General features: G+C 46.2%; 2 protein-coding genes across 2 annotated transcripts in view; both read right to left on the bottom strand.

The window, feature by feature from the left end:
• LOC144501277 (TNF receptor-associated factor 4-like) overlaps nt 1-28,626 on the bottom strand; it is a 122,142-nt gene extending 93,516 nt beyond the window's left edge. Inside the window, exon 1 of the mRNA XM_078224831.1 lies at nt 28,346-28,626. Coding sequence (XP_078080957.1) covers nt 28,346-28,488 — 143 coding nt within the window. The 5' untranslated portion in view covers nt 28,489-28,626. The remainder of the gene's footprint in view (nt 1-28,345) is intronic.
• Nucleotides 28,627-70,608: 41,982 nt separating this feature from the next.
• Nucleotides 70,609-142,089, bottom strand: nek8 (NIMA-related kinase 8). Its single transcript, XM_078224830.1, has 15 exons — nt 142,007-142,089; nt 131,707-131,912; nt 129,372-129,601; nt 122,812-122,943; nt 119,070-119,278; nt 118,790-118,869; nt 113,800-113,984; nt 112,015-112,162; nt 108,237-108,313; nt 106,490-106,607; nt 91,551-91,701; nt 90,498-90,661; nt 79,641-79,799; nt 72,964-73,122; nt 70,609-72,687 (listed from the first exon to the last, which is right to left on the bottom strand). The coding sequence occupies exons 1-15, from the start codon at nt 142,051-142,053 to the stop codon at nt 72,659-72,661; spliced, it is 2,094 nt and encodes a 697-aa protein (XP_078080956.1). The 5' UTR covers nt 142,054-142,089; the 3' UTR covers nt 70,609-72,658.
• Between the last annotated feature and the right edge of the window lie 2,090 nt (nt 142,090-144,179).

The following is a 144,179-nucleotide window of genomic DNA, read 5'->3' as shown; positions in this document are numbered from 1 at the left end:
CTTAATAAATAGGGGATAGATAGAGTGAACGTTCAAAGACTATTTCCTCGGGTGGATGGAGCTATTACAAGGGGGCATAACTATAGGGTTCGTGGTGGGAGATATAGGAAGGATATCAGAGGTAGGTTCTTTACGCAGAGAGCGGTTGGGGTGTGGAATGGACTGCCTGCAGTGATAGTGGAGTCAGACACTTTAGGAACATTTAAGCGGTTATTGGATAGGCACATGGAGCACACCAGGATGATAGGGAGTGGGATAGCTTGATCTTGATTTCGGATAAAGCTCGGCACAACATCGTGGGCCGGAGGGCCTGTTCTGTGCTGTACTGTTCTATGTTCTAAATACAAGTCGCAATACTTTTTTTTAAAATCAGCTGCATGTCTAACACATTTGCCAGGATTTTACAACCTTGCTCGGGCAAGGCTGGTAAAATCCCACCCGAGGCCAATGGAGGGACGGGCAAGGCGGTAAAATTCGGGCCAGTGTTTTATTTTGGGTTGAAGTGCTCCTTTTTCAAATTTGATTAATCACAATCCCACAACTAAATATTAAAGAAAATTAACAAAATTATAGCACCATACAATACCCATAATACGGAAGTGCTGCACCTAAAGAGTGTTTCTTTCAATAGTGCTTTTAAGGAACAGGCATTTATTTATAGATCACTGGGTGTACAGGTGTGGCTGTTTCTCATTGCAGAGTTTGTGTATCCTTGGTGTGACATTTGACAATCATAAATCATTAATAAAAACCAATGCTGCTTTTTCAGAACATTGTTCCCATATTGTACATAAATATCCCACATAACCCAAATGGGACAGTATTTACTCTCAAGTCTGGTGAAGCAGTGGCCCCGCAGGACAACCAGAGGGAGATTGGGTGATTATCTGGGACTAGTTTGGCAGCTTTGCACATCTCCTCACGTGGCCGTGCACCAATGCAAGAATTTGTGTTGGGGCAAAGCGAGGTATTGATATTGGCAACCCACCAGACTCCCAGAAAGTCTCTGCTGAGCTCAAGGTGTCCATGGAATCTAAACCTGGGAACCACTGGTCTAGAACATGCGGGAATGAAATCATGGGTGGGATTTTCTGGCCGCGCCCACCCCAAGACTGGAAAATTCCACCCGAGGTCCATCCCTGCCCAGTATGATTCGTGTGGCGGGCAGGACAGGAAAATTCCACTCCATGGGCAGGATTTTACAGCCTCGCTCGAGCGAGACCGGAATTCCCGCCCAAGGTCAACGGACATTTCTGTTGCCCGTCCCTCGCCCTCTCCGATTCTGTTGCAGGCAGGGCAGTAGAATTCCGGCACATTCTTTTGATTTTTGGGCGGCGCAGTGGTTAGTATTGTTGTCTCACAGCAGCAGGCATCCGTGTTCGATTCCGGATTTGGGTGACTGCCTTTGTGGAGTTTGCACCCCTATCTCCAGTGAGCATTGAGTAATGTTCGAGTTTAGCCAGCTAAAACCATGCAGCTTAACAACAAAGCACTGGACGACATTCCTACTGCTATTCCAAACCAGAATGACTTTATCCATAAAGACACTAACTTGCAGGGTTAACCTGGGTAGAATGGGAAGAATCCTAAACCTCAGGTGACCAGGTGCCAATAGCTCGGGCTGTTTGGGAGTGATGCATACACCTGCTGGGCTATTGGATTACTGGGTCAAGTTGGATCTTATCTACTATTGCCAAGGTGTGTTACTATCAAGAGCATCCTCTACGTAAGAGTATTTACTTCCTCCTCTCCCACACATCTTAAGGATAGTCATCCAAGGTGGTGAGCAAGAATCGTAAACTAATCTGGTAGCTGAATTTAAAAAAAGATTCAACTCCACACTCATTTTATTGCAGCAAACCTTCGACTGCTTATCGTGTGTGTGGGACAAGTCTCAGGGTTTAAAGGGTTGGGCTGTTAATCTGGTGTCCACCCTGACAAGTACCTCCCAGTAATTACCTGGTGTTCCTCTCTCAGATGTGCTGAATAGACAACAAGTACACGTTGAAATTATTCAGCAAGGAACTGGAAGGTTTAAACTACTCGCACAAGAGGAACAGATCCAATAATTAGAATGTTTCTTTTTAATGGCATTTTGGATGGCACAGTGGTTAGTTGGCACTGCTGCCTCACAGTGCCAGGGACCCGGGTTCAATTCCAGCTTCGGGTCACTGCCTGTGTGGGAGTTTGCACGTTTTCCCAGTGTCTGCGTGGGTTTCCTCCGGGTGCTCCGGTTTCCTCCCACAGTCCAAAAATGCGCGGGTTAGGTCGATTGGCCATGCTAAATTGCCCCTCAGTGACGGGGGATTAGCAGGGTAAATATGTGGGGTTACGGGGATAGGGCCTGGCTGGGATTGTGGTCGGTGCAGGCTCGATGGGCTGAATGGCCTCCTTCTGCAGTGTAGGGATTCTATGATTAAGTTCCCAGTGGAACTACTCATTGCACAGCTTGACCTTTTTATTGGCACAGAAGATAGCTTTGGATTACAGGGAGCAGACTGTAGTTCAGACTCACTTATCCACTTCTGAGCAGGCAGCAGAGAGAGGTTCTGTTTACACTGGCCCTGGCTCCACATTATCCAGCTCACTCCAATTTGAAAAGGGTGAAAGACAAAGTCCGTGACTTGTTTAGACTTTTTACAGACAAGTCGTCGACATTTTAAAAGCCGCAATGTGAGAGTTTGAATTCTGTTAATAACATTCAAACTCAAATCGGTAATGAATCAGGGGCAATGAGCCATAGGGCCCAACAAATAATGCTGTAAAATCAGGGTCGATTAAGCTCATTGGCAGAACAGAAAATGGCCTAGAAAACTGTATTAGGAATATCGTCCAGTGCTCTGTTGTCAAGCACAGCAAGAAGTCTCACAACACCAGGTTAAAGTCCAACCGGTTTATGTGGAATCACAAGCTTTCGGAGCGCTGCTCCTTCCTCAGGTGAGTCCACATCATGGCTGCCGTTAGGCTGCACGGTTTTAGCCGGGTAAACCCGAACATTACTCAATGCTCACTGGGGGTAAGGGAGCAAACTCTGCACAGGCAGTCATCCAAATCCAGAACCTGGCGCGGTGAGGCAACAGTGTGAACCACTGTGCCACCCAAAAGTCAAAAAGATTTGCGCCAGAATTCTACCGCCACGTCCGCCACGGAATTGGAGTGAGCGAGGGGCGGTAAAATTCAAGATAAGAGTGCCAAACTTGGTGGAAAAAAAGTCACTTGGAAGTTGCCTATTTTCAGTCTCTTCAAGGATTAAACCTGCTACAAACACAGCGCGTGACACACCAATTATTTTGCTCACTCGAACGGAAAGAATTCCACCTGTCTTACCCAAGAGAAAACATGTAACCCCATTCTGACAGAGCTGCTGGCCCACTGCCCTGTTCTAAGGAGGAACCATTCACAAAGCTGACGACATTAGCGTGGCACAAGGCCCCAGAACAGGGTGAGGCTTCTCCGAACTCATAGCGAGCTAATTGTAATCAAATAAAAAACCCAATCCATCGGTTTCCGTAACGAGCTTTCTACTGCGTATAATCCCGAGGTCCGGGATGTGCTTCCTAAATCCTGAAGCGTAGCCTCAATGTTATTGTGGTGAACCATCGTTGGTTCCCACTAGATAGTACTGAGCCAGGGTCTGGCCAGTACTACAAGTATGTATATATGTTGCTGTTGGGGTTAGGGATGGGTTGTTCTACTTGTTGCTGTTGGGGTTAGGTTTGGGCTGTTACACCTTGTATTTATAGTTATTGTGGTACATCCCAGTCGGGCTCCGCCTCCTGGGAGAGGTATAAAGGTCACTGCTCTGTCTGGGACCTCTCAGTCTGGGATCGTGTATATAATTAGTAGCTTTGTTGTAACAGCAAATAAAAGCCTTTATTTCCTGAGCATCTCAAGCCTCGTGTGTGATAACGTGCATCAGTTATACAGACAACCTGCCTCAGGATTACAGCTCTTAAATATTATCCCAATTTCTACAATAGAAATTTTTGAGACAGGAAACTTATGAATGTCCCTCACTCAAATCAAGATGGCGCTGGAACGTGGTGACTTCTTGTGAGCTGTGCCTAGCATACCCTCTAATTCTATCTTTTACGCACGTTCCGTGCTTTTAAAACTTTACTCTAACTCTTTTAAACTCTCTAACAATGCTTTAATTCAATCATTTTAACACCGAAGGAACCAGCACTTCCTCTTAAAATAGGAACGGGATTAAATAAAGATTGCATAGCAAAACTCCCAATCAAATATATCATAGAATCCCTGCAATGCAGCAGGAGGCCATTCGGTCCATCAAGTCTGCACTGACTCTCTGACAGAGTGTCCTACCCAGGCCCTCTCCCCCCCGCCCTATTCCCATAACCCCACACAGATTTGGCATTGATTTTTCTCTACACCCTAGCTACAACTGTAGACACTCAAGAACCTGCTGCCATCAGACTATTGAATGGTCCAACCTTATATTAAGTTGATCTTTCTCTACACACTAGCTATGACTATAACACCACATTCTGCACCCTCTCCTTTCCTTCTCTATGACCGGTATGCTTTTTCCGTACAGCAAACAAGAAACAATATTTTTCGCTGTATACTAATACATGACAATAATTAAATGAAATCAAATCACCAAGATCCTCAAAGACAATGCTGCCCTCAAGAGTCACCCACAGACAGATTAATGGAGGGACTGGTCTGGAGTGAGAGACAGATGTCTTGGGAGGCAGAAGACGTGATTTAGTTGGCAGCAAAGGTTAACTGCAACCCTGCTCAGGTTACCATAGTGAAGGTGACAAGACAAAAAGAATTGTAGCCCCCACGGCAATAAAGAGAGGGGAAAATTTGAATTAACAAGAGAAACTGGATGGCTTAACAGGATCTTTCTCCCTACAAGTATAGCATTGTGCACAAAGCCATTTACCACAATAAACATTCAGTATGAAATGTAGGCTCACACTTATAGGAAGTAGACTGTGGCGCTTAGCTACAGGCTGGCTTATGTTCAAGGTCAACGATAATAAAGAACACCAAATTGTAGAAGAGTGTATTATTTTTATTGCAGCTGTTAATCCAATGCTGAAGTACAGCCATACATCAATACTGTAATCTTAAAGGGCAAAATAAAAGCAGATTGTAAAACTTTTCTGCTTCTATTTCACTAGCCTGTAATTTGTTTTAATACACCATTCCGTCAGCCCATTTATTTCCCTCTCCTAATTGCCTCCGATAATTATTAATCATTCATCCTATTTGGTCTGACTCTTGAACAAATTGCAACAAATGTGGCACAGTAAATTGTCCTCGAATGCATTGGATCATTCTAACAAGAAGCAACCAGCGCTTCCTCTTAAAATAGGAATGGGATTAAATAAAGATTGCAAAGCAAAACTCCCAATCAAATATATCATAGAATCCCTGCAATGTAGCAGGAGGCCATTCGGTCCATCGAGTCTACACTGACTCTCTGACAGAATGTCTTACCCAGGCCCCTCTCTCCCCACCCTATTCCTATAACCCCACACACCTACCATGGCCAATCCACCCAACCTACACATTTTGGGACACTAAGGTGCAATTTACCACGGCCAATCCACTTAACCTACACATTTTGGGACACTAAGGTGCAATTTACCACGACCAATCCCACCGAACTTGCACATCTTTGAACTGTGGGAGGAAACTGGAGCACCCGGGGTAAACCCAATGCATTAGATGCAGGAACAACATTCATTAATTTCCATTTCTCTGTCAATGTCTTTAAAATATGCTACGCGGTCACAAGTTGACTGCACTTGAGAGATGTTCAGTAGCCCCGCGAGCATTTTAACCTCTCCTGACCTTGATTCTACAGAGTGAGTAAAGCCACTGGATAGAAAATGCATGGTGGTACAATCAAGAGTCAATATAAATGCATTCATCATGTGTCGTGAACATGGGCATCGGGCTTTTTCCACTGTAATGTAATTAGTTGCTCATTAACTTGCAAATGGCTATCAAATCCCACTCAACCTATTGGTTGATCACACATTGAGCTTTATTTGAATTTTTGGTCTGAATGGTTTTAGTGCAAAAACCAACATCTAAAAGCTTTGGTAGTAAAAGTCTATGAACATTACAATACCTACCATCCCAAATCACTTTGTAGAAGCGTCCTTCAAACTTCCTACATGTCCTTTCAGGATAAGTTTTTAAAAATAAAACAATTAATCCCAACACCCTGACAGATTCCATTTTCTGCCCGTCACTAGTTTGCTGCTAGTTTTCACTTCAATGCATCAGCCCTTCCTGTACCACCCTTCCAAGTACAGTGGAAGCCTTGAAGTGCTGACACAAGTTGTCATTATTCACACATGGGCCTCAGCGGGAGGAGATAGGCCCTTTAACAGCAGGGGCCCTCAATGCAGTTGCCCCCCATCTTCTTCCCACAAGGTCAGAGGACAACAACCAAGTACAACAATCCTTCATGAACCCCCCACTCTCTAATCTAGGAGCCCTGTGGTGATTTCCATGGGTGGCATAGTGCTGCCTCACAGCACCAGAGACCTGGGTTCAATTCCCGTGTCTGTGTGGGTTTCCTCCGGGTGCTCCAGTTTTCTCCCACACTCCAAAGATGTGCGGGCTAGGTTGATTGGCAATGCTAAATTGACTCCTAGTGTCAGGGGGATTAGTAGGGTAAATAAGTCGGGTTGAGAGGATAGTGCCTGAGTGGGATTGTGGTCGGTGCAGTCTGGATGCTAAAGGGATGATCCTTTAGAACAGAGATGCGGAGGAATTTCTTCAGCCAGTGAGTGGTGAATCTGTGGAACTCTTTGATGCAGAAGGCTGTGGAGGCCAGGTCATTGAGTGTCTTTAAGACAGAGATAGATAGGTTCTTGATTAATAAGGGGATCAGGGGTTATGGGTAAAAGGCAGGAGAGTGGGGATGAGAAAAATATCAGCCACGATTGAATGGCAGAATAGACTTGATGGGCCGAGTGGCCAGTTCTGCTCCTATGTCTTATGGATGGGCCAAATGGCTTCTTTCTGCATTGTAGGATTCTATGATTATATGAAATAAATCGGGTTGATGAGCAAACTGCTCCTTTCATCTGTTCCTTCAGCAGTAAGTGTTGGAGGCATAGGAATTGCGCTTTTGCAGAAAAACGCTTTAAACTGGATACCCGCTAACACCTCTAATCCGATAATGAAATACTGACATTGATTTGAATGGCAGACAGCTCTCCAAAGGTCAATCTGGTTTTAAAAGGCAGGCCCGAGGGGCTCATAAACAGAGCCCGTCCCTCACTATATTGAAACAATCCACCTTGTGCCGGGTTCATGTTGCAGTCCACTAACTGAGAACAAATGGTCACCTCCACTGGACCGATAGAGGAGGAAAACAGCTGCCTTGACGTACGCAGTGTGGAAACAACACATACAGATGCTGGCGATGACTGTGAAATTCCCCTAGTCGCCACACTCCGGCGCCTGTTCGGGTCAATGCACCCTAACCAGCACGTCTTTCAGAATGTGGGAGGAAACCGGAGCACCCGGAGGAAACCCACGCAGACACGGGGAGAACGTGCAGACTCCGCACAGACCCAAGGCCGGAATCGAACCCGGGTCCCTGGCGCTGTGAAGCAGCAGTGCTATCCACTGTGCCACCGTGCTGCCCTTTATCACCTTGCCACAAGGTGAGTTCAGGTGGATCAATTGTTTACACATCCAATCCTATAACGCCGTGCAACCCCAATCAGATGGAAATGTGATGAAATCTGTGGAATAAAAGATTTGGGGGGAAAGTGGGAAAAGGTTAAGAAAAACAATGGCTTTGAAGTTCACACGCTTTCTTCGGCCTAGACAAAAACAGAAAAATGCTGGAAAATCTCGGCAGGTCTGACAGCATCTGTGGAGAGAGAATAGAGCCAGAAATGAGTCAGGGACTAAGGGCTATCTAGACTCGAAACTATGGCTCTATTCTCTCTCTACCGATACTGTCAGACTTGCTGAGACTTTCCAGCATTTTCTGTTTCAGATTCCAGCATCCGCAGTATTTTGCGTTTTTCTTTGCGCTGGAATTTGCAGACCACACTTTGCATGTTACTAACTAAACGCGAGTCACCTAAATTCGTCACACATTGAGCACCCCATTCAAAATAATTTCTATATAGATTGTACCCTCACTGAGCTCCATGCTAAAATCGCTCCAAGTTCTGCTTTTCTACCCTGTCACAGAACCAAAACGGTTCTTATCAAAGTCACAAATGACATCCCAAGTGGCTATGGCAAAGGGTAAACTATCCTTCCTGGTCCTCCTTGTTCAGTCTGCAGCCTTTGACACAGCTGACCACACCATCCTCCTCCAACACCACGCCAGTCCAATAGGATAGGGACTGCTCTTGCCTACTCCAATTCTCACTCTGATATCACTCACAATGGCTTCTCTTGCTACTCCCACACCATTAGCCCTGGGGTCCCCCAAGCATTCTGTCCTTAGCTCCCTCCTGTACACTGCACCTTGGCAACATCGTTCAAAAATGCAGTGTTACTTTCCACATGTGCGCTGACAATCCACAGCCCTACCTCACTGACTCTCTCAACTCCTCCATGGCTGTTAAATTATCAGGCTGCTTATCCCACATCCACTGCCTGATGAGTAGAGATTTTCTCCAGTTAAATATTGGCAAATCTACTCCAACCTTCACTCCTTAGATATTGATTCCATCTCTCTCCCAGGCAACAGTCCGACTTAACTTGCCTTGCTAAATTGCCCCTTAGTGTCAGGATGATCAGTGAAGTGAATGTGTGGGGTTGCGGGGGTAGGGCCTGGGTGGGATTGTTGTCGGTGCTGGCTCGATGGGCCGAATGGCCTCCTTCTGCACTGTGGGGATTCTCTGATTCTATAAATATGCATGGGAACGTTAGTGATGGCATATTTCATATTTTAGTATGGGTCTATCTGATCTGTAAAGGGCACTCCCTGATTGAGGAAATAAGTTCAACTCTCTTGCCTTTGTACTTGATTTGATTTATTATTGTCACATGTATTGGTCTACAGTGAAAAGTATTGTTTCTTGCGCGCTATACAAAGCATACCATGCATAGAGTACATAGGGGAGAAGGAAAGGAGAGGTCGCAGAATATAGTTTTACAGTCATAGCTAGGGTGGAGAGAAAGACCAGCTTAATATAAGGTAGGTTCATTCACCCAGTATGGTGGATATCAACTTGCACTGTTTAGAAAGTGTAAATAAAACTGTAGAGGGGAAAAGAAAAACTAGTTGCCTTTCCTTTGGAGATTCTCCAACTTATCCAGTAAACTCCTCAACTTAACTCCTAACTCTGGTCAGTATAAATGAATTCAAGTAAAGCATGTGCGATTGTGCATCTCTGATTTACATTGCTTGTCTATCGGAGGCCATACTTTCAACTGCCTGGGCCCTAAAACATTTCACAAATCTCTCTCCCTTTAAGCTGCTCCTTAAAACTTACCTCTATCCCACATCCACTGCCTGATGAGTAGAGATTTTCTCCGGTTAAATATTGGCAAATCTACTCCAACCTTCACTCCTTAGATATTGATTCCATCTCTCTCCCAGGCAACAGTCCGACTTAACTTGCCTTCTTGCAACCCTGATGCTAGACTTGACCCCGAGATGAGCTTCCGACCACAGTCATGCCGATACTCACCTCCGTAACATCACTTAACCTGTCTAAGCTCATCTGCTGTTGAAACCCTCACCTATGTCTTCATTACAAAGAACAGCACAGCACAGGGACAGGCCCTTCGGCCCACCAAGTCTGTGCTCACACACAACTCCTTTCTAAACTAAACACCTTTTGCCTCTATGCGGTCTGTATCCCTTTACTCCCTGCGGCATGGTGGTTAGCACTGCTGCCTCACAGCGCCAGAGACCTGGGTTCAATTCCCAGCTTGAGTCACTGTCTGCGCAGAGTCTGCGTGTTCTCCCCATGTCTGCGTAGGTTTCCTCCAAGTGCTCCGGTTTCCTCCCACAGTCCAAAGATATACAGGTTAGGTGGATTGGCCATGCTAAATTGCCCCTTAGTGTCTGGTGCACTAGCTAGGGTAAATGCATGGGGTTATGGGGTTAGGGCCTGGGTGGGCTTGTGGTCAGTACAGATCTGATGGGCCAAATGGCCTTCTTCTGCACTGTAGGATTCTATGATTCTGCGTATTCACGTATCTGTCAAAATGCTTCTTAAACGTTGCTATTTTATCTGCTTCTACAACCTCCTCTGGCAGTGCATTCCAGGAACTTAACTTGCTCTCACATCTCCTTTAAACTTTCCCCCTTTTATCTTAAACCTATGTCCCTAGTAATCAACATTCCTGGGAAAATGACTGTCCATTCTATCCATGCCTCTCATGATTACCTCCAGATTTGACTATTCCAATGCACTCCAAGCTGCTCTCCCATATTCTACCATCCGTGAACTTGAGATCATTCAAAGCACTGCTGTCCGTATCCTAACTCGCACTTAGTTCCTTCCATCTATCACATCTGTGCCTCGTGACCTACACTGGCTGCTACTTGATCAACATCTTGATTCCAACATCCTCACCCTGCTTTTCAAATCCCTCCGTGTTGTACATTTTTATAACACTCCTGCGAAGCGCCTTGGGGCTTTTTGGGGATGCAAGGGCATTAGATAAACACAAGTTCCAGCTGTAGAATGGTGCAAATCTGTTACGACCCAGTTACTGTATCGCAGACAGTCTATCAATCCAACGCACGGGAAGCCAGTGGAAATTATTGGCACGTGCCCCAGCCATCTCAAGGAACATTCAGCGGAATAAGCTTAATGCTAACAGCCGACTATGAATGCAATTGACACAAAATGGGAGCTTACAAGGCAGTAGCGCGCTGACAAAAAAAAAGGACAAGAGGAGACAGAGTTGGCTTACCCAGAGCAAAAGCAGAAAATGCTGGGAAATCATAGAAACCCTACAGTGCCGAAGGAGGCCATTCGGCCCATCGAGTCTGCACCGACCACAATCCCACCCAGGCCCTACCCCCACATATTTTACCTGCTAATCCCTCTAACCTACGCATCTCTGGACTCTAAGGGGCAATTTTTAACCTGGCCAATCAACCTAACCCGCACATCTTTGGACTGTGGGAGGAAACCGGAGCACCCGGAGGAAACCCACGCAGACACGAGGAGAATGTGCAAACTCCGCACAGACAGTGACCCGAGCCGGGAATCGAACCTGGGACCCTGGAGCTGTGAAGCAGCAGTGCTAACCACTGTGCTACCGTGCCGCCCTCAGCAGGTCTGACAGCATCTGTGGGGAGAGAATCGAGCCAACGTTTCGAGCCTGGAAGGACAATAGAGTCAATGTTTTGAATCTGGATAATCCAGACTCAAAATGTTGGCTCTGTTCTCTCTCCACAGATGCTGTCAGACCTGCTGAGATTTTCCAGCAATTTCTGCTTGTGTTACAGATTCCAGCATCCGCAGTATTTTGTCTTTATCTCTGACTTACCCAGAAGTTACTATTGGCCTGGATATAGAATGCCAAACTATAGCCTACAATACCACGGTGCACAAGGGTATTTTTAAGAAAAAAGAGCTGACATTTTTGACCATCGATTAGCGCGATCAACCTGTCCATAATTCTGGATCTGCCACTGCAGTGATGAGACAAATATCTCCTCCAGACAAGAACCCCAACCCCCTTCACAGCACTCGAGACATGCTGAGCACCACTCTCCATCAGCTTGCAAACTTCAAAGCTCACAGCTTCACACAGAAGAATTAATGCCTCACAAACATGCATATCCACTAGGGCGGCGATTCCAATGACAAATGAGCCAGCGGGTTAAATGTCGTTAATAACTACTGGCTGCACAGCTCCCACAAGCCAAATAAGAATCTCAATCAAAAGCACACTGCTAAATCAGCTTTAAATCAATTGTGATGGCAAAAGGCTGCCACTAGTCAGATTGCAGTACATTTACATTAGGCCATTCTCTCTTCCACCTTCTTTCGTCGGGAAAAAGATACAACAGTCTGAGGTCACGTACCAACCGACTCAAGAACAGCTTCTTCCCTGCTGCCATCAGGCTTTTGAATGGACCTATCCCGCATAAAGTTGATCTTTCTCTACACCCTAGCTATGGGGCGGCACAGTGGTTAGCACGGCTGCCTCACAGCACCAGGGACCCGGGTTCGATTCCCAGTTTGGGTGACTGTCTGTGTGGAGTTTGCACATTCTCCGTGTCTGCGTGGGTTTCCTCCGGGTGCTCCGGTTTCCCCTCTCAGTCTAAAGATGTGCGGGTTAGGTGGATTGGCCATGCTAAACTGCCCCTGACTATTAGGGGGACTAGCAAGGGTAAACGCATGGAGCCATGGGGTAAGGCCTGGGTAGGATTGTGGTCGGTGCAGACTCGATGGGCCAAATGGCCTCCTTCTGCACTGTAGGATTCTATGATTCCTGTAACACTACATTCCTGTAACACTACATTCTCTCGTTTCCTTCTCTGTGAACGGTATGCTTTGTCTGTATAGTGCACAAGAAACAATCAATTTCACTGTAAATACATGTGGCAATAATAAATCAAATCAAAAGTTTAATCGGCTCAGACTCCTCTGATGAAACATTTTCACGGTGAGAATTGTGCTTCTCTTTACTGGATTTGAATGTATGATCAGCAGGCTAAGCTCACACACACTCACTGCTGTGATAAGTTGTTACAGGACAACGCACTGGTTGTGCAGCAGGCCTCAGCTCAGGCAAATTAAATCGTAAACAAGAAACACATTCACCATTCATCACAGGGGGGGAAAGAACAGTGCAACTCAAGACAGCGTTAGCCACTGTGGCATTTTAAAGGCCAAATCTCCTCCCCACCAACACCAAGCAACTTCCTTCCCCCAAATCATGGCAGGGGAGTACTAGATTGATCTGTATTTTTCCCAAACCAGGGCCACATTTTGTTCTTAATTGCCAACTGGACAAACGACTGCTCAGTTGAAAGCAGTTCATCCGTGCTAAAACATGACCCCACCTACCACCCACTAACAGCCATCCACAAACAAGGCTCTTGAACTCTGTCAGCTCTACATTAGTGCAGCCAGCTATACATTAGTGCCAACTAATATTATTACATTATTACATTAGTGCCAACCAGTCAGCTATACATTAGTGCAGAGGCCAATCTAATATCTAGTGGGTTGGCAGAGTTTAGACTGTCTAACAATATAGATATCAAATCCATTGTTCCCTGGTCTAATTTATCCCGAGCGTAAATATCCACACAGGATTAAACCTGTGCTAAAACTGTACAATAATCACAACATTTGGGGTGACACAGTGGTTAGTACTGCTGCCTCACAGCGCCAAGGACCCGGGTTCAATTCCAGTCTCGGGTAACTATCTGTGTGGAGTTTACACGTTCTTCCCGTGTCTGCGTGGATTTCTTCCGGGTGCTCTGGTTTCCTCCCACAGTCCAAAGCTGTGCAGGTTAAGTGGATTAGCCGAGGTAAATTGCTCCTTAGTGTCCAAATATGTGCAGGTTAGGTGGATTGGCCATGCTAAATTGCCCCTGAGTGTCAGGATGATCAGTGAAGTGAATGTGTGGGGTTGCAGGGGTGGGGCCTGGGTGGGATTGTTGTCGGTGCTGGCTCGATGGGCCGAATGGCCTCCTTCTGCACTGTGGGGATTCTCTGATTCTATAAATATGCATGGGAATGTTAGTGATGGCATATTTCATATTTTAGTATGGGTCTGTCTGATCTGTAAAGGGCACTCCCTGATTGAGGAAACAAGTTCAACTCTCTTGCCTTTGTACTTGATTTGATTTATTATTGTCACATGTATTGGTCTACAGTGAAAAGTATTGTTTCTTGCGCGCTATACAAAGCATACCATGCATAGAGTACATAGGGGAGAAGGAAAGGAGAGGTCGCAGAATATAGTTTTACAGTCATAGCTAGGGTGGAGAGAAAGACCAGCTTAATATAAGGTAGGTTCATTCACCCAGTATGGTGGATATCAACTTGCACTGTTTAGAAAGTGTAAATAAAACTGTAGAGGGGAAAAGAAAAACTAGTTGCCTTTCCTTTGGAGATTCTCCAACTTATCCAGTAAACTCCTCAACTTAACTCCTAACTCTGGTCAGTATAAATGAATTCAAGTAACGCATGTGCGATTGTGCATCTCTGATTTACATTGCTTGTCTATCGGAGACCATACTTTCAACTGCCTGGGCCCTAAAACATTTCACAAATCTCTCTCCCTTTAAGCTGCTCCTTAAAACTTACCTCTAACAAACCTTTGATCACCTGTCCTAATATTTCATATAGCTCAGGTCAAATTTCACTCAATAGTGCTCCTGTGAAGTGCCATAGGGTGTTCTACCACATTAAGGGTGACATATTTATTTATTATTAGTGTCACAAGTAGGCTTACATTAACACTGCAATGAAGTTACTGTGAAAATACCCTAGTCGGCACACTCCGGCGCCTGGTCGGGTTACACTGAGGGAGAATTTAGCATGGCCAATACACTTAACCAGCACGTCTTTCGGATTGTGGGAGGAAACCGGAGCACCCGGAGGAAACCCACACAGACACGGGGAGAACGTGCAGACTCCACACAGACAGAGACCCAAGCCGGGAATCGAACCCGGGTCCCTGGCACTGTGAGACAGCAGTGCTAACCACTGTGCCACCCTATTTAAATGCAATTTGCTGTTGACACTGTCCAAAAGGCCTAATCTAAATACGTGATCTGTTTGATGGGCATATTTGTATGATTTGTTTTTAAAACTGCCAGGTTTTTTTTTGCTGATTAAAGGAGTCTTACAACTCAGTGAGCTCCAGGAGTCACAGGGGTCAGCTGACTAAAGGCAGCGAGCGATTGCCCTGCAGGAGCAAGGTTGTCTTTACATTGACTGAAACTGAACTAAACCGAAACTATACGTCATCAGCAACACTAATGCAAATCCTCCCTCGTCATGTTTTGGCTTGTTCCCAGATCAGGCACTGTTTGAATTTTGTTTTCACTGGCAGAGCGGATTGAACCATACACCTATACCTGACAGTCTACCTGTTTTCACCCAGTCTTTAGCAGGAGGTTTTTTTTTTAAAAAGTAAATGGCTAGTCTGTAAGAGTATGAAGTGTGTCGTGCATGTTAACCAGAACGCAATGCCTCAACAGTGCAAATCGTTGAATTGTACACCAATTGTGCTTAATTAATTCAGGTGGAGAAAGTGCTTTGTGTTTCCCTCGAAATAAAATGGATGACCCAATGAAGACTGGTTCCAGTCCTTCAACAGGCTTTTTGGAACAGAACACAAATGGTGAACCTGCTAGAGGTCATTAAGCAACATATGCCCCACACCATGGCAGTTTTACCTGGGCTCATTCACGGCAATAACTAATGGAAGTCTTAGAACAAGACATTTTGTTGGGGCTCAATTTGCAGCAGGCTAAATACTAGATACAGTTGGAATAGCAACCAAAGTAAAAGGAATAAGCAAAACACAACAGTCACCTTGCTTCTATTAAACATGAATTTCTCAACACATTGTCTCCCTTAGTTCTCTCTTCCCCACCTCCTCATCCACAACTCAAACTGTGCCAGATTCACTAAGGTGGGTGATTAGTTTAATAAGGGCCTCTTCCATTCACGCAACCCCCAGTACGGAGTCTAAATTTGGCAGCAAATTACTCTTTGATAACGACTAGGTAAGCTCAACATTATGACTCAATAGATCAGTGACTTCATATATACATGCACACACAGTTTAGAAATATTGGAACCTAATAATTACTCTCCTCATGGCATTCAGCACTGAGAGAGAAAAATTGTCACTAGGCGCATATAATGAATGGCACCAACAGATTTCAGGGAACAAAAAGTTCTAGTGAAACCAATGTTTCAGTGAAAATGATCCACGATAATCAGAGTTATTTCAAATTGCTGTCGCCAGCATCCACAGCCTGGAACTATGCTCTAATGTTGCATAGCTCAAAAGACTCACTCAGATATTAATGAGGTTTTGCAAGGCGCAGATCTATAATTATATTGCTAGGTGTTTATCACAGGCAGAAGCAGACACCATTCAATGTTCCAAATGTACCACAACTAAATTCCACGAAATTAGTAGTGATCCTATTAGTCATTGCATACATGATGGGGTGAATTTGAGTCACTTAAAGCAAAAGCTGCTTTTATACTGAGTCACTACCCGAGGCAGTGGTGTGGTTCCTGCTCTTTCCAAGACTGCAAGAAACTACAAAGGGTCATGAACGAAGCCCAGTCCATCACTCAAACCAGCCTCCCACCCATTGACTCCATCTACACTTCCCGCTGCCTCGGCAAAGCAGCCAGCATAATCAAGGATGCCACGTACCCTGGACATTCTCTCTTCCACCTTCTTCCGTCAGGAAAAAGATACAAAAGTATGAGGTCACTTCCAACCAACTCAAGAACCGTTTCTTCCCTGCTGCTATCAGACTTTTGAATGGACCTATCTTTTTTTTTTAATTCATTCGTGGGACATGGGCTGGCTGGCCAGCATTTATTGCCGATTCCTAGTTGCCCTTGTTCAGAGGGCAATGGAAAGTCAACCACATTGATGTGGCTCTGGAGTCACATGTAGGCCTGACAAGGTAAGGATGACAGAAAGATTTTGCAAGGAGCATATTAAGTTGATCTTTCTCTGCGCCCTAGCTATGACTGTAACACTACATTCTGCACCCTCTCCTTTTCTATGAATGCTTTGACTGTATAGCACGCAAGGAACAATACTTTTCACTGTATACATGTGACAATAATAAATCAAATCAAAAAAATCAGCTCCCAGCACCAGGGACTTGCGCTGTCAGCTACAGCCTACAGATAAAGTTATTGGGATTTGCCAAGATTCGCTTCAATATCGGGGCTTCGTAGCTGCCTGTCTCTCAGAATCAAGGCTTGTGGATGCAGCCAGCTGTGTGAGGGAGCCAGATGTCAGGAGATGTCTGGGTCAATATAAAACTCAATATAAAAATCAAACTAATAAAATTAACAGAGAGACGCACGTGCACGTTTTATTAAAAATGTTACCCAGCGAACAGAGACTGCTGAAGTATTCAGATTTGAACAAGAATTGATTGTGCCCGGCACATTCCTGAATAGACAGCAATTCAGTCTTCTTCGACTGCGAGCACACTTTCACCACAAAGGCTGAACGCACAAGGAGGGCTGTATCTTGAGAGGGAGCCCACCAGCTTTCGAAACAAAGTGATTTACAATTTGCCCAAGGGAGAGCTTCCAGATCAAAGACTTAGGGTCACATTGGGTGTTGCCTTCTGAGGACAAAGCTACCAATCAGGAAAAAAAAGCGGTAATACACCCATGTCTGATTTGTAAAAGGTCTGCTTCAGCGCGGGGAGACTTCAATTAAAAAGCAACCAATAAAACCGTCTTCAAGTGTCCAGTTGACTTCTTGTCAGGACTGTAAATGCCACCTCATTTTAGCTGGCTATGTAACAGCAAGCCCATCAATTAATTCTGCGCATTTAGAAAGAGGGCCAGAGTATGTTGCTTTTTAAATTGAATTTGAACTGATCACTGACCTACTGAAAATCATTGGGAGGTGGTGGGTAATCAGCCCAGAAGCATTAGTCACAGATCAATATTGGGAAACATTTCTTACGTACCCATCGACCATTCCAGTGGAAAAGAAAATTATCAATTTAAATCGGTTATTTGCAAAGATAAGCGGGCGTGCACATTTACTGTGGAAAGCTTTTAATCCTTTTGAGCACAGACAAACAGGCGCTTGTGGCTGCAGGCTTCTTCAGCTAAAGCAGTGGCTTGTAACTTGACATTTACAGGTCAAAGCCCGAACTGAGATTCCCAGTCTTTAAAAAAAAAGTCTGCACTTAGCCCATCAGCTAGCAATAAATAAATATAAATGCATCACTGTTCATAAGCTGCTACTGGCCCCCAAAACAAAACTTATTTCATGCTTCATTTTATTTCAAACTATTCATTAATTACTGCCTCGGGAAGTAGGCAGCCAATAGTTGCACAGATTCCACTCGAATGAAATGTTAAACTAGAGAAGATGATTCCAATCAGATTAGGCTGAAGTCTCTTGGTCGGATTTCTTCAACTAAATCATAGAATCCCGACAGTGCAGATGGCAGCCATTTGGCCCATAGCATGAGCCCATCTGCACCGACTCTTCGATAGAACATCCTACCCAGGCCCTAACCCCATAACCCCACATATTTACCCTGCTAAACCCCCTAATCTACACATCTTTGGACCGCGGGAGGAAACCGGAGCACCAGGCAGAAACCCACGCAGACACGGGGAGAACCCGCAAACTCCACATAGACAGTGACCCAAGGCCGGAATTGAACCCTGGTCCCTGGTGCAGTGCAGCAGCAGTGTTAACCACTGTGCCGCCCACTCTGTTGGCTCCCATCCCACATTGCTTTTGCCTGATGGCCAGTGTCCTGTCTCACACTTGCGTACAGGAAGTACGCTTCTTCCCCCACACCACCCTAACCCCTGCTTCCCCAAGCTGTCTGGCTGCAGTACTCCTACATATAAAACTAGATCCTTTAATAATCCAGCCAGTTCTGTAGATCGATGGTCCTCAAACTTATCTATGGAGTGATCCTTAGTAAATGTTGACATATGCCTGGGGCTCCTAGAATGCCCTCACTTTGGAAAGCCAGTGTCAGCAATTAACTTGAAAACTTCAACAAATGGAAAGTACAAAGTCATTGTCAACAAATGCAACAAGTAAAGAATCTCAGGCGCCACCAGAAAATCCCTACAGTCCACAAGGGGGCCATTCAGCCCATCGGGTCTGCACCTACTCTCCAAACAGCATCTTACCCAAGCCAAACCCCCCCCCCACCTCCCCATAACGACATGCATTTATCATAGCCACTCCATCTAACCTACACATCTTTGGACTGCCCCACCAGCCCCACCCTCACCTCCCCAAACAAAGTCCTTGTCATGGGTCAGGGAACATCATTTTTTTAAAAAGACTATGTTTTGGATATAAACTGGATTGAATGTAAAGGGTATTTCTGCACCAATTAATATTTCAGTGGAAAATAACATGTATTACAGTTTGGACGCAGGCCACTTAGCCCCCTTACGGTCCACACAAGCCTCATCCCATCTTCTTTCATCTCACCTTCCCTTTCTCACAGTGGTGAATCTAAAGTCATGTGTACAGAAATTGATGTAGGCCCCCCCTTCCCAAAATCAAGGATTCCATTCATTGAATCCCTACAGTGCAGAAGAGGCCATTAGGCCAATCGAGTCTGCACCGACTCTCCGACAGAGCAACTGACCCAGGCCCTATTCCCATAACCTCACACTAATCCATCTAACCTAAACATCTTGGGACATTAAGGGTCAATTTAGCATGGGCAATCCACCCAATCTGCACATCTTTGGACTGTGGGAGGAAACCAGAGCTCCCGGAGGGAACCCACACAGTCGTGGGAAGATCGTGCAAACTCCACACAGTCACCCAGGACTGGAATTGAACTTGCTTCCCTGGTGCTGTGGGGTAGCAGAGCTAACCACTGTGTCCCCACGCCGTCTATAGAAGGTGGAACCAACTGAGGGGAATGACTTGCATTTAAAACCACACTTTTTACAACCACCGGATACTCAAAGCATTCCACAGCCAATTAATTTCTTTTGAAGGGCCGTCACCAATGTTGTAACGTAGGAAGATTCAGCCAGACAAAATTGGAACAGTGGTTGCTCTTCCTCCTATCGAATGGCCACAAGGAACTACAAAAGGTCGTGAATGTAGCCCAATCCATCACGCAAACCAGCTTCCCATCCATTGACTCTGTCCACACTTCCCGCTGCCTCAGCAAAGCAGCCAGCATAATTAAGGACCCCACGCACCCCAGACATTCTCTCTTCCACCTTCTTCCATCGGGAAAAAGATACAAAAGTCTGAGGTCACGTACCAACCAACTCAAGAACAGCTTCTTCCCTGCTGCTGTCAGACTTTTGAATGGACTTACCTTGCATTAAGTTGATCTTTCTCCACACCCTAGCTATGACTGTAACACTCCATTCTGCATTCTCTCATTTCCTTCTCTATGAACAGTATGCTTTGTCTGTATGGCGCACAAGAAACAATACTTTTCACTGTATGCTAATACATGTGACAATAATAAATCAAATCAAAGACTGTCACACTACATTCTGCTCTCCTTTCCTTGTCTATGAACAGTATGCCTTGTCTGTATAGCGCGCAGGAAACAATACTTTTCACAGTATGCTAATATATGTGACAATAATAAATCAAATCAAATTTGAATGCATGTACGAACGCACGGCTTTGAAAATAGCATTTCCAGAGATACAATTTTCATCAATGGAGTAAAACATTCCTTCCAATTGTGCAACAATGGAAATGGAATTGCCTCTTCCACCACCACCCCCCCTCCCTCCCCCCCGCACCCCCGTCATTCACAAGTTGCTGCTAATCAACCCAAATGACAGCTTCATTACTCCCATTTAACTGGATGGAGTATGGTAAACAGACAAGAGTTAATGCTCAGGAGCATTTAAGTTGTATCTTTTTGAAAACTGCATACTAGAGGAAGTAAGTCACTGTTCAAAGGATTAATTTGTTCTGAGTACTTCACATCCCGGGCTGACGGGACTGACAGCCCATTTCTGTTGCTTTTATGTATGGAACATAATTTGCATCAAAGCCACTACTTGAAAAGACAGCAGCGCGGAGTTTGCTGTTCAGAGATTTCTGATGAAATCGAAGGGCGAGGATTATCAGCAGACGAAATTTCATCCACAAAATTTGAAAAAGTGCAGCAATGTGCTTTTTTTTTTCAAAGCTAGCTCATGATCAATTTAATTTCCTCCCCTCATGGTTTCATTCACAATTTCATTGCCAGAAAAGAGATCTCCAAATGAAGCAAGAAGAAATGCTGCTGTTTTAATGATCATTAAGATTCTGGCCGTGGAAATCACTCCAGTGGGGGTATACCAGTAGAAATCTATTCTTGCCGACCGCCACAGTTTACTTCCCTAACAGCCAAAAAGCAATACCATTCAGACACACAAACAGGAGTGGAGGCACAGCCAGTGGGAGAGAGAGAGAGGGGCAGGGGGGGGGGGCACGGGCGGGCAGAGGGGGGCAGAGGGCCGGAGGGGGGCAGGGGAGCAGGGGGGCGGAGGGGGGCAGGGGGGGCGGAGGGGGGCAGGGGGGCGGAGGGGGGGGGCGGAGGGGGGCAGGGGGGCGGAGGGGGGCAGGGGGGCGGAGGGGGCAGGGGGGGCGGAGGGGGGCGGAGGGGGGCAGGGGGGGCGGAGGGGGGCAGGGGGGGCGGAGGGGGCAGGGGGGGCGGAGGGGGGCAGGGGGGCGGAGGGGGGCAGGGGGGCGGAGGGGGGCGGAGGGGGGCGGAGGGGGGCGGAGGGGGGCAGGGGGGCGGAGGGGGGCAGGGGGGCGGAGTGGGGCGGAGGGGGGCAGGGGGCGGAGGGGGCAGGGGGGCGGAGGGGGGCAGGGGGGCGGAGGGGGGCAGGGGGGCGGAGGGGGGCAGGGGGGCGGAGGGGGGCAGGGGGCGGAGGGGGGCAGGGGGGCGGAGGGGGGCAGGGGGGCGGGAGGGGGCAGGGGGGCGGAGGGGGGCAGGGGGGCGGAGGGGGCAGGGGGGCGGAGGGGGGCAGGGGGGCGGAGGGGGGCAGGGGGGCGGAGGGGGGCAGGGGGGCGGGGAGGGGGGCAGGGGAGGAGGGGGGCAGGGGGAGGAGGGGGGCAGGGGGAGGAGGGGGGCAGGGGGGAGGAGGGGGCAGGGGGGAGGAGGGGGGCAGGGGGGAGGAGGGGGGCAGGGGGGAGGAGGGGGGCAGGGGGGAGGAGGGGGGCACGGGGCGGAGGGGGGCACGTGGCGGAGGGGGCACGGGGCGGAGGGGGGCACGGGGCGGAGGGGGGCACGGGGCGGAGGGGGGCACGGGGCGGAGGGGGGCACGGGGCGGAGGGGGGCACGGGGCGGAGGGGGGCACGGGGCGGAGGGGGGCACGGGGCGGGAGGGGGGCACGGGGCGGAGGGGGCACGGGGCGGAGGGGGGCACGGGGCGGAGGGGGGCACGGGGCGGAGGGGGGCACGGGGCGGAGGGGGGCACGGGGCGGAGGGGGCACGGGGCGGAGGGGGGCACGGGGCGGAAGGGGGCACGGGGCGGAGGGGGGCACGGGGCGGAGGGGGGCACGGGGCGGAGGGGGGCACGGGGCGGAGGGGGGCACGGGGCGGAGGGGGGCACGGGGCGGAGGGGGCAGAGGGGGGCAGGGGGCAGAGGGGGCAGGGGGCAGAGGGGGGCAGGGGGCAGAGGGGGGCAGGGGCAGAGGGGGGCAGGGGCAGAGGGGGGCTGGGGGCAGAGGGGGGCAGGGGGCAGAGGGGGCAGGGGGCAGAGGGGGGCAGGGGGCAGAGGGGGGCAGGGGGCAGAGGGGGGCAGGGGGCAGAGGGGGGCAGGGGGCAGAGGGGGGCAGGGGGCAGAGGGGGGCAGGGGGCAGAGGGGGGCAGGGGCAGAGGGGGGCTGGGGGCAGAGGGGTGCAGGGGGCAGAGGGGGCAGGGGGCAGAGGGGGGCAGGGGGCAGAGGGGGCAGGGGGCAGAGGGGGGCAGGGGGCAGAGGGGGGCAGGGGGCAGAGGGGGCAGGGGGCAGAGGGGGGCAGGGGGCAGAGGGGGGCAGGGGGCAGAGGGGGGCAGGGGCAGAGGGGGGCAGGGGGCAGAGGGGGGCAGGGGGCAGAGGGGGGCAGGGGGCAGAGGGGGGCAGGGGGCAGAGGGGGGCAGGGGGCAGAGGGGGCAGGGGGCAGAGGGGAGGCAGGGGGCAGAGGGGGGCAGGGGGCAGAGGGGGCAGGGGGCAGAGGGGGGCAGGGGGCAGAGGGGGGCAGGGGGCAGAGGGGGGCAGGGGGCAGAGGGGGGCAGGGGGCAGAGGGGGGCAGGGGGCAGAGGGGGGCAGGGGGCAGAGGGGGGCAGGGGGCAGAGGGGGGCAGGGGGCAGAGGGGGGCAGGGGGCAGAGGGGGGCAGGGGGCAGAGGGGGGCAGGGGCAGAGGGGGGCAGGGGCAGAGGGGGGCAGGGGGCAGAGGGGGGCAGGGGGCAGAGGGGGGCAGGGGGCAGAGGGGGGCAGGGGGCAGAGGGGGGCAGGGGGCAGAGGGGGGCAGGGGGCAGAGGGGGGCAGGGGGCAGAGGGGGGCAGGGGCAGAGGGGGGCAGGGGGCAGAGGGGGGCAGGGGGCAGAGGGGGGCAGGGGGCAGAGGGGGGCAGGGGGCAGAGGGGGCAGGGGGCAGAGGGGGGCAGGGGGCAGAGGGGGGCAGGGGGCAGAGGGGGCAGGGGGCAGAGGGGGGCAGGGGGCCGAGGGGGGGCAGGGGGCAGAGGGGGGCAGGGGGCAGAGGGGGGCAGGGGGCAGAGGGGGGCAGGGGGCAGAGGGGGCAGGGGCAGAGGGGGGCAGGGGGCAGAGGGGGGCAGGGGGCAGAGGGGGCAGGGGGCAGAGGGGGGCAGGGGGCAGAGGGGGCAGGGGGCAGAGGGGGCAGGGGGCAGAGGGGGCAGGGGGCAGAGGGGGCAGGGGGCAGAGGGGGGCAGGGGGCAGAGGGGGGCAGGGGGCAGAGGGGGGCAGGGGGCAGGGGGCAGAGGGCAGAGGGGGGCAGGGGGCAGAGGGGGGCAGGGGGCAGAGGGGAGGCAGGGGGCAGAGGAGGCAGGGGGCAGAGGGAGGCAGGGGGCAGAGGGAGGCAGGGGGCAGAGGGAGGCAGGGGCAGAGGGAGGCAGGGGGCAGAGGGGGGCAGGGGGCAGAGGGGGGCAGGGGGCAGAGGGGTGCAGGGGGCAGAGGGGCAGGGGGCAGGGGGCAGAGGGGGGCAGGGGGCAGAGGGGGGCAGGGGCAGAGGGGGGCAGGGGGCAGAGGGGGGCAGGGGGCAGAGGGGGGCAGGGGGCAGAGGGGGGCAGGGGGCAGAGGGGGTCAGGGGGCAGAGGGGGGCAGGGGGCAGAGGGGGGCAGGGGGCAGAGGGGGGCAGGGGGCAGAGGGGGGCAGGGGGCAGCGGGGGGCAGGGGGCAGAGGGGGGCAGGGGGCAGAGGGGGCAGGGGGCAGAGGGGGGCAGGGGGCAGAGGGGGCAGGGGGCAGAGGGGGGAAGGGGGCAGAGGGGGAAGGGGGCAGAGGGGGAAGGGGGCAGAGGGGGAAGGGGGCAGAGGGGGAAGGGGGCAGAGGGGGAAGGGGGCAGAGGGGGAAGGGGGCAGAGGGGGCAGGGGCAGAGGGGGCAGGGGGCAGAGGGGGCAGGGGCAGAGGGGGCAGGGGGCAGAGGGGGCAGGGGGCAGAGGGGGCAGGGGGCAGAGGGGGCAGGGGGCAGAGGGGGTAGAGGGGGGCAGGGGGCAGAGGGGGCAGGGGGCAGAGGGGGGCAGGGGCAGAGGGGGGCAGGGGGCAGAGGGGGGCAGGGGCAGAGGGGGCAGGGGGCAGAGGGGGGCAGGGGGCAGAGGGGGGCAGGGGGCAGAGGGGGCAGGGGGCAGAGGGGGGCAGGGGGCAGAGGGGGGCAGGGGGCAGAGGGGGGCAGGGGGCAGAGGGGGGCAGGGGCAGAGGGGGGCAGGGGGCAGAGGGGGGCAGGGGGCAGAGGGGGGCAGGGGGCAGAGGGGGGCAGGGGGCAGAGGGGGGCAGGGGCAGAGGGGGGCAGGGGGCAGAGGGGGGCAGGGGGCAGAGGGGGGCAGGGGGCAGAGGGGGGCAGGGGGCAGAGGGGGGCAGGGGGCAGAGGGGGGCAGGGGCAGAGGGGGGCAGTGGGGGAAAGGGCAGAGGGGGGCAGGGGGCAGAGGGGGGCGGGGGCAGAGGGGGGCGGGGGCAGAGGGGGGCGGGGGCAGAGGGGGGCGGGGGCAGAGGGGGGCGGGGGCAGAGGGGGCGGGGGCAGAGGGGGGCGGGGGCAGAGGGGGGCGGGGGCAGAGGGGGGCGGGGGCAGAGGGGGGCGGGGGGCAGAGGGGGGCGGGGGGCAGAGGGGGGCGGGGGGCAGACGGGGGCGGGGGGCAGACGGGGGCGGGGGCAGACGGGGGCGGGGCAGAGGGGGGCGGGGGGCAGAGGGGGGCGGGGGCAGAGGGGGCGGGGGCAGAGGGGGCGGGGGCAGAGGGGGGCGGGTGGCAGAGGGGGGCGGGGGCAGAGGGGGGCGGGGCAGACGGGGGCGGGGGGCAGACGGGGGCGGGGGGCAGAGGGGGGCGGGGGGCAGAGGGGGGCGGGGGGCAGAGGGGGGCGGGGGGCAGAGGGGGCCGGGGGGCAGAGGGGGGCGGGGGGCAGAGGGGGGCGGGGGGCAGAGGGGGGCGGGGGGCAGAGGGGGGCGGGGGGCAGAGGGGGCAGAGGGGGGCAGGGGGCAGAGGGGGCAGGGGGCAGAGGGGGGCAGGGGGCAGAGGGGGGCAGGGGGCAGAGGGTGGCAGGGGGCAGAGGGGGGCAGGGGGCAGAGGGGGGCAGGGGGGCAGAGGGGGGCAGGGGGCAGAGGGGGGCAGGGGGCAGAGGGGGGCAGGGGGCAGAGTGGTGCAGGGGGGCAGGGGGGCAGAGGGGGGCAGGGGGCAGAGGGGGGCGGGGGGCAGCGGGCAGGGGGCAGAGGGGGGCAGGGGGCAGAGGGGGGTAGGGGGCAGAGGGGGGCAGGGGGCAGAGGGGGGCAGGGGGCAGAGGGGGGGCAGGGGGCAGAGGGGGGCAGAGGGCAGAGTGGTGCAGGGGGGCAGAGGGGGGCAGGGGGCAGAGGGGGGCAGGGGGGGCAGAGGGTCAGAGATGCAGAGGGGGGCACAGAGTCAGAGAGGCAGAGGGGGGCACAGAGTCAGAGAGGCAGAGGGGGGGCACAGAGTCAGAGAGGCAGAGGGGGGGGCGCAGAGTCAGAGAGGCAGAGGGGGGGGCGCAGAGTCAGAGAGGCAGAGGGGAGGCGCAGAGTCAGAGAGCGAGGGGGCAGAGTCAGAGAGAGAGGGGGGCAGAGTCAGAGAGGGGGGGGGCAGAGTCAGAGAGAGAGGGCGGCAGAGTCAGATAGAGAGGGCGGCAGAGTCAGAGAAAGGGGGGGGCAGAGTCAGAGAGAGGGGGGGCAGAATCAGAGAGAGAGGGGGCAGAGTCAGAGAGAGAGGGGGCAGAGTCAGAGAGAGAGGGGGCAGAGTCAGAGAGAGAGGGGGCAGAGTCAGAGAGAGAGGGGGGCAGAGTCAGAGGGGGGGGGGCAGAGTCAGAGAGAGAGCGCGGCAGAGTCAGAGAGAGAGGGCGGCAGAGTCAGAGAGAGAGGGGGGCAGAGTCAGAGAAAGGGGGGGCAGAGTCAGAGAGAGAGGGGGCAGAGTCAGAGAGAGAGGGGGCGGAATCAGAGAGAGAGGGGGCAGAGTCAGAGAGAGAGGGGGCAGAGTCAGAGAGAGAGGGGGCAGAGTCAGAGAGAGAGGGGGCAGAGTCAGAGAGAGAGCGGGCAGAGTCAGAGAGAGAGGGGGCAGAGTCAGAGAGAGAGGGGGCAGAGTCAGAGAGAGAGGGGGCAGAGTCAGAGAGAGAGGGGGCAGAGTCAGAGAGAGAGGGGGCAGAGTCAGAGAGAGAGGGGGCAGAGTCAGAGAGAGAGCGGGCAGAGGCAGAGAGAGAGGGGGCAGAGTCAGAGAGGGGGGGGCGCAGTCAGAAAGAGGAAGGGCCGAATCAGAAAAAGGGAGGGCAGAGCCAGAAAGAGGGAGGGTAGAGTCAGAGACAGAGGTGGGGGCAGAGTCAGAGAGAGAGAGGGGGGGGGGGGGCAGAGTCAGAGAGAGAGAGAGGGGGGGGGGCAGAGTAACAGAGAGAGAGCGGGACACACAGTCACAGAGTAGGAGAGAGACAGACAGAGTCACAGAGAGGGAGAAAGAGACACAGAGTCACTGGCGGGGGGGGGGGGGGGGCGGGTAGAGAGGCAGTCACAGAGAGGGAGAGACCGTCAGAGAGAAAGCGAGAGGGAAAAAAAGAGACAGCCAGAGTGGAAAGGGGGAAAGACGGGACTGACACAGAGGGAGAGAGTGGGGGTGGGAAGGCTTGATCCACAAAGAGCTGCACTGTACATAATTTATGAAAGGCAGCAGTTATAAATGAGCACACACACACAATGTTGCAGCCGTTAGGAAACATGGGCCAGGCTGCAGCCTCCAATCTAATGAAGAGATGCCGGGGGTTCACGGGGAGATGGCATCATTGGTTACAGGCACCACCAGTAAGTATGGATCGGGTTTAGCCCGGAGCAATTCATTCATCATTCAACTGCGTTCAAATCGGTTAAAAAGGCAAAGGGGCACTTTCCAGTACAAGGTTATTTTAAAACAAAGTGTTGTGTAGTCGCCCTCAATTATTTCCCAGTGATTGACATAAACCTGGTCTAGTAGTGAAAGCTCCCTTCTCCCTTGCTTTCAGTAATAGTCCCGGGGGGAAATATCCAGGAGAGGGCCAACAACAGTGGCAAGTTGGACAATAAACAACTTCAAAAGAACAAGCAGCACGTTTCTTCTCGCTAATAATCGTACAGCCAGGCGGCAGCACTAACCAGAGAGGGGGAAAAGAACAGTTTATTATTCCAGGATCGATTTTCCTATTCCAAAATCTTAAATGATTGGAGGAGTTTCCCCTTTAAAGATGAATCTCTTTAAAGTTGCCGGAAATCTGCAGACTGCCTTATTGCCAGCTGATTAGAGGCAGGAAGATGCCCTGTCTCAACGGCAGAATGGGAATGGTTAGTGTAGCTTACTCCAGACACAGCACAGAGAGAGCTTGGTGATACTGCTAGCTCACTTTCCCAGCACAGATACCCATTTACCGATTGGGCGAAAAAAAAGAGGGGGGAAATCCGCAGACTGCAGTGCCAAAAGACGTCCAATTTAATTTAGAGAGAGAGAAAAGATTAAAATAGAAAGCGTTAATAGGGAGAAAAAATCTTTGCGAATTCAATCCCCCCTGTTAATTGTGGGACTCTTCCCCCCCACCCACCCCCACCCCACACACAGAACCTTCAAAAGATCTGCCTGCTTCCCCACCACACACCGATCAGATTTAGCAATAAGTTAAAACAGAACACTTGAACTAATTGTTTTTAAAAATGAATCGGGACTATTGAAGTTAAAAGAAAAGCCCACAGCACTCTCCCCACAGCACTCTCCCCACAGCCGCCAGCTATCAAACTTCATGTCCAGTAACACAGTGTCTGTACAGTAAGGGCAGCTCAGGCTGAAATATGTAGCAAAAGCCCGGTGTGTGCCCGCGGTGTATCCATCACATTGTGTCTACACTGTAACCAGTGTGATATTTACACACACACATCTGAAATAACACAAGTGACACACAGAGAGGGGGTGACCCTCCCGGGTCGTTGCTTGGAGGGAGGGAGGTGAGGGTTTGTGAAGTTGCTCCCAAGTTGGTTTGTTTTTTTTTCTTACCTGAGAAACTCCTGCAAGCAGGTATCACAGAAGCGGTGACCACAGGTCGAGACTTGCACGGGTTCCCGCATCGGCTTGTTGCACAGGGGACACTGAAAACGGCGCTTCGGCTTCTCCAGAAACTTGTAATCGTAGCCAGGCATGTTGGAGAGGATGTGAAGTGTTCCGATCGCTTAGTTAGTCTTTCGCTTAAAAACCACCAACGCGCACATATATATATATATATATAATATTTATATATAGTGTCTTTAAGACAGGGTGGGATTACTGTCTCTCCCTTTCTGGGGTGAGGATTCTATGGCTGGGCTCCAGTTACTAAGGTAGAAGGCGGTCTAACAAGCAACAGCCCACTTCCCTCCCTCTCTCCAGCCAGCCTAGCTCTGAATGAAGAATGCTCAGTGTTGATGTTTGGAGGTGATTTTCCTGGAGGAGGTTCACGTGTTATGGGAGGGGAGGAGATTCGGAGTGTATACTCTGCCGCCGGGTCCTAGTAACCCAGGCCTGCGCAGAAACTGCCCAGAATAGATGGTGGGTTAAATCCATGCATTTTCACTTTAAAGACGCTGTCTGGGAGGGAAAGAACAGTTCAATGTTGCCGGGACTGTGGTTTTAAATCATTTAAGACTGGAAGATAGTGGTAATTTTTAAAATTCATTCATCGGTCAGCATTTATTGCCCATCCCTTGTTGAGAGTCAACCACATTTCTTTTTTTTAAGTTTATTTATTAGTATCAGTAGGCTGACATTAACATTAATTTACTGTGAAAATCCCCAAGTCACCACACTCTGGCGCCTGTTCAGGTTCACTGAGGGAGAATTTAAGCATGGCCAATGTACCTCTTTCAGACTGTGGGAGGAAACTGGAAGAAACCCAAGCAGACATGGGGAGAATGTGCAGACTTCCCCACAGACAGTGACCCAGGCTGGGAACCGAACCCAGGTCCCTGGTGCTGTGAGGCAGCAGTGCCATTGTGCTACCATGCCACCCTTGTCATAGGTACATGGGCATTGCTGGTTGGCCAGCATTTATTGCCCATCCCTATTTGCCCTTGGAGGGCAGTTGAGAGTCCACCACATTGCTGTGGTTCAGTCACATGTTGGCCAGACCAGGTAAGGACAACAGATCTCCTTCCACTAAAGGAAATTAATGAACCAGATGGGTTTTTCTGACAATGGTTTCATGGTCACCAGTAAATTCTTAATTCCAGATATTTTTTATTGAATTCAAATTCCACCAGCTGCCGTGGCAGGATTCGAACCCGGGTCCCCAGAACATTAGCTGAGTTCCTGAATAGTCTAGCGATAATACCACTAGGCCATCACCTCCTCTGATGCAGTATGATCCACAGTATTTAACATTAAGCAAGTATAGAATGTGCCAGTGGTCATTCACTTGGCCCCGACCTCCCACTCTATCCCTCTTTCCTCCGGGTACCGATACAGTATTTAGAAGCGTGTACACAAACAATGTAGGGGGGTTAGAGTATTGCAACACTGGGGTTGTGAATGGGAAAGCGATGGGACTGTATTTCTGTGCGTTCCTGCCTGTCCATTAAACTCGCTCGGCGAAGGAACGGGACAGCCGCCAGCCCAGCGGTTGAGATGAGCACAAAACACTCCTTTGTCTGTGAATATCCTGCCACAGTTTTGCAAATAATAATAATTTTAAAAGTGGCAGCTGCGTCTCGAACCTTCAACCCTCCCCCTCCCTCCCTCCCTCCATACTCCATGCGAAGGTTAAAAGATTCTCTCCAATAATCAGACATTCCTTTGTGAGGGGCTGAATTCACTGACCCAGATTGCTCTCTGCTGTTTTTTAGGACACAGTTAGTGTGTGTTACCCGGTCACACAGTCTGATAGACAAGAGAGGCAACTGTTTTCCACAACCGTGAGGGTGTAGTCCGCTTATTGAATCAAGGAACCGCAGCGTGTGTGTGTGTGTTTTAAACCGATTCCTTCCTGTGCTCTGTGGCAGCGATGTGATTTGCTCACGATTATTGCACTGAGCACTTCCAGGAAACTGCATGGTATTAATATCCCATTCTGAGATTAAACATCTTTCCACCGTGCCTTTCATTTGGGTTCCAGGAGAGAAGGAAGCCCCGATAATTTTACAGATTCCCTTTATAATCTGAATGTCCAGATGCCTGGATATCTTTAATTTACAGTGGCTTCAATAAAAATCTTTGCCTTTTAGTATAACGAGTCACGCCTAAGGCAGGAGGAGTGAAATATACGTTTAGCATTTTCAAATTCCCTCTCTTTGGATTACTGAGAGGCGTTGAACAGTTAACAAGGCTGAACTTGTGATGTAAATATGAATGGCTGCAGGGTGAGGCGGGGTCACTGACCAACTATTCACTCCACAGGGTGTGGCTCTGACTGGAGTTTCGTCAGATAATGCACTCAGGATGTTATCATCTGATTGTGTTTATTGGCTGTTGCTACCAGTTACCGGGCTTTCCCCCGCACTCTGGAAAACCATGCCATCTAGATTCTAGACAATGGTTTTAGCATCATCCCTCTGGTAGCAAGATGCAGAAAATCAGAGACTGCCTACAGTGCAGAAGGAAGTCTGCCTGGGTTTCCTCCGGGTGCCCTGGTTTCCTCCCACACTCCAAAGATGTGTGGGTTAGGTGGATTGGCCTTGCTCAATTACCCTTAGTATCAGGGGAACTAACAGGGTCAATACGTGGGGTTTACTGGAGTAGGGCCTGGTTGGGATTGTGGTTGGTGCAGGCTTGATGGGCCGAATGGCCTCCTTCTGCACTGTAGGGATTCTATCCGCGGGAGTTTACAGCCTCGCTCAACTTGAGACCAGAAAGGCCTGCCTGAGGTCAATGGAACCTCCCATTGTCCGCCCGTCACCCGCTCCAGTAGTAGAATTCCACCCAGGCACTATCTGTAACCCCACATATTTAGCCCACTAATCCCCCCAACCCACACATCTTGGGACACTAAGGGGCAATTTAGCATAGCCAACCCACCTAACCCGCACATCTTTGTAGTGTGGGAGGAAACCGGAGCACCCAGAAGAAACCCACGCAGACATGAAGAGAATGTGCAAACTCCGCACACAAACACAAAAAAACCACAATTGGTAACTTTTATTTGAAAATCGTCAAACTTAAATGTTGCGATGAAATGTATATATGTGTTGAAACTTGTATCTCTGTTTCTCTCTCCACAGATGCCGCCTGACCTGATGAGGATTTCTAACATTTTCAGTTTTTATTTCAGATTTCCAGCATGTTGCTTCTGTTTTATTTCCATGTAGTTTCCTTTCCTAGGTGGCACGGTGGCACATTGGTTAGCACTGCTGCTTCACAGCACCAGGGACTTTGGTTCGATTGCTGGCTCAGGTCACTGTCACTGTCTGTGTGGAGTTTGCACGATCTCCCCGTGTCTGCGTGGGTTTCCTCCGGGTGCTCCGGTTTCCTACCACTGTCTGAATGATGTGCTGGTTAGGTGCATTGGCCATGCTAAATTCTCCCTCACTGTATCCAAACAAATGCCTGAGTGTGGCAACTAAGGGATTTTCACAATAACTTCATTGCAGTATTAATGTAAGCCTACTTGTGACACTAATAAATAAACTTTAACTTCTGTGATTGATATGGATTTACCCTCCTGTAGCATTGTGCAGTGCATGACCTGCCCATTTACAGTTCATGTTTCCCATGAACAATACACAGGACTTGTACATTCCTAAGGTTATTTAATGGGGAACTATAGCTACTTGGAAATTCCAGTGTTTACTCCGAATGATGATCAGGGCATAATAGATTCAAGACCTTGTCCACAACACACCCTCCTGCTTAGATAACATGCTATGTGCTGACTATGAATCATAGGACGGTTCAGCACAGAAGGAGGCCACTCAGCCCACCAGGTCTTGCACTGGCACTTTAGAAAAGTAATCCACTTACTCCCATTCCACTGCTCTTTCCCAAAATCCCTACATTATTTTCTTCAGCGGCATGATGGCACAGTGGTTAGCACTGCTGCCTCACAGTGTCAGGGTTCAATTCCGGCCTTGGATGACTGTGTGGAGTTTGTATATTTTCCCCATGTCGGCGTGAGTTTACACTACCACGAGAAAAAAGGGGTGCTGATTGGTTAGCAAGTTGACTCCGATTTGTCCTGCCAAGAGTGTGCTAATAGCTACATGAACAACCAATTTAAGATTATCAGTTGAGCTCCTAATGTGGTTTATTTATGCTTGCGAGAAGCTAAATACACAGGGATCACCCATTGCCTGCAAACAAAAGGAATATGTTCAAACCTTATGCCTTTTATGACCTAGATAATTTCTTGTTGCTTTCTCCATGCAGCACCTCAGCCAGAGTTGACTTACCAACCAACCAGCACCCCTTTTTCTCCTGTGGTATACATTCTTGTGACTATTTGAAATTTTGTTTTCTTGCATTTGTCCTGATGAATGCAAGATCAAAAGCTTCGACAACATTTGATTCTTGATTTGATTTATTATTGCCACATGTATTAGTATACAGTGAAAAGTATTGTTTCTTGCGCGCTATACGTGTCTTTCTTTTCAGAATATCCAAGTTCGGTACTGTCAAGCGACTGACACTTTTTGTTTTTTGATCGCCCCCATTCCATCCGAGACCTTTCAATTTATTCTTCTTCCCCCTCTATCCCTCTCACTGCCTCAGTGTCTGCTTGGAATTCCTAACCTCTTTCGATTCTGACCAAAGATCGTCAACTTGAGATGTTAGCTATTTTTCTCTCCACAGATGCTGCCTGACCTGAGTATTTCTAGCATCCACGGTATTTGTTCAGTACTTTCTGAAGCATGGTCAGTGTCGCAATGTTGGGAATGCAGCAACCAATACTGTGCACAACCAAGGTTTCACAATCAGCACCATGATAATGATCAGATCATCTGTTTAAGTCAATAGAGCTATAAATAATATCAAGACAATGTTTTACATCCATCAAAGGTGGTTTAATATCTCAAATCAAAGATAGCACCTCTGAAGGTGCAGTGTTAAAGTATTACTTTAAGACAGTACTTTAAGACAGAGATAGGTAGGTTCTTGATTAATAAGGGGATCAGGGGTTGTGGGGAAAAGGCAGGAGAATGGGGATGAGAAAAATATCAGCCATGATTGAATGGCGGAGCAGACTCGATGGGCCAAGTGGCCTAATTCTGCTCCTATGTCTTATGGTCTTATTAGCTTAGAGCAGTCTCTGGAATGGGACATGGACCACCAGAGTTTTGACATAGGTGAGAGTGCAACCTTCTTCGAAGAACATTTATTCTGCTCTCAGAGTTACAAAACCAATGTGGCACAGTGGTTAGCACTGCTGCTTCACAGCGCCAGGGACCCGGGTTCGATTCCGACCTTGGGTCACTGTCTGTGCGGAGTTTGCACGTTGTCTGCGTGGATTTCCTCCGGGTGCTCCGGTTTCCTCCCACAGTCCAAAGGTGGGCGGGTTAGGTGGATTGGCCATGCTCAATTGCCCCTTGGTGTCAGCGGGACTAGCTAGGGTAAATGTATGGGGTTATGGGGATAGGGCATGGGTGGGATTGTGGTCGGTTCAGATTTGATGGGCCAAATGGCCTCCCCTCTGCACTGTAGGATTCTATGATTCTATGTAATGTTCAGAATGGACAGGGCGAGCTCTTAATCCATCTCCTTGCTTGCTCCAAAAAACAATTCAAATTCAAATTGAATCTAATTCATGGTCACCACAAGAGAGGTACACTAGGCCCAAGCTAACAGGAACAGGAATCATAGAATTCCTACAATGCAGAAAGAGGCCATTCGGCCCATTGAGTCTGCCCCAACTCTCCGAAAAAGCATCTTACCCAAGCCTTCTCAGCTCTATCCCAGGAACCCCGCGCATTTACCGTGGCTAATCTACTTAACCTACACATCTTTTTCACAGAATTGCTGCAGGAGGCCATTCGGCCCATCGAGTCTGCACCGACTCTCCGAAAAGAGCATCTCACCCGGCCCTATTCCCCTAACCCCACATATTTACCCCGCTAATCCCTTTAACCTATACATCTTGGGACACTAAAGGTCAATTTAGCATGGCCAATACACCTAACCTGAACATCTTTGGACTGTGGGAGGAAACCAGAGCACCAGGAGGCATTACGCCTGATCTTGGGCTTGATCCCATGCTTGATCTTAGCCAAAAGTTGTGAATGTAGCCCAATCCATCATGCAAACCAGCCTCTCATTCATTGACTCTATCAACATTTCCCGCTACCTCAACAAAACAGCCAGCATAATTAAGGACCCCATGCACCCCGGACATTCTCTCTTCCACCTTCTACTTCGGGAAAAAGATGCAAAAATCTGAGGTCACATATCAACCGACTCAAGAACAGCTTTTTCCCTGTTGCTGTCAGACCTTTGAATGGACTTACCTTGCATTAAGTTGATCTTTCTCTACACCCTAGCTATGACTGTAATACTACATTCTGCACTCTCTTGTTTCCTTCTCTATGAATGGTATGCTCTGTCTGTATAGCGCGCAAGAAGCAATACTTTTCACTGTATGTTAATACATGTGACAATAATAAATCAAATCAAATCACACTCAGCCACAGCTAATTAACACATTTACCCATTGTTTGTGGGCCTGACTGTATGTAGGTGCTTGAATAGTAATGAGCTGACTGGAAATCCAGGCGAGGTGGAAAGTGCTTTATGAATCAAAGTTTATTTCTCCATTATGGACAGTGATAGCTGTGTACTGACATCTATTATTTTCAGGGTTAGTTTGTTAATCGCCAGATTAACAAGTCCCATCATTAACCCAGTGTGGTTCCACTCCAGCTGCACAAATTATCTTAAGTCTCCTAATACTGCTCAGAAGTTGCTTCATCCCAGTCCCTAGTGATGTCAGCAACACAGAGTGCTTGAGCATTTCTAAATCAAAGGGATGTCAAGTTGATCGTAATTCTTTTAAACCACTCAATGTTTAAATTGGCTCTAATAGGAGGACTCACATTCCAAGATGTGACAGTGGTTGTTTAAATAACCGGCTAAATGTGGGACTCATCGAGTCCTACCTAATATTTAAGAAGAAAACTTGGCATCTCGTAAACAGGCCTGCCTGAAATCCAGGTCAGAAAACTGGATCAAGACAATAGTCTCCAAATTAATTTAGCAGTTTGGCAGTGAGATTTAATTCTGACCTGTTTTTCTGCTTAGCAGTACGGTCACTCCAGTTTTAGAATCGTAGAATCCCTACAGTACAGAAAGAAGCCATTTGGTCCATCGAGTCTGCACCAACAACAATCCCATCCAGGTCTTATCCCCATAACCCCACATATTTACCCTGCTAATCCCCTGACACTAGGGGCAATTTAGCATGGCCAATCCACCTAATCTACACATCTTTAGACCGGGGTCCTCATGCTGCCATGCTGATGAAGGGGCAACGCTCCAAAAGCTTGTGCTACCAAATAAACCTGTTGGACTTTAACCTGGTGTTGTGAGACTACTTACTGTGCCTATCCCAGTCCAACGCCGGCAACTCCACATCACCTTTGGACACTAAGGGCCATATTAGCATGGCCAATCCACCTAACCTGCACATCTTTGGACTGTGGGAGGAAACCAGAGCACCCGGAGGAAACCCACACAGGTACGGGGAGAACATGCAAACTCCACACAGTCACCTGAGGCCGGAATTGAACCCGGAGCCACGGCCAGAATTGAACCCGGATCCCTGGTGCTGTGAGGCAGCAGTGCTAACCACTGTGCCTCCGTACCACCCTTTACTTTTCTTATTCCTTTGCGCCTTTTAGCTGACTTGTACATTTGTTGAGTTTTTAAACGTATCGCCAAATAGGCAAAAAAAAGTAAAGCACATTCTGAAAATCTAATCAGAAAATAGTCTTTGTACGTGACTCGGCACAGAAGTGTACTACTTGATGCATCAGCAACACACGAAGATTGTTGTACTCAATGGGTGTACTGTTCCTCGGATGCTCTGACCACATAAAGAGCAACATTCCTCTAATGGATACACTGTGGCGAACTGGCCACACGGCGGCACGCTTTCACTGCAAGGAAAGACATGGTCTCCAAAATTATCCTTACAGTACTTTCAAAGAAAAAGAAACATTAATTCCAGATGACAGCTTGGAAAATATTAGGTCAGAGGCGCCGATCTTTTCAGAAACATGTGTCCTAACATTTTACTGCTTGTGAGATAATCCCACACTTCACAGAGTTAAACCTCACACTGAATATTGGGAGCTGATAATGGGGGTACATGTGGAATCAGCGCTGACACAGTCAATGTTCAGTTTGAATAGCCCCGTGTCGCTAGCAGCGGAGATCGCACACACGTACACAGTTAGCACCCCATTAAAGATGCAAAACTCCTTCCCATTCAGCCTCGCGTGTGTCTTAGTTCAAGTTGCTTACACACAAACACACACGCCCAGGAGTTATCAACTCTCTCAATGGTGGAAATGGTGCAGCTGTATTGAGACGAGGGGAGGTGTTAGATCTGGTCAAATAGAATTCAAACTAGCCTTTCACAAGAAGGGTGCTTTTAAAATCAACTGTTCATGATCGAGGCATTTACTGAAGGGGTGTGGTTTTTGTTGAATATCTCAGCAGCATTCTCAGAGATTGCAAAACACTAGAACTACTGGGTCCATTATTTGCCACGATTACCTCCTGGGAGGGCAAAGCACAAGGTTTAGTTTCTAAGCACCTGCTAAGATTTATATTTTATTTTTGAAGGATCCTAGAATCCCTACTGTGCAGAAGGAGGCCATTCGGCCGATCGAGCCTGCACCTACAACAATCCCACCCAGACCCTAACCCTGTAACCCCATGTTTCGATTTGATTTATCATTGTCATATGTATTAGTATACAGTGAAAAGTATTGTTTCTTGCACGCTGTACAGACAAAGCATACCGTTCAGAGAAAAGGAAAGGGTGCAGGAGGAGGGTGCAGAATGTAGTGTTACAGTCATAGCGAGGGTAGAGAGAAAGATCAACTTAGTGCCAGATAGGTCCATTCAAAAGTCTGTTGGCAGCAGGGAAGAAGCTGTTCTTGAGTCAGTTGGTACGTGACCTCAGACTTTTGTATGTTTTTCCTGACGGAAGAAGATGGAAGAGAGAATGTCCAGGGTGCATGGGGTCCTTGATTATGCTGGCTGCTTTGCCGAGTCAGTGTATTTACCCTGCTAAACCATCTGACACTAAGGGGCAATTTAGCATGGCCAATCAACCTAACCTGCACATCTTTGGACTGTGGGAGGAAACCCGGAGCCCACGGAGGAAACCCATGCAGACATGGGGAGAACATGCAGACTCCAAACAGATAGTGACCCGAGGCCGGAATTGAACCCGGATCCCTGGTGCTGTGAGGCAGCAGTGCTAACCACTGTGCCACCCAAAGCTCCAGATGTGATTTGCTAAGTTCAAGGTGAATCCTGACTCCGACCCCTTGACCTTCCAATGTATTGGAATTGAAATTCAGCGTGCTATTAGTCGTTGAGTGGTTACAGAGACTGGATGCAGGGATGTTGCTTCCTCTGGCTGGAGGGTCTAGTAAGAAGTCTCACAACACCAGGTTGAAGTCCAACAGGTTTATTTGGTAGCAAATACCATAAGCTTTCGGTGCACTGCTCCTTCTAGAACAAGGGGCCATGGTCTCAGGATATGGTGTCGGCCATTTAGGATGGAGATGAGGAGAAACACTCAGAGGGCGGTGGACCTGTGGAATTCTCTATCACAGAAAGCTGTGGAGGCCAAGTTACTGAATTTTTAAAGAGGAAATGGATTATGAGGACACTTAGCAGCTGCATTAGCTGTGGCAACAAATTCCGCCATGGTCGCGACATACACTGCATACTACAGACCGTGTCGCTGTGGGGTGGCATAGTGGTACAGTGGTTGGCACTGCTGCCTCACTGCACCATGGACCCAGGTTCAATTCCCGGCTTGGGTCACTGTCTGTGCGGAGTCTGCACGTTCTCCCTGTGTCGCTACATCTCGCAAGAGGCCAAAAATGGGATTCGAACTGACAGGATTTCCGATTGCTCTCTTCCTGGGCCCTCTCCGATGACGCGATTTGCATAATTTTGAATCCATTACCATCTACTTAGCGTGGGTAACGTCGCATCTTCAGTCCTCATCGAATCTTCGCCCCCACCCAGGTGAGATGTCATGCCGACGTGAATTAATACTGTTGGTTAAAAACCTTTAAGACTTGATTGCCTGTGGAGACTTGCATTCCAACCATTATTTTGTAAATTGAGTTTGTGTCTTTATATGCCCTGTTTGTTACGGCATCTCCACATCGTAAAAAATGGGAACCAGGCACCATGGCCTCTGAGAGGGAGAAAGGAGCAGAGAACCAGGGAGTCCCAGGGGACTGAACACACTGGCCAGCTCGGGGTGGGGGGGGGGGGGGGGGGGGTCAGGGGTGTCTGAGGGCTGGACGTTGCAGACTGGCACATTCCAAAGCCCAGGACTATGTGCTGAGGGACACACTACAGCTTGGGGCAGCTGCCTCAGAGGAGCAATGGGGGAAGGTCGCTGTGGGCTGGCACAGTGGCACAGTGGTTAACACTGCTGCCTCACAGCATCATGAACCCAGGTTCGATCCCCAGCTTGGGTCACTGTTTGAGCGGAGTCTGCACGTTCTCCCCGTGTCTGCGTGGGTTTCCTCCGGGTGCTCCGGTTTCCTCCCACAGTCTGAAAGACGTGCTGGTTAGGTGCATTGGCCGTGCTAAATTCTCCCTCAGTGTACCCGAACAGCCGCCAGAATGTGGCGACTAGGGGATTTTCACAGTAACTTCATTGCAGTGTTAATGTAAGCCTACTTGTGACACTAATAAATAAACTTTAAACTATCTAAGACCTTTCAATCACAGTGAATGAAGAGAAGCAGAACCTCCTCGGGCTGAGTGACTGACTGAATGCATACACTGAATATTACATGTATCTCAGTTGTACTGAAACACCTCAGAGTGTGACTCATTCTATGTGGACAACCTTTAAAATAACTTTGCACTATTTGTAAGACTACTGTAAAAAGTGTGAAACGTTTCCTTGACTGTATTGAAGCATCTCAGAGCATTCCTCATGTCTGTAAAGAGCTGAATATTATTACATTTTGTGTAATGGTTATTTTGGAATGTTTGTGATGTTCTCACAGATTTATGAATAAGGTTTTTTTTTGAAATAAAGGTGTGTAGGGGGCTTGGTGATTTGGAGGGGGGGTGAGAGACAGAGGAGGGCGGCTGTAAGAGGCATAAGCTGGACTTGTGGGGTGGCGTGGAGTTTGTGGTTGGTGTGGGTGGTCCTGAAGTCTGCTGTCTGTGTTGTTTAAGTGAACATTTAGTGCTGTGTAAGTCTGCTGTCTGTGGCATGAGGATGGAGCGGTGGGGTGGCGGGGGGGGAGGGGGCGATGGGGGGGGAGGGGTGGTGGCTGCAGGCACATGGAATGGGGGTGATGAGAATCAAGGAGCCAGGCCTAATGGGCTGGGTGGATGAGGCCCCAAAAGAGAAGGCAAACAGTGCCCAGCCTGCGGGGGTTCTAAACCTCTGGAGTAGCTGTCCAGGATGCTTAAGTGATGAGGAATGCCAGCCTCAAAGTCAAGGAATGGGATGAATCCACAGGGTGCAGGGCCCAATGCTTGGTTGCGCAGCGTCAAGAGGCACTGGACTCACTTCCCTGCTGGAACCCCAATGCCTGCCAATCAGAATCCATTAGCCCCCAAGGCGGACAGTTGGCCATTCGGCTTGAGTGAGCAGATAACCCTCTGTCCAAGTGTTAGAGAGGCTGGAGGAGGGCAGAGCCAGATGGAAGGCTAAAGGTGAGTCTAAGTATGCAAGGGCAGAGGTCGGGGCCAGTCCTGTTCTGGAGATGGGAGGGCACCTTATGCTGTGAGTTCGATCGCTGCCAGACTGGGACTGGCTGCTTCCAGATCGGGAAGGCCAATGGGTAAGAGGAGGTGATGATGGTCAGAGGCTGTGACACCACCTCACTCTCTCTCTCTCTCCCCCATCCCTCGATGGATTCTGATCGATATTGGGATGGTGCCAGTGGAGCTGCTATCTGATTAATCACTGCACTGGGGAAGCACAGACTCCAACAGCAACGTGCAGCAGGGGAGACCTTGCAGAACGAGACCCGAGGGCCGCAGAGCAGGATCAGGGAGCAGAGACCAAGCAGCAGTGCAGGGAGCACAAAGACGCTGAAGGAAACCAAGCATCTACAGGACTTGAGTATCCTTCATGGGGCTGTCGGGCAACATGTGCCGTCGAAGGCTCTGCCTCACCAGGATGACTGTGCAGCTCCTCTGCCATGTCCTTGTGGGTTTGGTGCCACGTGGCAGTGGAAGACACCCACTCCCTGTAGCTGTGAAGGTCTGTGCAACTGGGTCCTTCCAGAGCCCCACAGGGGACCTCTGTGGAATATCACAGGCATCTGCAGGATGCACTTTATGGTCTACATACACTTTGACCTGGATCAGGCCTGGCAGGATGAGAGGACTATGGGGTTTGGGCAGATAGCTGTTCTGCCGCAATTGCAGGGGGTGATCGACTGCACCCATGTCGCTCTCCACTCTCCAGGGAGTCCCCTTTATCAACCGGAAGAGGTTCCGCTCCCTCTGTGTGCAGCTGGTGTGTAACCATCAGATGGGTGTCACGCACCTGTGCGCCCGTTTTCCAGGGAGCATGGATAGCTACATCCTAAACCAGTCGCAGATCCCTGGAACCTACGAGGAACACCCCAGGCTGCAGGGATGGCTCCTTGGGGACAAGGGATGCCTTCTCAGGTTGTGGCTGAGGACACCGGTACAAAGCCCACAGACAGCAGCTGAGGTACACTGAGGTTCACAGTGCAATCCCATCTGTCATCGAGCTGTGTATCGGCCTGTTGGAGATGTGGTGCAGCTGTCTCAACAGGGCCTGGTGGGTCCCTTCTATACAGGCCCCAGAGGCTGTCCCACATTGTTGTGCCCTCCACAACCTGGCTTTTCAGCGGAGCGAGGGGTGCCTATGGAGTGTTGTGGAGCAGTTTAAATGCTTCATTTGAAGTGCTCAGATAACCTCCGGGTGGGCGAATCAGACACTTCACGCATCAGGCATGGCGTTTTTCACGAGGGGGAAAAAATGTTTTTCTAAGTGTGTGAAAATTCTGGTTCAATTTACCCCGCCAGGGCTAACAGGAATCACACCAATTTTCACACTGAATCATAGAATCCCTGTGGTACAGAAGGAAGCCATTCAGCCCATCGAGTCTGCACTGACATTGCAAATCATTGACACTTTGCTTTTATTTTCGGAAAATTCCATCCCTGGACTGTAAGGGTGTCAGTGGGTATGGGAAGAGTGCTGGAATATGGTGCTGAGACAGAGGATCAGCCGTGATCATTGAATGGCAGAGCAGGCTCAAAGGGCCGAATGGCCTACTCCTGCTCCTACTTTCAATTTTTCGATGAGACCATTCAGGTCATCAAGTCCCTACTAGCTCTCTGTAGCCAAGCGTCCAGCCAGTCCCATTCCTCGGCCCTGTCCCCTGGTTTATATCCCTTCCTTGTTGAAATGGTTCAGCATCTCTGTTTTCATCACCCTCATCAGCAGTGAGTTCCAGTATTGAAAAGCTGAACTCTCAATCACAAAAAGCATTTGAAATTCCGAGATATTTTTGCCAGGCTGGAAAGAGCGCTTTGAGTTTTACAGCTCAGCAAAGGATAAGTAGTTGTTGAGGGCTACACATTATGTCTGCTTTGTCCGGTGCATTTTCCAAAGCAATGCGGGTGACTTTTAAAGTGCCTCGTACGGGTCATTTATGTAAACCTAGCACAATGGGCGGCACGGTAGCACAGTGGTTAGCACTGTTGCCTCACAGCGCCAGGGACCTGTGACCTGTGTTCAATTCCGGCCTCGGGTCACTGTCTGTGTTTGCACGTTCTCCCCATGTCTGCGTGGGTTTCCTCCAGGTGCTCCGGTTTCCTCCCACAGTCCAAAGATGTGCAGGAGAGGTTGATTGGCCGTGCTAAATTGACCCTAGTGTCAGGGGGATTGGCAGGGTAAATATGTGGGGTTACAGGAATAGGGCCTGGGTGGGATTGTGTTCGGTGCAGACTCGATGGGCTGAATGGCCTCCTTCTGCACTGTAGGGATACTATGGTTCTAGTGGAGAGATATGAAACCTGAGCCCAGCAATACTGGTGGATAGCAAAAGAAAGCAATAATGTGAGTGCTTCATTGCTAAAATATAAACAGAATATGTGAGAAACACTCGGCAACTCAGGTCAAAGAGAGGAAGCGGATTAAGGTTTCTGGTTAGGTTAAAGAAACATAGAAACAAAAAATAGGGGCAGGAGTAGGCCATCCAGCCCTTTGAGTCTGCTCTGCCATTCATTATTATGGCTGATCATCCAACTCAAGTGCTTGATATCACATTACCCTATATCCTTTGGTCCCCTTCGTCCCAAGAGCTATATCCAACTCCTTCTTGAAAACATACATGTTATGGCCACAATTGCTTTCTGTGATAGTGAATTCCACAGGCTGACCACTCTCTGGGTGAAGAGATTTCTCCTCATCTCTGTCCTAAAAGGTTTGCCCCGTATCCTTAGATTGTGTCCCCTGGTTCTGGACATCCCCACCATTGGGAACATCCTTCCTGCATCTACCCTGTCTAATCCTATTAGAATTTTATAGATTTCTGTGAGATTTCCCCTCATTCTTCTGAACTCCAGCGAATACAATCCTAACCGACTTGATCTCTCCTCATACATCATTCCCAACATCCCAGGAATCAGTTTGATAAACCTTCACTGCACTCCCTCTAGTGCAAGAACATCCTTCTTCATATAAGGAGATCAAAACTGCACACAATATTCCAGGTGTGGCCTCACCAAGGCCCAGTACAATTGCAGCAAGACATCCCTGATCCTGTACTCGAACCATCTCTCTATGAAGGCCAACATACCTTTGCCTTCTTTACTGCCTGCTGCAGCTGTATACTTATACCTGAGATACTGACTCGTTTCCTCACTCGTTTGAAGCTGATGAGTGTTTCCATCATGTTCTGTTTCTTGATGGGTAACCTTGACTGATGTTTTTTCTCCCAGTGCTCCCTAAATCAGGGGCGCTGGAACTAATTACAGAGTTCCTCCAGTGCATCTTGTATATGGTACACACGGCTGCCGCTATTCAACAGTGATGGAAGGAGTGAATGTTTGTGAGTAGGGTGGCAATCAAGTGGGCTGCTTTGTCCTGGATGGTGTCAAGCTTCTTGAGTGTTGTTGGAGCTGCACCTATCCAGGCAAGTGGGGAATGTTTCATAACGCACCTGACTTGTGCCTTGTTGATGGTAGACAGGATTTAGGTGGAGTCAGGAGGTGAGTTACTCACTTCAGGATTCCTAGTCTTTGATCTGCTCTGGTAGCCACAGTATTTATATGGCTAATCCAGTTCAGCTTCTGGTCAATGGTAACCACAAAGGTTTTGCCTTGGATACTGTGCAGTCATATCACTCCTTATTTCACAAGTTTCTGGGATAGTAATTTCTTCCAAATCTACACAAAAGTCCGAGGTCACGTGCCAACCGACTCAAGAACAGCTTCTTCCCTGCTGCCATCAGACTTTTGAATGGATCTACCTTGCACTAAATAGATCTTTCTCTATACCGTAGCTATGACTGTAACACTACATTCTTTATTCTCTCCTTTCCTTCTTTATGAACGGTATACTTTGTATAGCGCGCAAGAAACAATACTTTTCACTGTATGCTAATGCATGTGACAATAATAAATCAAATTGTGTTGCTAAGTATCCAACAAATTGCATTAAACCCTAGGATTTTGTCTATGTGTCTTCAACTATAAAGATTATCTGTGAAAAAATGGATTTTTAGTCTGGTAGATACAGTAGTTTTGCTCTATATACTTGTGAATACAAGTTATGATAATCAGTATCTTTGCATTAAAGTTATGCTTTATGCTTTTTCTTATTACTCGAGTTAGACAGCATATTAACTCTCAAGCAGAACATGTTTCTATCTCTGTACTCAAATAAAAGTACTTCCTGTCTCAATCCCCACACTCCACCTTTTACTTTATATGTGCCCACATCACATGGATTATTTCTAGACTTTTATGAGGAAATTAACTTGTAATTTTCTTGCCCTTAACATAGATCATTAATTCTCACTTCCAGTTGAGTATAATCCAGAATATATCTCATAAATTAAGAAGGTGGATAAATCATTTGTTTCTCACACATAGCCGTTTGATGGTACAGAACTTGAGTATTGCAGAGACAGACTGGCTGGAACTTCCTGGCTGTTCATGCCGAGGGATCTTCAGGTCCCACCGATGGCACATCTCCCGCCGCAGGTTTCCCGGCAGTGTGCGGCGCAGTCGATGGGAAATCCCAATGACAGTGGCGGCAGGACCAGAAGATCTGACCTCTGGCCAATGGCGGACAGCCTCCTGCCGTGAGAAAGACATTGCGGGGAGGCCAGAGCATCCCGTCCACTATCAACTCCTCTTGTCTTGCGTAGCTGTCCTGATGAGTGCAAGGTGCAAAGCTTTGATGGCTTGTCTCATTTTCCAGCAATGTTCCTTGTGTGTTAATCATGCTCGAATGGGGGTCAGAACATTCCATTAAAGTTTACATTAACCGCGCTGTACGTATCCTGCTCACACAGGAGTGTCTGAACCATCATCTCCTGAGTCAGGAGCTTGTAGGTTCAAAGCTTGCTGAGTTCATAAAATAAACTGCAGTGCGGTACTGAAGGAGTGCTGCACATCTGGGACCTTGTCCCTTAGCATGAGATGTTCCACCAAGGCCCATATTATATCTGTGCTGAGTGAACGTTGAAGTTGTGTCCGCCTGTGTTTATGGCAATATTCAAATTTGAGCAAATGCTGGTCACCACACTTACGCCCCCCCACTCCCCACAAACGCATCCACCCCTCAACATGTCAGCTACAACTCTCACCAACGTTTGCAGATGCCACCATGGAAAGCATATTTTCTGATTGTATCACAGCTTGGTATGGCTCCTGCTCTGCCCAAGAACGCAAGAAATGACAAAAGGCCGTGAACGAAGCCCAGTCCATCACGCAAACCACCCTCCCATCCATTGACTCTGTCTACACTTCCCACAGCCTCGGAAAAGCAGCCAGTATAATTGAGGACCCCACGCACCCCGGACATTCACTTTTCCACTTCCTTCCATCAGGAAGAAGATGCAAAAGTCTGAGGTCACGTACCAACCACCTCAAGAACAGCTTCTTCCTTGCTGCCATCAGACTTTTGAATGGACCTACCTCGCATTAAGTTGATCTTTCTCTACACCCTAGCTATGACTGTAACACTACATTCTGCACCCTCTCCTTTCCTTCTCTATGTACGGTATGCTTTGTCAGTGTAGCATGCAAGAAACAATACTTTTCACTATATACTAATACATGTGACAATAATAAATCAAATCAAATCAAATCAAAACCTCACCAAAAACAAAAATGAGTTAATAATTCATCGCATGCTGGCACAGTGGTTAGCACTGCTGCCTCACAGCGCCAAGGACCCTTGTTCAATTCTAGATTTGGGTCACTGTCAGTGTGGAGTTTGCACGTTCTCCCTGTGTCTATGTGGGTTTCCTCTGGGTGCTCTGGTTTCCTCCCACAGTCCAAAGATGTGCAGGTTAGGTGGATTAGCCCTGGTAAAAACTGTCCTTTAGTGTCCCAAAATGTGTAGTTTCGATGGATTAGCCATAGTAATTGTATGGGGTTATGGGGATAGATTGGGGGAAAAGGGCCTGGGTAAGATACTCTGCCAAAAAGTCGGCACAGACTCATTAGGCCAAATAGCCTCCTTCTGCACTGTAGGGATTCTGTGATTCTTTGGATCCTACTGTGCATAAATTGATGGCTACATTCACGTAGCGCTAATCACTGCATTTCATTGTTTGTCAAGTACTTTGAAATGCTTGACTGATAATGTGTTATATCGATGCAAGTCTCGATATGGGGGAAAAGGCAGGAGAATGGAGATGAGAAAAATATCAGCCATGATTGAATGGCGGAGCAGACTTGTCTTATGGTCTTATTATGGTCTTATGATACAACGCCCAAGCATTTCAAATGCTTGAGTGTTGTATTGATGCAAGTCTTTCTTTTATGATGCCAGGTTCAGTGTGGTATAATTTAAAAATTTGAATCAGATTTGAGATCGGAAGAATCGCGGCCTATCTGTGCAGAGTTTGCACATTCTCCCCGTGTCTGCGTGGGTTTCCTCTGGGTGCTCCGGTTTCCTCCCACAGTCCAAAGATGTGCGGGTTAGCTTGATTGGCCATGCTAAATTGATCCTAGTGTCAAGGGATTAGCAGGGTAAATATGTGGGGTTATGGGACTAGGGCCTGGGTGGGATTGTGGTCTGTGCAGACTCGATGGGCTGAATGGCCTCCTTCTGCACTGTAGGATTCTATGATTCTATGATTCTGTATGAGGCAGCTTTCATTTATCCCACAAGGATTTTGTCCAACGTTTTGAAAGCAATACCGAAAGGAAAAGTTTCAGGACATCAACACCAAACCAAATTTTTAGAATTGATGTGGATGTGTTGGTCTGGAATTCATTAACACCGCAAATATTTCACATTTTTAACGACAATTTATAGTCCATTGTCTCACCGTTAACTGATCTTTGCTTCAGTTCCTGTGCAGCTGAAGAGGAAACAGAGCACATGATATTAATTTACAAGCATTTCTTAGTTTTATGCTGCAGGTCCATTCTAAATATTTAAACCCTGTGATGCAATTCTAGCGACAGTAGTTCCAGGGTAGGATAGTATGTGAAAAGTACCATAATCTGGGCAACTAAATCAATCACTCAAAGGGGCAGCACAGTGGCAAAGTGGTTAGCACTGCTGCCTCACAGCGTCAGGGACCCGGGTTCGATTCCCGGCTTGGGTCACAGTCTGTTTGGAGTTTGCACGTTCTCCTCATGTCTGCGTGGGTTTCCCCCGGGTGCTCCGGTTTCCTCCCACACTCCAAAGTTGTGCGGGTCAGGGTGATTGGCCATGCTAAATTGCCCCTTAGTGTCAAAGGGATTAGCAGGGTAAATTCATGAGTTTATGGGGATAGGGCCTGGGTGGGATTGTGGTCAATGCAGACTCGATGGGCTGAATGGCCTCCTTCTGCACTGTAGGGATTCTACGATTTTAAATAAAAAGTAGTTAAAATCAAGAATATTCAAAGACTACAGCCGGAAAATTCCGGTTGGTCCTGCCAATGGCACACTCCCACCGCGTGTCCCCCAGTGGCCGGAGGGTGCAAACAATGGGAAACTCCGTTGACAGCGGTGGGATCTTCCGGCCAATGGCGGACCACCTCTGCAGACATGAAACACGTTGTAGAGTCCACGGAAAATCCCACCCTACATGTTGTCTGCATCAATGACATCTATGGGCAGCATGGTTGGAACAGTGGTTAGCACTGCTGCCTCACAGCTCCAGGAACCCGGGTTCAATTCCCAGCCTGAGTCACTGTCTGTGTGCAGTTTGCATATTCTCCCCGTGTCTGCATGGGTTTCCTCCGGGTGCTCCGGTTTCCTCCCACAGTCCAAAAATGTGCGGGTTAGGTTGATTGGCCATGCTAAATTGCCCATAGTGTCCCGGGATGTGTGGGTTAGAGGGATTAGCGGGGTAAATGTGTGGGGTTGTAGAGATAGGGCCTGGGGTGGGATTGTTTTCGGTGCAGGCTCGATGGGCCGAATAGCCTCCTTCTGCACTGTCGGGATTCTATGATCATTGGACTGGTCAGACAGACACAAAAATGGCAAATGGAGTTCAACCCAGAGAAGTGTGAGGTGATGCATTTGTGGAGATCAACAAGGCAAGGGAACACACAATAAATGGGAGGGCACTGAGAGGTGTAGAGGAACTGAAGGACCTGGGCGGCATGGTAGCACAGTGGTTAGCACTGCTACCTCACAACGCCACGGACCCGGGTTCGATTCCTGGCTTGGATCATTGTCTGTGCGGAGTTTGCACCTTCTCCCCATGTCTGCGTGGGTTTGCTCCAGTTTCCTCCCACAGTCTTAAAGACGTCCTGGTTAGCTGCATTGACCATGTTAAATTCTCCCTCAGTGTTACCCAGGCACCGGAGTGTGGTGACTAGGGGATTTTTACAGTAACTTCATTGCATTGTTAATGTAAGCCTACTTGTGACACTAATAAATAAGGAAAACCTTGGAGAGAATGTCTACAGATCCCTGAAGGTAACAGGACAGGTCAATACTGTGGTCACAAAGGCGTATGGAATCCCTTATTAGATGAGGCATAGTGTTTTAAGAGCAGCAAGGTTACACTGGATCCATAGACATCCTTCGTTCTGTCACAACTTGAGTATTGTGAACATTTCTGATCTCCTCATTCCAGAAAGGATATAATTGCATTAGAGAGAGTCCAGAGGAGATTTATTTATTCATTCTTTTCATAGGTTGTGGCTGTCACTGGAAACACCAGCATTTGATGCTCATCACTAATTGCCCTGGATCTGAAAGGCTCGTTCAGCTGTTTCTGAGGGCGGTCGAGAGTAAACCACATTGGCTCTGGAGTCACGTGTAGGCCAGAGCAGGTAAGGACGGTAGGCTTCCTTGCTTAAAGGACAAGGATTTTGTCCTTTTTACATTTGTATTTCACATTTCAGATTTATTAACTGAATTTAGATTCCACCATCTGCCATGGTGGGATTTGAACCTACGTCCTCAGAGCCTTGGTCACCGGATTACTAGTCGAGCAATATTACCACTGCACCACCATCTCTCCATTTATAGGATGTTGCCAAGACTGGAAAATTGCAGCTATAAGGAAAGATTGGCTAGGCCGTGGTTTTTTGATTTGATTTATTATTGTCACATGTGTCACAGGGCGGCACGGTAGCACAGTGGTTAGCGCTGCTGCTTCACAGCTCCAGGGACCTGGGTTCGATTCCCAGCTCGGGTCACTGTCTGTGCGGAGTTTGCACATTCTCCCTGTGTCTGCGTGGGTTTCCTCCGGGTGCTCCGGTTTCCTCCCACAATCCAAAGATGTGCGGGTTAGGTTGATTGGCCAAGCTAAATTGCCCCTTAGTGTCCCGGGATGCGTAGATTAGAGGGATTAGTGGGTAAATATGAGGTTAGAGGGATTATCAGGTAAATATGTAGGGATACGGGGATAGGGCCTGGGTGGGATTGTTGTCGGTGCAGACTCGATGGGCCAAATGGTCTCTTTCTGCACTGTAGGGTTTCTATGGTTTCTATGTATTAACATACAGTGAAAAGTATTGTTTCTTGAGCGCTGTACAGACAAAGCATACCGTTCATAGAGAAGAAAATGAGAGAGTGCAGAATCATAGAAACCCTACAGTACAGAAAGAGGCCATTCAGCCCATCGAGTCTGCACTGACCACAATCCCACCCATATTTACCCACTAATCCCTCTAACCTACGCATCTCAGGACACTAAGGGCAATTTTAGCATGGCCAATCAACCTAACCCGCACATCTTTGGACTGTGAGAGGAAACCGGAGCACCCGGAGGAAACCCACGCAGACACGGGGAGAATGTGCAAACTCCACACAGACAGTGACCCAAGCCGGGAATCGAACCCAGGTCCCTGGAGCTGTGAAGCTACCGTGTTGCCCAATGTAGTGTTACAGTCATAGCTCGGGTGTAGAGAAAGATCTATTTAATGCGAGGTAAGTCCATTCAAAAGTCTGATGGCAGCAGGGAAGAAGCTGTTCTTGAGTCAGTTGGTATGTGACCTCAGACTTTTGTATCTTTTTCCCGAAGGAAGAAGGTGGAAGAAAGAATGTCCGGGGTGCGTGGGGTCCTTGATTATGCCAGCTGCTTTGCCGAGGTAGTGGGAAGTGTAGACAGAGTCAATGGATGGGAGACTGGTTTGCGTGATGGATTGGGCTACATTCACGACCTTTTGTAGTTCCTCGTGGCCTTGGGCAGAGCAGGAGCCATACCAAGCTGTGGTACAACCAGATAGAATGCTTTCTATGGTGCATCTGTAAAAGTTAGTAAGAGTCGCAGCTGGATTAATAGTCCAGCAATAATACCATTAGGCCATCGTCTCCCCGTATTAGTGGCTGCTTTCAAAAGAAATTAAATGAAGACTAGAAGGAGAAAAAATGAAAGATGTGAGAAGTGGGGCAAATGGATTGCTCTTCCAAGGACTTGGTGCACCAAACAACCTCATTTTGTGTGGTACCATTCTGGGGGCAGCACGGCGGCACAGTGATTAGCACTGCTGCTTAAAGCACCAGGAACCTGGGTTCAATTATGGCCACGGTGTCTACCTGTGTGGAGTTTGCACATTCTCCCTGTGTCTGCATGGGTTTCCTCCCACACTCCAAAGATGTGCGGGTTAGGTTGACTGGCCATGCTAAATTGTCCCTCAGTGTCAGGGGATCAGCAATGTAAATACATGGGGTTATGGGGATAAAGATTGTTGTTGGTGCAGGCTCGATGGGCCGAATGTTTTCCTTCTGCACTGCAGGGCTTCATTGATGATTCTAAAACTCAGCAACTTTGGCCATTCTCAGTATCCTCACACCTGGACTATTTCAAACATTGTTTGAATCATTGAATGCGATCACCATTTGTAATGTCACTCTTTGTTAAAGGTTAAGGCTGAGGATATATATTTTGAGTAAACATCTTAGAAGGAAGATGCTGATTCATTGTGGCATTTATAACAAAAAGAAAATCAATCTTTACAAACAGTTCCTGAAATGGAGGAGTTGGGTGGCTTCCCACAATATACCTAAATGTCATATTCTGATGCCCATGGAATTACTGGAAGGGTGATTCTCCAGAAATTCTCGCTGACATTTATCCCTCAACCAACATCATCAAAAACAGATTAACTCTTCATCATGTCCTTGCTGTCTGAGAGACCTTACCTGGTACATATTGGCTCGGAGATGCTTTGCGATCCCCTGCGTGTTAACAGGATCTAAGCCAATTGGTGAAGTTGAAATCAAGAGACAAAGCATTTCTTCATTAAGAGAGAGTCTATTGACTTTGTTCAGTCTCACAGCTCTCCCACCACAGACCCAGTGTCCCAGTTGTCCCTATTGATATGTGCTCATAGTACTTAATTAAACAATGCCTTTCCCCGGTGCATCCTAACAATATAACATACTGTTAATATCAAGGACAATAAATATTGCAGAACAGCAATTCCAAACTGTGGGTGGAACTGGGATCACAATAATTCATTTATATTTTAGTGTTTCACATCAGGGTGCACGGTGGCCCATCGGTGCTGGGTCCACTGTTATTTGTCATTTATGTTAATGATTTGGATGAGAATATAGGAGGCATGGTTGTTAAGTTTGCAGATGACACCAAGATTGGTGGCATAGTGGACAGTGAAGAGGATTGCAACGGGATCTTGATCAATTGGGCCAGTGGACTGACGAATGGCAGATGGAGTTTAATTTAGATAAATACGTGGTGGTGCATTTTGGTAGATTGAACCAGGGCAGGACTTACTTAGTTAATGGTAGGGCGTTGGGGAGAGTTGTAGAACAAAGAGATTTGGGGGTAAAGGTTCATAGCTCCTTGAAAGTGGAGTCACAGATGGACAGAGTGGTGAAGAAGGCATTCGGCAAGGTTGGTTTCATTGGTCAGAACATTGAATACAGGAGTTGGGACGTCTTGTTGAAGTTGTACAAGACATTGGTAAGGTCACACTTGGAATACTGTGTACAGTTCTGGTCACCCTATTATAGAAAGGATATTATTAAACTAGAAAGAGTGCAGAAAAGATTTACTAGGATGCTACCGGGACTTGATGGTTTGAGTTATAAGGAGAGGCTGGATAGACTGGGACTTTTTTCTCTGGAGCGTAGGAGACTTCGGGGTGATCTTGTAGAGATCTATAAAATAATGAGGGGCATAGATCAGCTAGATAGTCAATATATTTTCCCAAAGATAGGGGAGTTTAAAACTAGACGGCATAAGTTTAAGGAGAGGGGAGAGATACAAAAGGGTCCAGAGGGGCAATTTTTTCACACAGAGGGTGGTGAGTGTCTGGAACAAGCTGCCAGAGGTAGTAATAGAGGCGGGTACAATTATGTCTTTTAAAAGTGTTTAGACAGTTACATGGGTATAGAGGGATATGGGCCAAATGCGGGCAATTGGGACTAGCTTAGAGGTTAAAAAAAGGGGTGGCATGGACAAGTTGGGCCGAAGGGCTTGTTTCCATGCTGTAAACCTCTATGACTTTATGGTTAGCACTGCTGCCTCACAGCGTCAAGGACCCAGGTTCGATTCCTGGCTTGGGTCACCATCTGCGTGGAGTCTGCACATTTTCCCCGTGTCTGCATGGGCTTCCTCCGGGTGCTCCGGTTTCCTCCCATAGATCAAAGACGCACTGGTTAGGTGCATTGGCCATGCTAAATTCTCCCTCAGTGTACCCAAACATGTGCCAGAGTGTGGCGACTAGAGGATTTTCACACTAACTTCATTGCGATGTTAATGTAAGCCTACTTGTAACACTAATAAATAAACTTTAAAACTTACAGAAATTCACAGCGCATTATTTTTGGTAATTGTGATATTACCAGCAATTTGTGTTCCTTAGAAGGGGAATTAGAGAACAGTACTCAAGGAGTTACCAGTACATAAAGAATGGATTGGATTGCATTTAACATATACAATTTCCTCCGTATCAGGCATCTGGTCCCAATGAAAATAAACGCCCGAGGCCAGATTGTTGCTAAATTTACTTGTTCATCAGCCTATCTTTGAAGATACCAAAGCATTGTTCCTTATAATTACTTCCGAGTGAGATTTCAAATTGCGCATTAAGTCTCAAAAATGCAATCATGCAATTTCAAGAGTACCGCTGCAATTTACAAAAATAACCCTTCTGAGAATTTTCATACAGTATAAAGTACATTACTACTCTTTCAAAAAAAAAGGATCTGAATTACATGCAGCTCTGCTAAGGGATCAGGGGATAAACTGTCTAAGCCAGATCAGAAGGATCCTAGTTCTAATTCTTGTTCTGGGCTAAGTTAGATAACATTAGTTACAAAAAGAGGGAGCAGAAACAATTGACATCCTTAATCTCAGCCTGTGGAGGGTTTTCTGATCTTAATAACTCTTCATTATACACACCATACATGTATATTCAAGGCAGTAATGATACTAGGCTTTGAATCTGGTTTATATATTGTTTTAATATCAAAGCTTTATGGAATTGTTACAGTTAGCCCGCCAACCAAGTTGCGGTCAGAACCATCATATAAGTCACAAACAAGCGAAAACTCAATACATCACGGTGCATGCGTAGGCCTGTAACTGCACCTTCCTCTTCTAAAGTCTCAGAGTCGGCAGGAGCAGTCAGTGTGTGTGGTTAGCATATATTACACATAGTCTACCAATGCACCCCTTACTGACCCAGAAAAGCCTGGTGGCACAGTGGTTAGCACTGCTGCCTCGCAGCACCAGGGACCCAGGTTCAATTCCCAGCTTGGGTCACTGCCTGTGCAGAGTCTGCATGTTCCCCCCATGTCTGCGTGGGTTTCCTCTGGGTGCTCTGGTTTCCTCTCACAATCCAAAAGATGTGCTGGTTAGGTGCATTGGCTATGCTAAATTCTCCCTCAGTGCACCAAACAGGTGCCAGAGTGTAGAGACTGGGAGATTTTCACTGTAACCTCATTACTGTATGAATGTAAGCCTACACTAATAAATAAACTTTAAGTTCTCACTCGCTGGTGGGTACAACTGGCAGCTTCAACCCTCATCATAATGCACTATGGTGCTTTACATGCCATTTTATCAACTGGTCAGACAGGACTGGCACAAGTAAACATTATCACATTGTCAGGATGGGTGTGTCTCAAAGGACAGGATGCAGTTCAGGATCACGTGGGAAATAACTGCTTTAAATATTCAGATTTATACAGTGCTGTTACAAAACGCAGCATTGAAGAGCCCAGCTAAATATTCATTTTAATGCACCCTTTAGTCTGGTAAGATTCAAAAATAATCAAGCTGAATTTATTAGTGAACTGTCTCTCGAGAACGGATGGCACGGTGGCACAGTGGTTAGCACTGCTGCCTCACAGCACCAGGGACCCGAGTTCAATTCCCAGCTTGGGTCACTGTCTGTGTGGGTTTTCTCCGGGTGCTCCGGTTTCCTCCCACCGTCCAAAGATGTGCGGGTTAGGTGGATTGGCCATGCTAAATTGTCCCTTACTGTCAGGGGGACTAGTTAGGGCAAATTCATGGGGTTAAGCAGATGGGGCCTGGATGGGATTGTGGTCAGTGTAGACTTGATGGGCCGAATGGCCTCCTTCTGCACTGTAGGGTTCTATAATCTTTGCAAAGGTGCATTTTGGAAAGCTTGTCAAAAATCACGCAGCTTTGATGTCAGGTGATAAAAATTATGCCGTTAACAAGATTACTATTCGAAGACATGGGCTAGACACTTGCAGGATAAATGAGATTGCGTGGTCTACAACCACTGACGAAACAAAAAGGATTAGACAGGCAAACGAGATTAAATGGGTGGTGGGCAGCAACATTAACAATGCACAGCAATGCTATAGATGAGATTACCATTTACACTGTGAGAATCAGACAAGATTACACTGGCAGAGAGCAGCGATTTTACCTTCCACACACAGAATTTTCAACATAGAAGTCAACATGACAGCTTCAGGAGAAGTTACAGCTAGGTGACACAGTTTGAATAAATTACAAATTCAGCCCAACTGATTTGTTCCACTGTTTATGCCCTCCACGAGCCTTCTTTCCCCCTTGCACAGTGGCTAGCACTGCTGCCTCACAGCATCGGGGACCCGGGTTCGATTCCCGGCTCGGGTCACTGTCTGTGCGGCGTCTGCACGTTCTCCCCATGTCTGCGTGGATTTCCTCTGGGGTGCTCCAGTTTCCTCCCGCATTCTGAAAGACGTGCTGGTTTAGCATTGGCCATGCTAAATTCTCCCTCGGTGTACCCGAACAGGCGCCGGAGTATGGAGGCTAAGGGATTTTCACAGCAACTTCATCGCAGTGTAAACGAAAACCTACTTGTGACACTAATAAATAAACTTTAAACTCATAGAACTCTACCAGCATTCCCTTTATTCCTTATCTCGCTTCTCCTTAAACGAATCTCTGTTATCTGTCTCAATTAGTCTATGTGGTAGCAAGTTCCACATTCTCTCCATGTCTGCTGTTACTATTTAGCATTAGATGGCAGACCAAAATAAATGATTGCCCAATACAAAAGCATTGTCCACCATGAATGTTGCTGCATAAATGTCAATTGCATACAATCCACGCCGCGCTTTATTTATTCTGTAAATGAGCGGATTTATAAAGGGCTATTCAATTTCTAATGCAAACATTTAAAAACACATTAGCAAAGTCAACATGACAGCTTCAGGAGAAGTTACAGCTAGGTGACACAGTTTGAATAAATTACAAACCCAGAAGCTGAGGATTAAATTTGAACAAGTTTACTAATCTGCTAAATTCTTTGTGCATTGGCCATGCTAAAATTCTCCCTCAGTGCGCCGGAGTGTGGCGGCTAGGGGATTTTCACAGTAGCTTCATTGCAGAGTTAGTGTAAGCCTGCTTGTGACACTAATAAATAAACTTAAAACTTTAACTTAAGAAAAATGAACATCTGGCTACATTAAAAATAATGAAGGCTTGCATCCGTATAATGTCTTTCACAACCTCAGGGACTTCCAAAACGTGCTACAACCAATGACGTACTTTTTAAGCGTAATAATCACTGTTGTAATGTAGGATATGGGGGAGTCAGTTTGTACAAGTTTCCACCAGTGGCAATGTGATAATGTAAGAAGTTTAACAACACCAGGTTAAAGTCCAACAGGTTTATTTGGTAGCAAAAGCCACACAAGCTTTCGAGGCTCTGAGCCCCTTGGGGCTCAGAGCCTCGAAAGCTTGTGTGGCTTTTGCTACCAAATAAACCTGTTGGACTTTAACCTGGTGTTGTTAAACTTCTTACTGTGTTTACCCCAGTCCAACGCCGGCATCTCCACATCATGACTACCAATGTGATAATGACCAGATATTCTTTTTTTTAAAGTGATGCTGGATTAATGATAAAAATGGGTTGTCCCATCAACGATAACTCGCCAGCGCTTTTTCAAAATAGGGCCAGAGGATCTTTTATATCCAGATTTTTAGGGTTGATGAGGCCTCATGTACCAGCTATTCTAAAGGAGCATTCTTGAAAAAAAGAGACATGCTATCAAAGTTTTTTGTCTTGCACGCGTCAGGACAGAATTTACAAGACAAGCGTCTGATGTCTGTCCCGAGTGCGAGGTGAAAAACTTTGACAGCTTGTCTCTTTCTTCAGCAACACTGATGTTCTGTAATACCAAACACTTAAAGAGCATTCCCGTCATACTGCACTGGAATGTTAGGCTGGACTTTGTGCTGAAGTCGGGCTTGCACCCACAACCTTCGGTTTGAGAGGTGAGCGTGATACCACGGCCTCACAGCGCTAGGGACCAGCTTATTTTCACTACCACACTCCTATTTGGTATCTCCTGCACTGGCTGTGAAGGCAAATTGGAGAGTGGTGTAAGGGCATCTGCTAATGGCCAACTACTGGTAGGTGAGGTGGAGTAGATGGTCTGGGTCACTTAGATTGTGTGCCACATTTACTAACATTTACTGTGAGGTTTTGCGATGGTTCCTTTTTCTTTTCAAATCTTGTTGGTGGGGGCAGGATAGATGAAGACTTGAGCAAGTGTTGATGCATCAAATCCTTCTGGTGTGGGAGAAGGAAGGGCTACTTCAGGCCTCCACAAACCATGTGGGTGGCACGCTGGTTAGCACTGCTGCCTCACAGTGCCAGGGACCTGGGTTCAATTCTGCCCTCGGGTGAATGTGTGGAGTTTGCACATTCTCCCCTTGTCTGCATGGGTTTCCTCTGGGTGCTCTAGTTTCCTCCCACAGTCCAATGTTGTGCAGGTTAGGTGGACTGGCCATACTAAATTGCCCCTTAGTGTCCCAAGATGTGTAGGTTAGGGTGATCAGCAGGGTAAATACGTGGCATTATGTGAAAGGGCCTGGGTGGGATCCTCTGTCAGAGAGGTAGTGCAGACTCGATGGACCGAATGGCCTCCTTCCGCACTGCAAAGATTCTGTGAAATGACCCACGACTGACAGATGACCAAAAATAAATGTCTTGAGTGACATTTCCAATAATGATGGGTTTTACTCTCACCCCAACTTGCTCGCTGTCATTGATTATAAACAACTGCAACAGTTGACTCCAGTCCAGAGTTTCACAGCCTTGAAGGAAGAGTCAAATCTGGAAACCCAATCTCCGATGAAACTCTTAATGTTGTGAGCAAAACGTCATAAGGGATGAATACATAGTAAGAGTTTCAGCCCCAGAGGAAAGCAAATGTTTTTTTTTATTCTCCTGCCCTGTCGACGTGAGAATATATTTCAGTTCCATTCCCAGAAGGTACCACCTCAGAGATTTTAAATAGTAATAGTGCCATCACTTTGATGCAAACACTGCATCTAAATGGCTTTATTGGTTGATGGGAATGTACTTCCTGCACCTTGTAAAACACGGCGAGGGGGACATTAGGGCACTTTGTGACTTTTGAGCACTTTTTTTTATCCCCAGATTTCAAATTCACCAAAAGAAAATGGTTGAGCTATCAGTTCCGCACTCTTTTTGACAGCTCCACTTATATTCTAAATTGAAATGCATTTCTTAAGGTTTGAGGCAATCTCCAGAAGCTTGCTATTCTGAGGATTGATGGTCTGGTCATGTTCCCACTATCTCTACAGAATTTAAACTCCTCTTGTGTGTTAATGTCCCTATTTTTCTTGCTTACTCATGTGTTTTGTCATAGAGGCTGTTTTGCTGTAGCAATCTGCATTTATTGTCTGATCACATTAGATTGTTTATTTGAGTTTACTTTTTCTTCTTCCAGTGAGCAAATGGTGCATAATATTTCGGCATTCGGGGCCTAAAAACACCAGGACACAGGTACCAAGGAAACGCAATGCAAAGGGTGAACCGCTAAAATAAAACCATAATATTGCGGATGCTGGAATCTGAAACAAAAACAGAAAGTGCTGGATAATCTCAGCAGGTCTGACAGCATCTGTGGAGAGAGAATAGAGCCAACCTTTCGAGTTTGGATGACCCTTTGTCTTCCTAAGCTCTGATGAAGGGTCTTCTATTCTCTCTCCACAGATGCTGTCAGGCCTGCTGAGATTTTCCAGCTTTTTCTGAAAGGGTGGACCATCTTGGGTTGGTGTATAAAATTTAGTAGAGACGTAGATAGGACCCTCGGGGTGTTGAGTATGCTGGATGGCACGCAGAGGAGGAACGTGGAAATTAAGTCCTCCAATGATTCTGAGGTAATGGCACTATTTCTGATCTATATAGGTCAGGCTTAAGCCCAGGCCTAGTTAACTTAGCTGCATCAGGAGTTGGGGTACAGTGTCCCTGGGTCCAGAAAAGAGAAAAGCATATCTCATGCCCAACATTCCAATCCCTGATTGCAATCAAATGCCTTCAGGTAAAGGTAAGGTGGCCAGGGCAGAACTCTGCAGAGAAAGCAGGGCTGCACAGTGGTTAGCGCTGCTGCCTCACAACACCAGGGACCCAGGTTCAATTCTGGCCTCAGGTAACGATCTGTGTGGAGTTTGCATGTTCTCCCTGCGTCTGTGTGGGTTTCCTCCAGGTGCTCTGATTTCCTCTCACAGACCAAAGATGTGCAGGTTAGATGGATTTCGCCATGTTAAATTGCCCCTTGGTGTCAGGGATTAGCGGGGCAAATATTATATTACGGGGTTACAGGGATAGGGCCTGAGTGGGATTGTTGTTAGTGTAGACTCAATGGGCCGAATGGCCTCCTTCTGCACTGTAGGCATTCAATGATTCTATGAAAACAAAGCAAATTGAGACAAAAACGAACCATACAAAGTATGCCTCAAGTACTTTTTTAAAGAAAAGTCAAAGTTGTAATTCAAATCTAGAATTCACTGATGAATCCTGAGTAGCTTGTAATGTCTTCAGAGACCTGAAATATGATTATGCAATCAAACCCACTTATTGTGATAGGCAGCTTTTTAAATGCAAGGGTTGATTGAGGTTGAGGTACCATGAGATTGGAACCATGACTTCTGTGTCTTTTTGCCTGGAAGGTAACAGCATCACACGATGAGCTCTTTCTTGGCAGCATTTTGTGGATACAAACAAGCGCTGTCTATATAAAAATTTGACATTGTCTGTAACACTTCAAAGTGTCGACTGTATACAAAAGAAGAAAGGCAGTCCATTCAGGCTGCTCCCTTTGTTTCAGCACTGGCAAGTTACGTGCACCTTCCAAACAGAAAACTTCTTTCACCAAATAGCACATAAACTTTGAATGACCTTGGGCTGCATTTATTTGCAGGGATTAGACTTTGTGGCCTTAAAAGTACAGGCAGGTCCCCTGCAGCTGAAGAATACTGCATTGTGCCTTGGAGTATAACGCTCCCATCACTTAAAACATGACTTATTACGAGAAGGCCATGGGAGATTCACAACTCAACGTATTAAAAATCGTAATGATGATCCAGAGCCATTTCTGGAAACGATTACACACTATAGCATTGGTAAAATAAACCTTTTAGCTCTAGGGAAATGATTCACAATCAACCTCTGGCTTTTATGGAACTCACTTTTCACCAATGTCAAACAATCATCCTTAACTGGCTCGAGAGGTCACAAAACTGAAACAAGTCTGAGTCAGATCTGGTTTTAGTGACCCCTATTATCATTTTTAATTTTTAATAAAGGCTCTGCTTTTGCTCTGCAGGCCTGTAGCAGCACCCAGCATATAGTTAGATGGGATTTTGCACATTTAAGGGTTTTTTTTGTGGCAAGTTGCTGAAAGTTGCTGGTTTTGGCTCATAGAATCCCCACAGTGCCAAAGGAAGCCATTCGGCCCATCGGGCCTACACCGACCACAATCCGACCCAGGTCCTATCCCCATAACCCCATGTATTTACCTGCTAGTTCCCCTGACATTAAGGGGCAATTTAGCATGGCCAATCCACCTAACCCGCACATCTTTGGACTGTGGGAGGAAACTGGAGCACCCGGAGGAAACCCACACAGACACGAGGAGAATGTGCAAACCCTACACAATCACCCAAGGCTGGAATTGAACCCGGGTCCATGGCGCTGCGAGGCAGCAGTGCTAACTACTGTGCCACCCATCCCAGCCCAATGAGGGAAACAGGACAACTGGAACCCGAGTGGACAAAGCAGACAACCTTGCATCACCTGAACTGCACAGATAGAAGAATTATTTGGTGGATTGGCCATGGATTAAATTCTCCCTCAGTATACCCAAACAGGCCCCGGAGTGTGGCGACTAGGAAATTTTCACAGTAACCACATTGCAGTGTTAATGTAAGCCTACTTGCAACACTAATGAATAAACTTTATTAAATTAACAGCACAAGGACCAAGAAGTAAGCGTAAATTAGGCAGGGATTTTCCAGACCCGCCCACAGAGAGTCCAGAAATTCCTGCCCAAAGTCAACAGACCTTTGGCTGGTCCTTCAAATTTTCCATTCCTCCCATGAGGATTCCTGCTATGGGAGGGACTGGAAGATCCCAGCCTTAGAGTGGATAAATACAGAGTAGAATCAGGTACAGAAAAAGAAATGAAATTAAAAAAGAAAACTTTCAATGAAAAGCAAAAATGTTAAAATTGTTTTGAAAATTTTAAATGTTTTTGAAATCTCCTTCAAGTAAAACCCGAATAAATAAAATTCCACGTCATGAGTTCCTTTTCAGTGCCAGGGAGGTTGACTAGCAGTAATTACCACTGTCTTGTAAATAGAGCAACTTTATGCGATGAGGTTATCAGTAAGTTACTATGGTCACAATGCTAATTTGATGGAGCGGGTGTAACACAAACAACAAGGTTTGGGTTTTTGAGTTTAATTGCATATCTGCCCCTCAGTTAAAATTGCAGTGTATCTGTGCATAAATAATGGCAAGTGACATTAGCTTCATCATTATTCTAAAAAATATCTTGGCCCAAAACAAGAATGCTGGTGATACGCACCTAACATGCATTGGCTAAATGGTCAGTTTCATACAAACCTAGGCAGCAACTTTTGTAATTAACACTTATCACATTGCTGAAAGAATACCTAAGATTTGAAATAACTTTTTGTGGAGAGTTGAGTTGGTAGCTGTCATGTAATTACAGCAATGTTATGCCGTTCAGTGCCTTTCAATGGTGAGGTTGTCAGCAAGTTACCATGACGCTAATGCTGGAGCAGTGAAAAGACAGCAACCACTGCTTGCTCCAGTGCAGATGGTGGCGTCACAGCTAAGGCCAATGCAGTCTTATGTAACATCAGCACCCACTTTCCAACTGGAATCATTGGATAGTGATCAAGACACAAACTAGTGCTGCGTTTTTATCCAGCTCAGGCCAATTATAGAACCCCTATCAACACCCACAGCCCTGTGCGATCACGTACAGTTTGCAAATCAAACAGGCATCTTACTACTCTGTGTGGCTCAGTTTTACACTGGGTGGTGCATTTATAGTTTAAATTTTATTTATTAGCGTCACAAGTAGGCTTACATTAACACTGCAATGAAGTTACTGTGAAAATCCCCTGGTCGCCACACTCTGGCGCCTGTTCGGGAAACCTGAGGGAGAATTTAGCCTGGTCAATCCACGTAACCAGCACGTCTTTTGGATAGTGAGAGGAAACCAGAGCACTCGGAGGATACCCATGCAGACACGGGGAGAACATGCAGACTCCGCACAGAGTGTGACTCAAGCCAGGAATCGAACCCGGGTCCCTGGCGCTGTGAGGCAGCAGTGCTAACCACTGTGCCACTCTATTTATCAAGGGAACCAGCAAGGGGCTCGATATTGCAATTCTTAAATGTACTTACTCGAATTCCATTTCCCTTTTGTGTATCATTTGTAACAATTTACTGCAACTGTATTCAGTATTGAATGATACCTATCTGGATTCTATTGATTGGGTTGCTTTTGTAAACTGGTATGTGAGCTAGCATGAAAGTTAGAGCCCCATTGAAAAACAGATACATATCGCACAGGTCACAGCAAGTGGCGTGCATGGAATTTTTGTCTGTTCAACAAGGTTCAGGTTAATACTCACTTTAAGTTTCGAGGACATGTCATGTCCAGGCTCCTATTTGGCATAGTTTAGACATTCCAAAGGACTAAGTTATGTGAGGTATTAGTGCAACTCCTCCAAATTCATTTTAGCACATTAAAGATCTGTTCAGACAGCTTCACATCCAAAGCATGGGCGATGACAAAAGAAAATCATTACATCAATGCCAATATTAGGATGTGTTGTGTGCCATTAGGAGTTTGAAAGCAGAAATAGCTAGCATGGATTGATGTGAATAATCAAAGCTGATGCCACAAATAAATTAAAATCACCGCTGGCAACTCTTTTGTAGCCATTTTGATTAGTGGGTAAAGTTTAAAGTTTATTTATTAGTGTCACAAGTAGGCTTACATTAACACTGCGATGAAGTTATTGTGAAAATCCCCTAGTCACCACACTCCTGCACCTGTTCGGGTACACCGTGGGAGAATTTAGCATGGCCAATGCACGTCTTTCGGACTATGGGAGGAAACCGGAGCACCCAGATGAAACTTGTACAGAAAGAATAATTGATACTAACAGACAAACTGATAATTAAGTGGGTTACTGGCAAAAGAAATGAATCGACACTTGTTGCAGTCACGTAACAATTACCAATACGGCACAGAATTTCTGCAGTCCTTATTGGGTTAAAAAGTGTGATGGAGCTCCTGTAATAAACTTGCTGCTCAAGGTCATGTGGACTGAGATGATCTGAAGTTCGATCTCTGGGTCTGTGCTGAGTCGGACAATCTCTGCGTAAGTGGCTGTAGCTTTGTACCTGGCCTCAGCTCTGCGACACTCACCTGAAGAAGGAGTGACACTCCTTATGCTACCAAATAAACCCGTTGGACTTTAACCTGGTGTTGTGAGACTTCTTACTATGTTCAGGGATGGCAGAAAATCAGTAAGAGTTTACAACCCCTGATCGCTATCCATTGAGCCTTTTGTGGAAAGTGTGTCTGTGTGAACCAGACTGACAGAGCTGTGATGTCCTTGGCTGGTTGACTTCCCTTCCCTATTGCTGTTCGCTATTTAGCATTACACGTGAAGAAACCGGAAGGAATTAGAAACATAGAAAACTACTGCACAAAACAGGCCCCTCGGCCCCACAAGTTGTGCCGAACACATCCCTACCTTTTAGGCCTACCTATAACCCTCCATCCTATTAAGTCCCATGTACTCATCCAGGAGTCTCTTAAAAGACCCTATTGAGTTTGCCTCCACCACCACTGACGGCAGCCGATTCCACTCGCCCACCACCCTCTGTGTGAAAAACTTCCCCCTAACATCTCCCCTGTACCTACCCCCCAGTACCTTAAACCTGTGAGCTCTCGTAGCAGACATTTCCATCCTGGGAAGAAGCCTCTGAGAGTCCACCCGATCTATGCCTCTCAACATCTTATATACCTCTATTAGGTTCTCCAAGGAGAAAAGACCGAGCTCCCTCAGCTTATCCTCATAAGGCATGCCACTCAATCCAGGCAACATCCTTGTAAATCTCCTCTGCACCCTTTCAATCTTTTCCACATCCTTCCTGTAATGGGGCGACCAGAACTGAGCACAGTACTCCAAGTGGGATCTAACGAGGGTCTTATATAGCTGCATCATTATTCCCGGACTCCTAAACTCAATCCCTCGATTGATAAAGGCCAGCACACCATGCGCCTTCTTAACCACCTCCTCCACCTGCGGGGCCGATTTTAGAGTCCTATGGACCCAGACCCCAAGGTCCTTCTGATCCTCTACCGTACTAAGAGTCTTTCCCTTTATATTGTACTCCTTCATCCCATTCGACCTGCCAAAATGGACCACTACGCATTTATCTAGGTTGAAGTCCATCTGCCACTTCTCCGCCCAGTTGAAGGCCGCTGATGCCTTCTCCCCGTGGGAATGTACCCCAGTATTCTGTTACCTTCAGTGAAGAAGCCAGGAAAATTGGAAGAATAATTGAGGTGGAAAAAAGTGTGATGGGTCTTCCCTGAAGACTGATTTATTGACCAGCGATAGGAAAGCTGGAAATCCTCTCCACACTGATGGTATTTGGCAGATATGAGTACATCCCATTATTCGGGAATGGGATCCCCCGATTTGTTTACAAGTCAGATAGACATTTCTGACAGCGGACACTCACACTTATAATTTTCAATTCTCAAAACAGATGCTTTATGTAATCATCTCATTTATTTTTAAACATTTCTTTAGGGGTTTTCTCTGCCAAAATAAACAAGCAGACCTGCCTCATTGCCATTTCTGGTATATTCCTAGAACTTAGAAAAGCAATCAGAGAATGCTGCAGTCATTTTAGACACTGCCAATTTTTTTATTTTGCTTTCCTTTACATAAACTTGGCTGGAGGCAATATTAACAGAAGATATTCTTATTCATGACTTGAAAAGTTGGATTAGTCAAGAATTTCTTTCGGTAAAAAATCTTTTTTTTTTCCCCTTTAATATAAATTACGGATGTCATATTATGCTGACCTAGCTACTTTTAAAAGTTTGGGTTGTCTATGGTTCGATTTATGAGAAAATCATAACAAAGCCTGCACAAGGCGCCTTAAGTGATCTACGCTTCTTAAGTGGGCTCCCGCATACTGAATTGCTGTTTGAAAAAACAACCTTAAAAACACAATGGTACCAGTGACTACACACTGTACCTAGGTTCATAGAATGACTATGGCACAGAATGAGGCCATTTGGCTGTCATGTCTGTGTTGGCCCTTTGAAGGATCAATTCACAGTTTCCTGTGGCCCTGCACTTTTTCCTTTTCTGATAATCATAGAATCACTATAGTGCAGAAGGGGAGGCCATTCAGCCCATCGAGTCTGTACCAACTCTCTGATAGAGTATCTTACTCAGGCCCATCTCCCCACCCTATTCCCATAACCCCACACATTTACCAAGACTGATCCATCTAACCTACACATCGTGGGACACTAAGGGGCAACTTAACATGGCCAATCCATCAAACCCGCATATCTTTGGACTGTGGGAGGAAACCGGAGCACCCGGAGGAAACCCACACAGACACAGGCAGAACATGCAAACTCAACCCAAGGCCAGAATTGTCCCTGGTGTTGTGAGGCAGCAGTGCTAACCACTGGGCCACCGTGCCACCCCCACATAATGATACAACTTCCATGTGAATGCCTTAATTGAACTTGCCTCCATCACATTCTCAGGACACGACATTTCAGACCCTAATCACTTGCTGGGTGAAAAAGATTTTCTTTGTGTTGTTAGTGCTTCTTTTGCCAATTACCCTAAATCTGTGCCCTCTCGTACTAGATCCTTTCACCGATTGGAACAGTTTCTACTCTGTCATGACCCCTCATGATTTTGAATAGTTCGATTAAATCTCCTCACAATCTCCTCTAAGGAGAGCAGTCCCAAATTCTCCAGCATTTTTACTTAACTGGAGTTCCTCATCCCTGGAATCATTCTTGTGATTTTTTTCTGCATTCCTTCTAATGCCTTCACAGAGTGCCCAGAACTGGACACAATATCCAGTTGAGGATGAACCAGTGTTTTACACAGCTTTAACATAATTTCCTTACCTTTTCACTCTATGCCCCCTTGATAAAGTCCAGAATGCCGCATATTTTATTGACCTCTCTCAACCAGTTCGCTATGGATACCAGAGGGCATGGGTTAAGGGTGAAAGGAGAAAAGTTTAAAGGGAATATTAGGGGGGGCTTCTTCACGCAGAGAGTGGTGGGAGTGTGGAATGAGCTGCCGGATAAAGTGGTAAATGGTCACTTTTAACATTTAAGAAAAACTTGGACGGGTTCATGGATGAGAGGGGTGTGGAGGGATATGGTCCAAGTGCAGGTCAGTGGGACTCGGCATAAAATGGTTCGGCACAGACAAGAAGGGCCAAAAGGCCTGTTTCTGAGCTGTAATTTTCTATGGTTCTATGGATCAGGGGTTATGGGGAAAAGGCAGGAGAATGGGGATGAGAAAAATATCAGCCTTGTGTGGGGTTGCGGGGTAGGTTTGGGTATGAGTTGGTGCAGATTTGATGGGCTAAATGGTTTCCTTCTGCACTGTATGTAGGGATTCTATGATAAGTCGCAGGGTGTTAGAAAATCATAATTCTATCATGGTGGAGCAGACTCAATGGGCCGGGTGGCCTAATTCTGCTCCTATGTCTTATGGTCTCGTGGTCTACCCTGTTCTGCTATCTTCAGTGATTTATGTACATTTGCACCCAGCTCCCTCTGCTCCTGCACCCCCTTTCAAATTGTACCCTTTAGATTGTCTCACTACATTTCCCCCCTATCAAAATGAATAACTTCACACTTCTATCAACTCAATTTCATCTTCTATTTTATTCACCCATTCTACCTACCTGTCCATGTTCTTGTGAAGTTCTACACTAGCCTCCTTATTGTTCACAATACTTGCAAGTTTTGTATGATCTGCAGAGTTTGAAACTCTGCCTTGTATAGATAGCAATGTCAAGGAAGTGCAGCATGGTGGCACAGTGGTTATCACTGCTGCTTCACAGCGGCAGAGACCCAGGTTTGATTCCTGGCTTGGGTCACTGTCTGTATGGAGTCTGCACGTTCTCCCCGTGTCTGCGTGGGTTTCCTCTGGGTGCTCCGGTTTCCTCCCACAGTCTGAAAGATGTGCTGTTTAGGTGCATTGGCTATCCTAAATTGCCCCTTAGTGTCCCAAGATATAGGCTAGAGGGATTAGCGGGGTAAATGTGTGGAGTTGCGGGGTAGGTCTGGGTATGAGTTGGCGCAGATTTGATGGGCTAAATGGCTTCCTTCTGCACTGGAGGGATTCTATGATAAGTCGCAGGGTGTTAGAAAATCACAATTCTATCAGGCAGAATTACCATGTTCTGAGAAAGGGAAATTATATTTGACAAATTTATCAGTGTTCTTTGAGTATGAAAAAAGCAGGGTGAATAAAAGGGAACCAGAAGATTGAAGGTATTTGGATTTCCAAAAGGCATTCAGTAAGGTGCCAGCTAACAAGTTACTACACAAGTTAAGAGCTGACAGTGTTGGGGGTGAAAAATTAGCAAGGATAGCGAACTGGCTAAGAAATAGGAAACAGAATAAATGGGTCTTTTGCAGGATGGCAAGCTAAATAGTGGAGTGCCACAGGGATCAGTGCTGGGTCCTCAACTATTTAGAATTTATATTAATGACTTGGAGGAAGGGACAGATCATATTATAACTAATTTTTCTGACAGGAGAAGATAGGTGGGAAAGCAAGTTATGAGAAAGAGTCTGCAAAGGGAAATAGATAGGTTAACTGAGTGAAAAAAAATTGGCAGATGGAGTATAATGTGGGGGAAACGTGAGGTTGTCCATTATGGTAAGAAGAATAGAAAAGCACAATATTATTTAAATAAAGAGAGACTACAGAATGCTGCAGTATAAAGGAATTTGGGTGTCCCTTGTACATGAATCACAAAACGTCAGCAAGCAGGTAATTAGGATGGCAAAAAGAATCAGCCTTTTTTGCAAAGGGGATAGAGTATAAAAGTAGGGGAGTCTTGCTACAACTGTACAGGACATTGGTGAGAGCGCACCGAGAGTACTGTGTTCAGCGTTGTCCAACATACCTAAGGGGGAATATACTTGTATTGGAGGCAGTTCAGAGAAGATACACTAAGCTGATTCCTGGGATGAAAGGTTTGTCTTATGAGGAAAGGTTGAGCAGGTTGGGCCTATACTTAATTGAGTTCAGAAAAATGAGAGGTAATCTCATTGAAACGAAGATTCTGAGTGGAGCTTGACAGGATAGATGCTGAGAGAATGTTTCCACTCATGAGATAATCTAGAACCAGGAGGGCACAGCTTAAATATAAGGGGTCTTCTATTAAGACTGAGATAAGTATGAATTTCCTCTCTTAGAGGGTCATTAATGTTTGGAATCGTCTCCTCCAGCAAGCAGTGGAGATTGGGTCATTCATCATCAAAATCATAGAATCCCTACAATGCAGAAGGCGGCCATTCAGCCCATCGAGCCTGCACCGACAACAATCCCACCTAACCCCTATTCCTGTAACCTAGACATATTTGCCCTACTAGTCCCTCTGACACTAAGGGATAATTTAACATGGCCAATCCACCTAACCTGAGCATCTTTGGAGTGTGGGAGGAAACCGGAGCACCCAGAGGAAACTCACACAGACATGGGGAGAACCTGGAAACTCCACACAAACAGTGACCCGAGGCCGGAATTGAACCTGGGTCACTGACGCTGTAAGGCAGCAGTGCTAACCACTGTCCCACCGAGCCTCCACTGAATATATTCAAAACTGAGTTAGATATTACAGTTGTATAAAATGTTGGTTAGGCCACGTTTGGAATACTGTGTCCAATTCTGGTCACCACACTCCCAGGAGGATGTGGAGGCTTTGGAGAGAGTGCAGAAAAGGTTTACCAGGATGTTGCCTGGTGTGGAAGGTATTATCAAGAGGAGGGATTGAACAAACTTGGATTGTTCTCCCTGGAAAGAGGCTGAGGGGCGACCTGATAGAACTTCATAAAATTATGAAAGGTATAGGTAGAGTGTACAGTTGGAAGCTTTTTTTCCCAGGGCAGAAATGACAATTACAAGGGGGCACAAGTTCAAGAAAAGGGGGGAAAGTTTTTTACACAGAGGGTGGTGGGGGCCTGGAATGCACTGCCAAGTGAGGTGGTTGAGTAGTTACGTTAGCCACATTTAAGACTTATCTTGATAGGCATATGAACAAACAGGAAATAGAGGATATAAGTGATTGTCTAGGTAGGACAACGTGATCGGCTCTGCTTGGAGGGCCGAAGGGCCTGTTCCTGTGCTGTACCGTTCTTTGTTTTGACTGACAAGGGTAAAGGGTTTATGGGTGGCAGGCAGGAAAATGGAGGTAAGACCACAATCAGATCAGCCATGATCATATGAATGGCAGAACAGGCTCAAGGGGTTGAATAGTCTGCTCCTGCTCCTATTTCTTGTGTTCTTAAATGCACGTCTTTCTTCTATATCGGCTACATAATTGTCCACAGTACTTCGCCTTTCCAAGACCGATGATTCCCAAATCTTAATGGAAAAATCACTGCAGTCAGCTGCTTGTTAAATTATCCCCCAGCATCTGTTTTTCTGCCTACAACATGTTTGATTATGATGTATTACAGCAGACTATATTTTTGTAAAATATTTCCAGCTCTTAATCTATCGGGGCTTCAGTGCTTTGTGTTGATAGGAAGCTAGGTTTTAGCTGATTAAACATCAGCGTTTCCCTTGCTAGGGAATATTTAAGATGCGGCTGTTGCCAACCTTTGCCTAAGCTGTCTGGATTTGGGTAAATCAGAGCAGCTCTCAGAGGGAAAATGTGTGCACGCCTCATATTGAGTGGATATCTCGGTAGCTTTGAACTGAAACCTTCTGAATAAGGTTACCAGCTTCTATACATATCATCATCTGGTGGGACCAGCTCCCTCAGAGGAACAAAGAACAATACAGCACAGGAACAGGCCCTTCGGCCCTCCAAGCCTGCACTGCTCATGTGCCCACTAGACCATTCTTTTGTATCCCTCTATTCCCAGTCTGTTCATGTGGTTATCTAGATAAGTCTTAAAACGATCCCAGCGTGTCCGTCTCAATCACCTTGCTTGGTAGCGCATTCCAGGCCCCCACCACCCTCTGTGTAAAATACGTCCCCCTGACATCTGTGTTGAACCTTGCCCCCCTCACCTTGAATAGAAAAGAATAAAAAATTGAGGGTTTGAAAATTACAAAGAACAAAGAGGGGAAAGTTGAAAGGAGTGTGCTCCATTGTATAATGCAATTTAGGAGATTAGCTAAAATCTCTTAATGCACATCATGCTCTTAACTGGTCAGCCTATGTAGAATATGACAGGTGATACACTTCAAGTATTTGCTAACCATTTTGGGCCTTACAAAGCCACAGAGCGTCTGAAGAATAGGCGTCACAGAGCCCACTTTCCCCTTCAGTGTGTCTCAAGTTATCCTGTAATTTACTGCATTTTACGCATTCTCATGAAACGCATGACACCACAACAAAAGAACGTCGTTCAAGAGCATTAACTGAGATCATCTGTTTTAATTCAGATTTCAGTTTCCAGGCGCTGCTTCCCAGCACTTACACAGTTAAATCCATTTTCTGCAGCCTCATGGCAGGCTGGTGTCGTGGAATCCAAATTTGGAGGATATAAAAGCAACTGAAAATTAGCATTGATTATAGAGACCCAGCATAATGAAACATTTAAAGCTTGAACTCCATCCGCAATATGTATTTTATGTAAAAGTATAGACACCAGGGACTGAATTACAAAAGAGTAACCTAAAATTAAGTATTCAGATAGTGTTCAGAGATGTTTATCACATTTCTTGATTAGGTTATGGTCTTGTAACTCACTCACAGGTATCCATTATTCTCGATGTAATTTCCTGTCAGACTAAAATGGACTACAAATAGATTGATGTTATTGTGCATTAAAGCACATTTCTGGAAAAGACAACAGGGATAGAATTACAACAAGCAAATGTCGCACAATGCATGAAGATCCTTAAGATTTCTAATATGGTGACCTGGCTGAAGCCTCTGCTACTTGTATAGACCCAATGAATGAAATCTAAAGTTATGATATGAATCCTTAATACTGCAAACCGGATCATTTTTAATAATCCCATTGTATGTGCAGAATAACTAAATGGAACAGGTTGCGTTCATAGGCACCTGGTACGAAGAAAATAAAATACTGTGTATTGCATAGATTAATCAGAATATTACAACGGAATACTCAGAAGGCAAGCTCTTTACGTGATTTCTAAAGGGGCAACATCTTACAGTGGTTCAATTAATAAAGGTAGAAAATCGTTAGGCCATACACGCCAGAAGGTTCCACCGTGTGCAGATATCGTTTCTCAGGATAGCAACTGCTCTCTCTGCTTCCGAAAGGGAGTGGGGGGGAAATAAATCACAGTGGCTCCTTCTTCTGGTCACTACTCAGTCACCCCTGCTGGGAAGTACAAGGGGGGACAGTGGGTGCCATCATAACTGGCATTAATACTCTCCATAGTCAAATAACCTGCTAATGCTCACTGTCTGGGTTCAGACATGACAAAATGGCCGCTATACCAAAATGCAAATGAAAGGCTTAAGATGTGATATTGCACTGAAATATGAGTGTGTCTTCAAGTCATATGGGGCAGAAAACTGGTAGAAAAACAAGTGGATGGTATCTAATTTCACTATATTTAGAAAAGGAAGTAAATCAGTTTTATTTCGTTTCAGTTAAATTCTGTCCTTTAAACTGTTCCAAGTCACTGAACTGTGAGAGTGTCTGTCTTTAATACTGTTAATAGGGAGCATTCTGCAATAACAGAACATCTTTCAAGTGCAAACTGTGAAGGCTAACGTGAACCATTTGAACAAAGTAATTTATTGGTAGCTCTCAGTGGCAGCTGTGAAATCCATTGGACTTTCTACCCAACTAAATACCAAAAAAAAACAGCCTGGACTCGGTCCCAGAATATGTCATGATAAACTGTAGAAAATTATAAATCTCTGCACAAGATTTAATTTGCAGCTACTTTCTCTGGTCCTATATTACATGTCATCATGCTCATTATTGGACTGAATACCTGGCATCGCTAACAAACCACAAATCTGGTTGCATTTAACTCTACGTCTTGGTTTAGTGCTTAATACCAAAGAGATTAATAGGAGGCCCAAGTTTCCTAATGCTGGGATGTATTAATGCATGAGTGGCAAAATGCGGCATATGACAACCAGGCATTTTGCAGTCTTAACTGTCCCTCTAAGAACCATTTAGCAAAGTATAGGCATTATACAGGTATGAGGAAATTTGACATACTTACATTGTAGTACGGACTTTTGCTATCAAAACAGAATGCAAATTAAAATATGGGAATATTTGGCGACTCGATGCCTATTCCCAAATGCCAACAACACCAGTCATTTGTGGTCATTGTACAAAAAGGCGCCTAACGTACTGCTGGAGAGGCGTGTCCATTCTCTCAGATTGGTCACCTTTTCTTCTGACTATACCTAGTACCAGCCATTCTCAGATCCACAACAAAAATACCGGCTTCAAGCTGAATATTTCAGGTCATCTTGGAATGGATTCATCGCCCAAAGCTAGAGTGTAAAATACAAGAGGAAGTTTGAAAACTCCTGATAGCTTCTTTACAAAAGAGAATTTCCCACCGCATAATAATATCAACAGTATCCTTTTGCTTAACACTGTTAATTGTTGTTTCACTTGGAAATTAATTATACACTTGGATATGACTGTGTTAACATTGCTTGTCAACCACTAACACAATGTTTAAAGAAAACACACTTAATTGAGAACTATACAACCCACAGCAGATATTTAAAATAATTAAAAATTGCACAAAGTGGATGCCTTACGTTTTACTGCCAGCAACGTGTTTCCATGACAACAAGCAACAGAGGTAACAAAATAGGGATTATTTTCGTCCAGCTGCATTTGCTTAGGTATCCCAGTGTCTTCCTCTTTCCTTCCCAGTCTTCCTCTGGCACCTTTCCCCCAGGTATACACTTCACCCTCTGTTCAGAGAAAAAGGAGATGTTTAAGACACCCTGCAGTAATGCACCCTCATTTTTGCTGCTTCATTCAGACAAACTAAGATGCTAGTTTCACAAAACAATCATGAGATTCTCAAATATGTTGAAATTCAAATATGTGAATCTTCCAAGAGTGATCCCTCTTGATAGCTCAGTGGCGAATCGTATTGCCTCGTGTGATACAATGCCATTTAGACCTCAAAGATCTCAAGTTCTATCTGTAGTCAATCTTAGTTGGGGCATCGGTTGGGTGCAGCAATTGGCTTCAGTGCTCCAGGCTGGGGTGATACTATCATTTGGAAATCCCACTTCTTATTAGCACCTAGTGACTTCTGCTGAAAAGTGCACTTGTGTGGACATCAAATACAGACAGAATTAAGACCAATCATTATGCCTTTGAAGGACATGGAGCTTGTTGACTTTCAGTGTCTATGATCACAAACAAAGAACAATCACTTGGACAAGGGGCGGCACAGTGGCACAGTACTTAGCATTTAGCTCCAGTTTCCACCCACAGTCCAAAGATGTGTGGGTTAGGTTGGTTGGCCATGCTAAATTGCCCCTTAGTGTGTCAGGGGGATAGGAGGGTTACGGCGATAGGACCTGGGTGGGACTGTTGTCGGTGCGGGCTCGATGGGCCAAATGGCCTCCTGCTGCACTGTAGATTCTATGATAAGATACCATTAGGCAGAGTGCCCATGGAACTGAATCCCCATTAAAAAGTGATGTTTTCAAGAGAGGGGGATAGGAAATTAGAAATAGGAGTGCAAGAGGGAGCGAGAAAGAGAAAAAGAAATAAATCTCATTCAGCAGCTTCTTTAAGCTAAAAGACATGGCATTCATTTAAAAAATAAACCCACCATTTAAACACAATACTGGAGACTAGGTGGTCCATGGCACATATGGATCGTACTTAAGGTCATTGAGAGCTTCAAGTTTTTAGGTGTCCAGATCACCAACAACCTGTCCTGGTCCCCTCATGCTGACACTATAGTTAAGAAAGCCCATCAACGCCTCTACTTTCTCAGAAGGCTAAGGAAATTTGGCATGTCTGCTACGACTCTCACCAACTTTTACAGATGCACCATAGAAAGCATTCTTTCTGGCTGGATCACAGCTTGGTATGGCTCCTGCTCTGCCCAAGACCGCAAGAAACTACAGAAGGTCATGAATGTAGCCCAATCCAACACGTAAACCAGCCTTCCATCCAGTGACTCCCGTCTACACTTCCCGCTGCCTCGGCAAAGCAGCCAGCATAATTAAGGACCCTACGCACCCCGGACATTCTCTCTTCCACTTCTTCCATCGGGAAAAAGATACAAAAGTCTGAGGTCATGTACTTTCACATCCTTTTAGTAGTATAGAAGCCCCAAGAACAGCTTCTTCCCTGCTGCTGTCAGACCTTTGAATAGACTTACCTTGCATTAAGTTGATCTTTCTCTACACCCTAGCTATGACTGTAACACTACATTCTGCACTCTCTCGTTTCCTTCTCTATGAACGGTATGTTTTGTCTGTATAGCGCGCAAGAAACAATACTTTTCACTGTGAGATAATACGTGACAATAATAAATCAAATCAAATCACATTTTTTAAAAAGTGGAAATGCAAACAATACTAAGGAGTATGGAATTAGTAGGTAGGTAACCAATTGAGTAAAACGCAGGAAGGAAAGAGGGAGTGGAATTAAGGACAGTTCCTGAGCGTAGTTGGAAGAAGGTCATAATGTCTCACTGACTGATCTGGGAGCAACCCCACTTATCTGTCAAAGAATCAATGATTTGGATAAAGGGCGAGTGGGAAAGGTGTCCAAATTTGCAGGTAACACTCCAAGTAGAAGGCTTAGTGCATAATTCTGAGGACCAAAGGTAGCTGCATGGGGATATTATTAAGATGATGAAATGGTCAATAAACTGGCAAACGGAATGCAATGTTAGTGAATGTAATGCGATACATGTTAACTTAAAAGTAAATAATAATTGTACTTTGAACGGGGGAGAACTGGATGATGTAGAAGTGCAGAGAGATTTGGAGGTTCAAGTTCATAAGGTACTGAAAGCATCTCAAGTGGATAGGCCATTAAAAACGCCATTAGGTGGCACGGTGGCACAGTGGTTAGCCTCACAACGCCAGGGACCCAGGTTCGATTCCTGGCTTGGGTCACTGTCTGTACAGAGTCTGCACGTTCTCCTCGTGTCTGTGTAGGTTTCCTCCAGGTTCTCAGGTTTCCTCCCACAAGTCCGAAAAACGTGTTGCTTCGGTGCATTGGCCATGCTAAATTCTCCCTCAGTGTACCCGAACAGGTGCCAGAGTGTGGCGACTAGGGGATTTTCACAGTAACTTCATTGCAGTGTTAATGTAAGCCTACTTGTGACACTAACGAATGAACTTAAATTTTTTAAAAAAGCTGATGGGATACTGAGTGTTACAGCAAGAGGGAGAGGATATAAAAGTCAAGAACTAATGTTGAATTTATATAAAATCTGAGGAAGACCACAGATTGAGGGCAGTATTGGGGCTTCTATACTACTAAAAGGATGTGAAAGTAATACAGCACAGATTGACTTGGATTCTGCTTTGCATGAAATATCATGAAAATGTTATTGAAATGGTGGAGCTATTTTTGAAGGATAGATGAAATTAAAGGGTGATTTCATAGAGATGGTCAAAATGATGAAAGCATGGGGCAGAGTGGAGAGAAATTGCCAAGCAAAGGCAAGAAGCACTCTCAATTTGACTCGACAGTTTGATCAAATTCCTCTTCATATTTGGGGTTTGTGAGGCCTTATGTGGGCAGCACGGTGGCACAGTGGTTAGCACTGCTGCCTCACAGAGTCAGGGACCCGGGTTCAATTCCAGCCTCGGGTCACTGTCTGTGTGGAGTTGCACATTCTCCCCGTGTCTGTGTGGGTTTCCTCCGGGTGCTCCAGTTTCCTCCCACAGTCCAAAGATGTGCAGGTTGGGTGGATTGGCCATGCTAAATTGCCCCTTAGTGTCAGGAGGACTCGCTAGGGTAAATGCATGGGGTTATAGGGATAGGGCCTCTGTGGGATTGTGGTCGGTGCAGATGCGATGGGCCGAATGGCCTCCTTCTGCACTGTAGGATTCTATGAAGAGAGAGATAAGACTAAATAATATTTAGAACAGAGAGCAGGAGGAGTTTTTTTATACAAGGGCTGAGAGGCTGTGGAATGCACTGAAGGGCAGTGTTAATCATAACATTTAACAGTAGGTTAGTTAGGTGGTTGAAGGAAAAAGGAGTAAAGGGATAAGGGAAGATTATTAAGATAATTATTCAAGTCAAGGATAAACTCGCCACCCAATGATTAGATGCACGGTGGCACTGCTGCCTCACAGCGCCAGGGAACCGGGTTTGATTCCTGGCTTGGGTCACTCTCTGTGCAGTCTGCACGTTCTCCCCATGTCTGTGTGGGTTTCCTCCGGGTGCTCCGGCTTCCTCCCACAGTCCAAAAGACGAGCCGGTTAGGTGCATTGGGCCATGCTAAATTCTCCCTTGGTGTACCCGAACAGGCGCTGGAGTGTGGCAACTAGGGATTTTCACAGTAACTTCATTGTGGTAAGAAGTCTCACAACGCCAGGTTAAAGTTCAACAGGTTTATTTGGTATCACGAGCTTTCAGAGCACTGCTCTTTCATCAGGTGAGTGCCGGAACACTCACCTGATGAGGGAGCAGTACTCTGAAAGCTCGTGATCCCAAATAAACCTGTTGGACTTTAACCTGGTGTTGTGAGATTTCTTACTGTGCCCACCCCAGTCCAACACCGGCACCTCCACATCATGGTTCATTGCAATGTTAATGTGAGCCTATCCGTGACACTAATAAACAAACTTAAACTTAGGCAAAATGGCATGTTTTGCTGTTGTAATTTTTTAATGCAAGCTCCCCAAAAATAGTATAGACAGGGAAAGACAGCTTGTTCCTCGCTTCAATCAACTTTGATGCCCTATTCAGCTTCAAATACATTGTTCCTGGCACAGACTCATTTTGGCCATTACTTCCAAAAACAAATCTAAAAGTAAGGTTTCTCACTCAGTTGAGAGCCGCATTGATTGCTGCTGCATACTATTAGTAATTTATATCGACACAGGAATATAAATTGCATACCTTGCGGAATGGAAATCTACTGATTTCTATTTTTCCACTCCAATTTATTCCCCTTAGCCTTTCTCTCCTGAAGCCAGTGACTTGTATCTGGCTCCGTTTGCACAGGCACTTGCAGCAACCCATTACCTCATCCAAATGTTGAGTCTTCAATTCTGATCCTGGATGACAAGGGCTAGATTTTTCACCTGACCTATAATCATTCCACCAGCTACCAGCTCCCTGAAGGCTTTGCACTCACCGAGGAGTGGCATTGATTGCTGCCGGATACCATTAGCAATTTATACTGCTCTTCCTGAACTTGAGACAGAAGTTTCTTAAGCAGCTACTCCACGAGATTTCCTACCTGTGGTAACTGGGGAATCTGTGTATGGATGGCTACTGCAATGTCACGAAAATGATAAAAATATGATATCCAACAAATTAATCATCACTTGTGTACATCATACCCGGAATCCAACATTGCTACGAATGGCGGGTGGACCATTAATTTATAGAACCAAAAAGCACATACTGATTTCAGAAAGACTGTCTGGGCTGTGGTTTTTATGAAAATTAAAGGTTTTCCCTCATTCAATAGGCAGCAGGCCAAGCTGCAACAGGCTTTCGAGACCTAATCCAGCTAACCGCCAATTCCCTTCACATCCTTTTGAGCAGACTCTCAGCTATAGAATTGGTGAAAAAAAATGCAATGAGCCCTGTGTTTAGCTGTAGAGCTAATCTCTGCTCCACTCCTCTCCAAGCAGATTCATACCCAGGCCAAAACCGCCAAATCATCCCAAGGTTAGAAGCTGTTCTGTGGTCAGGAACGTCTCTTTTCAAAAGGGGGCAATCTCAGCCCTAGCGTCAACAGGATTTCATGCGGTAACCATTGGGTCATGATCAGCAACCGGAAGCCTGCTGTGATTCCAGCTGAGAAAATCCAGTCCGGAACAAGGATGGCACGTGGCACAGTGGTTAGCACTGCTGCCTCACAGCGCTGGGGACCTGGGTTCAATTCCGGCCTTGGGTGACTCCTGTGTGGAGTTTGCAAGTTCTCCCCGTGCCTGTTCCTCCGGGTGTTCCGGTTTCCTCCCACAGTCCAAAGATGCCTGGCCACTGTAAATTTCCCCTTAGCGTCCTAAAATGTGTAGGTTAGAGCAATTAGCAGGGTAGATGCATGAGTTTACAGGAATAGGGCAGGGGGGTGGACCTGGTTAAGATGATGAGTTGTTGCAGACTCGATGGGCCAAATGGCCTCCTTCTGTCGGGATTCTATGAAGACAAGTACTGAATCCTGAAGCTTTTCTGGTCTGCAATACTCAATAGCAGATCCTGTAGGACATTTACTTTTTGAGCCATTAGGATACTATCTGTGCTTTTTTTGTTTAAAAAATTCCCAATTTAGAAAAATCTCTCGTCCTGACATTTTTTGCATTCCTGTGTGTTTCTGTCAGCATTAACAAGCAGTATGGAAATGATTAGCGACAGGAGGTTGTTAACAACCTCTCTCCATAGCTTATATAAACACACTGGAAAAACCCATCTTTCCTGGACATGAAATAATAAAAATTAGTCCCAAGAATAAAGTATTAAAGCAATTTTCAGCTTCTTAAGCAGAGACGGTTTGATTACTCTACTTTTAACGAGAGTGTGGAGCAGTAAAACACAGCAAATTTTAATCTTTTTTTCCTGCACTGGGTCCGAGAATCATAGAATCCCTACAGTACAGAAGGCGGCCATTCGGCCCATTGGGTCTGCACCAACTCTCCAAAGAGCATCATACCCACAACCCATTTCCACACCACCCCCATCCTATGCCCGTAACCCTGCGCATTTTCCACGGCCAGTCTACCTAACCTGCACATCTTTGGGCTGTGGGAGGAAACTGGAGCACCCGGAGGAAACCCACGTAGGCACGAATAGAACGTGCAAACTCCACACAGTCACCCAAGGCTGGAATCGATCCAAGGCCCCTGGTGCTGTGAGGCAGCAGTGCTAACCACTGTGCTACCGTGCCGGGTCCTGTAGTGATTCTGATCACTCAAAGGCTACTTCCAAATATTTAAGCAAATGGATTTATCAAGAATACTATGATTTTTAAAAGCTGCCATTTGGTGCGGAATTTTACAGCTCCTGCCTCTCGCGGGATTTTCCGATCTCACTGAAGTCAAAGGACCTCTGAATGGCTCGTTGCATTTCATGGTCCTGTGTACGCCGTGATGGAGCTGTAAAATTCAGCCCTTAGTGTCCATTAACAATACAGTAGATTAGTCCTAGCGAATGATTTCATTGCTCATAGCAGTAAACATGAATTTTATCAACATGATTGGATTCGCAATTTGGCATCCAGTAGAGTTTTTATAAAATGCTAATTGCCGATTCAATCGCGACATACCTGCTCCAATCGCGACTGTGAAAGCATCGCCACAAGCTACCATGGTAACCTTCACCCCACACAGGTCAGAGACCAAGTATGGCAATCGGTTATTGTGACGCGTGTTGGTGCCCAGCTGTCCATGTTGGTTACTGCCAAACGTATAGCATTCTCCAGTTTCTGAAATGAACAAAGAGACAGTCATCTTCTCTCAGATTTCTTAGACAAATAATAAGACTATAGTTAAGAAATCCCACCAACGCCTCTACTTTCTCAGAAGACTAAGGAAATTTGGCATGTCCGCTACGACTCGCACCAACCTTTACAGATGCACCATACAAAGCATTCTTACTGGTTGTATTACAGCTCAGCATGGCTCCTGCTCTGCCCAAGACCGCAAGGAACTACAAAAGGTCATGAATGTAGCCCAATCCATCACGTAAACCAGTCTCCCATCCATTGACTCTGTCTACACTTCCCGCTGCCTCGGCAAAGCAGCCAGCATAATTAAGGACCCCACGCACCCCGGACATTCTTTCTTCCACCTTCTTCAGTCAGGAAAAAGATACAAAAGTCTGAGATCACGTACCAACCGACTCAAGAACAACTTCTTCCCTGCTGCCATCAGACTTTTGAATGGACCTCCCTTGCATTAAGTTGATCCTTCTCTACACCCTAGCTATGACTGTAACACTACATTCTGCACTCTCTCATTTCCTTCTCTATGATCGGTATGCTTTGTCTGTATAGCACGCAAGAAACAATACTTTTCACTGTATACTAATGCATGTGACAATAATAAATCAAATCAAATCAAGTTGGGCAGCCTGGTAACAGAGAAGTGACTTTGAATAGATGTTTTGGCACTAGGTTGGCAACTACCCATCAGGTCAAGTGGGGGGGGCAGGGAATATGAAGGGAAAAGTTGGCACCAGTTGGGTTAAGGCAATTCATGCCAGAGTGGAAATTGGGAAGAGTCAATGTACATTGCATTTGCACACCTCTTTGCAACGAGCTCAATAGCAGCGTTGGGGCAGATCTGGCTTCCTAGTTGGGGAATGGTTTGTGCCCTGGGGAGTTTTGGGGAGACATCAAAATAAGAACTTGCATACATATAGTACCTTTAATATTGAAAAACATCACAAGGTGCTCCACAGAAATATAATCAAACAAAATCACATATCCGGTCAAACAGAATGCAATTGTAATTTGGAACTTTTACAAGGAACTTTCACAGCTGGAATGTATTCATCAGTTTCACGCTGCAGCTGAGAAACTCGTGGCATTTTAGGATTGTTTGGCATTTGTCATTCAGTTCGACAAGTGAGGTATGACATCTAGGTATATTACTAGTGAATCTTTTGTGTTGCTGCTTATTGTTAGCCAGACCTAGAACTCTTTTATAAGTACAGACGGTACACAATTTAATCTACAAGATAAAATGCTGCAGTGCAAATGTGCACCTTTTTATGGATATAAATTAACCATGGTTCAGTGATAGTATGCCTGCATATTGAGTCAGAAGGTGGTTGGTTCTAGTCCCACTCCGCAGACTTAAACACAAGATCTGGGCTGACCCCTCAGTGCAGCAGAGGGAGTGCTGCACCTTCAGAGATACCGTATTTTGGATGAGCCTTTAAACCCAGGGTCCTGTTTTTTCGGATGAAAGTAAATTATCCCGTGACATTATTTCAAAAAGGAGCAGGGCAGTTCATCCAAGTCCTGGCCAACATTTATTCCTTAATCAACATCTCTAAAATAGTCATGATCACATTGCTGTTTGTGGGAGCTTACTGCGTACAAAGAACATTTTTCACATGACAATGTTAACCGCTTAAAAGTACTTCATTGGTTGAAACACCTTTGGAATATAGAATCCTTACAATGCAAAAGGAGGCCATTCGGCCCATCGAGTCTTATTTTGGAGTGAGAGGGTGGTGGAGGGAGTGAAGGCCGTGTTATCCAAACAGAATTTTGACTCATGTAGACTTTCTTTCACCAGCCTGGTATGAAGGCTTCAAAAGAAAGTGGCAATTCACTTCTGCTACAGCATTCAAGCAAAATGCTGCAGAGATATTGGAAATCTGAAATAAAATCAGAAAATGCTGGAAACACTCAGCAGGTCAGGCAGCATCGGTGAAAAGGGGGACAAGAGTTAATGTTTCAGGCATGTGGTGCGTGACCTTTCATCAGGATGGGGGAAAGTCTCGGTTTCAATCTAGTGAAAGGAGGGAGGTTGGGAAGGACAGAAGAGTTGTGATTAGGATGGAGGGCAGGGGTGATTAAATGATCAGTTGTGGTGCAAGGCTAAAGGGTGTGGTAATGAGATAAGTAAAGAAACAAAGGTAGGGCCTAGAGGAGGTGTGATTGGTGGGCATCCTGAATAGCTGCTCTCTAAAAGGACAGTGAGGAAAAGTAAGAGAGAATTGAGAGTTTAGCAAAAAAAGGCAAAGAAACACAAAATGGGGGCAGAGATTATGATCTACAATTGCTGAACTCCATGTTGAATACGGAAGGTTATAAAGTGCCTAGACCATAGAACCATAGAATCCCTACAGTGCAGAAGAGGCCGTTTGGCCAACTGAGTTTGCATTGACTCTCCAAAGGAACATCCCTCTGCCCTATCCACATAACACCGCACACTTACCAAAGCTAATCCACCTATCCTAAATATCTTTGGACATTAAGGGGCAGTTTAGCATGACCAATTCACCTAATCTGCACACCTTCGGAGTGTGGGAGGAAACCGGAGCACCCGGAGGAAACCCACGCAGACACGAGAACATGCAAACTCCACACAGTCACCCGAGGCCGGAATCCAACCTGGGGTCCCTGGCATTGTGAGGCAGTAGTGCTAACCACTGTGCCACAGTGCTACCCACATGCTATAATTCAAAATCTTGCTTTTTTACTCAATTGTTTTGCATCCTGGAAATCAATACCTAGATTCTGTTCAGGTTAAATTGGCTCAATTTCCTTTTTAGCAACATAACCTAATTGCTAAGTAGACAGATGTGGAGATGCCGACATTGGACTGGGGTAGGCACAGTAAGAAGTCTCACAACACCAGGTTAAAGTCCAACAGGTTTATTTGGTAGCACAAGCTTTCAGAGCGCTGCTCCTTCACCTGATGAAGGAGCAGCGCTCCGAAAGCTTGTGCTACCAAATAAAACTGTTGGACTTTAACCTGGGGTTGTGAGACTTCTTACTGTAAGTAGGCAGAAGAAGAGCTGAATGAGAATTTAATTTTGTTTGATCAAATTATGCTGTTACTGGATGGCACTCATCTATTTGTGTGGGTGAGAAACTGACACAAGCTGAGATTAGCGAAGCAATATTTATTGTCCATCCTTAGTTGCGCAGCCAAATCCTTCCTGAAGGACATTAATAAACTAGCTGAGCTTTTATGACAGTTTGGCTGCTTTCATACTGATGCCTGCTTACAAACTGAATTCAGTTCTAACAACTAGGTGGAACGTAAACTTATGTTCTCCAGATGAATGGTGCAGTACCAGAGTTGCTCGGGCACTGTGCTCTAAAGCCACGGATGCTGCCTGACATGCTGAGTATTTTCAACACTTTCTGTTCATATTTCCAATTTCCAGTATTTTGCCGTTAAACTTTGAGGTCACTGGCCCTTTCTTTGCTAAGACTGTTTTGCGACTTACATACCGAGCTTTCTGGCGGTCTATGGCAGTCGATTATTTTCAGAGTGTATTCTTCATCACTGTGTATTCGAGTTAATGATCTTCATCAGCTCTATCTCTCTAGAACTAGACTTGCTAGGATGTAGTCTAGACTGGATCCTGCCCATGGAAGATGTCAATTGGCTCCTGCAGCACGGTTTCATATGTCTTGCTATGTCAAAGGCTGGCTACTTTCTGGTCCTCTGTGTTTCTAACTTTTTCATACATGTATGGCAAATCTATTGATATTAACACTTTTATTGGTGTTTTGGGGTAATCCCTGACAATGTAGTTGATGACAGATCATCACCAGTCAGATGCTTCGGCCTTTGCCTCATTGCTTGCACGTCGTTTTATAACTTATTCGATTGAAATTCCACAACTCCACCCTCCCACTTGTTAGGAATGGGTTAACAGACCTTCCTTTCTGCTTGTATCACAGCTTGGTATGGCTCCTGCCCTGCCCAAGACCGCAAGGAACTACAAAAGGTCATGAATGTAGCCCAATCCATCACGCAAACCAGCCTCCCATCCATTGACTCTGTCTACACTTCCCGCTGCCTCAGCAAAGCAGTCAGCACAATTAAGGACCCCACGCACCTCGGACATTCTCTCTTCCACCTACTTATAAAAGTCTGAGGTCACGTACCAACCGACTCAAGAACAGCTCCTTCCCTGCTGCTATCAGACTTTTGAATGGACTTACTTTGCATTAAGTTCATCATTCTCTACACCCTAGCTATGACTGTAACACTACATTCTGCACACTCATTTCCTTCTCTATGAACGGTATGTTTGTCTGTATAGCACGTGAGAAACAATACTTTTCACTATATGTTAATAAATGTGTCAATAATAAATCAAATCAAAAAAATCTAATTTGATGTCAATTAGTCAATAGAAGTCACTGATATATAAAGGGGCGACAGGTGGCACTGGGTGTTGGTGGAGAATTGTTTGTAAAGTTGGGTCAAAGAAATAAAGGTAGTTTATGAAGAAGCAGAATTTGTGTCCCCTTTACTGAACTGCAACTGCGAGTCTCAAACACCACTTGCAATGAGTCAAGGAGATGACGAGGTTGAAAAGATTAAATGTACCTTACACAGATCAATTAAAAAATTTGATCGAGTCTGGCAACCTGTTAATCGTTATTTTAACAACCTTTCTTTTTCCTCTCCAAGTTGTATAATTCTGTCTTATTCCTCTTCTTTACTCTCCCGTACCTTTTTTTCATCCTCTTTATTTCTAGCTTTTTTTCTTTGCCTGTATTTTACAATGTACCTTTTTGTAAAAAGTAGTAAATAAAGTTTGAAATAAAAAATTGTTTTGTGTCCGCAACAAAGTGTGACATCTGGGGCGGCACGGTGGCACAGTGATTAGCACTGCTGCCTCACAGCCGGTTCAATTCCCGGTTTGGGTCACTGTCTGTGTGCAGTCTGCATGTTCTCCCTGTGTCTGCGTGGGTTTCCTCTGGGTGCTCCGGTTTCCTCCCACAGTTCAAAGATGTGCTGGTTAGGTGGATTGGTCATGCTAAATTGCCCCTTAGTGTACCCGAAAAGGCGCTGGAGTGTGGTGTCTAAGGGATTTTCACAGATTTCCATTGCAGTGTGAATGTAAGCCTACTTGTGACTAATAGATAAACTTTATTTTAAACATATCAAACAACGGTGATGCTAAATCAGGGGAATATTATATTGTGTAAAATACAATGCCTCATTATACTGCTAAAGTATAGCTGTGTTGGTATTTTGAGGCTACCAAATTAATTAATATTAAGTAAACATGGAGCTGTACTCATTCAAAGGTTAATTGTTGGAGATTAGAACACTGGCTTTGATTGTGAGCATATCAATTAAGACCCCACAGTCATTGCAGGTCTGGTATCTGTGCAAGCAAAGAGGCATTTTGTACATTTACAGATTTGTTTTTGAAGTGTGACAGCAGATTTTGGCATTAGACATTGCGTGTCCTCAGAGGTGTGATGGACAGGAGTGAGCAATTAAACCAAGTGTTTATATTATGGATTAAAGACAAAATCTTGACGAGTAATTAGGTATTTTCATTACATGTCAGAGGCACAGCGACATGTTATGGCCACAGAAAAGCTTCAGCATGAGCAGATTTCTCAAGAAACTGACTCCAAGAGCTTAGAAAGACTTGTGACCGGATAGGAGGCAAACCAGAGTTTTCCTTAAATACCTGTTGTGGCTCAGTAACTAATGTTTAACTCCACATTTAACTTGCAGTTTAAAAAAACTCTCAGTTCCTCGCAACAATGAACAAGTTACAGGCAGCAGCAATGATCAAATGTTACAGAGAAGTATGTAAAGTTTCTCTGTTAATAGTCCATTGTAAAGGACAACTTTCAAATCAGAATCTTTCGACGGGTTTTTTCTGAACCTTTTTCCTCAGCTCCTGAAATTTAGTCTTCCATAGCACAGTCATGTTCTTGCACCCCTTCCCTTCAATGACTTTCTTTGCCTGGATGTGGAGATGCCAGCATTGGACTGGGATAAGCACAGTAAGAAGTCTCATAACACCAGGTTAAAGTCCAACAGGTTTATTTGGTAGCAAATGCCACTAGCTTACGGAGAGCTGCTCCTTGTCTCCACCAGGTATTGTTCTGCAAGTGGAAGGAGCCCTGAAATACCTCACTACATAACCATTCTTCAATCAAGGTACTGACTGCCAGTGGACTGTTTTACCTTATAACGCATCACTGCCAAGTTTTAAATGTCACTGAAGTCCACATACATATACTTTCCAGTGGGGGTTGGTTTAGCTCAGTTGGCTGGAGAAGCTGGTTAGTGATGCAGAGTGACGCCAACAGCGTGGGTTCAATTCCTGTACCGGCTGAGGTTAGCCATGAGGGCCTTCTCAACCTTGCCCCTTGCCAGAGATGTGGTGATCCCCAGGTTAAATCAGCACCAGTCAGCCCTCCCCCTCAAAGGAGAGAGAGCAGCCTATGGTCATCTGGGAGTACGGTGATTTTACCTTTACTTTCCAGTAAAGAGCACACTGAATGACATGAAGGACTGGGTGCCACAGCTGATTTTACACCCAAGCACAAGGGCAATGAAGCCAATTGCAATCCTGAAGTGATTTCCTCTGAGGTTAATGCTCTTCTGTTTTTAATAGGAGAACTAACATGGTTACTACATGGTTCAGCTAATTGGAAGAGCACTTAATAGTGCCCAAAACCGAGTGTGTTATTGATTTTTGCTACAGAAGAGGATGCCCTGAGAACAGCTGTGCAGTACATAATCTGCTTGTTGGTGGCTTCAAGTATGTAATTTTACTGGGATTTAAAACTTAACTACAGTAGTGCAAAGCAATTTTCCGAACTGCTATTTCACATTATTTGTAGTGCCTTATTTTTAACAACCTCTTTAAATCTGAACCTACAACCATGTATAAATGTTCATCCATAGAATCCTACAGTGCAGGAGGCCATTTGGCCCATCAAATCTGTACTGACTCACTGAAAGAGCAAGCAACCCAGGCCCATACACCGTCCTATCACCCGTGCATTTACTATGGCCAATCCATCTAACCAACACATCATTGAAAACTATGGTGCAATTTAGCACGCTCAAGCCACCTAAACCTGCACATCTTTGGAGTGTGGGAGGAAACCAGAGCACCTGGATGAAACCCATGCAGACACGAGGAGAATGTGCAAAGGCCACACAGACAGTCACCCGAGGCCGGAATCGAACCCGGGTCCCTGGTACTGAGAGGCAGCAGTGCTAACCACTGTGCCATATTGCCGCATATCTTCGCAATGCACTTTTAATACATATTAGCACAGTGCAATTTTAATGCAAACAGTATTAACACAGCACAGCTTTACCATTCTGCTTTCTGTTCAGAATCTCAAATTTGTTATTGTAGGAAGCAGCCACTCGGCCCATCAAGTCTGTACCAGCTCTCTGAATGAGCAATTCCCTCAGTGCCATTCTCCCATCTTCTCTCTGTACCCCTCATGCTTCCTTTTCAGATAACACAGTGAGGTGGCACAGTGGTTAGCACTGACCCCTCACAGTGCCGGAGACAAGAGTTCAATTCCCAGCTTTGGCCACTGTCTGTGTGGAGTTTGTACATTCTCCCCATGTCTGTGTGAGTTTCCTCCGGGTGCTCCAGTTTCCTCCCACAGTCCAAAGATATGCTGGTTGTCTTTGCTGGACTAGCCATATAAATACTGTGGCTACAGGAGCAGGTCAGAAGATAGGAATCCTGCACAGGGACTGCATCTCCTAATTCCTTCTCTCCCCTCCCCCCCCCCGCTGCCCCCACCCCCCAAAGCCTGGTCGCCTGGTCGCCATGTGCAAGGTACAAGTCAGGAATGTGATGGAACACTCTCCATTTGCCTGGATGAGTGCAGCTCCAACAACACTCAAGAAGCTCAACACCATCCAGAACAAAGCCGCCCACTTGTTTGGAACCCCTTCGACAAACAGTCGTTCCCTCTACCACCGATGAACGTGTGGCAACAGTGTGTAGCATCTACAAGATGCATTGCAGAAGCTCACCAAGGTAGTTCAAGGATTCTATGGATGAACATTTGTACATGGTTGTAGGTTCAGATTTAAAGAGGTTGTTAAAAATAAGGCACCACAAATAATGTGAAATAGCAGTTCAGAAAATTGTTTTGCACTACTGTAGTTACGTTTTAAGTCCCAGTAAACGACATACTTGAAGTCACCAAGCAGATTATGGTGGATTGGCCATGCTAAATTCTCCCTCTCAGTGTATCCGAACAGGCGCCGGAGTGTAGCTACTAGGGGATTTTCACAGTAACTTCATTGCAGTGTGAATGTAAGCCTACTTGTGACTAATAAATAAACTTTAAAGTAAACTTTACTTTTTAATTCCCTTTTGAATGCTTTGATTGAACCTGCCTGCATCACACTCTTAGGCACTGCATCAAAAGCAGGATGTTTCACAAGTTCTGTTTCATCGAACTTCTCCGTATTTTGCATATTATGAATCTGACTTAGAATTACTATTCTGCACTCTTGTCTCAAGGAAGATGCTGAGCTTTATCACATACAGTGGCTCATGTGCAAAATAGACTACTTCTGAAGAATGGTGAAAGCAGAGAATGTTATCAAGTTCTAGCAAGTGATGGATGTTTTTTTTTGTGGAAAGGGCTACTGAAGATAAAGTACGCCATTATGCAATTTCTGAATTTTGAGAATGGAAGTGATGGAAATGGCCTTTATCAGTCCTGCACAGTCCTCTGTCCTGAGGATATTGAGACATGGAGTGGGTGGTCAGAAGAGGAAAAGGGAAAGGAGGACATGCTACATAACCATACCTAGTGATGAATAATGGATAACTATTGGTGTTCGGTAGCTTATTTGATTATATTAAATGGAACCAGAGGGAGCGAGTACCCCAAGTATTTAGCCCCAGTCTGACGTTAGCATGACTAATTGTTGTGTAGACAATGAACTAAGTGGTATTATCCAAAATAGGGGAATATAAATGGATGAGAGTTCTTTCTAATCTATTTTTATACGTGAGTAAAATTCTAACAGTGATAATGTCTGTCACATTAGAAACTGCAGCATTACGTAATTACAACTAGTGTGTGAATAATTACATATATATTCTATATTGTGTCTTTAACATAGCAAAACATCCCACAATACTGCACTGGAATCAAAATACAGGTGTCGAGCTACTTTTTCTTTTTAAATTAATTTACGGGATGTGGGCGTCACTGGCTAGGCCAGCATTTATTGCCCATTCCAAATTGCCCTTGAGAAGGTGGTGGCGAGTTGCCTTCTTGAACTGCTGCAGTCCCTGAGGTGTTGGTACACCCACGGTGCTGTTAAGGAGGGAGTTCCAGGATTTTGACCCAGTGGCAGTGAAGGAGAGGCGATATATTTCCAAGTCAGGGTGTTGAGTGACTTGGAGTGGAACTTCCAAGTGGTGGTGTTCCCACGTACCTGTTGCCCTTGTCCTTCTAGATGGTAGCGGTCATGGGTTTGGAAGGAGCTACCTTGGTGAGCTTCTGCAATGCATCCTGTAGATGCTACACATTGCTGCCACATGTTCATCGGTGGTAGAGGGAGCGACTGTGGAAGAGGTTCCAATCAAGTGAGTTGCTTTGTCCTGGATGGTGTTGAGCTTCTTGAATGTTGTTGGAGCTGCACTCATCCAGGTGAGTTGAGAGTGTTCCATCACATTCCTGACTCGTACCTTGTACATGGCGGATAGGCGGGTGGGGGGGGGGTGGCATTTGGACATGAACTGCTTAGTATCGGAGGAGACAGGAATGGTGCTGAACATTATACAACCATCTGCGAAATCACCACTTCTGACCTTATGAGCAAGGGAGGTCCTTGATGAAGCAGCTTAAGTTGGCGGGTCTAAAACACTATCCTGAGGAACTCCTGCAGTGATATCCTGGAGCTGAGTTGATTAACCTCCAATAGCCACAACCACCTTCCTTTGTGACTTTATGACTCTAACCAGCAGAGCAATTTCCCTGATTCCCACAGACTCCTGAATTTATATAATAAACCTTTATAACCTTAGGACATTCCATAGTATCTTACTTGCAGTGAAGTACTTTTGAAGTATAGACATTTTGCCATTTTGGAAATATAACAGCTCACTTGTGCACAGCAAGTTCCAATAAACCGTGACACGATAATGGTCAGATAATCAGTCTTTGCAATGTTGAGGGATGAATGTTGGCCAGGACAAAAGGGGATAAGTTTAAGTTTAAAGTTTATTTATTCGTGACACAAGTATAGCTTAAATTAACACTGCAATGAAGTTACTGTGAAAATCCCCTAGTCGCCATACTCCGGCACCTGTTCGGGGACACGGAGCAAGTCTTTTAGACTGTGGGAGGAAATCGGAGCACCCGGAGGAAACCCACGCAGACACAGGGGAGAGCGTGCAGACTCTGCACAGACAGTGACCCAAGCCAGGAATCGAACTCTGGTCTCTGGCGCTGTGAGGCACCAGTGCTAACCACTGTGCCACCGTGCCGTCCACAAGCCCTGCTGTAATGAGTTCTCTTATATCCACTTGGGAGCAGGAAGAGTCTCGCTTTAACATCTGATCCAAAGACAGCACCTTCAAAAAAGTAGCACTCGCTCAGAACTGCACTGGAACGTCATCTGGAATTTTTGAGCCCAGAGGCAATTGATTTTTAAATAGCATCTCTCACCTGTAATAGCTGCAGAATGGGCTGTCCCAACATCTGCATGCACAATATTTCCTTCATTAAGGGGATATGATTGCACAGGAGTGAAAATATGAACTTCTTCAACTTGATTAGAGGGATGAGGATCCTCAGCTGGACTTGAGTTATCCAAACCGAGTTTGTTGAATCTGGAAAGCATAATATTTTAAAATAGTTAATGTACAATAATAAAATCAGATCCGACACATTTCAGCTTTTATCACTGAGACACCTTTCTGGCTGGTTAAAGGAATGGGCATCTTACACAAGCGAACTTCACCCACTGACAGATGCTGACAAACTGAAAAACCAAAGTTGATAATGAATGATAACCTTTCTTCAATCTGCCAGGTGTCTGGCACGCATGAAACCCGATCACCATGTTTAAGATTTTTCAGATCAAGCTACTGAACAATCTACGCTCAGCTGTAAGGTTTCTATGTGCTCAATGTAGAGCGTAAATTCTCTCCTAATACAAATATGATTAATTTACCCAAGTCTGGAGCTAAGACGCAAGTTGCAAAGCCAAAACTGAGTGTTTGCCGTATGTGCATAAGGGTACTAATGGAGTTGCGTTGCTTATCCAACTAGATTCAAGCTAGCCATTGTGACTTTGCAGAGCTATCTAAAGCTCAGTGGGATGAATCCTAGCTCTGATGACAGATTAATTGCTCCAGATTCCATTAGTGAGACATAATGGTTGACCAATCATTAAAAGTGATCTGGAGTAAATTGAGAACCTGGATGATTCAAGTATAGGATCTCTCAAAGAAGACAGACTTGGTTCTGTTTTTCACACCAGGCACATAATCTTGTCAGCTCAATCTTAAAGGGATCCTGTCCTCCCAAAGGAGAAGTATCATTCATCGGCCATCAAACAACTGACAAATGTGGCAATGAGATTTCGCTAACTGGACAGCCCAGTTGGGACATCGTGTACTAATACACTAAGGTTTTTCGAAGCGGATTAACTCAGACTATGGTCAATCACAATGTAATTTTCTTGGGTGGCATTGCTGAATCTAAAGATCCTATTACCTGTTACTCCCGCAGGCCAAGATGTGATTCCGTGTTGTGAGAATCATTGAACAGTCAATTCCACACAAAACTTTCTGGGCTTCATGTGCGGAAGGGACATTCACTTGCTGAGGAGAATTGTGTGCTTCCTGAGTTTCCAAGCCAAGCCGACCTTGAATGGAAATACAAAAGAAAATCAAGAGCCAAGGAACAAGAAATTGGGTTAATAAGCACTCATTTTTTATGGATACCCTGAGTGGATATTTAACCCAGTGCTCTCTCTCAACCTTGCAGAGTTAAACCCACCTATCCCAGAGATGATCAATTACTTAGAGGTTAGCTGCTGGTTGATTTCTTCTGGCTATGATTCTATAAGTGTTTGGTGTTTTCTATAGTTGTTTCTCTGTTATCATCACTGTGGATCTCGCTTCAGTTGCCCTTAGTTAGGATCAATAAAGACTGCTGGAGGCAAGGCTGCTGATAAACTTTAACTTTTATTGAGGCAAACTCAATAGGGTCTTTTAAGAGACTCCTGGATGAGTACATGGGACTTAATAGGATGGAGGGTTATAGGTAGGCCTAAAAGGTAGGGATATGTTCGGCACAACTTGTGGGGCCGAAGGGCCTGTTTTGTGCTGTAGTTTTTCTATGTTTCTATTTGTATGTTTCTATTATTCTTCTAACTAAATGCAGTAAAAGGCTCAGTGCAAAGCTCCTCATAAAACTTTCTCTCAGCATGCTCTGTGCATGTGATCTTAGATCATTGATTATGTAGACTGTCTATTTACAGGTTTAACATTAACCCTTTGCACCTTGAGTTTCAAGTTGCAAAAGAATATAAGGGGTGGGGTGTGGTGAACTTCAAGGCTTCTGTATTAACCAGTTGCGCCCAGGCGTGTGTTCACTAGTAGACTGGATTACAGCATGACTTGGAGAATGAACAGAGGCCAAGCAGAGCAGATCAAGCTGCTGGAAGAGGAAGGAGGAGAGGGTGAAGGGCTCTCAGCGGGAGGACATATTCACCCAGTGTGTTTGCTCAGTGAGCAATTTTGCAAGACAACTGCTCCTCAGTAAGGACATTCTGACTGATATCTGCTATTTGCTGCAGCCACTACTGCAACCTCAGAACAGGGTGAGGACTGCATTGCCAGTAACTCTGAGGGTGAACATGGCAATTATATGTCATGCTATTGCCTTCCAAACTGAATGGAGATATTTGCAGCATCTCACAATTTGCCATCCATTGAAACATGAGGGAGGCCACTAAGGCGCTCTATTTAAGTCCTCACTTGTTAGATCCAAGCAAACAGGGTGAGCATGCGGCTTTGCGGGGATTACAGTCTTCCCAATGGTCAAGATGCCACGAACATCACTTTGTGTATGCTGCTTACCAACACTGCCCTATTCCAGAACATGGATACAAAACTGGCTCGGTCAAAGAAGACAGAGGGTAGTAGTGGAAGAGTGCGTTTCTGAATGGAGGACTGTGACAAGAGGCATTCCTCAGGGGTCAATGCTGGGACCTTTGCTGTTTGTAATATATATAAGTGATTTGGAGGAAAATGTAACTGGATTGATTAGTAAGTTTGCGGACAACACAAAGGTTGGTGGATTTGTGGATAGCGATGAGGACCATCAGAGGATACAGCAGGATATAGATCAGTTGGAGACTTGGGCGGAGAGATGGCAGATGGAGTTTAATCCGGACAAATGTGAGGTAATGCATTTTGGAAGGTCTAATGCAGATAGGAAATATATAGTAAATGGCAGAACCTTTAAGAGTATTGATAGGCAAAGGGATCTGGGTGTACAGGTACACAGGTCACTGAAAGTGGGAATGCAGGCGGAGAAGGTAGTCAAGAAGGCATACGGCATGCTTGCCTTCATCGGCCGGGGTATTGAGTTTAAAAATTGGCAAGTCATGTTGCAGCTTTCTAGAACCTTAGTTAGGCCGCACTTGGAATACAGTGTTCAATTCTGGTCGCCACACTACCAGAAGGATGTGGAGGCTTAGGAGAGGGTACAGAAAAGATTTACCAGGATGTTGCCTGGTATGGAGGGCATTAGCTGTGAGGAGAGGTTGGAGAAACTTGGTTTTTTCTCACTGGAATGAGGGAGGTTGAGGGGCAACTTGATAGACGTCTACTAGATTATGAGAGGCATGAACAGAGTGGATAATCAGAAGCTTTTTCCCAGCGTGGAAGAGTCAATTACATGGGGGCATAGGTTTAAGGTGCGAGGGGCAAGGTTTAAAGGAGATGTAGAAATCATAGAAACCCTACAGTACAGAAAGAGGCCATTCGGCCCATCGAGTCTGCACCGACCACAATCCCACCCGGGTCCTACCCCCATATCCCTACATATGTTTTACACAGCGTAGTGGGTGCCTGGAACTCGTTGCCGGGGGAGGTAGTGGAAGCGGATACGATAGTGATCTTTAAGGGGCGTCTTGACAAGTACATGAATAGGATGGGAATAGAGGGATATGGTCCCCGGAAGGGTAGGAGGTTTTAGTTAAGTTGGGCAGCATGGTCGGTGCAGGCTTGGAGGGTCGAAGGGCCTGTTCCTGTCCTGTAATTTTCTTTGTTCTTTGTTCAAAGGGGGTGCCACCCCCTCAAAGTTCTTACAGGTCAAAACCTGGTATCTTGGCAGTAGTCATGAGGTTTTCATTCTGTCCACAATGCCAGCTGCATTTGAGCCAACTTGGCAACCCAAAGGGTGTCTCCTGGTAGATGAGAGCAACCCATTGATGACATGACTGACAGCTTTGATTTATAATCTATGTATAGCACGTATACAATAGCAGCCATGTTGCTACAGAAAATGTAAAGGGCAGACCACTGGCAAGTGGAGACAATCAGCCTGAACTTCCTCGAGTGGCAATAAGCACCAAATTGCCACTCTGTGCCCAATTTCTTATCTTAATTTTTTTCCCAGCCTGCCTCGCCTGACTTTCCAACTTAGACCGGGCGAGTTCCGGGCAGTCCCCAGGGCCATGTGCCCTTTCTCACAGTACTAGCTGCCATAATGCAGTTAGGTTTAAAGATCCTTGACAGGCCAGGGAGAGGTCAAGTGTCTAAGGTAAGTGGATATCATTGTGGGGGGAGGGATGAGAGGGAATGGCAATTCGGTGAGGGTTGGAGGGGGTCGGAGATCGCGTGGTGGGACCTAGAAAGGGGAGCGTGGGAAGAAGAGCTGGGCATCTGGCCTCGGGTTGGATCAGGCCTGGGAGGATGTGGTGGGTGGGGGATATTCCTGTGGAGGGATAGTAAGGGGTTTGTGGGAGTCAGTCTGGGTCTGTACAATAGTTACCCAGAAGTTACAAAAGTGGCTTTAATCCTTCTAACCTTTTCTGGGTAACTATTGGTGTACCCAATTGGAGCAATCCAAAGTTTGAGAGTTAAATCATATTTTTGGATGGGCAGTCACAGTTGTAAGAAGTTTAACAACACCAGGTTAAAGTCCAACAGGTTTATTTGGTAGCAAAAGCCACAGCTTTTACCCCAGTCCAACACCGGCATCTCCAGATCAGTTACAGTTGCCAGGGGAAGTTTACACTTCTGGGAAGTTGCTGTGCAAACCTTACCTGGGCACCTCTGAATGGTGATTCCCCAGCGCATCTTTGGGGTACCCACCTAATGTGACACTGGGGAATTCAGACATTACGGCCCAATGCTTCTGCTGCCGACCACACTGGCCCTGCAGTACTCACCACAGCAAGCATCAAGAATCATGATGGCCTGCACCACACGACTTCACCATCATGTGGGGACATCCTTTGCCACCAACCACGTAGCGAGCAGATGGAGGAGGGGCAAGAGGATGAGGAGAAACAGGAAGGGAGGAGAAACAGGAAGGGAGGAGTTAACCTACTATTTCTGCTCTATCAATCCGTACAACTTCCTAGTTGTGATACTAATGAGTGGCCACAATGTGAATTCCCCTTCACTACAATCCCATACTCTACCTTTCCTCTGTCACTATCACAACATCTGCTCGGCCACAATGTAAAAATAAAACACACCACAAAATAACATTCCAAACCCACTTATTTTTTATTCATCCATGGGAACCGCTTGCTAAACCAGCAATTATTGTCCATCCTTAATTGCCTTCAAGAAGGTGGTGGTGAGCAATGTGTTGCAGAAACACCTCCAGTGCTGTTAGGAAAGTAGTTCCAGGATTTTCACACAGCGACAGTGAAAGAACGGGCAATATGATTCCAAGTCAGGATGGGGTGTGACTTGGAGAGGAAGTTGTAGGTGGTGGTCTTTTCATGCTTCTGCCTTTGCCCTAGGTGGTGGAGGTCATGCGTTTGGAAGGTGCTGAAGGAGCGAGATGATTTGCTGCCATGCATGTTGCAGATGGTACACACTGCTGTGCATTGGTAGTGAAGAAAGCCAGTGTTTAAGGTGGCAGATGGGGTGTTGATCAAGTTGGCTGCTTTGTCCCGGATGGTGTTGAGTGCTATTGGAGTTGCACTTATTCAGGCAAGTATGAAGTTTTCCATCACACTCCTGACTTGTACCTTCTAGATGGTTGACAGGCTTTGGGGAATCAGGAGGCGAGTTACTCTCTGTAGAATTCCCTGCCTCTGAAGTGCTCTTGTAGTCACAGTATTTATATGGCGAGTCCAGTTCAGTTTCTGATCAGTGGTAACCCCCAGGATATTGATAGTGGGGGATTGAGCAATGGCATTGCTGTTGCATGTCAAAGGCAGTAAGAAGTCTCACAACACCAGGTTAAAGTCCAATAGGTTTATTTGGTAGCAAAAGCCACTAGCTTTCGGCAAAGGTTAGTGGCTTTCGCTACCAAATAAACCTGTTGAACTTTAACCTGGTGTTGTGAGACTTCTTACTGTGTTTACTCCAGTCCAACGTTGGTATCTCCACAGCATGTCAAAGGGACATGGTTAGATTCTCTCTTGTTGGAGATGGTCATCGCCTAACACTAGTGTGGCATTAATGTTACTTGCCACATATTAGCCCAAACTGGATATTGTTCAGGCCTTGGTCCACACAGACACAGACTGCTTCAGTATCTGAGGAGCTGTGAATGGTGCTGTACATTGTGCAATCAATCCCCACTTCTGACCGTATGGAAGGAAGGTAATTGATGAAGCAGCTGAAGATGGTACAGCTTTGGACAATACCCTGAGGAGCTCCTGCAGTAATGTCCCAGGAATGAGATGATTGGCCCTGATTCCCATTGCCTTCAGTTTTGCCAGGGTTCCTTATGTCACACTTGGTCAAATGCATGTTTGGACCAAGGCTGTAATGAGGTTAGGAGCTAAGTGACCTTGGTGGAACCCAAACTGTCAGTGAGCAGGTTAGTGCTAAGTAGGTGCCAACTGACACCATTGTCGATGACACCTTACATCGCATTGCTGATGATCAAAAGTACTCTTCTGGGGCAGTGATTGGCTGCGTTGGATTTGTCCTGCTTGTTGTAGACAGGACATACCTGGGCAATTTTCCATATTGCTGAGTAGATGTTAGTTTTGTAGCTGTATTGGATCAGCTTTGCTGGTGGCACAGTGGTTAGCACTGCTGCCTCACAGCACCAGGGATCCGGGTTTGATTCCAGCTTGGGTGATTGTCTGTGTGGTGTTTGCACATTCTCCCTGTGTCTGCATGGGTTCCCTTCGGGTGCTCCGGTTTTCTCCCACAGTCTGAAAGACATGCTGATTAAGTGCATTGGCCTTGCTAAATTCTCCCTCAATGTACACGAACAGGCGCCGGAGTGTGGCGACTAGGGGATTTTCACAGTAACTGCATTGCAGTGTTAATGCAAGCTTACTTGTGACACTAATAAATCAACTTGCTAAAGATGCGGCTAGTTCTGGAGCACAAGTTTTCATTTTTATTGCTGGAATGTTGTCAGGGAACTTTGCAGTATCCAGTGCCTTCAAGCAGTTTCTTGACACCACATGGAATGAATCAAATTGGTTCAAGACCGGCATCTGTGATGCAGGGGACCTCAGGAGGAGATCAAGATCATGAAAGAAATCATACCATATCGCATACAAAGGTCAACCAACCTTTGTGGCTTCCTGTAGTGCCTGTTTTCCATTTTTCTATACCAGTTCTACTGCTAACTGTACAGTGTTATCCCAGTGGCTGCAGAAAGGCTGCTGACTCTCAGTGGGGGAAGGAGTTTGTAGATAGCCTTGGAGAGCAGCCTGAAGTGGTTTTGGAACTCGAAAGCCCACACCATGGTGTGCCTGGCATGAGAACAGCAAGGGCTCTGACAGAGGGCAGGGAGGGGAGGATAGATGTTGTCTACCTGAGAGAACAAACAGATTTATGCTCCATGGAACTGCTGCCACTGCTCCAGAGAAGCGTCTCAGCAATCCGAATTATCTGCTGCGAGGACAATTGCTGCACTATTGCGACATCCTACGCACTGTAATGCATAGCCATGACGGTAGCAGTCTGGACCTGCACGGCAGCAAGCGCACAACAGCAGTCTGAGCTTCCACTGCAACACTCAGATGCTGGGTTGGCTGTCGCTTGTACTGCAATGGAAGCTGCGACTTCGATCATTGGATGCTGCAACACGGTTGGATCCACAAGTGTGCAAATGGAATTGGCCACACTTCCATGTTGGAAAGGATAAGCTGTAAACTCGAGACAGGTTCGTGCTTCATGCTCCTTGACTGCAGGCTTTCATAGAACAGTCACAGCACGGAGGAAGTAACTCGGTCCGTTGAGCTTGGTGTTTCCCTGCAGCACAATCCAGCTGGTCCCACTCCCCGCCCTTTTATCCATAAGCTGCAATTTTTCCTTTCACGTGCTTATCTAATTGTATGTTTTAGCCGCCTTCTCAATGAACTGAGCGTTTTGCGGTGCATACCCCAACCACGTTCTTCTGTTAAGCTGCCCCAAAGGATCCTCATCCAAATCCTCCAGAACGGAACCCATGTGCAATCCCATTCTCGAGTGAGCTGGCAGTTGTGCTAATCTTGACCAGTGCCCTCACTGCAGTCCATAGGTGCCCATTTCCTCACTATGTACAGATCCCACCTCTAATTTCTCCTCCAAGACATGCCGGGTATCTGAACGGGTAAATTCAAGTGTAAAATCAAGCTGCAGTCCATATGGTCACCAGCACTCTCATCTTGGTGTTCTTCTGTTGCCTGGACAGGTAGCACCTCTTAATTATCCAAAAGGGAAAGGGCACACGGTTAAATTTGCAATGAGAAGAAAGAAGTGCAAGCTTACAACATTAAGGCAGAGTTAGGCAAGCGGGTGCATCTGCTCCCCCTGGCTAGCTCCTGCTGTCTCCAGTTGTTGCCACTTTTCCCCGCGAGAGAGAGGGGGACGTGTGTCAGTGATTGTCTAGCTGATGCGACTTTTGGCTGAACAGCTGACAATGTGTGCAATGTGCGCAATCTGAGAGGCAGATGGAAGATTTGCAGCTTTGCTAATTTTGTGAGAGAAAGGTGAAGCATCTGAATGTGAGCAATGAGGCCTGATTGATAGATCGTTGTTAGGCAAATGATGGGGGGGGAATGCAGTCATTTAAGCAGTGGCTGAGGTTAGTGCTCCAGTTGGTAGGATATGGCATTTGAAGGTACATTCACTCACATTGCCCACTTGCCTGAGATCATTGAAGTGCTTGCAGCACTACACCCAGTTCCTTGGACCTCAGCACCTAGCATTAACCTCCATGGCTCCCCTAGCATTAACCTCCTTGGTTCTGTGCTCCTTTTCACCACCCCTGCGAATACAGGACACGGGGGCTCCTTTCTACCTCCAACAGCAAGCTCTCTACAGTGCCCAAAAACCTCAAAGCCTGCTGTGTTGTGCCATTCCTCACCATTATCCACATCAGCCACAAGTCCAAGCATCACTGTACTCAGTCACAGTCATTTTTACTGATTTATTTTATTAGTGTCACAAGTAGGCTTACATTAACACTGCAATGAAATTACTGTGAAAATCCCCTAGTCGGCACACTCCGGCGCCTGTTCGGGTTACACTGAGGGAGAATTAGCATGGCCAATGCACCTAACCAGCACGTCTTTCGGACTGTGGGAGGAAACCGGAGTACCCGGAGGAAACCCACGCAGACACGGGGAGAACGTGCAGACTCCGCACAGACAGTGACCCAAGCTGGGAATCGATCCCAGATCGCTGGTGTTGTGAGGCAGCCACCGTGTATACCTACTCTTTAAGAAGTGCTGGACAGCTTTAAGCAGTACAGGTTAACTTTAAGTGGTGCTGTCTCACCACTATTGATGTATCCATCAGTGACCAGACACAGAAAACATACAAATGAGCAGGTAGTATGAAGTTGGTGCGCTGTCTGCATTGCAATCAATGGGGCTTGGTTAATCTAGCTGTGATTTTTCTGGCTATCCAACTTAGCCTCCATTGTTTCTAAAATTTCTTGATAATTCACTTTACAACTTAAAACAAAAGCCTTAAGAAATCTTGTGATATGAATGCAATGTTGGACTTCTATATTTTCTTTTATATTAGCTTCTTTTATAGATTAAACACTGTTTGTTAGCATTCTAAAAGATAACATGAATCAGAACAATGCAAAGATGAATAAAATGATGGATGGTTGGACAGGTTGACAGACGTGATTGTGGTTTTAGGGTTTGTTGAAGACCGCACATGCACAAGTGGCCCAGGCATGTAACCACCAAGGGATTTGCATAGGTCTGTCTCTCACCCCAGCCATCTGTTTTTTGATGTAATCTATTCAGGCTAATTTTGCCTTCTGAGAAAAGCTACATAACAGGCACGATAGCTGGCAATGAATGAACAAAAGACTGGTGACATCTGAAGTGCAGAATGCCAGGAAAATAACTTGCTCATTCTGTGACAAGAGTGTAAAGAGCATGACGTCTACAGGAGGAACAAAAGAGCAAGATAGAGAATAAAAACAGAATTATGTATCACATCAATATGAAAATCCTGAAAGAAAAACACACACTTTCTGCAAATCTATGGCCTTTGCAAAATAGCAATATTCAGTCAAGTTTATCTCCTCTGCTTTTCCTCACTTTTGGGCAGATGTTTAGATTATTGATTTCAGGCACATCATTTTAAAATGCTCTTGGCACCTTGCTGAGCCAACGTGAGGTGCTATTGTAAAAGAAGGATACATAATTAATTTGAGAGAGGAGCTACTCCTAAATCATCAGTGATAAAGTAACTGCACTGCATTTACATTGCCCCTCAACATGTCTCCTGTATGATCCCTGAAAGTGTTGCCGTAAAGTTCATTAGTCTGAAATGCAGTGAGTGTCGATGTGGAAGCAATGTAGGAGCCATATTAAGATCCCACAGACAGCAAGAAGAATAACCAGTTAAATTGTGATGTTGGTTGAAGAAAGAATGCTGGCCACCTAGCTCTTCCAACCTGAGACCACGTGCAGCATGAAAAGAAGGCACTTTCCTGGAACAAATATTCCAATACTCACTCCGGTGGGCAGTTTTGGATCTCAGAAAATGTATAATTTATGCAGGACTCAAACTGCAAGCGAGCAATGAACCGAAAGCCTCCGGTACAACATGTCACTCCAAACTGGGTGGCATAGTGGTTAGCACTGCTGCCTCACAGCACAAGGGACCCGGGTTCAATTCCAGCCTCGGGTCACTGTCCGTGTGAAGTTTGCTCATTCTCCCCATCCGTGCGTGGGTTTCCTCCGGGTGCTCTGGTTTCCTCCCACAGTCCAAAGATGTGCAGGTTAGGTTGATTGGCCATGCTAAATTGCCCCTTTGTGTCAGGAGGATTGGTAAACACGGGAAGTTACGGGGATAGGGCATGGGTGGGATTGTCAGTGCAGGTTCGATGGGCTGAATGGTCTCCTTCTGCATTGTAGGGATTCGATGATTCATCACTCTATGTTGACTCTAAACCAGACAAATTTAAATTATTCTTTTGAAGACAAAAGCATGAAAACTCACTGAATGTTGTTACTTTGAAAAATATGACAAGATTATTAATATAACCAACATATCAGATGAGGTTTTACAAAAAATATTTCACAGGATGTTGGCTATGTCAGCATTTATTGCCCATCATAAATTGCCCTTGAGAAGATGGTTATGGCTGACTTCTTGAATTGCTGCAGTCCATGTTGTGCAGAAGGGCTGTTAGGGAAGGGAGTTCGAGGATTTTGACCCAGTGATAGTGAAGGAATAGCAATAGTGTTCCAAGTCAGAATAGTGTGTGGCTTGGAGGGGAAGTTGCTGGTTATGTTCCCATGTATCTGCTGCCTTTGTCCTTCCAGGTGGAGGAGGTCATGGATTTGAAAGCTGCTGTATAAGGAGCCTTGGTGAGTTGCTGCAGTGCATCTTGTAGATGGCACACACCTCTGCCACTGTGCATCAGTGGTGGAGGGAATGGATGTTGAAGGTGGTGGAAGGGGTGTCAATCAATGTTGGCACCTGGCTTCTGTGTCCTTGATGGGGTCAAGCTTCTTGAGTGCTGTTGGAGCTGCACTCATCCAGGAAAGTGGAGAATATTCCACCACACTCCTGAATTGTGGCTTGTAGATGCTGGACAGGCTTTGGGACGCAGGAGGTGAGTTACTCATCTGCTCTTGTAGCACAGTATTTTGTATCTTATCAATGATTGTCAACCTATACTACCATGCTATAATCAGTAATCAACCTTGCCTTTGCATCTTTGGGAGAAGCTTGAGACGGGTTTACAGATGTGATGGAAATTAGGATTTTAAAAGACGTTCAGGAGCAGAAAATGGTCAGGAGTTCAAAGGAGACTCAGGTGCAGGGGAGTTGAAGCAGAGACAAAGATGTGATTTTGTGATAGAGGCTTCACTGTCACCCTGGTGGTATGGCCAGGGTAGTGATAGCAAATATAGAGAGGTGGAGTGGCTTCTCTCCTCTCTAGTGGGTCAATGCCTCTTTGGGAGTCCTATCAAGGTCACGTTTTGTTGTTGACGTATGGTAATTACAGTTGCACAGTGTGGGCAGGAGTTCTCATTCTCAGAGGAATTCTCACCCACACTATACTATCACAATCTGTCACTTTAGCTAATAGCAACAGCAGGACTTTGTTAGAAAGTACCAAGAGCGGCACTGGGAGGGAAGAACCCTGAAGCATCACAGAGGGCAGAGGAACCTGTTTTGCACTGACTTTCATCTCTAATGTAGACACAGGAGCCATGCCCCCAAAACACTGACTGTCCGTGTCAATGTGATCAGTTGTCATTTATCATCCTCCCTCTTTCCAACCTTCCCCCTTCCTCTCCTAAAGTGTTTATTCGCTCTGTGTAACAGTTCAATCAGCATTAGATGCCCTTCAGAATTTCATACAAGTGCGAGCCTAAGCGGTGATATTTGGTCTTGAGGAACGTCACAAAAAAGCCAATTCTTCACCTGATAATCACTTACATATACTTTCCATTAGGAGGCACTGAAAAGCCAACACCAGTGAGAACCCAAGCTGATATTTCTCCCTGGTATGCAGGTACGGTTCCATTGTGGGAAGTGCATTTCACCAATTGAGCCATCAGAGTAGACCATTAAAGAAATGTGGATGAAAAGTTAAAAAATATCACAATTCATTTTTTTGGTGACACAGATGATGGGGGCGATTTGTCCAAAAAGAAACTGGGAGATTTTCCCACCCGTTTTTTGGGCGCACTTAGTCAGGTGAATTTCTGGCCATAAAAAAAATGGCCTGGGAAGTCGCGATCAGCTGGACGCCAGTCACGAATCCCACTACAGCCCTCCCGTCGACGTTTCCTGGCCCGCTGCGCTACCCGAGCAGCGCAGTGGACTGGGAAAATCGCCCCCGATATTCTGATCTCACTGACGCCAAGCTAATGGTCTCTAAACTTCTCAACAAGGGAAAAAAAAACCTTGCTTCAGCCTATTCTGAGTTTCTAATCATTGTTTCCACTCAGAGAACGGTCCATAACCAGAGGACACAGTTTTAGGATAATTGGTACAAAATCCAGGGAGGATGATTTTCTTTTTAAAAACACAGCAAGTTGCTATGATCTGAAATACACTTCCTGGAAGTGTGGTAGAAATTGATCCGATAATAACTTGCAGAAAGTAATATATATATATTACATATATATGCTTAAACATATATCTGCTTAAAAGAAAACATTTGCAAGTCTGCGAGGAAAGAGCAGGACTGATTGGATAGCCCTGGATAGCTCCGAGCGGCACGGTAGCACAGTGGTTAGCACTGCTGCTTCACAGCGCCAGGGACCCGGGTTCGATTCCCGGCTTGGGTCACTGTCTGTGTGGAGTTTGCACGTTCTCCCCGTGTCTGCATGTGTTTCCTCCGGGTGCTCCGGTTTCCTCCCACATTCTGAAAGACGTGCTGGTTAGGTGCATTGACCCGAACAGGTGCCGGACTGTGGCGACTAGGGGAGTTTCACAGTAACTTCATTGCAGTGTTAATGTAAGCCTTACTTGTGACTAATAAATAAACTTTACTTTACGTTCAAAGAGCTGACACAGACACAGTGGGCCAAATAGTTCACTGTGCAATGTCATTCAATGATTCTAACTGTAATCTGCCAGGGGTACCCCTCTTTACAGTTATATCATGTATCATGACACCAATGTGCTGTGGCAGCAACATGCTATTGGGTTTCTGTTTTAGGAATCTGCCTGCCATGGACCTATGGGCAGAGCTGAAGCAAACTGGAGACAGTGACTGAAGGAAGGAATCGCCCACTGTCCCAGGACTTTGAGCTGGGTAAAACTGCCTTACAGCTACTAAAGAAACTGTGGAATAAAAAGCTATTTATGAATCCTATCTTTGAGTTGCATCAATGCTATTTATCTGATGTGATTCAGGCTTTGACCACCAAATAAAACTGGAGCTTGGTCCATTGACTGCACATCCCCAGCAGGGTACTGTTATGTGCTGATAACAGTGCTTACAACTATAGATGAATCTGTCCTCAGGTGACAAATGGAGAGAAAGCAACAGGATCACAAATATTGCCCGTGGCATGCTGCTGGCATCTTCATTAGCACGGCAAACATCGGTCTGATAGAATACGTTTGCCTGCCTGTTGTTTATCACTGCTGCTTGTTCAGTTTGGATTATGGGGCACTGGTGTGCATGCTCTGGCTTTCTGGCTGCCTACTGCTGAAAATGGTCCACTTTGGCAATAAAATTAAGGACCTGCATGTACAATACCAGTGGGAATAAGGGAGCCGGTGTTTGCTGTGTAAATAGAGGGGCGCGGGGAACAGAGTAAGGGTGCTCACCTCCAATAATCCAAACTCAGCAAGTCCCACTATAAAAGTGCCTTCCAACTGAACTAGACAGAGGGAAGACTTGTGGTACATTGAAATCGAATGCTGGATTCACATTGGTCTTCTACTGTTAACACTCACATCACTAAATATTACTCCAGATAAAAGTCCATCCCCGCTTCCTTCAGCAACAAGAGCTTGCATTTCAACGGTTCTCCTCCTGTACAAAAAAGCACTGCAGAGTGGCAGTGGGAAACAGTGATCACTAAGCAGGGGGAATAATGGAAAACAGGAAATGTTTCGGAAGGTGTGAGCGACCTGTCAAAGAGGAAGATTTTTTAGAAAGTTTTTTGGAAGCAGGGATAGAAGAAGAATCATAGAATCATAGAAACCCTACAGTGCAGAAAGAGGCCATTCGGCCCATCGAGTCTGCACCGACCACAATCCAACCCAGGCCCTAGCCCCATATCCCTACACATTTACCCACTAATCCCTCTAACCTACGCATCTCAGGATACTAAGGGCAATTTTTTAGCATGGCCAATCAACCTAACCCGCACATCTTTGGACTGTGGGAGGAAACCGGAGCACCCGGATGAAGGTGACTAGGCGCAGGATTGGTGAGCAGGTGAATTTCAGAAGCAAACAGTAGAATACTAATAAGTAGTCAAACTGTAATACTATATAGCATATAGAGTTTGATAAATTATGAAGCTGCAGATCTAGAATTATAGGACTGAATTTAATTTACACGTAATATTGGTCACAATGATGTGACTTGTGCACAAGTGATATTAGTCTGTAATTTCCCCGGCTGAGCAAACATATACTGAACTGTTTAATAAGGACTTTTCAAATACAAGCAAAGACACTGACTAAAGATGGCTGCCATGAGTCACTGGACATCTGGTATTGCAAGCTGACCAGCTTCTGGTAAGTTCCACTGCGAATTGCAATTTAAACATGACAAGACATCTTTCTCTGGAATTTCACACCACAGAATATTAAGGACCACTTCAAAGGGATTTACTGAAACCCAGTGGTCATAACATTTTAATTTCTATAAGGCTACCTCCCCAGTGGAGACAGAAAAACTGCTTGAATAAAAGATGGATGATTCATTCAGGGGGTCAATGGCTGGGGCACTACAATGGGCCGAATGGCCTCTTTCTGCACAGTAGGGGTTCTATGATTAAGTAGATTTATACATACTCTTACAATATTGTAATTTTATGCTTAGAATTTTCCCCAGTGAGGTGACCTTTGGCGCTTTAACAAAGCTCCCATCAACTAAATAATTAAAAACTCTTTAATGTTTCAGAACAATTTATATAAAAGCCTAAACATTAGCTTTTGGCTCCATTCAAGTTGCGCTAAGATAATTCAGGTAGCAAACTGCCAAGCTTGCAATTAAAAGGTCATTGATGTCCAACATTTGGCATTCCATCATCTCACAATAAGAGAACCATGGCAAGGATCATAAAAATGCTCCCATGTGTAGCCTTACCCAACCACGGAGACTTTTCAAATAGGTTTCCTGGCTCAAGGTCAAAGAAACAATAAAACATGGCCCATCAGACTATATCAAAATGCTCCGAGGCTGGCACTCTCAGGTAGGCCAGCACTGGATTAGTTAGGCAACTGCTGAAAAGGGGCACTTCGTTCAACAGCAAGCTTGTTAAATCTAAGAGGAAGTGACTGAATATTACGCAGCATTTAATAGAGACTCTATAAAAAAAAACTCACCATTGTCGCCTCTTCCCCATGAGAACACTTCGCGGTCATTGGTTGCTGCCAAAACATGTGATGCCCCACACGAAACCTGGGCAATCTCATATCCAAGTAATGCCTCAACAATTTTGGGCTGTGGGGAGGGATCCAGAAATAGACTGATCACGACATGTCAGCTGCAAATGCGATGTCCCAGAGTATTTCGAACAAACTGCAGAACCATTTCCTTGGCCTCTTCAAAAATAAACTTTTTTTTAAAGCTACCAAAGGTGCTGTTATAGTTAATGCCAGAAAAAAAATTGTTTCTTTTTAGCAATATTATTTTTCAACGAAGATAACAGCAAAATACTGCGGATGTTGGAATCTGAAAAACAGAAAATGCTGGAAAATCGAAGGGTCATCCTGGTTCGAAACGTTGGCTCTATTCTCTCTTCACAGATGCTGTCAGACCTGCTGAGATTTTCCAGTATTTTCTGCTTTTATTTTTCCACTCTTGTTGCTAATTTTCTCCAAATTTCTCTTTCTGAATGGGCAATAACTAAATGCTTGGGTACAATTCCACAGGCAGCGGGTAGCTTATCTAAGTGCCATCATTTGTGTGTAACCCAGAATGATAAACAGCAATTATCTAAGTTTAAGTTTATTTATTACTGTCACAAGCAGGCTCACCTTCGCACTGCAATGAAGTTACTGTGAAAATTCCTGTGTTGCCACACTCTGGCGCCTGTTCGGGTACACTTTAGCGTGGCCAATGCACCTAATCAGCATGTCTTTCGGACTGTGATAGAAAACTGGAGGACCCAGAGGAAACCCACGCAGACACGGGGAGAACGTGCAGATTCCACACAGACAGTGACCCAAGCCGGGAATCGAACTCGGGTTCCTGGCGCTGTGAGGCAGCAGTGATAACCACTGTGCCATGCCGCCCTAGCACTTTATGTGCCACTTCACTGGAGCCACCTATAGCTTGGTTAACAAACTAGAATTTAAGGAGCGTCTAACGGGAGAAGGAGAAGTTTAGGGAGGGACTTCCAGAGACTAAGGCCAAGGCTGCGTCGACCCAGCTGCCAATGATTTGATTTGATTTATTATTGTCACATGTATTAGTATACAGTGTTTCTTGCGCGCTATAAAGACAGAGCATACTGCTCATAGAGAAGGAAAGGAGAGGGTGCAGAATGTAGTGTTACAGTCATAGCTAGGGTGTAGAGAAAGATCAACTTAATGTGAGGTAGGTCCAATCAAAAGTCTGATGGCAGCAGGGAAGAAGCTATTCTTGAGTTGGTTGGTACGTGACCTCAGACTTATGCATCTTTTTCCCAATGGAAGAAGGTGGAAGAGAGAATGTCCGGGGTGCATGGGGTCCTTAATTATGCTGGCTGCTTTGTCGAAGGCAGTGGGAAGTGTAGACAGAGTCAATAGATGGGAGGTTGGTTTGTGTGATGGATTGGGCTACATTCACAACCCTTTGTAGTTTCTTGCTGTCCTGGGCAGAGCAGGAGCCATACCAAGCTGTGATTCAACCAATAAGAATGCTTTCTATGGTGCATCTGTGAAAGTTGGTGGAGCAATGACAGTGCGTGTGCGTAGGTTATTCTACTACAGGGGTATTATTACCAAACTTGCATTGCCAAAGGGCAACTGAAGCAGTGGAACCAAACATGGCAAGAACTGGAAGATTCAGGTGGGTAAAGTGGAAGAAATAAGAAAACAGAAACTTTAGGCATTAACGAAATGAGGCAGGGGAGAAAAATACACTTACCTGAGTGACATCATTAAAAGTGCCATGACCCAGACAACCATTGCTACCGTTTCCAAATGACATTATTATCCCTCTGTCTGAAATGGAATAGCAGGAAAGTGTGAAACAAAAGTTCCTCAACCATTAGGCCTCTTCCACATATTTAACTGCAGTGCCTAATTTAAAGTCAAAATGAGCACACTCTACTTAACACAATTCTATGCATTTTATCGCTTCGTATGTTTGTTTAATACATAGGGGTGTCCACCTTCAAAAGATTTAGTACATTTCTTACCAAAAATGTCACATCAAGTTTTCCAAAAAATTGGGAACAATGCCAAGTCATTATCCAAGACACAAGGGACATGGTCCAGAAATATATTTGCAGAGTACTTCCATTAGATTGCCCTATTTCTGAGTTTTCACTTGTAATGTTGGCTGAGCATTTACTAAGACAGGACTAATTAATCAGCTTTCCGTCGACATTGCTGTAATTCAAATAGGTGCATGACAGAAAAGGAAGCACCCTTCAAATAAATCTTAAAACTTTGTGGTACCACAGTAGGGACACACTTGAGATTTTAATGATGCAGGAATTTTTCTCTCTCGCTGGTCTGTGACAGGAGGAATATTTCCTTCGTATCCCTGAACCACTAGTCCATGGCCGAGTGGCTGCTCTTCCTAACGGTTACTTGATCATTAGAAGCATCTCAGCTAAACCTATCTAATGTTATAATCTCAGTCGGGACCAGTAACTTTAAAGTCAAATCAGAAATCCCAGTTATCCCAGGGGCAGCACGGTGGCTAGCACTGCTGCCTCACAGCGCCAGGGACCCGGCTTCGATTCCCGGCTCGGGTCACTGTCTGTGTGGAGTTTGCACTTTCGCCCCGTGTCTGCGTGGTTTTCCTCCGGGTGCCCCGGTTTTCTCCCACAGTCCGAAAGACTGGTTAGGTGGATTGGCCATGCCAAATTCTCCCTCAATGTATCCGAACAGGCACCGGAGTGTGGTGACCAGGGGATTTTCACAGTAACTTCATACAGTGTTAATGTTAGCCTACTTGTGACACTAATAAATAAACTTAATTGCTGAAAGAGTGAAACCACAACTTGTCACATTTTAAAACAGAAGAGTTTTACTATAAAAGAGTCAAACAAAGCAAATATTGCACACCCTCTTAAAAATTACCATCATTTTTCTAAAACCCAAAATCAGCATGAATTAACAGACAATGGCAAATTGCGGTCGATTATAAACTGAATTATATGTTAAATGGCAGATAGAACTACGATGTCCACTCCACTGACGTCACAATCTCAGTCACAATGTCCTTCAAAAGTCTGCCTTTCCTCAAAAGAAATTTTAGCTCCTCTTCTTTGAGGGTTTAGCCTCATCACCAGCCGACAGCAGCACACAATCAACCCAAGTACCCTGGGTATGGACTTCACCAAAATGACACGTCTGTGCAACCTCCTCAACTCTGTTCACGGTGGTTTGGTTGGTGTATCCACGAATGTTATAATCAAGTAACAGAAACAGCTGCAGTGACTGCATATTTGTCTATTCTCAGCTTCTGGATGCAGCCCGTCTTCTTTAGCCTGCCTGTACTGCACCACTGGACCCAACAACTTCATCGTCCAAGCTCTCACGGCTGGCTCCTTTTATATAGAATAGAATCACCGCGATGCAGAAGGAGGCCATTTGGCCCATTGAGCTTGCACCAACAACAATCCCACCCAGGCCCTACCTAGCCCCAAATATTTACCCAGCTAAACCTCCTCACACTAAGGGGCAATTTAGCATGGTCAATCAACCTAACCCACACATCTCTAGGCTGTGGGAGGAAACCGGAGCACCCGGAGGAAACCCACGCAGACACGGGGAGAATGTTTTAACCAGACGTTTTGGCTTCCAATCTGTGTCTTAGTTTTATTACCAACCGGGAGGACCTGCTCCCCTTTTCAGTTAGGGTCTATTTCAAAAACGTACAAGTTTGAAGCACAGCTTCCAACATACCAACTGCTGCACGACTTTGTAGCAACATGGATTGCTGATTAGCAAGTTAGAACATTGGCTATTCCAAATTCTAAAGGCAAGCTGTCATCCCCATCTGAGGCCAAGAACCTGAACACAGACCTGGGAACGAATAGCACCTGCAGCTGTGATATTATAACCTGAGTTTTTAGTAGAACATTAAGCCTGGTTAAGTGGATTGGATTGCTGTCAATTTGGTGGCCAATACTTTCACATTTGGAGGATCGCAGTTTCAAACAGGTTCTACTCAAGCAGAACGTTAACTTCTACAAGGCAGTAAACGATTTTGTATTGATGGATTGTAGAGGTACTTTGCTGATGCATTTATTTCTAAAGAGAGGTTGATGAGTGGAGCAGTATTAATATCTAGCAAAAACATTTGTGCCTTTAAACAAAAAAATCCACAATAAGTAAAATAAAAAGGAATATATAAAAATTATTGTGGTAACAATTTTGAGTCCAGTTAGCTTCAAACACAGTGGGTGCGGCCCACCACTGTCCAGCACTCATATTCACTCTCCTTCCAATATTGATCATTCAACAGTTGTGCAAAATGCAAAAGCAACAGGAAGTCAACAAGGATCTTCTGGTCCCGCCGTTGTCAATAGTTTACTGTTGGATGTAGCCCTCGCTGTTGGTAAACCCGCTGTCGGCAGGACCAGAAACATAGAAACATAGAAACCCTACAGTGCAGAAGGAGGCCATTCGGCCCATCGAGTCTGCACCGACCACAATCCCACCCAGGCCCTACCCCCACATATTTACCCGCTAATCCCTCTAACCTACACATCCCAGGACTCTAAGGGGCAATTTTTAACCTGGCCAATCAACCTAACCCGCACATCTTTGGACTTAGAAGATCCTACCCTTGTGAATGGGCAGAAAAATCCATCTGGTATTGCCTCCGTCCAACAGAAAGTAACAGAAGGCCAACTAATATAGCACTTCATGAAAACTGGACATCTCAAAGCGCTTTACTTGATGTACATTTGAAATGTAGACTTTGTTCTAATGTAAAAAAACGCAGCAGCCAATTTGTGCATAACAGACTCCCACAAATAGCAATATGATAACGACCAGATAATTTGTTTTTGTGATGTTGATTGAGGGATAACTATTAGCCAGGACACTGGGGATAACTCCCCTGCTCTTTTTCACAACACAGACAGGCCTTGGACGTATGACATAATTGGTTTCCGAAAACCCAAACGTTGCAAATCAAAAGAGCACAAGTCGGAACCAGTTTTCCCATAGGAACAATGCTTTAAATGGCGGATTGATTCCAGAACCAAGACACGATACCTTGTTATCACTGAATAGTGAAAAGCTTTTGAGATCTTGCTTCAGTATAATAATCTTTCCCATGACATAATAGTGCCTAGACTTTCAAAAAGCACTTCTGTACTATATCTGAGGAGTAATTTGCCCTTCCTGAGTTGTGAAAGGTGGAACATGTTCACTGGCTTAGCGTTATAAAGTCAAAACTGGCATTGTAAACTTGAAATGGGGTGACAATTCATAAACGTTTCCATAAACATTGAAAGTGCCTGTTGTTCTAACTCAAACGTTGTAAAGTCAAGAAGTGCCATGGGCTCACTTACACCCATCCAACAGGCAGAAGGATCTTGGTTAATGTTTTAAACAAAAGATGTCACCACTGGCAATGTTGCACTCTCCAGGTACTACACCGGAGTCAGGATAGACTGAATTTATTAAATCTTTTGAGCGCAACAAGGCAAATATTTCAGTCAACTGTTTCATCCTACCTGTAAGGCATGCTGTAAAAAGGTCTCCACAAGAGACATGCTTGATTGCCACTCCAGACTGACCTTCCAGAAATCTCGAGATAAATTGGGGTTGGGTCTGTTCCATGGAACCAGGGAGAGAAGCATCTACTGTCCCTACAGGAGGAGCCTGAAAAAGGGTAGAGACAGTTTGAAGCAGATTAAGCATTAGTTAAGATACTTGACTGGGGAGAATTATGTTATATCAACCTTTATATTCACTCTCCTTCCAATATCGATTATTCAACAGATGTGCAAAATGCAAAAGCAACAGGAAGTCAACTAGGTGTCTGGGGAATTTTGTGGAGGGAAAAGTTAACATTCTGAAGAAAGGTTATTGACCTGAAATGTTAACTCTTGTTTCTCTCCCCACAGATGCTGCAAGGTGTGCTGAGTATTTCCAGTATTTCTGCCTTATTTTAAATTTCCAGAATCAACAGTATTTTGCTTTTAACTCTGGAGAGCCGTGAAATATTATCCTGGATTGAGCTCTCGATCATAAGTTTCAAAAGGGCTACTCCTGGGATTAGTGCCATCAGCTGTTCCCAACCTTCTCGATCCATGTGGGGCAGACGTGGGGTACGAGAGAATGACTCCGATGACTTATTCCCCTGCCTTTTTGTGAGGAAGCACCCGCTCAGAAGAACTCACTTTTGTGGGCAATCCCGCTATCTGCCTCATCAACAAGATACCCTAGATGGTGCCCACTGACAGCACTAATGATCCATTGTCTGAAAAAGATGTTCCACATCTGTTCCGAGCACCTGATGCTTTGATTGAATTTGTGGACTGGAGTTGATTTTCATTTACCAGTTTAAAAAGCAAACTAAATTGCATTCAAAATAAAAGACTTAGAAAGACTTGCATTAATTACATATAATGTTTGGATGGAAGCTAGTCATTTAGCCTAACTTACCTATGCCAGTGTTCTTACTCTACATGACTGCTGCCCACTTGTTAAAAGCAAATTACTGCGGATGCTGGAATCTGAAACCAAAACCATCTGAAACCATTTTCCAGCATTTTCTCTTTTGCTTCCCACTTGTCTCTGTATCACTCCGATTCCTTCTTCCTTACCATATAGAATCATAGAAACCCTACAGTGCGGAAGGAGGCCATTCGGCCTATCAAGTCCGCACTGACCACATTCCCACACTGGCCCCATTCCCGCAACCTCACACATTCACCCTGTTAATCCCTCTGACACTAGGGTCAATTAACCATGGCCAATCAACCTAACCAGCACATCTTTCAGACTGTGGGAGGAAACCGGAGCACCCGGAGGGAACCCACGCAGACACGGGGAGAAAGTGCAGACTCCACACAGACTGTGACCGAGGCCGGGATTGAACCCGGGTCCCTGGTGTTGCGAGGCAGCAGTGCTAACCACTGTGCCACCGTGCTGCCATATCTGTCATAAAGTGCTTCAATGATATATTATAATATACAAGGCATCCATTTTATGAGCAGGGTAATTTATTACTTTTGATGTTGGTGGAGGGAGGAATCTATGTCAGGACATTGTATGCGCTTCCTGCGCTTGTTTGAATGATCCCATGGGATCATGAACATTTACCTGGACCACTGGAACTGGCAAACCATTTAATGCCTCTGAAAATGCAAAACTCTTTCAGCCGTCTCTGGCAGGGGGTTTTCAGCCCAGAATCCACTGACCCACGGGCAGTGCTGGTAGCTGTAATTTACATTTAACCACCGCGGTCTTATCCCTTAGACACAACTGTATCTGCAAAATTTTCTCAAGCTTACCTCCCACATGATGAGTCGTCCCGATCTGGTCACCCCTGCCTTTTGAGTTCTCCCAGCAGAGACCTGTACTACTTCAGTGTTGAGCATTGGCAGCCTGAGAGGAGAAATGATTCCACTTCCCCAGGTATATACAGTGGAAAGGGGAAGAGGTATTCCTGACTTACTGGAGTGTGCAAGGAACCCACCTGCCATCACAAAAACATAAGGTGAATTTTAAATCCGATTTAAGCACATTTAGATTATTCTTACTAATATAATTATATTTTATCTCAAACGATTTATATGACTAAACATGAGTGAATAACTGCTGGGTAATCTACTTTGCTGGTTAATCTTTGTGGCGGAAAGTACAATGTTTTCGGTAGTGAGTTTTAAAGTTGCAGTGACAGTGACTATGCTACCAGGCGTTATTGTTAAATAATGCTGTTCGTCTGGATTATATGGAGTTGTGTATGGAACCACAATCTCAAACTTTGAAGAGGGTACAAAATTATGTAACATGGTTAATTGTGGAGATGGCTGTAAGTGACTTCACAAGATATCTGTGGATGAGTGAATGATTCTCATAGAATCATAGAATCCCTACAGTACAGAAAGAGGCCATTCGGCCCATCGAGTCTGCACTGACCACAATCCCACCCAGGCCCTACCCCCATATCCCTACATATTTACCCACTAATCCCTCTAACCTATGCATCTCAGGACACTAAGGGCAATTTTAGCATGGCCAATCAACCTAACCTGCACATCTTTGGACTGTGGGAGGAAACCGGAGCACCCGGAGGAAACCCACGCAGACACGAGGAGAATGTGCAAACTCCACACAGACAGTGACCCAAGCCGGGAATCAAACCCAGGTCCCTGGAGCTGTGAAGCAGCAGTGCTAACCACTGTGCTACTGTGCCGGTAGCTTCTCAATCTAACTTAATTTACCCTTCGCTGCATTTAGTGCCCTAAATGACTCCAGTGTTTTCAACTCCTGGCAGATATTCCAATTGTTTAAGTTTAAACTTTAAAATTTATTTATTAGTGTCACAAGTAGGCGGCACAGTAGCACAGTGGTTAGCACCGCTGCTTCACAGCGCCAGGGACCCGGGTTCGATTCTCAGCTTGGGTCACTGTCTATGTGGAGTTTGCACGTTCTCCCCGTGTCTGCGTGGGTTTCCTCCGGGTGCTCCGGTTTCCTCCCACATTCTGAAAGACATGCTGGTTAGGTGCATTGACCCGAACAGGCGCTGGACTGTGGCGACTAGGGGAATTTCACAGTAACTTCACTGCAGTGTTAATGTAAGCCTTACTTGTGACTAATAAATAAACTTAAAACTTAGGCTTACATTAACACTGCAAGTTACTGTGAAAATCCCTTAGACATCATGCTCCGGCGCCTGTTCGGGTACACTGAGGGAGAATTTAGCATGGCCAATGGACCTAACAGCACATCTTTGGACTGTGGAAGGAAACCGGAGCACCCGAAGGAAACCCAAGCAGGCACGGGGAAAACATGCAGACTCCGCACAGACAGTGACCCAAACCAGGAATCAAACCAGGTCCCTGGCGCTGTGAGGCAGCAGTGCTAACCACTGTGCCACTATGTATTGTTAACTGCTCTGTGAGATGTTGGGGAAATCAAATCTTCACAAACTGTACTTTTCTTTAAAATTAGCAAGGATATTGCATTATTTGGATTTATTTTACTAAAAGGTCATATGTTCACCTTTGACTGGGAGAAACCATGCCTATTCCAAGAAACCACCCAGCCAGCACGGTACTTGAGGGGGGAAGAGCTGTTTGTTTCTTTGCACTGCAATTATTTTAATTGATGGAAAATAAACTGGTTTAAAGGCAAAGGTTGGTAATTTACTGACAATCACAGGACAGAGATGCTTTTTTGAACTCAGTTGGGAATGAACGGAAAAGGGGGAAAACTGCCCAGCTCCCACTCTCGTTGTCTTGCCTGAAACCTTGTAATTGTCAGTATCTGGCTAAGAATCCTCATCTCAGTGGAACTTGTCTGTATTTGGAACGGAAACCCAAGAGGATAAGACGAGAAGGGTTGATCTGCCTCTATTTTCCTCCGTGCCGAAGCTCTGTTGGTGAGAACCTACTGTCCTCGACTGGGACTAGTGATCTGTCTGCACACAAGGGAACTCCAAATTGGCAGTGTCAAAACCCTGTGAATTTGTTCTTTTTTTTAAACAAAGTGTACTCCTCAACTGCCCATCTCTCCAGAGATGTGTGCGCGTGTGTCTGTGTGCATGCGTGCACGTGTGTTGGAGAATCTTAAAAGGGATGGGTTACTTCAAGATTACTATTGTGTGGTAACCAGTTTCAGTAATTTGTTTTAAAAAGCGGTCTTGTTTTGTAATAAATCAATCATTCTGAGCTTATTGAAAGAGGTCTGGTTACAGTCTCTTTTATTCTGGGTTTAACAGTAGCGAAGGTTAACAATTGGCCATTTGAGTGAGTGAATTAACCAGATACACTAATGTTGCACCCTGTGGAGTGATGGAGCCAGATCAACTGCACACTCCTCCCATTATAACAGCAAAGGATCATTTCCTGTTATGGAATGTACTTTTTTTATGTACAAGTTGAATCTTTGTCTCCCCCTGCACCATCCTACTCACCTGATGAAGGAGCAGCACGTTCCGAAAGCTTGTGTGGCTTGTGCTACCAAATAAACCTGTTGGACTTTAACCTGGTGTTGTGAGACTTCTTACCATCCTACATAAGACAGTTTAATTTGAAGTGACATTCCGGTTTCTTAACTATCTTATGTAATTCCATAAGATCGTGTCTCAGATGGATGTTTTAACCAGGAAAACTGCCAAGTTACTGGAGCCTTTTCCTCAGACCACTGAGCTTGAAAATCCCCTTGATTTTAGGCAAACAGAACTGGACTCAGTATTAAAGGTACAGTCTGACCAAAAGAAATGGTACAGTTTGATCATGATATCACCTGATTTATATTCTACTCTCCCGGCTATCCAATTTAATATTCTGTCCTACTTCAGGAAAACAGGGTGGAATTGGTAGATTGTAAAGAGAAATGTCAAATAAAATGAATGCAGCTAAATGTGAGGTACTGCATTTTGGAAGAAAAAATAAAGGACTAGATTGAATAAAAGAGTTGAAAGCGGATTATCCACTTGAAAGTCCTGAACAATGTCCTTCCAATGGTGAAGAACCACGCTCATGGCCCAGGAGTTGCCCAAACATCTTCCTCCTCATTTTATGGCCACAGCCAATACTGCCTCCCAGCACACTACCATGTAGTCTTGCACATATAGTGCACACACAGGACAGCACGGGGTGAGGTTAGCACTGCTGCCTCACAGCGCGGGGGCCCGGGTTCGATTCCAGGCTTGGGTCACTATCTGTACGGAGCCTGCACTTTCTCAACGTGTCTGCGTGGGTTTCCTCCCACAGTCCGAAAGACATGCTGGTTAGATGCATTGACCATGCTAAATTCTCCCTCAGTGTACTCTAACTGGCGCCTGAGTGTGGCGACTAGGGGATTTTCACAGTAACTTCATTGCAGTGTTAATATAAGCCTACTTGTGACACTAAGAAATAAACTTTAAAACTTTATTGGGAGATCTTGCTGCAGTTCGTAGAATCTAATTTAAAAAGTGTCTACTTGCTGAGCAAATAGACCTTGTTTGTTGGGAAAAAGGCCGCTGGCTAATTACTGCTGTAAATGTCACCCCCACTTGCAATGGACTCAGTGGTCTTTTGCTTGGTTAAAATTAAAGGCCCAGAAGTTAGACACTTAGGACCTCTGGTTCCCTGTGTGCTAACTACTCCCAGAAAGTGCAGAGCACGAAAGGTCAGCACCAACATGTCTCGATATCACAATGTTCCTTCCCAATAAGTGTCCCATAACTACCGGTCATGTGTGCAATTTGCTATGCCAGGTATCATCTGGATCTCACCTAAAAGGAGTAGATGGAAAGCGACGTACCTCCTTCCCATCCCACAACTCAATGCCTTGGAAGTCAGATAGAGATGCACAATGCAGATTATAAACGAAGTGAGAAGTAAGAAAAAAGGGTGGAAGTTGGTTGTGTCACAGTTTACCATATCCACCCACATTCCAGACATTGAGTTCAAATCCTTGGCGAGCAGTAAAAGTGAATTCAATAAATCTGAAGATTTTCAACGCTACTGGCCAATAAATCGCCAGGTTGTCATGAAAACCTAACTGCTTCACTAATGCCCTTCATCCGGCCAACACATGGCTCTAATGACTGAATCAACGGCTGGAACCTTTTGCCCCATCATGGCAGGCCCCGCTGTGGGAGATTTGGCAGCCCAGCTAAAGATCTACTGACTTTCGGCGAGACTGGATGATCCCAGCAGTGGACTGGACTGGAAAATCCCACCCTATGTCATAGAATCATAGAAGCATAGAATTCCTACAGTACAGAAAGAGGCCATTCGGCCCATCAAGTGTGTACCGACCACAATATCCACCCAGGTCCTATTCTCGCAACCCCACGCATTTACCCTGCTAATCCCCCTGACACTAGGGGTAGTTGAGCATGGCCAATCAACCTAACCCGCTCATCTTTAGACTGTGGGAGGAAACCGGAGCACCCGGAGGAAACCCACGCAGACACGGGGACAATTTGTGCAAACTCCACACACACAGTGACCTGAGGCCGGAATTGAACCTGGGACTCTGGTGCTGTGAGGCAGCAGTGCTAACCACTATGCCACCGTGCCACCCATGTCTATGTCCTATCATGTGAGCTAGAAAACTAATCGGTTGATAACCAGATCATTAAGCTGGGCCTTCACTATTTGTTCAGGGCATTTGGGGAAGAGCAATAAATGCTGACATCCGAAGAACTAATTTTTTTAAAAAGTTACTGAAAGAAATGCATTACAAGCATCAAAACTTTGCTATGTATAGGTATTTCGTTGACTGGAGCTCCTTTTATTTCAAATAAACCAGTCTCCCTGCCTGCAGCAGCTTTCTCCTTACCTCTTGACCTAGCACTGTTGACCCTTCCACCAGCCCGCCTGTGGGAAGCAGGTGCTACTGTCGATAGTGGTTTTTCAATTCTGTCAAAAACAAATTGGAGCCTGCTTTCATTTCCAATCAGTCCTCCTGATAAACTCACGTTATTAAATCCGTTCGTGCAACAAAGAAGGAAAATCGGACTAAAAGTCATGCTTTAGCATTGAAAGTTTATGAAAGTGGCATGAAAAAGGTATGCAAAACGTGTGCGTATTCAGGACGTGAATGAGTCGCGGCCACTTACCTCCTCATCTTGACGCTGCCAATGTCAGTGTACAGATTCAGGAGAGCCCGAATGCAAATTGGCTGAGCCGTTATCTCACTGAGCTGAGGGCGTTTGGAGGGGTCGAGGCTCAACATGCTCAAAATCAGTTGGCGCAGCTCAGGGCTGTACTGGTCAGATATGGGGGCAAACGTACCACTCATGATCTTCAGCACTAGAGCTGGCAGATTCTGGAAACACAGTCAACATTGAATAGGGAAAGTTAAGTAAAGTTTATTTATCAGTCACAAGTAGACTTCCATTCGCATTGCAATGAAGTTACTGTGAAAATCCCCTAGTCACCAAACTCCGGCGTCTGTTTGGGTACATTGTTCGGTAGCACGGTCAATCCACCTAACCTTCACATCTTTCGGACTGTGGGAGGAAACAGGAGCACCCGGAGGAAACCCATGCAGACATGGGGAGAACGTGCAAACTCCACACAGACCCAAGCCGGGAACTGAACCCAGGTCCCTGACGTTGTGAGGCAGCAGAGCTAACCACTGTGCCACCGTGCCACCCCTCCCCCCCCCCCCCCCCCCCCCCCACAAGATATCAATGCACCTTGCTGAATTTCTTTCCTGTGGTTGAACAAAAGCAGCCCAGATTCTAGCAATCATAACAGCCTGGATTAAATAACTCTATTCAAATGTCAAAGTAACAATCTGAAGTTTCAGTCCTTTCCAGTTTTACCAACGCTCCAATAGAGAAATGCCACTGGAATAAAAATTACATATCGACCTGCATTTCATCATGTGTTAAGTTAAAAGACCTTTATCTATTTTTTTCCTGGCTACAAAATATTCTATATTTTTTCCGATAACATACAAATCTTATAATTGGAATGTTATAGCCAACAGTAAGATGCATTGAATCTACCCACAGGAATCAACTACCCCACAGCGGTTATCTGGTCAGCCTGATTGTGGAGATGTTTTTCAGATTTCACCACTGGCATTACCTTGCCTTCCATTTATCAGTCCTTTCAGCATATATCAAAAAAAATTCTGAAATTTTTAATGTAAAATCTTTATCGCCTCAATATGACTTTTCAATTCCTTTGCCTTGTCAAAAGTATATTATTGTAGCTTCTTCAAAAAAAATGGAGTCAGAAAGCTGCATTAGCTGTATCTCAGCAAATAGCACTGACCTTCTTGTGCTGAACTCCTTTTTCATCCTGGGTTATTAACACATTTTCAAAACTAGCAGAACCTCCATCATACACACTCCTCACGTCTGGCAACCTAATTAGCTGCAAATATCTTCAGAGGACAAAGTCTCGAGTGTGAATAACCTCATCACCCATCTCTTTCATTACTTACACTGCATCTGATTCTTTTTTATTCATTCATGGGACATGGGTGTCACTGGCTAGACCAGCATTTATTACCCATCCCTAGTTGCCCGAGGGCAGTTGAGAGTCAACCACATTGCTGTGGCTCTGGAGTCACATGTAGGCCAGACCAGGTAAAGATGGCAGATTTCCTTCCCTAAAGGACATTAGTGAACCAGATGGGTTTTTTCTGACAAATGCTTTCATGGTCATCAGTAGATTCTTAATTCCAGATTTTTAAAAATTGAACCCGGGTCCCCAGAACATTAGCTGAGTTTCTGGATTAATAGTCTAGCGATAATACCACGAGGCCACCGCCTGCCCAGTTCAGTAAATGTTTCTTTTGTTACTTGGAATGCACTTTTTCAAAATTAATTTATGGGACCTGGGTGTCGCTGGCTAGGCCAGCACTTATTGCCCATCAATATTGCCCTTGAAAAGGTGGTAGCGAGCTGCCTCCTTGAACCACTGCAGGGTGTAGGTACACCTACAGTACTCTTAGGAAGAAGCTCCAAGATTTTGACCCAGCGACAGTGAAGGAACGGCGCTATATGGGGTGGCACGGTGACACATTGATTAGCACTACTGCCTCACAACGTCAAGGACCCGGGTTCAATTCTTGCTTTGGGTGATTGTCTGTGTGGAGTTTGCACGTTCTCCCCCCCCACCTCCACCTCCAAGTGCTCCAGTTTCCTCCCACAGCCCCAAGATGAGCAGGTTAGGTGGACTGGTCACGCTAAATTGACCCTTAGTTTCCCAAGTGTCAGGGGGATTAGCAGGGTAATATGTGGGGTTATGGTGGGATTGTCGTCAGTGCAGGCTCAATGGGCCAGTTGGCCTCCTCTCTACTGTGGGAACCTATGATTCTATGAAGATGCGTGGGTTAAGTGGATTATCCATTAGCATGGGGTTACGGGGGTAGGATGGGGTAGCAGCGCTGCATAAGTTGCTCATTCGGAGAGTCAGTGAAGGCTCGATGAGTCAAATGGCCTCTTTCTGCATTGTATGGATTCTAGATTCTATATTTCAAGTCAGGATGGTGAGTGACGTGGAGTGGAACTTTCAGGAGGTGGTGTTCCCATGGGCTCCTGTCACCATTTACTTTCAAATAAATAGTTCTCTAAACCAGCTTGTTTAATCTAATCTTTTTGAAAGGTTTAATTCTACATTACATTATAAATGCATACTGCAAAAACAATGAATGCATATTATAGAGGACAACAAATTAATATGTGCATTTTGACTAATCAACCTTTGCACAAGAGATGGCAAGACCGTCTAAAAGTTTATATATTGTCCAGCCACTCATCAATGGAGGTTGCCCTGTACAATATTACTATCAAACATTCAACTTCCTTCTTCCCAATGAATTTGAATTTATGTACGTAGCTGTTTCTCAATTTTATAATAGTCTGATTCACTGCAGAGATCAAGCTTCTTTAAAGAATATAACTTGTCTCAATATTGGCAAGCAGAATTGCCAAGCAATGTTATGATTTCAATCTCTATATTTGGACAAAGAAAATCCCCATCCCAATCATTCTTCCTTCTGTTTGTAATTCAGGGATGTTTAAAAGAATATATATACATCGTAGTTTAAAAAAAGGAACAAGGGCAATGTGACAGGTTTCATCACCTAGTTAATCCATTCTCTAATTATAACCTCCAATAAAAGGACATGAGCTCCTGTAACCATTTAATTTCAAATAAATAGTTCTCTTAACCAGCTTGTTTAGTCTAATCTTTTTGAAAGGTTTAATTCTATATTACGTTATAAATGTACATTGCAAAAACAATGAATGCATGATATAGAGGACAACAAATTAATATGTGCATCTTAACTCATCAACCTTTACTCTCGTGCACTAAATCAGACACTTCAGGTGACGACTTGGTCAGGGGGCTTTAATGTACCAGCACCATATGGAACAAAACCTGTCCTATTCAGCAGCAAAATATTCAGCACAAGCCACTTATCTGCATGGTTCATAGAATCATAGAATCCCTACATTGCAGGAGGAGGCCATTCAGCCCATCGAGCCTGCACTGACAACAAGCCCACCCAGGCCCCACCCCCATAACCCTATATTTTACACTGATAATCCACACATTTACCTTGATAATCCCCCTGACACTAAGGGTCAATTTAGCAATTCATCTAACACACACATCTTTGGACTGTGGGAGGAAACCGGAGCACCCAGAGGAAACCCACGCAGACACGGGGAGAACGTGCAGACTCCACACAGACAGTGACCCAAGGCCGGAATTGAACCCGGGTCCCTGGCGCTGTGAGGCGGCAGTGCTGACCACTGTGCCACCGTGCCGAATTCTGTTGTGGGATTATATAGTGAAATTCAATCCTGTTTATTAAAGGCTTTGCTTTCTTACAGCAGCTTCAAATGCCCTCTTCAGGCTGGCCAGCTCATACAAGACGCAGCCCAGTGCCCAGATGTCACTCTTTTGGTTGTAAGGCTTTCCTTCACACAGTTCTGGAGAGATGTAACACGGGGTGCCCACCACCTGTAAAAACAACACAAAACTGGCTTCATTTAAGTCAAACTAAACAGGCCAGAGGAAAACAGGTTGGAACAGAAAATCAAATTAATCAGACCAACTCAATTTGATTTCAGAGACATGATGACAATTCAAAACAATGGCTCGCACCCCCTTACGATGCTAAATTTCATGGCCCCAAAGCAGAATTGCACACCTAGAACCTGGTGGCTGCCACCGGCAGGATTAGCAACATAAACGCTGGGAGCTACATCAGGCTCCCAAAACCTGAACTAAATAAAACAATATAAAGGAAGCGCAACAAAAGTGAGCCGTCCTCTTGGGTACCAATAAAGGTCCTTAGGTGCATTAAAAAGTGAATCAGACACACCCAATTATTGGTTCTTGCAAGCCAGTAGTGACAGTTTCTGAAATAAACAGTCAGCCCCACAACTACTTTTATTTGATATTCCAAAATGCGGTACAAAAAACCAGTGGCAGCTGACAACACAATGGAGAATGAATACTGATGAAAGGAAGACTTTTTTCTCTCCACAGATGCTGCCTGGTCTGATGAGCTTTCCCAGCATTTTCGGTTATTATCGGATTTCCACCACCCCGCAGTGTTTTGCCCGAGAATAAATTGGCTTCCATTCAGTAATAAAGCGCTTATTTAGACTATGGAAGATTTCTGGTGAGATTGTAGCACTGGGAGACTGTGTGAGCCCAAGCATGGAGTCAAAATGTTGAGGGTGCTCCATTGTAACTCTTTACAAATCCAGAGAGTTCACCGGTCAAGCTCCGCCAACAGCAGAGAAAACAAGTCCAGGAAGACGTTACATATGGAATAGAATCTCTACAGATTCAAAGAGCGAATGGTAATCGTGGGCAGAATATTTCAGTCCTCCCTGTGGGGGGTTTAACAATGGGCTAGAGGGGGGGGGGCGCAGATAACATCACAAGAGCTGAATAAATCAGTTCTTCAGTGGTGTGAATGTGCATCTCCCCACCCCCATTGGATCCTAGAATCCCTACAGTGCAGAAGGAGGCCATTCGGCCCATCGAGCCTGCACCGACAACAATCCCACTCAGCCCTATCCCCATAACCCCACGCATTTACCTTGCTAATCCCCCTGACACTAATGGTCAATTTAGCATGGCGAATCAACCTAACCTGTGCATCTTTGGACTGTGGGAGGAAACTGGAGCACCCTGAGGAAACCCACGCAGACAAGGGGAGAACGTGCAAACTCCACACAAACTCCAGTGGCACAGTGGATAGCACTACTGTCTCTGGGGCTGTGAGGCAGTAGTGCTATCCACTGTGCCACCCAAGGTGATTGAGGTAGGTTGTCCTTCCCACCAGAAGCTGGTGCGAAACCACTTTGCATCCCATTAATGAGATGCCGATGAAGGTCCAAACAGAATCGCCCCTCCCACCCATTTGATTTTCCACGCTGCCAGTGGGATATCACACCGGACTGGAACACATCTGGACCAACATGGCGTGTACAAGTCAGGATTTACCTGCAAGAGGGTCTGGGGCAACTAGTGGAGATCGAAAGATGGAGGCTTCCTGTGACAGTGCCCCCTGGAACACCATGTGCAGCAGTGGGTGAATGGAGCATCAAACACATGGATACTCAAGCTGATACAGCTTCCGGAAGGATCTTCTAGCTACATGAGGTGCTGTTGGATGGCACCGGACTTTTCCTTGTAAGGGCAGGGGGGAATGAGACAGGGTTGCCAGAAATGAAGCGATGGGGTGGGAATGGAAGCAGAGAGGAAGGGTGCGGGAAGAGGAAGGTTGGAGGTAGTAGTGGAAAGAGAGAGATGCTATGGGGGTCGTGGAATGGGTGAGGTGTGTTATGGTTCAGGTCAGAAACTCCACAGTGTTTTATGGAGCCCGCCTGGATCATAAGCTTTACACCTTGAATTTGGTTAGGATAAGCATGATATGGTTCACCTCAGTTATGATTCAAATAAGCCACTAGGGAGCTTTTATCAAACAAAGCGTATTTAAGAATATAGCTAACATGTATGGAAAGAACATTAACAATAACTTTTATCAATTACAAACAAAAACAAAACAACCACAATAATGTATAACACTTAATAAATATATCTAAGATGTTCCAAGCAAAACCAAACTTTCCTTAGACAAAACTCTTTTCACTGGTTTAACACAGCAAAGTCTAATGCTCGCGCGGTACTGGAACTGAGCCCTTTGGATGAATGCTGCAGCCCTCTTGTGACACTCAGAACAGTTTGAAGTCAGAACAGCTTCCCAGACCAGGGAGACTCTGGTCAAGCCACCAACAGCAGATTTTCTACCCCAGGAAGGCTTTCAGCTAAACCGGCAGAACCTCCCAAAACCAAGGAGAGAGAGGCACTTCTTTCCAGCATGATGTCCCTTCTAAAACTGAAACTCAAACTGCAGCCAAACAGAAAAAAAACCTTAAACTCCCTTGGAAGGAAAGAAAACCTGTCCAGAACCCATGACTTTTAATCCTAACAATTCAGGGCCATAAAACTAATCCCAGAGTAAACATAAACAATCCCATTTAAGCCACTTAAGTAGCAATAAAAGGACTTCTCGGCGACAGCTCAGCAAGAATGACATCAGCTGAGGCTGTGAGATTAAAAATCTCTGAAAGATGCACTAACGTCACAGGTGTGAAGCGGGAGGGTGGGAAGGGCCATGCTGGAGTGCGGGAAGGGCCATGCTGGAGTGCGGGAAGGGCCATGCTGGAGTGCGGGTGTGAATGGGAATGGGAGGGGAGAGGTGAATGGGTATGGTGGGAGGAAAGAGGGAAAGGAGTTCAGAGAGAGGTATGCATGGTGTCAACAGAAGAGTCCTGGGAGGCATATTGAGGGAATTGGTGATAGGAAGGGATGGATAGAAAGGGATGGTGAGGCTTAAAGGGGGCAGCGGGAGGTGATAGGATGGGAGGGTGACGGTTTAGCAATGACAAGTGAAGGGCTGCGGAGCATTATTGGAGGGGAGACAGAAGGAGAAGCAGGTTCTAGGGGTCTACAGAATGGGGGAGCTTGTGAGCAGGTTTGCGCTGTTGTCTTGGATGACCGTGGTGGCACCTTGTGGAGGGGCCCAGCTTACTGTGGCTCTTCTACTATGAGGCAGCTGCTCCCTCTGTGGTCACAGAGGACAAAGTTGAAGCAGTCACAGGCAACAGAGAATCAGAAGGGTTGGAGAATCCTGAGTGGCGGTCTCAGGGATGTGCCACTCCTCCCGTTGGGTGCCCAAGGGCCCCTCTCAGACTCCCTGAGAAGGGGCACCTGGAGGGTGATTGAAGTGTCCCATCCTCCTCTCGTATAGGCACTGCAAAAGCTCACCCATGGCTATATCGATGGAGTGTAGGTCTTGTGCATCTCTGGCAGAAACTGGGCATTCTGCTGGACCATGTTCTCCACTGTGTATACCCCCCCCCTGTCCATGGACACCTCAACACATGCACATGTTGGGAGTACTTAATCAACCAACAGGCAGATGGACGTCTCCACCTCACGTGCCACTCTGTAAGGGCCTGCGACAAAAATTCCTCTTCTTCCCTGGCCCTCTTCCTGCTGACCACTGTAAGTGAGAGAGGCGAGAGCAAGCGACTGCATGAGTTGGCTCCCAGTGGAGGAACATATGACCCTTAGGGTTCTATGTGACATGTGTGGATCTTTATTGGATGAAGGCCACCAGCTGATCCCTCCATCTTCACACGCTTGGTCCGGTTGCTATCCGGCCAACACAGCTGCCCACTCCTTCAACTCAGTAAGGCTCGTAAGGTCAGACTGGTCACCTCCAGTCTTCTCTTCCTTTCCTGTTGTGCCTCAACTTCTCCTGCACAAAGGGAGAAGATGGGGTTGAGAACAATTGGGTTTCATGTTTCCACTCTTACAAAGAACCCACTTGATTGCGTGACAAAGGATTCTGGGGCAGCACCTGCCAGCGCAGGGGGCCCATGCAGATAAAAGGATAATGATCACAGAGGCGTGTCATTAGCATTGCTTGCTGGTGCTTTCAATGCATAACCCCCCCATCTCAAACAAACAGCTTCTGAGCTGAGGGAGCCGCAATGGTCTCTCCACCTCCAGACTAGATGGACTGCATTGGAGCTATGAGGCATCACCTTATCATGTTGAGCAGCTCTTTCATGAATAGGCCTCATGGATGGTGCCTTTATTACTGAGCTCCATATACCCTGTACCATTCAGTGAGAGCAGTTGAAAAGGTTCACTTACCCCTGACGGAGCGGATGAAGTCATTCCACCATTTCCTGCCCTGCAGGGCAGTCCTCTGTTAGACACTCTGGGCATTGAACTCCCTAGAGACTTCCTGCCAAACAGGGTTTGGTCTGATGGCGTGGCCTCCTCCTTCTATCCTCTGGGTACAGGACACCCCTCCTGGCTTCCACTGCACTGAGCAGCACATTGAGGGATGCGTCACTGAATCTGGGGGCAAGAGGATCCTGGGATTGACAGGCAATCTTCTCCTTTAACGGTGGGTAAGCCGAGGTCCGGACGCCTGGATATGAAGGCACCATCCATCCTGCCTCGTTGTGCGAAATATTGGGAAACCCCCGACTGCATAATTAATTAGGCCAGCATCACATGATAGGTTGCAAATTCCCCACCGGTTTCAGCAGCAGGAAACACCCCACCCCGGGATTTAGACCCGGAATGGAAAATTCTAGCCCGAGTGTGAGATAGCTCAGTTAACGGCCACAGCCACACCATAATTCAATTCAAACACACAAAGCAGAAAAACGCCTCACTTCAATAACTGCCAAATGAGGGAAGATATATTTAAGATAGTCACAAGGGTGGTGATGACTAGAAGAAAATACTTTTAGAAAAGAGAATAGTTAGAATGTAGAATGCTTCAACAATTTGTAAAGAGTCCTTATTTTGTTTAAAAAAGAAGGAATTTAAACAGTTACTTGGAAACAAGATCTTATATTTATATAAGACCATAAGACATAGGAGCAGAATTAGGCCACTCGGCCAATCGAGTCTGCTCCGCCATTCAACCATGGCTGATATTTTTCTCATCCAAATTGTCCTACCTTTTCCCCATAACCCTGATCCCCTTATTAATCAAGATCCTATCTATTTCTGTCTTAAAGACACTCAATAACCTGGCTTCCATTGCCTTCTGCAGCAAAGAAGGTTTAGCTCTCCCTCTATTTCTCTATGCCTCCTCCCCCTCCCCAACTCTTCTCCTTCCCCTCAATCTTTTCTGTTTAAAGTGCTCTCACGGTCGGTGCGAGGAATAGATAGCCAGACCCACCTGTGTACACAGCAAGATCTCACACACACAACCAAAAAACAGAATCTCACTTATATAGTATCTTTAACATTATAAAACATCCCAAGGCACTTCATAGTTAGACACTGAGCCACATAAGGTGGAATTAGGGCATGTGGCTAACAGCTTGGTCAAAGAGGTAGGTTTTGAGGAGCAGCTTAAAGAAAGAGGAAGAGGTGGAGAGATGGAGACATTTAGGGAGGGAATCCCAGAGCTTAGGGCACAGGCAGCTGAAGGCACAGCCACCAATGGTGCAGAAATTAAAATCAGGGATGCTCAAGAGGCCAGAATTAGATAAGTGCAGAAATCTTGAAACAAACATCTGTCTAAACACCCTGTCTCACCAGGGTCATCCAAGACAACAGGGCAAACTGGTCAGCAGGCTGCCTTCACTCCTGCTGCAGGTGGGACGTCTTGTTGAAGTTGTACAAGACATTAATAAGGCCACACTTGGAATACTGTGTACAGTTCTGGTCACCCTATTATAGAAAGGATATTATTAAACTAGAAAGAGTGAAGAAAAGATTTACTAGGATGCTACCAGGACTTGATGGTTTGAGTTATAGGCTGGATAGACTGGGACTTTTTTTCCTGGAGCGTAGGAGGCTTAGGGGTGATCTTATAGAGGTCTATAAAATAATGAGGGGCATCGACAAGGTAGATAGTCAACATCTTTTCCCAAGGTAGGGGAGTCTAAAACTAGAAGGCATAGGTTTAAGGGGAGAGGGGAGAGATACAAAAGGGTCCAGAGGGGCAATTGTTTCACTCAGAGGGTGGTGAGTGTCTGGAACGAGCTGCCAGAGGCAGTAGTAGAGGCGGGTACAATTTTGTCTTTTAAAAAGCATTTAGACAATTACATGGGTAAGATGGGTATTAGAGAGATATGGGCCAAATGCGGGCAATTGGGACTAACTTAGTGGTAAAAGCTGGGCGGCATGGACAAGTTGGGTCGAAGGGCCTGTAAACCTCTATGAATCCAATTCCAAAAACCTCCCTCTTTGACTCTATGCCTTTACCTCCCAATTTGTCCAGCTTTCATTTTACGAGCATCTTGCTCCATTTATTATGTTAAAGGTGCGATATAGATGTGAGTTATTGTTGATCATGATGACAAAGCTTTCCAGAAAGATAATCTTACTGTGTAGGCTTTACTTTTGCTGCTTAGGATCTTTGAGATGCCAAAGTCGCCGATCTTCACTATCATCTGATACTTATCGAGCAGGATATTTTGTGTTTTCAGATCTCGGTGCAGGATAAGTTTGTTGTGCACATGATGGAGGGCTAAAAGGATCTGCACAAAGAAGTGCAAGATGGTCTCTTCATCCAACAGGGAATTGCGTTTCTGTATATACTCAGCCAAAGTACCTCCTGAAATCAAAAGATTCACAGTGAATTCCATATAGAAGAACTTGCAATATTTGAGTTACTGACAATAAATTGCTGACATCAAGCCCCTCAAAGGTATTGGAGTGTCTTAAGATAGTTGCCAAAGCAACTTCTTTATGGTTGCATTTACACCACAAATGTAGAAGTTTCAGTAAATTGGTTACTACTCCACACTGCAAAGTGTAGAGTTGAGGCTCTCTAGCTATCTCTGAAGTGAAGTGAGATTCCTTCCCCGCAAAAGCCACAAGCTGCTTTGCTTTGGTGTTAGGTCAGTCCTGTCGCCTGGATTAAGGTTATATTTATACCCTCACTATATTACTGCTGCCAAGTGGAACTATTTTGCACAAATACGGTGGCTGCGCTGCCAATATATCAATCGCTTCCGCTCCTTCGCTACCTCTTGAGCTTGATATTGTTCCTCAACAACCCATCTGTGATCTTTCAGTTTCAAGTACAATACACTTCATCCTAGCCTCCATGTTGATTGCAATGTGCAAATGAGTCATGATTTCAATCTCCGATTCTAACTCATTCAAAATGCCATTTGCAGTAGATTCAAACACGAGAGATGAAAGGGTAACGTTTCAATCCACAGCAACTGCCTCATCCAACTGACTTCAAGTGTTTAATTACAGCTCTGGTCGATATTGTAATTATCCATAGTACATTGTTTAGCGAGTGCATAGCACTCTTAATATTCCTGAGCTAGTTACCTTGATCATCAGCTATGGATTAAAAGCAGCTATTTTCCTCCTTTTCAAAAGTTAAAGTTTATTTATTAGTCACAAGTAAGGCTTACATTAACACAGCAATGAAGTCACTGTGAAATTCCTCTCGGCGCACATTCCGACGCCAGTTCGGTTCAATGCACCTAATCAGCACGAATTTCAGTCTGTGGGAGGAAACCGGAGCACCCGGAGAAAACCCACGCAGACACAGGGAAAACGTGCAAACTCCACACAGACAGTGACCCAAGCCGGGAATCGAACCCGGGTCCCTGGCGCTGAGAGGCAGCAGTGCTAACCGCTGTGCCACCTTTTCAAAATCAATACAATTCGCAATTCTGATGAAAGGCTACAAGCGTTAACTGTTTCTCTCTGTCCACGGATGCTGCCAGATCTATTGTGTGTTTCCAGCATTTTCTGTTCTAATTTTAATTTTCCAGCGTCCACAGTATTTTGCTTTTGACCTAATTCAATTAGATGGGCCGAGTTCTAAGTCCTCCGAGATGTGTTGCTTTTATGTTGTTGGTCTGTGCAGCTTTCAACATCAGAATGAGAAAATTGTAAGCCTAAGCTTTGAACATCTACACATGCACAGTGAATCCTGGACTGGCCCTGACCTCCAAATGTGCTCCGCAGTTTAAATAAATCTATTAATTTCCAAAGGAAACCAAGCCTCCCTCACAATGGTTCAATGAGATTAGCTCAAAGCTGAGCCATCCAGGCCAGGTTTCAGGAGCGATAAAACTGAGATTGATAGATTTTTGTTCGCAAGCGTATTAAGGGGTATGAACCAAGGTGGGTGGATTGAGTTAATGTAGAGATTAGTCTTCACTGATCAGATTAGGAGCAACACGGTGGTACAGTGGTTAGCCTCACATTGTCGGCGATCCAGATTCGATTCCGGCCTCGGGTGACTGTCTGTGTGGAGTGTGCATATTCTCCCTGTGTCTGTGTGGGTTTCTTCCAGGTGCTCCCGTTTTCTCCCACAGTCCAAAGGTGTGCAGGTTAGGTGGATTAGCATACTAAATTGCCCCTTACTATCTAAAGATGTGTAGGTTAGCTGGATTAGCCTTGGTACATGCATGGGGTTACAGGGATAGGACGAAGGTGAAGGCCTGGGTGGGATGCTTTTTTGGAGAATCAGTGTAGACTCAATGAGCTGAATGGCCTCTTTCTGCGCTGTAGGGATCCTATGGATCAGTCATGATCTAACCAAATAGCAGAACAGGCTCAAAGGGCTGATTTGTTCCAATACCTGGCCATTATTTGACTGTTAGCGGGCTAGTTAAATACAATTAAATCTGACACATGCATGTGAAAATGCTGCTGAATATTATTTTTACCCTTTCAATCCTTAAATACCTGGTGCATATTCCATGGCTATCATCAGTGCTTTGTCCTCCAGAAAGTTTTCATAGTACTCAATTATGTTTGGGTGATTGAGAAGCTTAAGTACTTGGCATTCATTCTGAGCGGCCAGTCTCTCATCTTTGGTCATCTGCTCCACGGGGATCTGTTTGAGGATCACCAGCTTTTGGTCAGCTTTCCGCAAACACAGATGAACAATACTGTACGGAGATAGAAAGTGACAGTGTGCATACAGGTAAATGCAGTGTGCCATTTTCCCTTCCCATAAATCAAAGCCACCAACACTGATGAAGCTGGAATGCCAAAGTGCTTTGGCTTCATAGACACCATTGTGCCTCACCAGCCACACAGCGGCCAAGTTTTTTCAGCTCCAGCGCACATTACAATGAATAGGTGGTTCTTCACCAGAGTGAAGAACCTCAGCTGTAAAATTTAAATTAATTTTACCATTAAGTTTCACTTAAGTCAAACAGCAGCCACTGGTGCATCTTGGGGACCTGGCTCAGAACATACTCACTCAGGTAGGAGCAGAATTAAGAACAGCCCTTCCAAATTCTTCACCTCCACAAACTTTGATTTGATTTGATTTATTGTCACATGTATTAACATGTATTAACATACATTCCTGACACAATATGTGGATAAGCAGACAAGAGGTGGGGCCACATTGGATTTGGTAATGGGAAATGAAACGGGCCAAGTGTTGGATTTGGTTGTGGGAGAGCACTTTGGAGATAGTGACCACAATTCGGTGTCTTTCATTATTGCAATGGAGAGGGATAGGGCCGTACGGCAGGGCATAGTTTACAATTGGGGGAGAGGTAATTATGATGTGATTAGGCAGGAATTAGGAAGCATAGGATGGGAACAGAAATTGTCAGGGAAAGGCACAAATGAGAAGTGTAACTTTTTCAAGGAACAAATACTGCGTGTCCTTGATAGGTATGTCCCTGTCAGGCAGGGAGGAAATGGCCGAGTGAGGGAACCCTGGTTCACAAAAGAGGTTGAATGTCTTGTCAAGAGGAAGAAGGAAGCGTATGTAAGGTTGAGAAAACAAGGTTCAGTTGGCTCGATGGAGGGTTACAAGTTAGCAAGAAGTGAGCTGAAAAAGAGGCTTAGGAGAGCTAGGAGGGGGCATGAGAAGTCCTTGGCGGGTCGGATCAAGGAAAACCCCAAGGCTTTTTACTCTTATGTGAGGAATAAAAGAATGACCAGGGTGAGGTTGGGACCGGTCAAGGACGGCAGTGGGAATTTGTGCATGGAGTCAGAAGAGATAGGAGAGGTAATGAATGAATACTTTTCTTCGGTGTTCACCAAGGAGAGGGGCCATGTTTTTGAGGAAGAGAGGGTGTCACAGGCTGATAGGCTGGAGGAAGTAGATGTTCGGAGGGAAGATGTACTAGCAATTTTGAATAAACTGAAGGTTGATAAGTCCCCTGGGCCTGATGAAATATACCCTCGGATTCTTTGGGAGGCAAGGGATGAGATAGCAGAGCCTTTGGCATTGATCTTTGGGTCCTTACTGTCCACGGGATCACGGGGGTGATGCCAGAGGACTGGAGAGTGGCTAATGTTGTTCCTCTGTTTAAGAAAGGGAATAGAAATGACCCTGGTAATTATAGGCCAGTTAGTCTTACTTCGGTGGTCGGTAAGTTGATGGAAAAGGTCCTTAGGGAAAGGATTTACAACCATTTAGAAAGATGCAGCTTAATCCGGGATAGTCAGCACGGATTCGTGAAGGGCAAATCTTGCCTCACAAATTTGATAGAATTTTTTGAGGAGGTACCTAAGTGTGTTGATGAAGGTAGTGCAGTTGATGTCATATACATGGATTTTAGTAAGGCGTTTGATAAAGTCCCCCATGGTCGGCTTATGAAGAAAGTAAAGATGTGTGGGATAGAGGGAAGTTTGGCGGATTGGATAGGTAACTGGCTATCTAACAGAAGACAGAGGGTGGTGGTGGATGGAAATTTTTCAGACTGGAAACCGGTTACCAGCGGAGTGCCACAGGGATCAGTGCTTGGTCTTCTGCTATTTGTAATTTTTATAAATGACTTGGAGGAGGGGGCTGAAGGGTGGATCAGTAAATTTGCTGATGACACCAAAATCGGAGGAGTAGTGGATGAGGTGGAGGGCTGTTGTAGGCTGCAAAGAGATATAGATAGGATACAGAGCTGGGCTGAAAAATGGCAAATGGAGTTTAACCCTGATAAATGCGAGGTGATTCATTTTGGTAAGACAAATTTGAATGTGGATTACAGGGTCAAAGGTAGGGTTCTGAAGAATGTGAAGGAACAGAGAGATCTTGGGATTCATATCCACAGATCTCTGACGGTTGCCACTCAAGTGGATAGAGCCGTGAAGAAGGCCTATAGTGTGTTGGCGTTCATTAACAGGGGGTTATGCTGCAACTGTATAGGACCTTGGTGAGACCACATTTGGAATATTACGTGCAGTTCTGGTCACCTCACTATAAGAAGGATGTGGAGACACTGGAAAGAGTGCAAAGGAGATTTACCAGGATGCTGCCTGGTTTGGACGGTAGGTCTTATGAGGAAAGGTTGAGGGAACTTGGGCTTTTCTCTTTGGAGCAGAGGAGGTTGAGAGGAGACTTGATAGAGGTTTATAAGATGATGAGGGGGATAGATAGAGTGAACGTTCAAAGACTATTTCCTCGGGTGAATGGAGCGGTAACTAGGGGCATAACTATAGGGTTCATGGTGGGAGATATAGGAAGGATGTCCGAGGTAGGTTTTTTACTCAGAGCGTGGTTGGGGTGTGGAATGGACTGCCTGCAGGGATAGTGGAGTCAGAAACTTTAGGAACATTTAAGAAGCTATTGGATAGGCACATGGAGCACTTCGGGATGATAGGGAGGAAATAGTTTGATCTGGGTTTCAGACAAAGCTCGGCACAACATCATGGGCCGAAGGGCCTGTTCTGTGCTATACTGTTCTATGTTCTATACAGTGAAAAGTATTGTTTCTTGCGTCCTATACAGACAAAATATACCGTTCATAGAGAACAAAATGAGAGTGTGCAGAATGGAGTGTTACAGTCATAGCTAGGGTGTAGAGAAAGATCAACTTAATGCAAGGCAAGTCCATTCAAAAGTCTGACAGCAAGAAGCTGTCCTTGAGTCGGTTGGTACGTGACCACAGACTTTTGTATCTTTTTCCCGAAGGAAGAAGGTGGGAGAGAGAATGTCCGGGGTGCGTGGGGTCATTAATTATGCTGGCTGCTTTGCCGAGGCAGCGGGAAGTGTAGACAGAGTCAATGGATGAGGGGCTGGTTTGTGTGATGGATTGGGCTACATTCATGACCTTTTGTAGTTCCTTGTGGTCTTGGGCAGAGACCAATAACTTCCAATAGGACAAAGAAATGAATAAAAGGAAATAGGAATAGAACAAAGTTGCCACGGTTACATCAGCCTGATTGCGCACCACAAATGGTCCAAGACTTTAGACCTGAAACTTAATGCAAATATGCACCACTGTAATGCATCAACTATAAGTAGAATATTACTTTAGCGCATTGATCCTGGAATTAACGGCCAGGGTTTCATGGTCAGCAGTGAAGTAACAGTGCTTGCCACTGACCTTGAAGGATGCTGCCCACAAACACCTCTGTTGAGTGGATTTTCCCTGTGCCGATGTTAATTTGAATCAATTCCCAAATCAAGGGTGTCTCCAGGCATCTAGCAACAGTGACACTGCCAAACAGCCAACCACACTGAAGTATTCTCACAGATAGCAAACAAGACAGTAAAAGGTAATAATACCTTTCTGTTTGAATTAGCTTTTACAGAGAATGAAATACATGATTGAAGCACACACAAGATTAAGGCAGAAGCTGAAATTTCATGAACTTTAAAAAAAAACAATTTTTATAAAGTTACTTTTTTTTAACCATAATGGAGAAATTTGACATTCCACAAATATAGTAAGAAGTTTAACACCAGGTTAAAGTCTTCTTACTGTGTTTACCCCAGTCCAAGGCCGGCATCTCCACATCATTCCACAAATATAACAGTTTTCCAGGGCCAGACTGATGTCTCAGTAGTAATTATAAGCTTAGTATGCTGTTTAAACATCCAGTTATACTCCTTTTAAAAAGGTGCAACTTTTTCAAAGGTTTGTACTTTGAGACTACAAGTTCTTGATTTGATTTTGATTTGATTTACTGTTGTCATGTATTGGGATACAGTGAAAAGTAATATTTCATGTGCACTATACAGACAAAACATACCGTTCACAGAGTACGCTGGGGAGAAGGAAAGGAAGGGGTGCAGAATATAGTGTCACAGTTATAGCTAGGGTGTAGCGAAAGATCAGTTTAATATATGGTAGGCCCAATCAAAAGTCCGATGGCAGCAGAGAAGAAGCTGTTCTTGAGTCGGTTGGTACCTGATCTCAGACTTTTGTCATTAGTTCAGTGATTTCATAGAATAGCATCCCTGCAGTGCAGAAGGAGGCCATTCGGCCCATCGAGTCTGTACCAACCACAATCCCACCCAGCCCCTATCTCCTAATTCTAATTCTATTTCTAATAGACTGCAGACTGGCAGGGGGTGGGGGAAGAACTTCAACAGTACACTCTGTAGAGTGTTTAACAAGTGGCTATCCATTTACTGTATCAGGCACCAGAAGATATTCTGTGATTCATAACTGTTGTTATACTATCTCATCAAATACAAATACCAGTTTCAACTTCCAAATCCTCTTCCCATCCGGAAGCCATCTCCTACTATGAAAAAACCCATCCCTTAAGCACAAGATTCAATGAGCATTGTGTGCTTTCAACTCACTCCGAAGCTCATCCTGTATACTCTTAAAGGGAACTGCATTTCCAGCACTGTCATAGGGAAGGGTAGAATCAATGACAACAACATTTGGATCACTGAACTGGACATGCGCAGATACCAGGAGTTGCTGCACGTTTCAGAGGAGTTACGACAGTGAATGCTGGTGGTTGTACCATCATCACTACCACAAAATTCAGACCACAATGTGAATGACTTACGCCATTACTTACCCCACGTAATAGTTTATTTTGTGCCGCTCAACCATTACCTTCCACTTAAAAAAAACTAGAAGGTAATTATTTCTCCACCTCCTAAAAATTCTGCTTGGAATTTGCTGAGTTTAAGCCATTCTTCACATGACTATCACTGAGGCAGAAAGCTAATGGTGCTGGAGATCTGGTAGCAGTGTGGCTTATTTATTGAAGCTGGATGGGTAGGGAATGTCCTTTCTGCTTCTGATGTCTCATTCGCGTATGGAAAATTAAACTAAAGAAAACTCCCAGACTTTCCACCATGAATGGAGTTAGTTACTATTTCCGTCAGCACTGGAACAGTGTTTCACTGGATGTCATACCTGGCACAAACAAAGCTGGTTGTGGTGATTGGAGGTCAGTCATCTCAGTTCCGGGACATCACTGCAGGATTTCCTCACAGTGATGTCCGAGGCCCAAGCATCTTCAGCGGCTTCATCAATGACCTTCTCCCCATTAGAAGTTTAAGATGGGGATGTTCACTGATGACTGTACCAGAACTAAGTTGACCACTATCTCTGCAGCATCTTGGTGTGACTTTTCAGGGAGTCAGCTTCAATTCTTTTTTGGACTTGCAATCACAAAATTGGCTTTAAATGGCCTGACATAGTAAACTTCCAAAAGCAGAGGGCCATTCTCCCCTGATTGCGACTGCAAAAAAACAACACAACCCAATGCTGAATGTTTAAAAGCAGAACTTTTCAGCAAATTATATCAACGCAAAATTGATTTTGTTATTCATCAAGGTCAGCTGATCAATAATGCGTGCAAAGGCATTAATACAATGTGCATCCTTGAGAATTTTCTTAAAGGATAAGTACTAATTATTGCCCTAGTCAACCAAGAGAACAACAAAAACAGAACATAATGCAAAAACTCAGCATGTTAGACAGTGTCTGTAAAGAGAAATGACAAGGTAACATTTCGTGTATAACCCTCCCTCAGAATTGACAAACATCAATCTCGTTCTCTATAATGTAAAGTCATGTCATACTTGGTGATTCCCTGACTATTAATAGATAAAGCGAGTGTTGGTTGTTAGAACAACAGGAGATCCACACTTAAAAAAGACACAGAAAATACAAGAGGAGACTAGAACTAGAAGACACAGTTTAAGAATACGAGGTCGCCCTTTTAAGACAGATGACGTGAAGTGTTTTCTCTCAGAGGGTCATTAATATGTGGATTTCACTTCCTCACAAAGGAGTGGTGATTGGTCATTGAATGTAAGCAAGGCAGAGTTAGATAGACTTTTGACAGACAAGGGAGTCAAGGGTTATGGGGGGCAGAAAAGAAGTGGAGCTGAGACCACAACCCAGATCAAAGAACAAAGAACAAAGAACAATACAGCACAGGAACAGGCCCTTCGGCCCTCCAAGCCCGCGCCGCCCCCCGGTCCAGGATTGAATCCTGAATCCAGGATCCCCGCCCAATTTTCCAGCCTATCTTCATACCAATATCCTATCCACCGAGCTGTCCCTCACAGCTACGATGCTTTGTTCATAATCAGCCATAATCTTATTGAATGGCAGGGCAAGCTCACGGGATGGATGGTCTATTCCTGCTTCTAAGTCCAACGTTCCCTAGGGAGAGTAAGAAGTCTCACAACACCAGGTTAAAGTCCAACAAGTTTATTTGATGTCACAAGCTTTCAGAGCGTGGCTCCTTCATCAGGTGAGCGGGAAACACACAATGAGTCAGCAATATCCAAAGGAAAAGTGTTAGCATTTTAAGGTATTACTCGTCAGAATTAAAGAGTCCTGAAGATCCCCTGCCCCATCTATGCCAGCCAGACAAACCTGCACCACACGAAAGATGAATCTGTCTTACTCTTTTAGGCATTGACTGATCTGTTGTGCAATTTCCAACACGTTATTTCAATTTTCCATGTTTGTTTTACATCGTCCCTCAACATCTCCATGCTAGATTAGTAGCTTTGGAGTCACAAGGTTGCGATTTCAGGTTCCACTCTAAAGCTTGCATATAAAAATCAAGGCTAACATTCCAGCGCAGTTCTGAGGAAGAGCTGCACTGTCAAAGATACTTGGAACGAGATGTGAAACCCAGACCCATCTGCATGTTCTCAAATAGCAGATAGGGGCCTCGGACTGGTGTAAAGAGAGGTTAAAAATGTCAGCAAATACCCCTGCCTGCTGGTCCATGCAGGATCTGTGTGCTTGTCTGGGTACCCCATCTGGGCCAGACGCTTTCCATGGGTTGACATTCGAGAAGGCTGCTCTGACATCTGCGATGGTGACCTCAGATACTGGTTTGGTTGATGTAAAAGATCCCAAGGCACTATTTAAGAAGAACAGTGGAGTTCTCCCTCGTGTCCTGGCTAATATTTATCCTTCAACCAATATCACAAAAACAGATTAACTGGTAACACTGCTGTTTGTGGGAGTTTCCTGTGTGCACATTGGCTATTCCACTTGATACATTACAACAGAGCCGACACTTCAAGAGAACTTCACTGGCTGAGATGGTCCAGTGATTGTGAAAAGCACCATATAAACACAAGTCTTTCCATTTTCATCATCTCATTCAGTGAACCTACAAGATGAAAGATAACATTTCTCACCATCAGATATGGGCATCACTGGCAAGGCCATCATTTAAACCCCATCGCCTAAACTCAACTATTCTATGCCCGTTTTGAACAAGAGATCAGTGAGAGGAAGCCCTCCACCCCGGAAGCCTCAGCCAAACCAGTATCCGAGGTCACCATCGCAGACGTCAGATCAGCCTTCTCGAAAGTCAGCCCACGGAAAGTGACTGTCCCAGGTGGGGTACCTGGACGAGCACTCACTTGCTGCATGGATCAGCTGGCAGGGGTATTCACAGACGTCTTCAGCCTCTTGTTACACCAATCTGAGGTCCCCATCTGCTTCGAGATGATGACCATCATCCTTATACCAAAGAAAAGCCAGACAGCGTGCCTTAATGGTTATCATCCGGTGGCATCCATCATTATGAAGTGCTTCGAAAGGTTAGTCATGGCACAAATCAATTCTGGCTCCCAGATTGCCTGGATTCACTAAGGTTCACGTATCGTTGCAACAGGTCCACAGCAGATGCTATCTCCCTGGCCCTGCACTCAACCCTGGAACACCTGGATAACAAGGACACCTATGTTAGACTCCAATTTATTGACTACAGCTCAGCCTTCAACACCATTATTCCTACAAAACTCATCTCCAAATTCCGTGGCCTGGAGCTCGGCTCCTCCCTCTGCGACTGGATCCTAGACCTCTCAACCCACAGACCGCAATTAGTAAGAATAGACAACACCTCCTCCATGATCGTCCTCAACACCGGTGCCCCACAAGGCTGTGTCCTCAACCCCTTACTATACTCCTGATACACCTATGACTGTATGGCTAAATTCCACTCCAACTCAAATTTCAAGTTTGCTGAGGACACCACCATAGTGGGTCGGATCTCAAACAATGATCTCTCCCTCAATGTCAACAAAACAAAGGAGACAAAAATCGACTTCAGGAAGTGTAGTAGTGGACATGCCCCTGTCTACATCAACGGGGACAAAGTGGAAATAATTGAGAGCTTCAAGTTTTTAGGTGTCCAAAAAAAGATACAAAAGTCTGAGGTCACGTACCAACCGACTCAAGAACAGCTTCTTTCCTGCTGTCAACAGACTTTTGAATGGACCTACCTGAAATTAAGTTGATCTTTCTCAACACCCTAGCTATGACTGTAACACTACATTCTGCACCCTCTCCTTTCCTTCTCTATGAACAGTATGCTTTGTCTGTATAGTGCGCAAGAAACAAGACTTTTCACTGTATGCTAATACACGACAATAATGAATGAAATCAAATCAAGAGCTGCCCCTCAAGGAGGTGTGGTGGGATTGTAGCCCAGTTGGTAAAGGCCGGTGGATTTCCTTCCCTAATGTGAACCAGCCTGGTTTTTATGACAACATGGTAGCTTCATGGTGACCATAACCGATACATTTAATTGAATAAATTTGGAATACAATTTTTAAAAATTAATTTACAGGAATTGGACATTGCTGCATGACCAGCATTTAGTCCCTACCCTTGAGAGGGTGGTGGTGAGCTGTCTTCTTGAACCGCTACAGTCCCTGAGGTTTAGGTATAACCACAGTGCTGTTAGGGATGTTGATGCAGTGACAGTGAAGGAACGGCGGTGTTGAGTGACTTGAAGGGAAACCTCCAGGTGGTGGAGTTCCCAGATATCTGCTGCCCTTGTCCTTCTAGATGGTAGTGGTCGTGGGTTTGGAAGGTGCTGCTTAGGGAACCTTGGTGAGTTCCTACATTGCATCTTGTAGATGGTACACATGGCTGCCACTGTTCGTTGGTGGTGGAAGGAGTGAATGTTTGTGGATAGGGTGGCAATCAAGTGGGCTGCTTTGTCCTGGATGGTGTCAAGCTTCTTCATAGAATCTCTACTGTTCAGAAGGAGACCATTTGGCCCATTAAACCTGCACCAACAACAGACCCGTAACCCTCCATATTTACCCTGCTAACCCCCCCTGACACTACGGGTCAATTGAGCATGGCTAATTTACCTAACCCACACATCTTTGGAGCATTATTGGAAGTACATGCATCCAGGCAAGTCGGGAGTATTCCATCACAGTCCTGATTTGTGCCTTGTAGATACTGGACAGGCTTTGGTGAGTCAGGGAGTTACTTGTTCCAAAATTCCCCGGCACAGACCTGTTCTGATAGCCACTGTATTTATGTAGTCATTTTTTAAAAAGTTTATTTATTAGTGTCACAAGTAGGCAATGAAGTTACTGTGAAAATCCCCTAGTCGCCACACTCCGGCGCCTGTTCGGGTACACTGAGGGAGAATTTAGCATGGCCAATGCACCCGAACCAGCGCATCTTTCGGACTGTGGGAGGAAACCGGAGCACCCGGAGGAAACCCACGCAGACACGGGGAGAATGTGCAAACTCCGCACAGACAGTGACCCAAGCCGGGAATCGAACCTGGGTTCCTGGCGCTGTGAGGCAGGGACTACCTCACTGTGCCACCGTGAGGTGGATGCCCCAGCTGCCATGGTGGGATTTAAACTCCTGTCTCCTAAACTGAAGTGGCTCATTAGTCCAATGAAGCCTGACTAGATTCAGCAGTGTTCGTAACATGACCACAGTGTCAAACCAAACTGTGAGTTGCTAACTTTAGGGCCAGACCGATTCGCAGCACCTCATTAACTCTCACTCAGCAGGGAGGTAAACAGGACTCTCACCCAAAGGCTCCCCGGCCCACCACCTTCACCTTCTGATACTTCTCCATTGCCGTCTCCAAGGAGCTGAGCACAACAGCCAACCCCACTCCGGCTCGCCGGCGGCAGCGCCCTGCCTGGTAGCGCCGTGAACTGCAGCTCCGCACCGCCCTGCCTGGCAGCGCCGGGAACCGCAGCGCCCTGCCTGGCGGCGCCGGGAACTGCAGCTCCCCAGCGCCCTGCCTGGCAGCGCCGGGAACTGCAGCTCCCCAGCGCCCTGCCTGGCCGCATCGGGAACTGCAGCTCCCCAGCGCCTTGTCTGGCAGCACTGGGAACTGCAGCTCCCCAGCGCCTTGTCTGGCAGCACTGGGAACTGCAGCTCCCCAGCGCCTTATCTGGCAGCCCTGGGAACACAGTAAGAAGGCTCACAACACCAGGTTAAAGTCCAACAGGTTTATTTGGTAGCAAACGCCACTAGCTTTAGGAGCGCTGCTCCTTCGTCAGGTGAGTGGGAGATCTGCTCACAAACAGCAAACACAGGTAAGTGGGAGTTCTGTTCTCAAACAGGGCATATGAAGACACAAACTCAATTTACAGAATAATGAATAATGATTGGAATGCGAGTCTTAAGTCTTAAGGATACAGACAATGTGAGTGCGGAGAGCATTAAGCACAGGTTAAAGAGATGTGTATTGTCTCCAGACAGGACAGCCAGTGAGATTTTGCAAGTCCAGGCAAGTCGTGGCGGTTACAGATAGTGTGACATGAACCCAAGATCCCGGTTGAGGCCGTCCTCATGTGTGCGGAACCTGGCTATCAGTTTCTGCTCAGCGACTCTGCGCTGTTGTGTATCGTGAAGGCCACCTTGGAGAACGCTTACCCGAATATTAGAGGCCGAATGCCCATGACCGCTGAAGTGCTCCCCAACAGGAAGAGAAGTCTTGCTTGGTGATTGTCGAGCGGTGTTGTCAACTGGGATCTTGGGTTCATGTCACACTATCTGTAACCCCCACAACTTGCCTGGACTTGCAAAATCTCACTGGCTATCCTGTCTGGAGACAATACACATCTCTTTAACCTAGGCTTAATGCTCTCTGCACTCACATTGTCTGTACCTTTAAGACTTGATTAGCTGTAAAGACTCGCATTCCAATCATTATTCATTATTCTGTAAATTGAGTCTTATATGCCCTGTTTGCTGTTTGTGAGCAGATCTCCCACTCACCTGACGAAGGAGCAGCGTTCCGAAAGCTAGTGGCGTTTGCTACCAAATAAACCTGTTGGACTTTAACCTGATGTTGTGAGACTTCTTACTGTGTTTACCCCAGTCCAACGCCGGCATCTCCACATCAGCACTGGGAACCACAGCGCCCTGTCTGGCAGCATTGGGAACTGCAGCTCCTCTCAAATGTATCAATGTGAAGCCAACTCACTCACTCCACCCCCCCAGCCACCACCCACACCACCCATATTTTATTTTGTTTATTGTTTCCCACCTCCACCATACAAACTTTCCACACTTAGATAGGGATTGCTCCATGGTGGATTATGTTCCCAGAGCAGTGAAAGTGACAATGAAGGAATGCACTTTAGTTCCAAGTCAGGACAGTATGTGATCTGGAAGAGAACTTGAAGGATTGTGGTGTTCCCATGCATCTGCTGCCCTTCTACTGCTAGGTGTTGAGTGAGACAGGTTGGGAGTTCACCCCACCCCATCCCATGGCTAATCCACCTAACCTGCACGTCTTTGGACTGTGGGAGAAAAGGGCAGCACGGTGGCATAGTGGTTAGCACTGCTGCCTCACAGTGCCAGAGACCCAGGTTCGATTCCGGCCTCGGGCCACTGTCTATGTGGAGTTTGCATGTTCCTGCCATGGCTGTGTGGATTTCCTGCGGGTGCTCCAGTTTCCTCCCACAGTCCAGAAATGTGTGGGTTAGGGTGATTGGCCATTCTAAATTGTCCCTTAATGTCAGAGAGACTAGGAGACTAAATATGTGGGGTTACGGGGACAGGATCTGGGTGGGATTGTTTTTGGTGCAGACTCAATGGGCCAAATGGCCTCCTTCTGCACTGTAGATTCTATGAAACCAAAGCAACTGGAAGAAACCCATGCAGATATGGGGAGAATGTGCAAATACCACCCAGGTCCCTGGTGCCATGAGGCAGCAGTGCTAACTACTGTGCCATCCCTATCCC

Source organism: Mustelus asterias, chromosome 12 (assembly GCF_964213995.1).
Source record: "Mustelus asterias chromosome 12, sMusAst1.hap1.1, whole genome shotgun sequence".
NCBI lineage: Eukaryota > Metazoa > Chordata > Chondrichthyes > Carcharhiniformes > Triakidae > Mustelus > Mustelus asterias.
This window is presented reverse-complemented; position numbering and strand designations above follow the sequence as displayed.

Bases quoted from the DNA above. Each gene is read 5' to 3' on its own strand.
- nek8 (XM_078224830.1), bottom strand. From the start codon at position 142,053: ATGGAGAAGTATCAGAAGGTGAAGGTGGTGGGCCGGGGAGCCTTTGG. The intron at 129,602-131,706 runs GTATTTAAGGAT...TTTTGATTTCAG, and splicing joins AGCCATGGAATATGCACCAG to GAGGTACTTTGGCTGAGTAT. The intron at 112,163-113,799 runs GTAAGCTTGAGA...ACCCTTTTTCAG, and splicing joins GACGACTCATCATGTGGGAG to GCTCCTCCTGTAGGGACAGT.